We start from the raw sequence: 144179 nt of genomic DNA, 5'->3' as shown, positions 1-144179 counted from the left end.
CCCTGGAATCTAGAGGACCCAGAGGGAGAGGGTGCCTGATTTCAGTCTGTCTGCAGCATTCCGAAAACAAAAGTCTGACCTGAGGCCCCCTTGGGTGTAGGGTGGGAGAACAAAGTGTGAGCAGCCTGCTTTTCCAGAGTTCAGAGGGGTGAATGTGTGCTCCCTATGAACCAGAGCGGTTGCTGCAGAAGGTCATGAAGCTTGAGCTGTCCTGAAAGGGTCTCTCCCAACAGGTCCACCTGCAGCTGGAAGTGACCACAAATGAAGAGTCTGTGAAGGGTGGATCTCCAAAAGTAGAAGCTGGCAGGAACAATCAAAATGGCAGGCCCATGGGGCATCACCTGCATGATTGCACCCATGAACCATGCAGTGGGCATCATCTGCACCTCTGTACCCATGAGCCATGCAGTGGGCGTCACCTGCACCATTGCACCTGTGAGTCATGCAGTGGGCAGGGGACTCCAAGGGGGTTCCCCAGAGGGACATTTTCACAGAACTCACCATAATCAGAGCTAACATTTGGGCCCTTTGCACTTTGTCTCCCTGTTCTTCCTCTAGGTAGAGCAGGTCTCCCCATGGAGACCAAGTCAGCCTGGGGGGTGGGAGATGAGTGTAGGGTGGAAGACAAATCCTGAAGAAGCAGACCACTCTGCTATCTCCTCCAATGAGGGTTTCCAAGACTAATGCAGGTCAACGCTGGACCGAGGGCAAGAAGCTTTAAATGGGAGACCCTAGAGCTTTCATATTAGATTAAAGTAGACTTTTTTTAACCTAAAAAAATGAGACTGCTTATTAGGACCTAAACCTGGTCAGGAAAGCTGTTAATTGGATAGATATATATGTCGGTGAGTTGAGGTAATGATGAGGAGCATCAATTTTTTTTTTTTTTTTTTTTTTTTGCTTACTCTGCACCAAGTCTAGCTCATTTGATGAACCAGTGATGTCAGCTACACTGGGACCACATTCTCCATCACGAAAACCTTGGGCCCACACATGGATAAGGGAGCTTTCAGAAGTCTTGTGGGCTTTGGGTAAACTAAAATTTTGGCTGGCAAACAGACACAAAGCTGCACCTTAAATCCATCTAACCTTTCTTAAAGGTTGGCCATCCTGAGTGAAGGGGACCACTATGGTGTTGACTCTCCTGAAGCCACCAGGGCTGCTTAGGCAGGATTTATGATCCTGCTCAGTGAGTACTCATCTGTTCACGTGGAGCCTGGCATCACCCTGCACTGGTTCCAGGGGCGGGAAGGGAAGCCACAGCCAGGCAGCCCAAGGGCTTCTGCGCTGACATCCTGGGAATTCATTCTGCCTTCCTGGGGAGGGCTGTTAATTCCAGGCACAGACCCAAGAACTGGAAAATGTCAGGCTTTGCTCGGCAAGTCCCTTCTGTGATTGAGAGAAATGGATGAGTTTGAAGGGAATACAAAGGGGGAAGCAAGTAAAACAGCTGAATAAACCTGCCAGCCTTTCTCCAACCTTTTAGAGGGAGCAGAGAAAGAGAGTAGGGAGGGAGAAACTCCTTCCAGGGGTCTCACCCTCGAGTAGGGGAGACGTTACTTTTCTGGCCATATGAATACTTCAATATTTCTCCCCCTTAACGTTGTTTTCATCTTCTTCCTTTTTTTAAAGGTGGAAGTGTGTGTGTGTGTGTTAGAGAGAGAGAGAGGGAAAAGGTATATTAGTTTTCTAGGGCTGCTGTAACAAATTGCTACAAATGATGTGGCTAAAACAACAGAAATTTATTCTTGAAGTTCTAGAAGCTAGAACTCCAAAAATCAAAGTTTCAGCAGAGTCACGTTCTCTCTCCGAAGGTTCTAGGGAAAATTTCATTGTTGCTTGTCTAGTTCTGGTGGCTCCAGGCACCCCTTGGCTTGTGGCAGCCTCACTCCAATCTCTGCCTTCGTCTTCACATGGCCCTCTCCTCTGTGTGCCCCTATCTTCTCTTCTTTTATCTCTTATACCAACACTTGTCATTGGATTTAGGGTCAGCTTGAATAATCCAGGATGATCTCATCTTGAGATTCTTAATTATATCTGAAAAGACTCTTTGTCCAAATAAAATTACAGTCACAGGTTCCTAGCGGATGTGCTTTTTGTTGGGGAGGAGGACACCATTCAACCCACTGCAGAAGACCAAAAGACAGCAATGAAATTATAAACTGTTTAAGGTCCAGGAATAAGGAACTGGGGTTCACGGGAAAGCTCTTCCATTTTAGGGATACGTATCCAGCCCCTCCTTATCTCCACACAGCACATCCCAGGGGGGCCTCCATACCATTGCCTCTCTTGGAATCTCTGGTCTGGGTCAGGTGGGGGCATTGGGATCAAGAGGAGATACCTGTGCTCTCCCCAGGGCTTTGTACCAAGACCATGCCTCTGTTTAGTGGCACACGACGGAAGCATCAGTGTTAGTAAGGAGTAAGAAATGACTTATCTTTCTTGAAATAAAAAAATCAATTGCCTGTAAGGAAGCCAAGGCCTGTTTCTCCAGGACCAGCTCTTTAAATGCATACCACTCTCTTGAGGATAATTAAAAGTCCTTTGTAAATCTTGAAGAGCTATATAAACATAAGACTTCTTCATATCATCATCATCATTATTCCAAGGAAATAAACTCTAATGACAGCAAGTACCTTCTGTATATTGAACACATTCCATATACTGCACGTGGACATGCATCACGCTCCACATTTTACTCCCATAGCCTCAGTTAGTCTCATGTCTCATTTTCTTCTTTTTTTTTTTTTTGACAGGGTCTCACTCTGTCATCTAGGCTGGAGTGCAGTGGTAAAATCATGCCTCACTGCAGCCATGACCTCTCGGGCTCAGGCGATTCTCCCACCTCAGCCTGTAGTTGAGACTACAGGCATGCACCACCACACTCAGCTAATTTTTTGCTTTTTGTTTTTTGTAGAGGTTTTGTCATGTTGCCCAGGCTAGTCTCAAACTCCTGGGCTCAATCGATTCTCCTACCTCTGCCTACCAAAATGCTGGGATTACAGGCATGAGCCACTGTACCCAGCCTCATTTTCCTTATTTTTTAAATGGAAATGAAAACACCTCCTTCTCCAGTTATTCTGAAAATCACATAAGTAAAACAGCTTACCCAAGGTCATACAACCAGAGAATGATACACTGGGGAACCAAATCCAGATTTTTCTGATTCCAAAACTGCTGAGCTGAAATCCAGTGTTTGTTTCCCATTTGTGTGACTTTTTAAAAGGGGTAGTTTCTGCCACAGGGGCCAGGGATGGGGGGCGGGCTTTTTGGCACTCTTGGGAATTATCTTCTCCTTCTTTCACCTGTGCAGACTTGCAAGCGCCTTTTAGAAAAATGAGGGACAGGTGGATCCTCAGGGGGTTAGACTTGGTGTGGAGTGGCCTATTCTGGGCTAAGGAACTGGGCATTTTCTGACTTTCTGATCCCAAGTCTGTAAGCTATGGTTCTGCTGTACCTCAAATAGATCTTGTGGAAAACCGCAGGACTATGGCATGAGGCTGCTCTTCTGCAGGTATTTATGGAAACCCTGGTAGGGGAAGGATGCCTTCATGGAGGTTCAACTTGGCTTGGGGAGAGAGAAATCTGAGCATTATCAGAAGAATGTAAAATTGAGTGTTAGTAGGAGAGCAAACTGTAAGTAACAGGGTGCCAGGGAAGTGGACAATCGGAAGGATGTAAGGATGTGCTTTGTTCAAGTCATAGCTCCAGTCCACCCACCTCCGTGAAACTGACTTCAGGCCTGCGGCTGGCCCCCTTTCTAATGGCAGGAGGCAGGAATGACGTCCTGTCTCCTTTTGCCAAGAATCTGAGCCAGTGACTGTAGGGTGGTACCGTGAGCACACGGAAGCATGAAGAGTGGCTCCATGGATCTGCCTGACACCGAGGTGTCCCAGACTCCTCCACCCTTCAAGGCTCACATGCTCAATAATAGCCTGAAAACAGCGGTCCAAGCCTGGTACTCCTGGGACTCCCCCAGGAATGCTGTCCTCACCGTGAGGGTCACCTCATTAGCCATCTGGCTCTCTGCCCAAGCTTGAACCCTGCACTACTTGTTAGTTCTAATCATAGATTGTAATGATTAAGTTTTGATGACATAAATACGTTTTGATGGGGATAACAGGAGGTTTGGCTACTTTTGGAGCCCAGGGGTCAAGACTTCTTCAAGGTCCCCACTAGACACCATTCTCTGTGGTCACAGTGAAGAGGCCAACTCGGCTCCCAAAGAACCATGTCTCTTCAACTTTGAGTCCAGACAGATATTTTCTGAGACTCCCATAGAAGAAGAAAAAAAGTTGTTTCTAGGACAAAAATCACCTGAGATGTGCAATTCTGCCCTCAATGAAGACATATTAATTTCACAAAATTTGTATATCCTTGTTGTCTTAAACCACTCTATTCCAGAAGATAGTCTGGGGTATACGCGTTTCATAACCCAAAGGTTTATTAAAGTGTTATTCTGCAATTAATGATGCCTGTCCTCTATCTCTAAAGAAACAGAAACATAATAGGCAGGTTTGGAAAGAGTAGTTCCTTCCTATGTTGATATTTTTTTAGGAAAAAAAATTAAAAGAACTAGAGCCATAAGCAAAGAGTAAATAAATGGAAAGAAAGAAGAATGGAGGGAGGGAGAAGGAAATAAGAGGGGGAGGGAGAAAGCCTCATTAGATGCTGGCTTTTCAAACCATTAGCTGTCCCCTCATCTTCTTGGGGACAGATTAGAAAAGCCCCGGTCCCCTCATCTTCTTGGGGACAGATTAGAAAAAAAGAAAAACCTCATCCCTGAGAAGTGCAAATTCTCTATGAGACCTTTGAGGTAGCTGAATAAGGTTAAAAAGAATGTATCTATCTAAAAACTCCTTAATTCCTCCAAGACATGGAGTGTTCGCTACACCAGGTGGCTGGTTGTACCCGATACAGTGGCATAGACCTCACAGTTAACTATTCCTCATCGTGAGTAATTTTTTGTAATTAAGAATTTAAGGCATGCAATGATCCAATTGCGATGACTTTCTCTTAAAGATAATATCCCTTAAAATGGCATTACAAATTAGGAATCTAATTTGTAGCAACATTTTTAAAAATTAAACTTCTACACTCAAAATTAGCATCTTCTTACATTAAACTATCAAATGTGACTCAGCTTAATCTTGGCTCACTGGTTTACATTATTATCCTGAATCTTTAGATCTGTAATTTCTTAGTAGTACCATTTCTTTGAGGCTCCATAGATTTATATGTTTAAGAAAAGAATGAAAGGAAAAGGGAAGTGAAGGAAAGGGAAGCGAAGAGAAGGGAAAGGAAGGGCGAGAGGAGAAAAAAAGAAGAAAAGGAAAATAAATGGAAAGAGAAAAGAAAAAGCAGAAAAGAAAGGAGAAACAAAAAGAAAAGAAAAAAGCCTCTTGATTTAGTAGGGTGCTATGTTACTTCTGCTTCCAAGTCCTACCAATTAGCTCCAGCACATGGTTTTTCTTGGCAGCCTTCTGCTTCCCATCCCAGATGGTATGGAAAAGTCTGGCTGCTGACTTTCTGGCTCTTCTTTCCTACTTCCTCTCCACACTGCTAATTTAAGAAAGTCTACACGATACCAGGACAACTGTCAGCCCTGCCTCATTTCCCCTGCCTCTGCCTTCTTCAGCCACCCACAGCCACAGCCGTGGCTGCCCCCCCTCTAGCACCTAAGCCTGATTTGACGGCAACAGGAAATAAATCAGCATCCTCGGCCACATGGCGTGGAGTTCAGCTGCACCCCCTTCCCCATGAGGATCGAGTGACCCATATATACTTCTGGGCTCCGGCAAGCTCCAGCTGCTCATGGGCATTTTCTCTGCTGCCAACCATATCTGGGTGCTAGTCAACGAGGCAAGACCTACAAGCCTTCATACTGAGCATGCCTCGCCCTTCCAGTGTGGGTCCACTCCATGGACCTAGGCTACTACCTGGGCCTGATTAGCTCCTCCACCACTCTAGGCAGGGCAGTCCTAGTATCTACTGTTCATAGCCATATCCTGGTTCTTCCCACCTCGCCCCATGGGGGGACCACTCATTTCTCAATGCCTACCGAGGATAGGCAGGATTTAACAGGCCACATATGTGGACCCCATTATGATTATAGGCCCTACTGGGGCCAGCATCTCTGCCTGGACATCCTCCTAATCCACAGGCTCACTTTCTGCTCTTGGCTTTCGGAAAGCATGTGGAGGCAATGAGACAGGAACTCCCTACTGATGGCTGATGTGACAGAACCCCACTGCTGCCAGGGAACAGCCAGGCACCCTGCAGTTGCTGGGTACTCAGGAACTCAGCTGTAATTGGGCCAGGAGTAGAACCTGCTCAGGTCAAAGGAGCCTTTGTGAAATTCAGCTCTGACCCATCACTCCCCTGCTCCATGATTTCTGATGCTTTCTTATTGCCTGCAAAATAGCTTGACCCACAAATTCCGTTACAATCTAGGATCACAGGTTTTCCAGCTTCACTTCCCAATGCACCCCTATGCAAGTCCTTCCTCCAACCACCCAGAGACTAGCAACTATTCCTTGCACACACCAGGAACTTCAGTAGCTTTGGGCCCTTGTCCATCTCTGTGTACTCCCAGAATCCTGTTCCTGTGTCTTAGCACATTTCATTGTAATTAGCTGTTTACCTGCCTGGATTTTTGATGTCCTCAAAGACACATTCAGTCTCTTAATCATCTTTCCATTGCCAATCTCTGCAAAGTAGTGGGAACACTGTAAGCCTTCAATGCATATTTGTTTTTAAAAAGTTGGTCCAGAAAGTTGATGACCCACATCAAAGATGAGGGCTTAGGGTGTGAACCATGGACAGGAATGAACAAAGAGACACAAGTTCAGAAAGTCATAATGAAGCTGCAGAAATCACGAAGGGCTTCATCAAGAAAATCACATTTGCATTGTGCCCTGGAGGATGATGAGATTTCAGCAGGTAGAGATGTGGAGGGTATTCCTGTGGTAGAACTCCTTAAGGAAAAGCAGAGAAGTGGGAAGGTGCAGAGAATGTTCAGGAAAGAGTGGATACAGTTTTCATAGAACAGAGACTAAGTGAAGATGGGGTGGAGCAGGTGCTGGGAAGGCAGCAGGGGCCAGATCATTGTAAGTGGCAATGCCAGCCTCAGCGCCATGGGTGTTTTCAGATGCTGTGGTAAGCCATGGGAGGCAGTCTGTGCGAAAGGGTTGGGGAGTGATGTAATGATTGAGGCTGGGCTGTCACTTCTGCCTTTGCCAGGAAAGTTATTAGAGTGAGGTTGCTAATGTGGCAGTTGTGAGGGGTGAGCTCACTGATGCAAGAATGAATTAAACATTCGGGATGGGCCTAGGAAGCCACCTTCACTATCATTCATTGCCAAACCCTAAAGGGGGACACAGATCTGACTGCTTCAGTTTCACTTATTGGTGTCATTTAGATACTGTCTGATAGAAGAAGTAGAGGAAAACATTTCAAAAGCTGAAAGACCAAGACAATGGCTATGCCTTAGTCTCGGCAGCAAATGCAAGCAAACCCAAAGATGGGCAGGATGTCATCAGGTTAGTCCTCAATGTGAGTAGAAAGGCTGTGCTCAGGCTGCTGGGGCTGCAGTGCACACCTTAGCAGGGACCCGAGGGCTGAGCTTTCAAAGGCCCCTCTTCTGGAGGCTGAGGATCAGTCTGTCCTACAGCCCTGCACTTCCAGCCTCTGCATCACTCCTGTCAGTGTCTGCAGAAACCTCAGGGAAAGGAAGAGCCTGGGCTCCTGTAAAAAAAGCACTCACTGAGAGGCAGAGGGCTCGCAAATAGGGCTGCTGCCTACTTTATTCTTCTAACTCCTTCCCTTCCCCACCCTTCACTGTTTTTCTTCCCTTAGTTTAGTCTCAAATATGATTGTGAATGCAGAGCTCCAAACAATGCCCTTTTCAAGTGATTTGCCTCAGCCTGCAGCATCTAGCGAAGAGCAGATCCCCATCCCACCACTCAACAGCTCCCCTACTTTCCCCAAGCCTCACTCACCACAGCTGTTAGCAATGTGGTCGCCATGGCCTCCCGTCTAAGGCCTATACCTCCTCTGCAGATCAGACTCAGAGCTCCTGCAGGCAGGAGCTTGGCAGGCTTGTTTTCTGGGCTCCCCACTCCTGATTAGCATGGCCTTCAGGCACTGGTGGTCTAGTTTTATGGAGCAGGGTGAGATGCAGGCAGAAGTGTGCAGGCATTTGCATAAAGCTCTGCACATAGAACACTCAGCACCGCTGTTTTGGGATCTAGGACAAAGCCTGCCCCACCGTGTACAGCCCCAGGTAGCAAAATGGCAGGGTGGTGCTCCACTCTATCCCGGTTTTATTCCCAGCTGGGTTCTGAAGCCCCGGCTGCAGCCAGTTTGATATGATTGAAGCAGAGCTTCAGGGAGGAGAAAGGAGGCAGAGGACTAAATATCCCATAATATTTCTTCCATTAAAGTCTTTCAATGAGGGAAAAAATCAACAAAATGATTTTTCCATTTTAAAAAAGAAAAAGACAAAGACAAACCCAGCAGGAGATTGAGAAAATGAATGAAAGGCTTATTAAGCAGGGAAGTATTTTGTTTACTTCCTGCAGGCTGCATTCCACAATTACTACCTTTCTTCTATTAACAAAAATCATGGTCAAATGATGGGATAAATTGTCTGCCTGAGCCTCGTAAGGATTTACTGAGGCAAAACCTCAAAAAAAGAGCATGTGGCGGGGTGCTGCTTCTTCCAGCAACACTGTAGGTGGCAGGTAATTCCAAGGGCTATGCTGATCCCACTGCCCAAGATAAAGCATTTGGGACATTACAGCCTCCCTCCATCGAAACAAAAATCATGAAGACTGATGAAAAAACAACAGCAACAACAACACTGTATTTTGACTCTTAAGAGCCAAGGAGGTGCCAGGACGGTGGCTCATGCCTGTAATCCCAGCACTTTGGGAGGCCGAGGTGGGTGGATCACCTGAGGTCAAGAATTGGAGGCCAGCCTGGCCAACATGGTGAAACCCCATCTCTACTAAAACTACAAAAATTAGCTGAGCATGGTAGCAGGTGCCCGCAATCTCAGCTACTCAGGAGGCTGAGGCAGGAGAATTGTTTGAACCTGGGAGGTAGAGGTTGCAGTGAGTCGAGATCATGCCACTGTACTCCAGCCTGGGTGACAGAGCAAGACTCCGTCTTCAAAAAAAAAGAGCCAAAGAGGGATGCCTACCTTGTGAGCAGTAAGGCCACACCGGCTCTGCCATTCTGAAGCCAGGAGCTTCTGGAGCCACACTCTGAGGACGGCCCATCCTGGGTGCTAGAACAAGAGAAGCGGACCCTCCCCAAGGTCTGCCATTCACTGCAATACCCGATTCCATCCTCACTCCAGTTCGTTCTCACACTGCTATACAGATACTACCTGAGACTAGGTGATTTTTAAACAGAAGAGGTTTAATTGACTTACAGTGCCACATGGCTGGTGAGGCCTCAGGAAACTTAAAATCATAGCAGAAGGTGAAGGGGAAGCAAGGCACATCTTACATGGCAGCAGGAGACAGACAGCATAGGGGAAGCTGCCACTTTTAAACCATCAGATCTCGCGAGAATTCCCTCACTATCACAAGAACAGCATGGGGAAACTGCCCCCATGACCCAATCACCTCCCACCACGTCCCTCCCTCCAAACGTGGGGATTCCAATTCGAGATGAGATTTGGGTGGGAACACAGAGTCAAACCATATCAGTCATTATCTCCTTTCTTCAGATAAGAAAACAGAAGTCCAGAGAGGTTAAGTAACCTATCCGAACTCACACAGCTAGTAGAATTTGAAGTCAGGCCTGTCTGAGACCAAGGCTTGAGGCTCTGACCTTTTTCAAGCCCTGCCAGTTGCTCACTTCAGGGTGAGGGACCAAGGGGAGGAATATCAAAAGCTAGAGCCTAAGTATTGGGGGAAAGCATGGACACAAACCATATCCTACCCACCATTCCAGAGATATCCCAACCCAAATCCCACCTCTCCCAGAACTCTCAGGAATGATCCCACATCCTATAGAGCCATCCAGCCATGGATAAGCTTTTGCCCCAATATTCTGGATTATTACAAATATAAAACAGAAACATCAGGCCCCATGAATAGCAGCTAAGACAACCAAATTAATCTTCATGGCCTCTTCCTTTCCCTCCTTTTTGGTCTGTATTGGAACGAGCAGGAGGAAAGGCAAGCATATTTACTAATGATGGTGTGTTTCTTCACCTACTCTATTATTCTGTATTCAGCTACCTGGAAGGTTAAAGGAGTGAGAAATGTCAGGGACAAAGTAAGTATAAGAGGATGGCATTTTCCTCTGCCCGGCCGCCCCGTCTGGGAGGTGAGGAGTGCCTCTGCCCGGCCGTCACCCCGTCTGGGAGGAAGTGAGGAGCACCTCTGCCCGGCTGCCCCGTCTGGGAGATGAGGAGCACCTCTGCCCGGCCGCCCCGTCTGGGAGATGAGGAGCACCTCTGCCCGGCCGCCCCGTCTGGGAGGTGAGGAGTGCCTCTGCCCGGCTGCCACCCCGTCTGGGAGGAAGTGAGGAGCACCTCTGCCCGGCCGCCCCCTCTGGGAAGTGAGGAGCGCCTCTGCCTGGCCGCCACCCCGTCTGGGAGGAAGTGAGGAGCGCCTCTGCCTGGCTGCCCCATCTGGGAAGGGAGGAGCACCTCTGCCCGGCCGCCACACCGTCTGGGAAGTGAGGAGCGCCTCTGCCTGGCTGCCCCATCTGGGAAGGGAGGAGCACCTCTGCCCGGCCGCCACACCGTCTGGGAAGTGAGGAGCGCCTCTGCCTGGCTGCCCCATCTGGGAAGGGAGGAGCACCTCTGCCCAGCCGCCACACCGTCTGGGAAGTGAGGAGCGCCTCTGCCTGGTCGCCCCGTCTAGGAGGTGAGGAGCGCCTCTGCCCGGCCGCCCTGTCTGGAAGGTGAGGAGCGCCTCTGCCTGGCCGCCACCCCATCTGGGAGGAAGTGAGGAGCGTCTCTGCCCGGCCGCCCCGTCTGGGAAGTGAGGAGCGCCTCTGCCCGGCCGCCCCCTCTGGGAAGTGAGGAGCGCCTCTGCTCGGCCGCCCCCTCTGGGAAGTGAGGAGCGCCTCTGCTCGGCCGCCCCGTCGGGGAAGGGAGGAGCGCCTCTGCCCGGCCGCCCCGTCTGGGAGGTGAGGAGCGCCTCTGCCCGGCTGCCACCCAGTCTGGGAGGAACTGAGGAGCGCCTCTGCCCGGGCGGCCCCGTCTGGGAAGCGAGGAGCGCCTCTGCCCGGGCGGCCCCGTCGGGGAAGTGAGGAGCGCCTCTGCCCGGCCGCCCCGTCTGGGAGGAGAGGAGCGCCTCTGCCCGGGCAGCCCCGTCTGGGAAGCGAGGGGCGCCTCTGCCCAGCCGCCCTGTCTGGGAGGTGAGGAGCGCCTCTGCCCGGCTGCCCTGTCTGGGAGGTGTACCCAACAGCTCCGAAGAGACAGCGACCATCGGGAGCCGGCCATGAGGACGATGGCGGTTTTGTTGAAGAGAAGGGGAGGAAGTGTGGGGAAAGGAAGGAGAGATCAGATTGTTGCTGTGTCTGTGTAGAAAGGGGTGGGCATAGGAGACTCCATTTTGTTCTGACTAGGAGAAATTCTTCTGCCTTGGGATGCTGTTGATCTATGGCCTTTCCCCCAGCCCCCTGCTCTCTGAAACATGTGCTGTGTCAACTCAGGGTTAAATGGATTAAGGGTGGTGCAAGATGTGCTTTGTTAAACAGATGCTTGAAGGCAGCATGCTCTTTAAGAGTCATCACCACTCCCTAATCTCAAGTACTCAGGGGCACAAACACTGCAGAAGGCCGCAGGGTCCTCTGCCTAGGAAAACCAGAGACCTTTGTTCATGTGTTTATCTCCTGACCTTCTCTCCACTATTATCCTATGACCCTGCCATATCCCCCTCTCCGAGAAACACCCAAGAATGATCAATAAATACTTCAGAAATTAAAAAAATAAAATAAAATAAAATAAAATAAAATAAAATAAAATAAAATAAAAAAAAGAGGATGGCATTTTCAAATGTCTAATCATTTTTGAAAACCAGTTGCAATGTCCAGTGCATAGACCTACATGCCTTTGCTACACTGCACCACACACTCCATTCCTGGGAACCTCTACCCAGAGACTGGCAAAGCTTGGTCTCAGCTTGGTGACCTACTGGGCTTCCCCAAGAGGGAGAAACACATTCTCCCACATTGCACAAAATACTCACTGTTAATGGGGTGCCCAATTTGACGCAAAGGATTTATGTAAGAAATTAGACTTAATGGCTGGGTACGGTGGCTCATGCCTGTAATCCCAGCAGTTTAGGAGGCCGAGGTGGGCAGATTGCTTGAGCTTAGGAGTTCAAGACCAGTCTGGGCAACATAGCAAAACCCTATCTTTACAAAAAAAAAAAAAAAAAGAATACAAAAGATTAGCTGGGTGTGATGGTGTGTGCCTGTGGTCCCAGCTACTTGGGGGGCTGAGATAGGAGGATCACTGAAGCCCAGGAGGTGGAGGCTGCAGTGAGCTGTGATTGTGCCACTGTACTCCAGCCTGGGTGACAGAGTGGGAAAAGAAGGAAGGAAGGGAGGGAGGGAGAGAGGAGGGGGAGGGGAGGGGAGGGGAGGGGAGGGGAGGAGAGGGGAGGGATGGGGAGGGGAATAATAATTCTCCATGTGGAATAATAATAAAGCCACAGAAGTTCCTATGCCAGGGTTTCCCATTGTGAATGCTAATGACATGTGGAATGGATACTTCTTTGTTATGTGGGGCTGTCCCATACATTGCAGGATATTTAGCATCCCTGGCTAACTAACACAAGGTCTCACACTTAGCATTTTGTTTTCATTGGTTGAAGGAGTAATGAAACATGGTTTCTTCATTTGTGTGATTAAACTCTAGCAAGACTTCCTTATAATCTGTCTCCTGTATGACTTTCCAAAAGCTTTGAGAGAAGGCTCCAATGACGCCAAACCTTTCATCAACTGTCTCGGGCATTGGTTATACAGTGCTTGGCAGGCTTTGTTCAGCAGGGTGGGTGGGAAGACAAACAGTGGCTTCTCCTTCCTGGGGGCAGTGGAGTGTCAGGATGGCTCAGTAGCTGGCTGTACTTCCACCAAAGAAACCAAAGCCACAAAAAGTCACCTTGCCTCCGTATGCCATTCATCCCAAATAAGAAAACACAGACTCTGGGAAAACGAACTACAGAAAAGCTCTCCGAATGCACAGAACCAAGCAACATACCTCCTTCTGAGCAGCCATGTCTTATCTGGTGGTAAGCTCAGCTGCTCCTGCAGTCCTGCACACTGCCTCTGCTTCTTTCCAGTGAAAACATACTAGGACACAGTGATGCTCTCTCCCTGCTACACATTCAAAAAATTAAAAGAGCACCAAAGAAAGGAGAATTTTGGAAAGGAAGTAAGCAGCTGTCAGAATAAATTTATATGAGACAAACACTCAAATATTGATCTACTCCCAAGATTTCCAAAACCTATCTATAAGCCTGCAGTTGAATTGCTTGTGAAAGCTTTTTGCACAAATAAGCGCTGAGTAGGAATGTCAGTTGGCAGTAGAAAAAGATCCTTAAGAGACAAATGATGATCTACAGATGGACAGAAATAATTCACAGCATTATTTTTATTAGAACTTACCCTATGCAGCCCTCCTTGAGTCAGTTGGTGAGGAAGTGGATTGCAGTATTTATTTGTGGCAGACATGCACTTTTGGTTTGCACTGCATGACCTTTTTTTTTTGGGAAATGCCCCTCCCCACCCTCTGTGATTTCCTGGAGCTGTTGTTCCTGGGACTTTACCCTCTATGTCCAGCAGTGAGCACAGACTGCATCCTTGTTGTCTAAGGGAGGCAGCTTCTGAGTGTGCCCCACAGGGGTCCTGCCTCCTCACATTCACACCCTCGTGGAGCCCCTGCCTACAATTGACCACAGCTGCTCTAATGTGACCAATAATGGCAGAAAGGATGGTATGTCATTTTCAAGGTTAGGTTTTACAAGACTGCAGCTTCTACAGTGGGTTCTCCTTGTCTCTTCTTTTCTTTTCTCTTTCTCTCTTGGATATGCCATTCTGGAAAAAGCCAGTTGCCATTTGAAGAGGACACTCAGTCAGCCTGTGAAGAGGCCACATGGCAAGGTGCCCAACAGCCAGTGAGGAACTGAGGCCTGAAAGCAGCCATGTGGGTGAGTGTGGACGAGATCCTCCAGCCCCCATTGAGTCTTGAGAAGAAGCCCTGGCCAACAGCTTGACTGCAGCCTCATGAGAAGCCCTGAGACAGAACCACCCAACCAAGCTGCTCACAGATTCCTGACCAGAGAAATTGGTTTAGGTAATACATATTTTAAGTTGCTAAGTTTTGGAATAATTTGCTCAGCAGCAATAACTATACATTGACCAATCAGACTCTGGCAAAGCCCTTTACACATTAAAGACTGTGATTGGCCCAGGGGTGGAAACATAAGCCCAGCAGAGCTCATCAGAATCCTTTTCAGGAACTGATATAGACACCAGGTGATAGAGAATCAGGCCATCTTCTCTGGGATCACGACCGTAGGTATAAAGTCAGCCTAGAGTTGTGGCTCTCAATTAGAGGCCATACTGCCTCCCTAAGGGGCATTTGGAAATGTGGTGGACGTATTTAGTCACAATGTATGGGGGCAATGCTGGCATTTGATACCTGGAAGCCAGGGATGCTAAATATCCTGCAATGTATGGGACAGCCCCACATAACAAAAGTATCCATTCCACATGTCATTAGCATTCACAATGCTAGGCAGAAGGCATAGGACCTTCTGTGGCTTTATTATTCCACATGGAGAGAGCATTCATGAGAACGACACAAATCTAGGTGACAGAAGAACCAAGACACACTGAAAGATCAAGCCCCCGTGATACAATTTGAATCCCTGCAGTCGTGCCTGAAGCTAGAACTACCCTTAGGATGTCCCAATTTTCACATGAGCCCATATATTTTCTCTTATGCTTAAAACCAGTTAAATTGGAGCAATGGACTGAATGTTTAATCCTCCCCAAATTCATATGTTGAAATCCTAATGCCCACAGTAATGGCATTAGAGCACTAGAAGGCCCCTTTGTGAGGTTATCAGGTCATGACGTTGGAGCCCTCAGGAATGGAATTTATGCCCTTATAAAAGAGGTTCCAGAGAGTTCCTTGCCTCTTCCACCACATAAGGGTATGGTGAAGAAGGTTATCCACGAACCAACGAGGTGGCCTTCCCTAGATGCCAAACCTGCTAGCACTTTGACCTTGGACTCCTAACTCTCCAGAACTGCGAAAAATTTGTTTATGTTCATAAGCCACCCAGTCTGTTATTTTATTATAGCAGCCCCAGACCCATAACTATTTCACCATCCAACTGCGTGCAGAATTGGTGGGTTCTTGATCTCATTGACTTCAAGAATAAAACCAGGGATCCTCACAGTGAGTGTAACAGTTTTTAAAGGCAACATGCTCAGCATTCAGTTCTTTCTAACGTTCGGATGTGTTTAGAGTTTCTTCCTTTTCCGTGTGTTCATGATATTGCTGATGTTAAGAGTGAAGCTGCAAACCTTCCCACTAAGTGTTACGGCTCATAAAAGCAGTATAGACTCTAAGTGTCAGCAGCCGCAGAATTTACTACAGAGTAAAAGAACTAAAGCTTCCATACCGTTGAAGGATACTGCAGCAGATTGCCACTACCAGCGCCGGCAGCCTGCTTTTATTCTCTTATCTGGCCCCACCCACACCCAGCTGATTGGCCCATTTTAAGAGAGCCGATTGGTCTGTTTTACAGAGAGCTGATTGGTCCATTTTGACAGGGTGCTGATTGGTGCATTTACAATCCCTGAGCTAGACACAAAAGTTCTCCACCTGCCCGCTAGATTAGCTAGATAACAGAGTGTCAATTGGTGCATTCACAAACTCTGAGCTAGACACAGAGTGCTGGTTGGTGTGTTTACAAACCTTGAGCTAGATACAGAGTGCCGATTGGTGTATTTACAATCCCTTACCTAGACATAAAGATTCTGCAAGTCCCCACCAGATTCAGGAGCCCAGCTGGCTTCACCCAGTCGATCCCGCACTGGGGCCGCAGGTGGAGCTGCCTGCCAGTCCCGCGCCGTGCGCCCGCACTTCTCAACCCTTGGGCCGTCAATGGGACTGGCTGCTGTGGAGCAGGGGGTGGCGCTCGTCGGGGAGGCTCGGGCCAGGCAGGAGCCCACGGCGGGGGGATGGGGGAAAGCTCAGGCATGGTGGGCTGCAGGTCCCCAGCTCTGCCCCGCGGGGAGGCAGGTAAGGCCCGGCGAGAAATCGAGCACAGTAGCTGCTGGTCCAGGTGCTAAGCTCCTCACTGCCCGGGTCTTGTGGGCCGGCCGGCCACTCCGAGTGCGGGGCCCGCCAAGCCCACCCCCACCCGGAACTCGTGCTGACCTGCAAGCGCCCTGCGCAGCCCCGGTTTCCGCCCGCGCCTCTCCCTCCACACCTCCCTGCAAGCTGAGGGAGCCGGCTCCGGCCTTGGCCAGCCCAGAAAGGGGCTCCCACAGTGCAGCGGTGGGCTGAAGGGCTCCTCAAGCGCCGCCAGAGTGGGCGCCAAGGCCAAGGAGGCACCAAGAGCGAGCGAGGGCTGTGAGGGCTGCCAGCATGCTGTCACCTCTCACAACCATCCATTCATTCAAACAATGTTTATTGAGCCTTGACTATGTGTAAGGCACTGGTTTAAATCCTGAGGACACATAGTTAAAAAAGAACATTCCAGAATGACCCAGTTAACTAGCAATTACAATACAAGATACATACTCTCCCCGCTGCCCTTTAATGCTATGGAAATACAAAAGAGGAACATCAGCTCAGTCTAATGGTAGGAGGTAGTCAGGGAAGATCTAACTCAGATTAAAAAACAAAAAAAGGAAATTGATAACTTATAAAAGATTGTCCAGAAATGCCAGCAAAAAGAGTAGCGGAGCCTTGTTTGATAAACAAGTGACTCGTTGCCCAGGCCAAAGCTTTTAATATATCCTACTTCTGGCTATTGAGACTGAGATCACAGTGATTCAAGAATCACTTACAGGCCATTTGGGAAAACACAGATTAATAAGACAAAGAGGCATTGATCCAATAACCTGTCCCTTATAAAGCACTCGGGTCATTTTCTTTCTCTACTTCCTTATGATCTCTAGTATTTCATCACAAGAAATAAGTCTCTATTATGAAAGGAACTCTGCTTTTTAAAAGTGATGAGGGAGGAAGATATTTTCCCCCTAACTAGACTCAGGTCAGAGAGGTCAAAATCATTTTCTTTTGCTCCTAACATTTTTACATCTCCTTCACCAGTACACAGAGTTACAGGAGGGAACGCCACACTATTAATTAGTGCTGTTGCAATCACACTATTTTATAGCACCAGAAAGGATATAAACAGTCCTCTGTGTCAGGGAGGCTCTCAGTCTCCAGTAAGCACTGGGGTCTAGGGTATATGTGGAGAAAGGAGTAGCCACTGAATTTCTTTCCAGATATCTCTAAATATTCCCCAACTAGCTCCCCTAACCCTGAAATTCACACGCCATCAATCAATCACGCTGTAATATCGACTAAGGCATTATTCCAGGCATATAAGAAAACAGAGGGAAAGAGACACAGTCCCTGTTCTCAAGGAAGCTACAGTCTAATTAAGGAGACACTCAAGAAGTGACAAGAATTCACTGTCACAGAGCTGGCTGAACTGCAACAGAAGACAATAGGAGGCGGTTCACAGATACCTGCCCGGCCCCTGCACTGGGCCTGCAGAATGGGTAGTGTTTGATCAAGAAGACAGCAGGAAGAATGCTTTCCTTAATGGAAGTGAATAGAATTCCTTAATAGAATGAGCAGAGCCTGGAGGGAGCCGGCCGAAGCAGCCAGACTGACAGGCCAGAGGGTGAGTGCTGGAAAACAGAATCCGGGAAGCGGGGTGAGCCGGACTGGGGATGCAGGGAAAGGCCTGTGTCCAGCTAGCAATCCATTGATCCCTTGCCTCTCAGCCCCAAATCCATCATTCTGCACCTACTCTATGACAAGACAGTTTGGGCATTTCTCCTTTGCACCAAACACGATATTCAGCTTTGTCAGTAGCATGCTGTGAGTCTATGCAGGAGGAAGGGGCTTCTCCTCCTGGGTCTGGCTTGCTGCTGTCTTCTCCTGCCTCCAGCTGCATGGCTCTTATCACTGCCCCAGCCGTGTGCCGAGTGTGCAGTCTTCAGGCTCATGGCCCAGCCCCACCTCATGGCCACCTCACCACGATGTTCCTAATGCAGGCCTGGCATGCCCCAGTCTTCATTACCCTGCTGGAGAGCAGGCCCCTGATGCCTGCAGCCCTCCATGCACTCTTGCACCAGCCTTAGCCTCTACCCAAGACTGTTGATTTCTCCTTGCCCGGCAACCATGGGCAACCCAGGGAACCTTTCTGCCACCCAGTGGGCTACAACCACACCTCTGATGCAGTCCGAATCTCAGCCTTGAAGAGGGGTCTTCTTTAAACTTGTCCTTCCCCAGATGCTCTCCATCAGCCTCAGGGTGACCTTCAGAGTTTTCTTTACGTCTTCTTATCACTTCACTGTTACAGTTAAGTAATCTTAATATTAAACATCTCACATTCAAATTACTGTGTGGTTTCTGTTTCCTGATTGGACCCTGAATGATACAGCCAGGTAGAGAAATCCAGATGATGTGGTAAAGGGGCCAGGCAAGTGGAGGTGTGGATGTGTGTGCTAAAGGCTGGAGCGGAGGTGCTGGACTAGGAGAGCAACAGATGCCAGAACTGTTTTGTTCCTGGTCTATCTAATAATCTCAGGAAAATGAAGAAGAGTGGGAGGGATGAGAAAAGGAGAGGAGGAGAGAGAGCAGAGGAGCAGAGGAAGAGCAAGAACCATAGTTGTGGAGATCTCCTCCATCCAGTGTCCCAGCCACCCACCCATCCATCACTGGCTCTTGGTAGATGTTTCTGATCCTGCTGACTCCCAGCCTGAGAGCCAGCACAGTGATGTGTTTGAGAATGATGAGCCTGGGAGGAGCTTGGGGAATGGAATGGAGTGAGTGGCTGACATGGTCTGAATGTGTTCCCCAAAGTTTATGTGTTGGAAACTTAATCCGCAATGCAACAGTGTCAGGAGGTGGGGCCTAATGGAGGTTGTGAGGGCTCCACCCTCATGACTGGATCAATGCGGCTATAAAAAGAGCTTGGAGGAGTGGGCTCACTCTCTCACTCTTCTACCATGTGAGGACACAACATTCGTCCCCTCTTACCCTTCCACCTTCCACTATGTGAGGACACAGCAAAATGGTCCCCACCAGATGTCAACACCTTGATCTTGGATTTATACCATCCTCAAGAACTGTGGGTACATAAATTTCTGTTCTTTATAAATTAGCCAGTCTGTGATGGTTTATTATAGCAGCACAAAATGGACTAAGATAGTGGCAAAGAGGGTGGAGGAAAAAATGCGGAAGTGAGGTTGACTGTCTATGGGACCAGACAGTCCAAAGGAAGAATGGACAGGGATTGGTAACAGGCTAGGTCTAAATAACAAAGGATTCTGGAAACAAACAAGCAAACCAAAGCATAGTTATTTCTTGGAAACCTCCCTTAAGAAAAGAGGAAAGGAGAGGATTGGCCTCTCCCGTGTGTGCACTCCTTGGCGAAGTCACTGGCCTTTCTCATCTCAGTTTCTGTACGTACACAGTAGGGATACTAACACCTGCTGCAAAGGATGGTCTTGGGATTAAATGGAATGCACTTGGTACTACATCTGGAACTTGGAAATTCTCATCGTGTTGGAAAGTGGAGAGCGAAGGCTGGGAGTCCCGGTGGGTGAGCTTAGATCCCGGTGTGGGGCATGTGAGGTTGGGAGGGGCTGCCAACATGAACAGGGCCCCTCACATTCTGGGAAATGAGGAAGCAGCAGGAGAGTGTCTGGCTCCTAACACAGGGCAGGAGAATTCCCTGAGTGAAGAGAAGAATTCAAAAAGAAAGAAGCAGGAAATCACACCTTCTCATAACTTTGCTGGAACTGGGGCTTTCAAATTTTAAACTAATCATTGTGTCACATTTATTGATGTTCCTCACTGGTTTCAGCAGGGCAGGTATGTATTGGGCCATTTAAAGTGTATGAGTAGGCCGGGCATGGTGGCTCATGCCTGTAATCCCAGCACTTTGGGAGGCCAAGGCAAGCGGATCACCTGAGGTCAGGAGTTCAAGACCAGCCTGGCCAACATGGTGAAACCCCATCTCTACTAAAAATACAAAAATTAGCCGGGTATGGTGGTGGCCACCTGTAATCCCAGCTACTTGGGAGGCTGAAGCAGGAGAATCACTTGAACCCGGGAGGCAAATGTTGCAGTGAGCTAAGATGGCGCCACTGTACTCTAGCCTGGGCGACAAGAGCAAGACTCCATTTAATAAATAAATAAAATAAAATGTATGAGTACATTTTTTTCTTGGAACTGACATTCCATGAATACATTTTTAAATGGATAATCTGCCTTATGCAGGTACATCAGGGATCCCCCTTGCTCTGTGGGTACATCGAAAAGTCAGGAGAAAATGCATGTATTACCTTTGTCAGGGACCTTCCCACCTCTAATTTTTTGAAACCTCTGATCTTAGAAAATCCTCTAAAGGTTAATTAAAGCTTTACTTTCTAGCCTCTGGTGTATTGTGCTAAATTTATTTGTTGGTGCGGATGTCAACAGCAACTGATATTTGTGAATAGCTTATGCAATATCAAAGAGTTGAGTAAAAGAAGAGAAAAACCCCTCAAGTACTATATGTCAGGGCTGAATAATTGCCTCACCTTCAATGCTTATTAAAGTAATCTAATTCTACATAAGAAGCACTTTATTAAAAGGCTACAGGTAAATAAATACATTCAAATTATGCAGAATTTCCATTTAAATAAAGCACTCCAGTATTATTCATATTTGTTTATTAGAATGATTGTGAATCAGTTGGGTCAAGAGTAACTGACAAATATAATGTGATAAAAATGGTTTTATCTTAAAAGTCTGATGAAACCTCTCTCACACACAGCTACACACACACACACACAAACACACATACACACACCGTCACCACCACCACCACCACCTGCCTTCTGATGGGAGGCAGAGCAGACCCATTCATCATACTCCATTATATACATTAACAAAAATGGCCAATATATTGGTTAAGAACTTTAATCTCTTGAACCAGAATTCTGACCTTTATTCAGATTCTAGATCCAATGATGAAAATGAGGAAGAGGATGATAACAATAATAATTTTTCAAAGGTTTAAAAGCAAAACCAGAATTTTTGGGAAGATGCACTTTTAGAATGATTTTCGCTTTGAGAGATAGCCCAATTCAGATTTACTCTAAAAAGAACACCTAATTTCCCAGGAAGAGGTTTATGCTAACTACAGCCAACACCTTTAGATTATCAATAATTCGTTACCACTAAAAACAAATTTCATTAAATTCCTTCTCCGTCGTTCTGAACTCTCTGCTTCTATTAATTACTTAACGATTGTGCAGTGTATTAGGGACCCACTTGGAAACAACAGAAGGAATGCAAGAGCCATTTAGCACTTGCTTGCTTGGCTTCTACAGCAGTAAATGAAGTACTTCCCTACAGCAGCGTAGGGAAGTGGAACTCAGCTTAGTGGTGTTGCTGGGAAATCAGGGCTTGGCATCTCTTGTAGGCAACTCTTCCAGCAGGCACCATGATCCAATGATTCCACCATCCCTGCCCAGTCTCCAATTTGGGCCCTGGAGTCTGCTCTGTCAAACTCCATCTGTAATCACCATGTCCTAAGGCTATGTCACCCTTGTTCCCAGGTTGGGATTTGTCCTGTGTACCCAGCCTACCCCCTGGACTCATGCAGCAAACCACAGCAGGCTGAATGCATGCCCGGTAAATAATGCTTGCTTTCAAACTGGTCCAATGGCTAATTTAATGTGTCAACTTGATTGGGCTAAGGGATGCCCAGATAGCTGGTCAAACATTTTTTTCTAGGTATGACTGTGAGGGTTTCCAGCAGAGATTAGCATTTGAATCAGCAGACTGAGTAAAGATGAACACCCTCCTCAATGTGGAAGGGCATTATCCAATCCTTTGAGGGCCTGCATAGAACACAAAGACAGAGGAGAGGCTAACTCACTTTCTCCTTTTGAGCTGGGACATCCATCTTCTCCTGTCCTCCGACACTGGCACTCCTGGTTCTCAGGCCTTCAGAGTCTATCTGAGATTTACACTAGCAGGCTCCCACACCACTCCTGTTTCTCAACTCTTTGGACTTGGACCAGGACTGATATGCTTGGGCTGTGTCCCCACCCAAATCTCATCTTGAATTGTAGCTCCCATAATTGCCACATGTTGTGGGAGGGACCCAGTGGGAGATAATTGAATCATGGGGGGCGGTTTCCCCCATACTGTTCTCATGGTAGTGAATAAATCTCATGAGATCTCGTGGTTTTATAAGAGATTTCTGCTTTCACTTGGCTCTCATTCTCTCTCTTGCCTGCTGCCATGTTAAACACGCCTTTCACCTTCTGCCATGATTGTGAGGTCTCCCCAGCCACGTGGAACTGTGAGTCCATTAAACCTCTTTTTCTTTATAATTTACCCAGTCTCAGGTATGTCTTTATCAGCAGCATGAAAACAGACAAATACAAGGACTTACATCACCAGCTTCCCTGGTTCTCAGACTTAAAGACTGAGACTGAAGTACCCCACTGGCTTTTCTGGTTCTCCAGCTTGCAGATAGCACATCATGGAACTTCTTGACTTCCACGGTCCCATGAGGCAATTCCCATGATAAATCTCCTCTCTCTCTCTCTCTCTCTCTCTCTCTGTGTGTGTGTGTGTGTGTGTGTGTGTCCTATTGGTTCTGTTTCTCTGAAGAACCTTGACTCTCTGACTAATATAGCTGGGTAATTGGATAGGCTAAACCCACCATTAGCCACCTCCCTGTCCATGAGTGAATCTGAGGCCCTATAAAAATGGGTAAATAGATACCCTGTGGAGAGAGGAGAGAATAAAGACATAAAAAGAATCAACTATAAGTGGGGAGAAAGTCAAAAGGAATCATAACTGAGTCTTGTCTGTCAAGATTTATCACCTTAAGGCACAGTGGCTCACACCTATAATTCCCATACTTTAGGAGGCTGAGGAGGGAGGATCACTTGAGCCCAGGAGTTGGAGACCAGCCTGGGCAACATACTGAGACCCTGTCTCTACAAAATATATTTTTTAAAAAGCTGGGTGTGGTGGTGCATGCCTATAGGCCCAGCTACTTCGGAGGCTGAGGTGGGAGGATCACTAGAGCATGGGAGGTCGAGGCTGCAGTGAGCACTGCACCCCAGCCTGGGTAACACAGAAAAACCCCATCTTAAAAAAAGAAAGAAAGAAACAGATTTATGACCCTAGACTCTGATTGGATGGAACACTAAAGGTTACTGTATTAGCTGAGGTAACTGCTAGCTGCTAAAACAAGTAAATACAGAAAGCTCAGTGACTTCACAAAATAAGAATTTAAAACTGCAAGGGAGTTTGGGAAGGGTGATCTAGTTGATGCCCAAGAAGAAGAGAAAACAGCAATGAGCTAAGCTCAACCACAATTTCCTAGTACAACCTTTCACACTTCCCCTTAACATATACACAAGTGTTACATACCTACTCTTGAACACCTCCAGTGATGGGCACCTCATCCCCAGCTGGCAACCATGGAGCATACTCAGGGCCCAAACAAATGAGCAAGTGGAAAATCTGACACTTGGGCAGGTCCTGCCAGGGCCTAAATGGCTCTCCTCATCCTGTATTAGAAGAGACACACCAACTAGGGCTTAATTCTAAACTGATTTCAGTATTATTGGAAATGCAGGCTCTACAATCATAAGACAACTGGAAACTTTGAAAGTCTGCCCAACAAGCTTCTGGAATAGAGCAACAGAGATTCAATAGTGGTAATGACTTAGAACGTTGAGTATCTAAGACTGAGTAAATAGTGGCAGGTCATTGTTAAAAATCATTGCATAATCAGATATTCTCTACTCATTTGGTTGACAGGGGTGTTGGGATGTTTTGTAACCTGTGAAACTCTACATACAGGTAAGAAACTTATTGCTCATTTACACTAACAGGTAAGTATTAATTCAAATATTTTGCACAATAAGTTTTTAGTGTCATCACTATTCCTTGAGAACACTGAAGAAAGAAGTACAACACACACACACCCTGTGTGTCCTATTTATTACTTCAATGGACATGTATTTCTGCCCCTTTAGGTGTTTTGTGTGCTATACATCAGTCTTAAGCACACACACACAAATGGTGATTCCTCATACAGGTCACAATAGTTCAGTGTAATTGTACTGTGATGCCTGGCCCCTTGTTCAGAGCCAGGTTGATCTGTAATAGAAGATGTGGTAATTCCTGATGACATCTGCAGGTTGTCAAACACTAGCAAATAGTAAAACACTGTGAAAGGACATGAGGAGAGATTTTTAACTATTAATAATTGGTTGTGGGTAGCAAGAAATAAAAATGGAATAAAGGGCTTTGGTGTAAAGAGGGCAGAGTGTACTAGCCAGAACCTATTCTCATAAAATGCTTTTTTCTGTCCTAAATTCAGGGTAGTCTCTAAACCTTGCCCTGCAGAGCCCCATTTTCTAGAGGACATTCAAAGATGGTCAATGTTTGTGAGAGGGCAACAGCAAAGCTTGTATTTGAGTGGACTCTCTGTTCCTGAAGTCTCTGCATGTTTCCATTGTGTGCAGGAGCTTAACCCAGAAAGGCCCAGCAGGGGCTTTGGAAATGCAGCTGATGGCATTTGTGGGGTGAAGACAACAAGCTCACACAAGCCCTGAGAGGGGAACAGCAATGGGAGGAGTTAGGATTGGACATATTGCTGGGGGGAAGCTGTGTCTTCCAGAAGCAGCCAGTAGGAATGACGACAGCCCTGCCAGCAGATGCAGGAAAAGAGCTGAGGCCGTCACACTCAAAACTAGCCCATGCTATCTTCTGTAGCACTTAGCAGGTTGTAGAGAGGCAATGGTCCTAAGAGTAATGTCATCATGAACATCTCTCGGTGCTACTGATAGATTTTTCTCTCCTCAAAAAATAGATTCCAGCATTTATTTCTCTAGCTTGCAATGCGGTATATTCCATGAAACCAGAAGTGTCTTTAGCATGCTATTTAGGCTGATGGCTACTTCAAAGATCTTGTTAATGCCAGTGTTGTAAGATTCATATTGAGTGCAGACGCATAAGGGAATGCATTTGTTCTTATCAGACCCACAACAATTTGTAAAATAGGAAAACAGAAAATTTGTTTTCTCTAATGAGCTCAGAGCATTTTAAAGCACTCCCAGGTAGCCTAATAACAGATTCATGAGGCAAGGGAGGTAGAAATTAACATGTGCAATTTATAAACGGTGAAAGGGGCACTCATAAGAGAGTTGTGCAATAACATAAAACGTGCAATTTATAACATGCATATAACATATAACATGTATAATTTATAACATACAACATGTGCAATTTATAACACACATGTGCAATTTATAACATACATGTGTGATTTATAACATACAACGTATGCAATGCATAACATATAACATGCAATTTATAACATATAATGTGCAATTTATAACATACAACACATGCGATTTATAAAACATATGCAATGCATAACATATAACATATAACATGTGCAATTTATAATAACATATAACATGCAATTTATAAATGGTGAAAGAGAAACCCAAAAAAGACTTCCTAAAGCCCTAAGGCATGCTGCACAGAGAAATGGGGACAGTAGCCCAGGGTCCACCACAAATCAGTCCCTAACAAATGTTTTTGAGTGATGATGGAAAATCAGCCCTCTGACACAAGACTGAGACACTTAACACCCCTCATTTTCTTTTCTGACTCCCTAAACTTTATCTGACTTTATCTCAGAGAGATGACTGAAGGAGCTTGCTATTAAGTAAAAAATGGGCATGGAGCAAACATCCAATTAGAAAAGGACCTTTATGATTATTTTACAGGCAGGGAAACTGAGATAGAGAAGGCCAATGGCTTCCTCTGAACACAGAAGTAGTAAGTGACAGAGCCGGATAAGATCTCAGACCTAATTCTTCTGCCATGCTATCCCTCTGTAGAGACTTAAAGCTCAACCCATCCTTTAAGTCCCCCTTCCACAGAAAACAGACAGGCAAGACTAATCGCTATTTTGGTAAAGTCTGTGTAATAACTGATCAAACTCTGCCAGGAGATCATCTTGCTGACATTTTGATTTCTAGAATGTCAAAACATATAAAGGATCATGAAGTTAAAATTAGGTCTCAGGTGGGTTGGAGAAAATTGTCAGGTTTTTTAAAAGAATATAAAAGAAAGAGAGAAAAAAAAAAAACTTCATCTCTCTCCCATAACAGTAGGAATCACAGTCAGCAGTATACTATTTTCAATGAGTAGATCAAGGCAGCCACCCTGAAAAAGCTTCTACTGGCTTTCCAGCCACCAACAAAGCATCAGCGTTCTGTGAAGAAAGTTACCAGCGACAGGCTCTGAAAAATGTCTGCAAAGGATGCAGAGAGAGGGAGAGTCCTCAAAATGGAACTTTTTTTTTTTTTTTTAAGACGAGTCTTACTTTGTTGCCCAGGTTGGAGCGCAGTGACAGGATCTCGGTTTACTGCAACATCCGCCTCCCGGGTTCAAACAATTCTCCTGTCCCAGCCTCCTGAGTAGCTGGAGCTACAGTCACATGCCACCATGCCCAGCTAATTTTTGTATTTTTAGTAGAGACGGGGTTTCACTATATTGGTCAGGCTGGTCTTGAATTCCTGATCTCAGGTGATCTGCCTCAGCCTCCCAAAGTGCTGGGATTATAGGCATAAGCCACCTCGCCCAGGCAAAATGAAACTTTTACATTGGGAAAGTTCAAATGAGAGTGCAGGACAAGATAAGGACAAATCGTCTATAGAAATTCAGGCTGAGTACAGTAGCTCATACCTGTAACCCCAGCACTGTAGGAGGCCGAGGCAGGAGGACCACTTGAGCCCAGGAGTTCAAGAGCAGCCTGGGCAACATAGGGAGACCCCCCATTTCTACAAAAAAATTAAAAATTAGCTGGTTGTGGTGGCACATGCTTGTAGTCCTAGTTACTTGGGAGCCTGAGGTGGGAGGATCACTTGAGCCTGGGAGGCTGAGGGTACAGTGAGCTATGATCACACCACTGCACTCCAGTCTGGGCAACAGAGAAGGACCCTGTCTCGGAAAAAAAAAAGAGAGAGAGAAAAGAAATTAATTCCCTCCATCCTAAGAGAACCATGAATTGATAAGCAGTTATTACTCGGAAGAGAGGAAGAAAGCGAATGAAATGGGGGAGTGGGGAGGAAAGAGAAAGGGGACGGATGCGGAGGGGTGGGATGGCAATTCACTAAATGATAGACTCGATATTTCGCTAGAAGGACCTTCACAAGGTAACTGCCGCACCTGTTCTGACTTTCAAGCATGGCTTAGACACAGAGGAAATGTGGTGTAATAATCCCAAAGAACAAATCAGCAAATCTTTTTGTATTAGAAGAAAAACAGTAGACTAGCAAAACGAATTTTGACAATCTGTTAACAAGGTGTGAGTTCTGAACTCTGTTTCAGTAGGGAGCAAACATCCTCACTGTCAGAAGAGCATATAAGGGATATTTGGGTGTGGAAATGCCGATGTCAAGTTGATAGCAGGACAAATGAAATGGGGTGTGCAAAGGAGGGTATCAAAGTGCAGCAGGTCCAGGAGGCGCCTTTTCCGAAACTACACACAAGGCCAGCGTTGACTTCCACTCTGGTTCTAAATTTTCAGATCAGTTTAAAGATAGAAATGGATATTTTCCTGTGTGAAAAATCAAATGGTATTATTCAATAAAATCTCAACGCTAAGGTGCAAATTACCTCCTCTACTCTAGGCTTTAACTCCATGACTGTGTAGTCAAAGTGGGATACACCCCTCACTTGGGACAAAAAAAGCCAATTCTGTGACATTCTGTGTTCCACAGAAAAGTCCTCATTGGAGTGATTCAAGAAAAGAACCCGGCTGGGCGCGGTGGCTCATGCCTGTAATCCCAGCACTTTGGGAGCCCGAGGTGAGTGGATCACGAGGTCAGGATATCCAGACCATCCTGGCTAACATGGTGAAACCCCGTCTCTACTAAAAATACAAAAATTAGCTGGGTGTTGTGGCGCGTGCCTGTAGTCCCAGCTACTCAGGAGGCTGAGGCAGGAGAATCATTTGAACCCAGGAGGCAGAGGTTGCAGTGAGCCAAGATTGTGCCACTGCGCTCCAGCCTGGGCGACAGAATGAGACTCCGTCTCAAAAAAAAAAAAGAGAAAAACCGAATTTTCTACTGGAAATGCTTTCCTCAAATTTAGGGCAGCAGATGTGTGTGGTCCTTATTTTTATGCTGCGTAAAGGATGCATTCAAGTACAACAAGGAGCATGCCCATGTGCCCATCATCATTAATGGAAACACCTGCGTCTCTCTTAGCACTACTCTGAGAATTCATCACTAGAAAGCTCTTGGCTACCCATCTAGATGCATTCTTGGAAGTAGCCTGGGGTCCTCTGCTTAGGTCATAAAATAAAACTCTTGAGAAGATGAATTTCCATTTTCCTTCTGTTCAGAACAGTTTACTGTGGAGTTCCTCACTGAGGGCAGGAACAGAAGGTTTTTCCGAGAAAAGTCGTGGCAGCTGGGTAGTGTCTTAATGCCCTCAATGGCTCTTTATCATTCATACCTGGGAGGCCCACCTATTTCTGTTGCTATGAAGATTTGCAATGGGTTGAAAGCATGCGCTGACTTTCGTTTTCATGCTGGAATTTGAAATAATAAAATGTATTCCAATCTGGGCCTTAGTTATCACACAGCTCTACATAAATCAAGCAAAAGAGCTGGTCAGGAAACTAGGCTCAGTCCTCGTATCTCCCTCCGCTCATGTTCTCCCAGTTTGTTGGTTTCCAGTACCAAAATTCACAAGTTTCTTTTATTGAGACAATTTAGAAGACTGTAGCCTGTGCAACTGGCTTCCATCACTAGCAGCTTTCTGACCCTCACCTAAACTCCTCTTTTCATCTAACCTTGGGCTCCTGAGCACAACTTCATCATGACCTATAGCATATGACATGCATTGGAAGTGTAAATTGGATGAGAAAATGAGATAAATGGTCATTCTACATTATTTCTTAAATGAAACTCCACAGCTCAAACAAACCATCTTTGTTCTACAGCTGTTCAACCAGTATTGAGGGAACGTTTTCAATTATTGGAGGTCTGAGCCTGATGGGTTACATGACACCTTGGAGGAGCAGGAACTTCTATCCTTGTGCCTTCACCAACAAAAGAAAGAGAAAGGCTAAAAGAAACACAGGCAATTGAAAGACATCTGAAAAATACTGGCAAGTAGAAAAGAAAAAAATTAAAATCACCCGCATTCTATGATCCGCTGATAACCACTGTTCACATGTTCCTTGGAGTCACTACAGCCCCTTTTTCTGTTTTGTCCCCATAGTTGAAATTATACTGGATATATGAATTTTTCTATATTCCTTGTAACATGATAAGAAGAATATTTCCATTATTACCAGAGAAACTCTGTGGACAAGATTTTTTCCTAATTAGCTGTCTTGCCTTTGTTCTCCTGTGATGGAATCATTCATCTCATTTGAAAAGCTTTTGTTTCAGTTTCATTACATTGTGATTAAGGAGGGATAGAAAAGCGATGTTCTGGTGTTGCTGAGGTTTGTGGGGGTTTGTTTTAAATCCTGAGGGATCATTCACACACCCTCACGGTTCAAAGGAAAAAAAGCGAATGTTGACGGGGGAAGCATCTTCCCTTCAGATGGGAAAAAGTCAGCTCTAGACCCAGCTGGCAAATGCAGAGACAGAGAGCAAAGGGATTAGTGGGAAAATCAAGTGAACGGGTGATTTGAAGGCCAGATTATACTTCTATTAAGTGCAATCAAGGCAAAGAATCTCTTGTGGGAGGGAAGCAGAGGCTGCAGGAAGTAAGTCCTCCATGGAGCTAATGGAACATGGACAGTGAAGGGTCTTCTGAAAGGAATTCAGGATAAGAAAAAACACACGTTCTCTTTAAGACCAGACACGTGAATGCCAAGTTTAGAAGTGCAGTAACTGAAAACGGCTACGAATAGTCTAAATGGGTACTTATTTAAGTTATATTTGTATGTCTTTAATCTGGTGAACCAAATTGCCGAGTTGGAAGGTGTTATGGGCTAAATGGTGTCCCCTGAAAATTCATGTTCAAGTCCTAGCCCCTCCTACCTCAGAATGTGGGCTTATTTGAAATTGAATTCGAAAATAGGGTTGTTGGAGATGTAATTAGTCCAAGATGAGGTCATGTCAGAGGAAAACTAACCCGACAGGACTTGTGTCCTTGTAAGGAGAAATTTGGACACAGACATACATACAGGGAGAAGGCCAGGCGAAGGCTGGAGCAACACCGCCACAAGCCACAAACTAGAAGCTGGGAAGAGGCTGGAGCAGAGCCTTCCCTGGGGCCATCAGAGGGAGCTTGTCCCTGCCGAAAGGTTGATTTCAGCCCTCAAAGCTACAGAAGTGAGAGAAAATAAACTTGTTTAAGCCCTGGGTTTCTGTTATGTTACAGCAACTTCAGGAAAATATAGAAGGGGTCCTGGATACTATTTGGTCCAACTTTCTCCATAACATAGATCTCCTTCCCAACGTGGATAGACGCTCTCTTCGTGTCCACAACCGGGTTGTCTCACTGACTTTGAAAATGAAGCCACAGACCCTCACGGTATTACAGTTCTTAAGATATGTCCGGAGTTAGCTCCTTCTGGGGTTCAGATGTATTCGAGGTTTCTTCCCTAATGCGGGGGTTCAATAGTCTCACTAGCTCAGGAGTGAACCTGCAGACCTTCCCCGTGAGAATTACAGCTCTTAAAGCTGCGAGTCTGAAGTTGTTCATTCTTTCCCGGTAGGTTTGTGGTCTACACTGATTTCAGAAGTGAAATGGGAGACTTGTGATAGGTATTGACAGCTCAAAAAGACAATGTGTACACAAACAGTAAGCACCAGCAAGATTACAAAGAACTAAAAAACAAAACTACCACTCTATGGGAAAAAAAAAAAAAACCGAAAGAGTTGCCACTGCGGGCTCGGGCAGCCTACTTTTATTCTCGTATCTGGCCCCACCCACATCCTGCTGATTGGTCCATTTTACAGAGAGCCGATTGGTCTGTTTTACAGAGAGCTGATTGGTCCGTTTTGACAGAGTGCTGATTGGTGCGTTTTCAATCCCTGAGCTAGACACAAAAGTTTTCCACCTCCCCACTAGATTAGCTAGATACAGAGTGTCTATTGGTGCCTTCGCAAACCCTGAGCTAGACACAGAGTGCTGATTGGTGTGTTTACAAACCTTGAGCTAGGGTACAGAGTGCTGATTAGTGTATTTACAATCCCTTAACTAGACATAAAGGTTCTCCAAGTCCCCACCAGATTAACTAGATAGAGTGTCCACTGGTGCATTCACAAACCCTGAGCTAGACACAGGGTGCTGATTGGTGTGTTTACAAACCTTGAGCTAGATACAGAGTGCCAATTGGTGTTATTTACAATCCCTTAGCTAGACATAAAGATTCTCCAAGTTCCCACCAGACTCAGGAGCCCAGCTGTCTTCACCCAGTGGATCCCACACCGGGGCGGCAGGTGGAGCTGCTTACCAGTCCCGCGCCACGCACCCGCACTCCTCAGCCCTTGGGCAGTCGATGGGACTGGGCGCTGTGGAGCAGGGGGTGGCACTCCTCCGGGAGGCTCGCGCCACACAGGAGCCCACGGCCGGCGGCGGGGAGGGAGGCTCAGGCATGGCGGGCTGCAGGTCCCGAACTCTGCCCCGTGGGGAGGCAGCTAAGGCCCAGCGAGAAATCGAGCACAGCAGCTGCTGGCCCAGGTGCTAAGCCCCTCGCTGCCCGGGGCCGGCGGAGCCCACGCCCACGCCCACCCGGAGCTCGTGCTGGCCTGAAAGTGCTGCGGCACAGCCCCAGTTCCCTCCTGCCCCTCTCACTCCACACCTCACCGCAAGCTAAGGGAGCCGGCTCCGGCCTTGGCCAGCCCGGAAAGGGGCTCCCACAGTGCAGCAGCGGGGTGAAGGGCTCCTCAAGCGTGGCCAGAGTGGGCACCAAAGCTGAGGAGGCGCCTAGAGCGAGCGAGGGCTGCCAGCCCGCTGTCACCTCTCACCTTCAGCAGCCTCCGTGGGACACGTCCGGTGATGGGACCTCACTGTTCTTGGGGCAACACCTGTCGTTACTGAATAGCTCCAATTATTACACTGCATGGAGTACCAAGCTTTTGTAATATAATTATTAGTAAAACCGACTAACGTTAAACTTAATCATTTTTATCTTTTTCTTTAAAGCTCTATTTTACATTCAATAAAAGGGTGCTGTGTGGAAAAGCATGCATGCATTTGCCTCTTGGCCCATAATCAAGGCACCATCATTCACCCGGGGCAGCAAAATTATGAGGCACTTGGATGGAAATAAACAGCCTCTGAGTTCTCACCTTGCTGATAGAAAAGTGAGCACACGCTTCACCCTCACTTCTGTGGTTAGCAGGGCCTTCTGCCCAACGGTGTCCACCAGGAACAAATCAATGCTAACAGGCTGGCCGACTGAGTCATAAGAAGCACAATTCATGAGTGAGAAGCACAGCATCTTCCCTTCCTGCCACAAAAGGGCAGGGAAAGAAGTGGAGCCGTGAGTCATACAGCAGCGCTGGTCGTGGGAAGATCCCACCAGAGTTGTCAAGCGGCCGGGAGAGGCATCTCCTTTGATATGTTCCGTTACATTCCTTTTTCTCCAACCAGCCATATTTGAGGAGAGATTGACAGCTAGACTCCTTTCAGTCCAATTCAACAAGGATTTGTTGTGTATACACTGACCATTTTCCCCGAGGGGAATGACTGCAGTGATGAAGCTGATTAATTCTTATGAGCCAGCTGGGAGGAGGTGCTTGGGGGCTAATGACTCATGATCAGAGATCAATGCTTTGGGGAGAGGTGGCAAACAGACCTCATTTCCAGAATGCCTGGCTCCGGATGTGGATGAGAAATTCAGTCTCTGCTCTGTAACGTGGCCTCCTTCCAATATTTAGTGATGAGATCAGGCCACTTCATTGGAGGAAGCAGATTCTGTGTTTCCACCTACGGGGGCTATTAATATTCTGAGACCCTCTCTGCTGGGTGCATCTAGACTTCCTGTCACACACATTCACATTTAGTTAAACGCAATAAATGTTTACCACGTGCTGTTTCCTCTGGGCAGCCCCATGCTAGAAGCTGTAGAAGTTACAAAAGGAAGACCCAATGCACTAAAGGAGCTTGGGGAGAACACAAGACAATTATGCTCTCCTGGCTTGCTGGCAGCAGCTCAGAGGCAATGCTGCTTCTTTTCCCCATGGGAATCAGTATCCTAGGCTCATATCCTGGCACTGGTAAGTGTTTGCTGTGGAGCACTAGACAAACTTCTAAGATGGACTTCATAAAACTTGACAAACTGATTTAGAAATTCATAGCAAAAGCAAAATATTGGGATGAGCAGAGACAAATTTACTCTTTGTAGTTTTGTTTTTTGAGACAGGGTCCTGCGATGTTGCTCAGAACTTCTGGGCTCAAGCGATTTCCCATCTCAGCCTCCTGAATAGCTGGGACTACAGGAGCATGCCACCAAGCCCAGGTAACATCGTTTTAAAGGAGACAGTCAGGTTAGGGGTCTCTTACTGCAAGATATCAGATTAATAGCTGCATGAAGCTCCTGTGATTAAAACTGTGGAGTCATCACAGAACTGAACGAGTAAAACAATGACACAGAAGAGAAAGCCAGAAAAAAACTCACACCAACCTGAAAACTTGGTAAGTGGCAGGTGATGTTACAGACCAAGAAGTACTGGAAATTCCAAAAATAGCTGACACTACTGATTATTTCCATAAAAATTAATTTCTTACTTCAAAGTTATGAGTCATTATTAGGGCTGTTCACCAAATGCACCAACTGTATCTGCCTTCTGGGCCCAGGATGGGGTTGTACCTCTTTGTCCTCTCTGAAGCTAGACCTGGTCCGCGTGACTTGCTTTGGCTGCTGAAACTGATCAGAAGAAATGTGTGTTACCTTCAAGCAGAACCAAAGTGCCATGTATGACTCTCCACACCCCCTCCTTGCTGCAGGCATTTCAGATGCCCCTGTCTAGAAAAGCATCCTTCAACCTGCATCCCTCAGGGACTCTGATGAGCAGAGACCCCTGCAAACCCACAGTGGACATGCAGTTTGTGTAAATGAGACAAAACTTGGGGTTAAACCTCTGCGATTTGAGGTTGTTTCTTTGGTATAACCTAGTCTCTCCTACCTAATACAAAATAAACAACTCCAGGTGATTAAAAACCTGCATATAGAAATGTTTAAAATTTGAGGAAATGATATAGGCAAATTTGATAACCTCAGAGTATAGCAGAATTTCTTTTAAAGTTTTTAAAATTATAAACCATGAAGGAAAAGATGAATGCATTTGACTGCATCAAACTTGAAGTCTTCATTTCACCAATAAACACTACAAATTGAAAAGACAAGCCACAAGCTGGAAATGATATTTGCAGTGTGTCTAACTGACAAAAGATGAGCAAACAGCTCACACAATAATACCCTAAAGACCAATGAGGAAAAGACAAACAAGCTAAAAGAAAAATGAGCAAATTACATGAAAAAACAGGAAACATATGGAAAAACTGCTGAAATCACTTAATAATTGGGGAAATGCAAATTAAAGCAATTTAAACCATTCCACACACACCCATCAGTTTGGTGAAAAATTAAAATTTGATAATACCCAGGATTGTCAAGAACATGAAGAAATAGAAACTGGTTTTGGGTGTTTGTTTGAGACAGGATCTCACTCTGTCACCAAGGCTGATGATCTCGGCTCACTGCAGCCTTAACATCCCAGGCTCAGACCATCCTCATGCCTCAGCCCCCTGAATAGCTGGGACTACAGGTGTGAGCCACCACACCTGGCTAATTTTTGTATTTTTTGTAGAGCCAGGATTTCGGCATATTTCCCAGACTGGTCTCAAACTCCTGGGCTCAAGCAATCCTCCCATCTTGGCCTCTGAAAGTCCTGGGATTACAGGTGTGAGCCACCACGCCTGGCCTGGAAACTGTTTTGATAACATTGGTGGAAGTGAAAGGTTGGAAAAATCACATTTGTGGTATATGCAATGGAATACCACACAGCTACTTGTGTCAACATGGATAAATCTCAAAAACATAACATGAAACAACAACAAAAACAATCATGTTACAGAAAGTTGTGTGGTATATGTACCATTTACACAAAGTTAGAAATCACCTATACTTTAGTAAATACATATGTAGTAAGGCAATGCAGTGCACAGAAGAATGATAAACAACTCTGAAGAGAGAGAATAACAGGGTAAGAAAGGGGTACAAAGTTAATTATTAAGAAAAACAAACTAATATAGCACAACTTTGGACTAAGATTGGATATAGCTGGGAGGTAAGCTCATTATGCTGTTTTCTGTAATTTTCCATTTATATAGTTTTTTTCATTTATAATTTCCCAAGGCCTCTGGTATATTAATAGTTTGGGTATTTGTCCCCTCCAAACCTCATATTGAAATTTGATCCCTGATGTTGCAGGTGGAGCCTGGTAGGGGGTATTTTGGTCATGAGGTGGATCCCTTATAATGGCTTGGTGCCATTCTTGTGGCACTGAGTAAGCTCTCACTCTAGTTCCTGTGAGATCTGGATGTTGGAGAGTCTGGCACCGCCCTCCCCTATCTCTTTTCCTTCCTCTCTTGCCACATGATGCCTGCTCCCTTTCTTCTTTGTCAGAGTGGAAGCTCCCTGAAGCCCTCCCCAGAAGCCAATGCCAGCACCGTCCTTCTTGTACAGTCTGCAGAACTATGAGCCAAATAAACCTCTTTTCTTTGTAGATTAACCAGCCTCAGGTATTTCCTTTATAGCAACAAAAACAAACTAAGCTTCATAATGAGCAAATTGCAAGATGAACCCCAGATATTCTAATTAAATTGGTCTGGTGTGTGGCCTGGGTAGGAACAGTATTTAAAGCTTCCAAGTGATTTTTGTCTGCAGTCAAGGCAAAAAACCACTGCATTAAGAGAAATGCAGGGAAGAACCAAGGTTTCAGAATCTTCCAGCCGTGGGGAAGAATCCCAGGTCTGCCACTGTTTTGTAAGCTTGGCCAACTGCACAATCAATGTTTCCATCAGTACAATGGGGTAAAAATACCTATTTTGTTGGATTGCTAGAAGAATTACAAAATAATGATGTGTATGAATTACCCAGTGTAGTATCTGACTTATCACACTAATAAGTAATTTTCTCCTTGAGGTTGATGTATAAAATTCTGATATATTTTCTTGAAGTAAAACTTCATTACTCTGTGGTATGATCTTATAAGAAATGAACAACAAGCAGATTGCTTAGGTCCTAGGAGTGGGCTGAACATCTCAACACTGTCTCCCACCTGATGTCCCAGTCTCCCTTCTCTCTTCTCCAACCCACTTACTATACTCTAGAACAGCTTATAATCCTGCTGCTTTCTCAGCCCATCTTATTGAAATGTGTGCTTGTTATTTTGAAAGCCATAATTGCATGTTTACACCCAAAACATAGCTCTTCATCCAACGATTTGGTCTGTTGGAGTCTCAATATTTCTTTTTAACTGGTATCATTATCTCAATGTGTCAAATAATACCACTGAAGTGATGAATGGAAAATGCTTTCTTTTTCTTTTTTTAATTCTTTACAATAGAGGGAAAGATGCCATATTACCAAGCCACAGTCTTTTAAACTACTTTGCTCATGAATTAGACTTCTCTTAACCTCAGAAGAACAGGCTCTGTTTTCAAGGTCTACTGATGTTGCATATCATGTATTACAAAAATAATTTTAGGCTGGGAGCGGTGGCTCATGCCTGTAATCCCAGCACTTTGGGAGACCGAGATGGGCAGATCATGAGGTCGGGAGTTTGAGACCAGCCTGGCCAACATAGTGAAACCCCATCTCTACTAAAAATACAAAAAAATTAGCTGGGCACAGTGGTGGGTGCGTGTAATCCCAGCTACTCGGGAGGCTGAGGCAGGAGAATTGCCTGAACCCAGGAGGCAGAGGTTGCAGTGAGCTGAGATGGCACCACTGCACTCCAGCCCAGGTGACAGTGCAAGACTCCATCTCAAAAAAATAATAATAAATAAGTAAATAAAAATAATTTTAAATACTCATTATTTTCAAAACAACCTACTAATTTTTCAAATCTCCCCTTTATGTGTTTGAGAAAAGGGTTGATGAGGAGTTTAGGTATCCGAGAGAGAGAGGACTGTAACCATATAGCCTATCGGGGACTGTGCTGACCAGGTGCCATTCTGTGTCTTAAGTAAACCTTCACTGTGTGTGTCTACCTTATACTAGATGTGAGAGACAAGCAATGCATAAGACAGAGCTTCTACGCACAAGACACTCGCAATAGATTTCTGATGAAAAGATACAGGCTTGAAAACTCATAAGACAGTAAATGATTTAAGGCTAGTAAATCATTTACAATTTACAAATCATTACACAGAGGCAATTCCTGTGGAAATTCTGTGGAAAGAGAGACCACAGCAGTTGGTGTGGTGAGGAGACAGTTGGGGCAGGGGATGGTGCCTGATCTGAGCATCGAAGGATGAATGGTCTGTGCTATGGTTTGAGTGCTTGTCCTCTCTCAAACTGCTGTTGAAACTTAATCCCCAATGTGGCCATACTGAGAGGTGGGACCTTTAAGAGGTAATTGGGTCATGAGGGCTCAGCCCTTATAAATAGATTGATCCATTCATGGACTAATGGGTTAATGAATGAATGGGTTATCACAGGAGTGGGACTGGTGGCTTTAAAGAAGAGGAAGAGAGACCTGAGCCAGCACGCTTAGCCCCCTCACCATGTGATGCTCTGCACCATCTTGGGACTCTGGAGAGAGTGCCCACCAGCAAGAAGGCCCTAGCCAAATAGGGCACCTTGACCTTGGACTTGGCCCTCATAATGTAAGAAATAAATTCCTTTTCTTTACAAATTACCCAGTTCTAACACAGGAACAGGAAACCAAATACTGCACGTCCTCACTCTTAAATGGGAGTTGAACAATGAGAACACATGGACACAGGGAGGGGAACAACACACACTGGGGTCTGTCGGGGGATGGGGAGGGGAGAGAGAGCATCAGGACAAATAGCTAATGCATTCGAGGCTTAAAACCTAGATGATGGGTTGATAGGTGCAGCAAACCACCACGGCACACGTATACCTATGTAACAAACCTGCACATTCTGCGCATGTATCCCGGAACTTAAAGTAAAATAAAAATAAATGTAAAAAACGCAAATGACCCAGTTTTAGGTATTATGTTATAAGCAACAGAAAACAAAGTCTGGCAGACCCTGAAGTTTCCCCCTAAAGTCATTCCCCCATTCCCGATTGCTTTCAGATGCCCAATTTTGTTTAGACATCAATTCCTGTGGAAATTGATCAATTCCTGTGCCCACTTCTGGAAGTAAATCATGTCTATAGCAACCCTGATGCCTGCAATTGATGGACCTGCGGATGGGTTTAAGGTCTACTTCTGCCCACTTGAATTCTGGGAAATATTTTCTTGCCTTTTGCTCCCACTCCCTTTCTTTCTGCCTGGATTCCTGTCCTATGAAGACATAACTTTTTTTTTTGAGACGGAGTCTCACTCTATCACCAGGCTGGAGTGCAGTGGCACCATCTCAATTCACTGTAACATCTGACTCCCTGGTTCAAGCGATTCTCCTGCCTCCATCTCCCGAGTAGCTGTGATTACAGGCACGCGCCACCACACCCAGCTAATTTTTGTATTTTTAGAAGAGACGGGGTTTCATCATGTTGGCCAGGGTGGTCTCAATCTCTTGACCTTCTGATCCACCGGCCTCAGCCTCCTAAAGTGCTGGGGTTACAGGTGTGAGCCACCACGCCTGGCCAAGACATGACTCTTAAAGCTGAATCAGCCGTCTAGTGAACATATGCGAGATACCACCAAAACTATGAAGATGACAGAATACAAAGAGGAATAAGTGTGGGCCATTGGTAACACTGAAGAGCCATTCTGTCCATCCTACGACTGTCCACTACCAAATTTTCTATTATGTGAAATAACTATGTCTTTATTATTTAAGTTGCTCTGGTTGGCTATTTCATTACTAATGCAGGTGAGTCAGGCATTCCAAGGATAACAGCAAAAGCTAATAGCATGTTTGGGGGACAATGAATAGACAAATTTGACTGGACTAGAATACAGGGCTCGATAAAGGGAATATACATTAATCTAAGGAATAAAGCAGTCAACCAGACAGACCTGGGATCCAATACTGGCTTAGTCATTTGTTATCTGTGTGATTGTGGGCAAGTTACTCCAGTTCTCCACATCTAGTATTCACATCTGAAAAAACGGAGACACCTCTACCTTGTAGTGTTATTGTCATACACTTATAAATAGTAGGTGCTCAATAAATGACAGCACTATTATTTGAAGAGAAAGCTGGGAAGTTAGGTTGAAGCCAAAATCTGGAGGCTTTTGGCTACCAGGCTAAAGAGCTCAAACTCAATCTTATTGATAATAGGAAGTCCTTGAAGGTTTGCATTTTGCAGCTTTTAATATTATATATATGTTTATTTTAAAATTATTAATGTTAGCTAGACTAACACAAATCCTCACACTAAAGGCCTATTTACCCTAGTTCTCATCACATAATATAAAATGTCCAGCTTCCAAATGAACTACCAAAATTCACATGAGAAAACCTAGATAACCTGAATAACCCTATATCTACTAAAGAAATTGTATCAATAATGATAGCCTCCCAAAAAAGAAAGCACTAGGTTCAGATGGTTTTCTGGTTAATTCTACAAAACATTTAAAGAAGAAATTATACCAATTATCTACAATCTCTAGCAGAAAACAGAAGCAGAGGGAACACTTCCTAAGTCATTCAGTGAGGTCAGTATTACCCAAATAACAGAACCAGATAAAAATGTTACAAGAAGGAAAAACTACAGACCAATATCTCTCATGAACATAGATGGAAAAACCCTCAACAAAATATTAGCAGATAAAATCCAACAATACATAAAAATTATACACCATAACCAAGTGGGATTTACTCCAGGTATACAAGACTGGTTCAGCATTTGAAAATCAATCAATGTAATCCACTATATCAATAGGCAAAAGAAGGAAAATCATATGATACTATCAATTGAATTGGAAAAAGCATTTGACAAAATCCAACACTTATTTATGATAAAAACTCAGGAAATAAGGAAAAAGGGGAATTACCTGAACTTGATAGCGAGCATCTATAAGGCAAAATTCTATGGAGCATCACACCTGATGCTGAAAGGCCGAATGCTTTCTCCTACAAACGGAGGTACACAAATACAGACAACTGATCTTTCACAAAGGAGCAAAGACTATCCTTTTCTCCTACAAATGGAGGTACACAAATACAGACAACTGATCTTTCACAGAGGAGCAAAGGCAATTCCGTGGAGAAAAGGATCGTCTCCTCCATGATGTTGGAACAACTGGATGTCCATATATCAAAAACTGAACCTATATACAGACCTCAAACTTCTCCCAATAATTAACTTAAAATGGATCATAGACTTAACTGTAAAGAAAGGGAAGAGAACAAAGGAGAAAAGAAAGAAAGAAAAAGAGAGAGAGAAGAAGGAAGAAAGAAAGAAAGAAGGAAGGAAGGAAAGAAAGAAGGGAGAAAGAAAACAAGGGAGAAAACCTAGGCGACCTTAAGTTTGGTAATAAGTGTCAGATACAACACAAAAACCACAATCCACAAAAAAAGTTGATAAATTTGATTTTATTAAAAATTGATAAACTGGACTTTAATATTTTCTTCTCTGAAAAAGACATTGTTAAGTAAATGAAATGATCAGCCATGGTCTAGGAGAAGATATTTGCAAAACATATCTCTGATAAAAGGCTTGCATCTAGAATATACAAAGAACTCTTAAAACTCAATAAAAATCAAACAACCTGATTAACAAATAGGCAAAATATCTGAACAGACACCTCACCAAAGGAGATATATATCTATATCTATCTATCTATCTATCTATCTATCTATAGAACTTCTTGTAGTTCCCAAAGTAAGAAAGTGTTCAAAAAGAAAAACAATATAAAAATCCACCATAATTAGCACGTGTCAAAAGGACATACAAGCCAACTGAAAAACTTAATGGCCAAAGCTGTAAGAATTTCAGCAACAAAATAAATAAAGTAGTACTGGATTATATCCCAAAGTATAAAATGTGTACCCATGAGTCCATGTTGAAATAACTAAAGATTGAAAACATGAATAAATTAAGGAGAAGAGACAAATCTCTCATATGGAAATATTCCAAATAATTGACTAGATGCTCTATGCTCAAGAAAATGGAGCATAACCCACACTCCTTAAGTGCAGGCTGCTCATAGTGACTTCCTTCCAAAGAGTACGGTGCAGAAAGCGGGGAAAAGAGTAGCCTTACAGAGGAGAAACGTGATAAACACTGTGTCAGCCAGATGACCCAGGCCATCAACCATGATGAGTCACGTTGATAGTCTGTATCATGATATGATGCAAGAAAATGGCACTTAATCTCTGTGATCTTGCTCCCCAGAACCCATAGCCCCTGTCTAATGATGAGAAAAACATCAGACAAGTTGAGAGACATTTTGTAAAATACCTGACTAAATCTGCCAAAGTCATCAAAAACAAGAAAAGCTGGCTGGGCACGGTGACTCACACTTGTAATCCCAGCACTTTGGGAGGTCTAGGCGGGTGGATCACTTGAGGCCAGGAGTTTGAGACCAGCCTGGCCAACATAGTGAAATCCCATCTCTACTAAAAATACAAAAACTAGCCAGGTGTGGTGGTACTCGCCTGTAATCCCAGCTACTTGTGAGGCTGAGGCAGGAGAATCGCTTGAACCCAGAAGGCAGAGGTTGCAGTGAGCCGAGATTGCACCATTGCACTCCAGCCTGGGCAACAAGAGTGAAATTCCAACTGAAAAAAAAAAAAAAGTCTAACAAACTGTCACAGCCAACGGGAACCTAAGGAGACAGGACAACTAAATGTAATGTAATTTCCTAGACGGGATCCTGGGACATAAAAAGGACATCAGAACAAAACTAAGGAAATCCAAATAGAGTATGAACTTTACTCAATAATAATTTATTAATACGGGTTCATTAATTGTAACAAGCATACCCTACCAATGTTAGATATTAATAAGAAGAGAAACTGGGTGTAGGGTATATGGGAATTCTCTCTACTGTCTTCTGAATTTTTCTGTAAGTGTAAAGCTTTTTTTAAATAAAAAAGTTTATTTAAAAAATATTTACTTCAGGCTGCTTGCAAGCATAGCATTTGGCCTTTTTCAGAGTTTCCATTCCAAATCAAAAAAAGCTGAGATCTCAGAATCGGAGTTTAGGGAACAAAGAGAGGCATCTAGACATGGAGAAATTAGATTGAAGTTGAAGTATATGACCAGTTTGGTAGAAGAATTACTGATAACATAATCGACACAATTTAAGAGAAGAGAAAGTGGAAAGTAATGTGAGTTAAGTATCTCCACTCTCAAAGACTGGAATCTAGAGGTACTACGTAAAGTAGATACATTTTAATAATAATAATAATAAAACAGCTTAAAGGAAATACCTGTAAGGAATAGAGCTGTGTTTGGGAAAAGACAACTTTTCTTTTTCACCTGGTAGCATCCTGAATTTAGTCTCTAGATGAACACAACAGAGTTGCTATGGTGACTGACTGAAATAATGCATTTTAAGAGAGTTACCCCGGGCCAGGTGCGGTGGTTCACGCCTGTAACCCTAGCACTTTGAGAGGCAGAGGTGGGTGGATCATTTGAGGTCAGGAGTTCGAAACTAGCCTGGCCAACATGGTGAAACCCCATCTCCACTAAACAAAAATTAGCTGGGCATGGTGACAGGCACCTGTAATCCCAGCTACTAGAGGAGGCTGAAGCAGGAGAATCACTTGAACCCGGGAGGCGGAGGTTGCAGTGAGTTGAGATCGCACCACTGCACTCCAGCTTGGGTGATAGAGTGAGACTCCATCTAAAAATAAAAAATAAAAAAAGGCAGTTACCTCAGAACTAAGAAATGTAAGTGCTCAGTAAATCTTTGACAGTGCTATCATTTGCAAGTCTCCCATGCTACTACAGATGCTACAGGAAGAGGGAACAAGGCCTTACATTCCTCAGAGGACTTACAATTCACAACCATCATGTAACTTAAAAAGTTCAGAAAAATACTTTGTTGCTCAACAGAGTACATCACTTCAGGTTTGTTACTCCTTAATATACAGCATGTTATAATTTCACAACCCAAAGTTATGCAGTAGTTGGCTGAGGTACCAATGTCAGATGCTTGTACAGACACAACAGACTCTAGTCCCACATTTACCTGCACAACTGAAAACAAATGATGCCTGACAAATGTTTAATTATTTCTGAATTTTATATTAGAACAATGTCAGCATCTTGCAAAATAGATTTTGATGAATAACTTGGCCACAATAAACCTTTTAAAAGAAAAACACTGGCTTTTATGATCTGAGATTTTCAGATTATGAGATCATTAATCACTCCAAGTGTTATGTCTCATTTCTACCCGAGAGTTATTTTATACCCTTAGGGCCATGACATGTTTATTAGACTTAAGTTAAAACAGAGAATGATTTCTGCTCATGGTTATTCAAATTCTATTAAGAATAACTTCTAAGCCAGTGACCATTTTTCCATGTCTCCATTAAATATAGGAAATGTTAGAGCGAGTTGGAAAACAAATCTACCAGACTCCCCTGCACATTTTTCACACCCTAAGGTAGTGAGATGATATTAACAGCCATTGATAAAGAATCTCTCTCTTTAGTAAGATTGCTACTGAGGATGTGTGTCTCTTTTGCAATTCTGAACTCCAAGTGAACCCATCCATGCTCCAAGTAGAATCGGTACATGGCACTGCATGTGCTTTGGGAACATTTTTAACCCTCACTGCATTGCGTGTATACATTAGAAGAAAAAGTTCTAACATTTCTGGAACCCATGGGAGCTCATTTTGAATCACTACAGCCAATAAATGTAGTAAGCATATATTTTACTGAAAGTTGCCCCCAAGCCTGCAGCAGGAGCAAGTGGAAAGGCAGGGAGGAGAGGAAGGGTACCAGAAAGAGGTAAGCTAATTCTTGCAGAACAACCTTGGAAAAGCTGGAGAATTAAAGACACCAGCTACCTGTGACTCTGGAGAGGACCAGGCCATTGAGAGTTGGCACCCAGAAAATTCCCCTCCCAGATCCCCTTGTCTACTCCTCCATGAAGCCTGGCAACTGCTGCTCCCCTGCCCTGCTGAAGACCAGAGAATGTCTGTCCTCAGAGACACCACACGCACCTGAGGGTGGAATGAGTCCTGCTGAAAACAAAGGTATTCAATGACAGGCTGCATATTGAGAAGGGAGTCTGACACCCTCCTTCCTTCAGCTTCCAAGACAATGGCAGCCAGGATTATCCTCTGTGGTGAGATTCGTCAATATAAAAGAAAGACCTACATGGATTGAGAATTGGGCATCTGCCAATAAAACAGGAGACGCCTCCCCGGGGGCCCATCAGTTGACAAGCCCCGGCCATGCATACACAGCTTCCAACTAGTTTGTTTAGCTCCTCACTAAACTGAAAAGACAGCTAAAGATCAGATACTTGAGGGATCATCTCCATGAAAGGTAGAGACCAAAATAAACAGACAATATGACTCAGAGGAAATAGCGCAGGGAGCAAAAGAACACGTAAAAACTCTAAAATTAATATTCTCACAAAAGAATGAGGGGAAATAAGAAGAGAGTATCATTCAAAAAAAAAACAAAAGAAACATTCAAAGGACAAGAAAGCACGCTAAGAAATTAAAAATGATGGCAAGCATGATAAAGTTAAAGAGAAATGTTGACAGATAAATTTGAGGTAAATTCTCTGAAATCAGATTAAACATGAAAGAGATGAGAAACAGGATAAGAAACTCAGAGGATCAACTCAGAAGGTTCAAAGGCTGACGGGCAGGAGTTCCAGAAACAAGAAGAAAGAAAACATAAAGAAAGCTATTTTGTAAAACAATTAAAACATTTTTTAAAATGCAAGAACATTTCTAGAACTGAGGGACATGAGCTTCCCAATGGAAAGGGCCTATTGAGTCCCTAGTAAAATAAATGGGGGAAAACGGCTGCACACTAATTTTTCTATTGTGACATTGTGGAACACTGTGGATAAAAAGAAGACCCTAATGGTTTTCAAAATGGAAAAATAATGACATACAAAGAATCAGAGATTAGAATGCTCATTGTGAACTTTTAGAACACTGTGGAGAAAAAAGAAGACCCTAATGGTTTTCAAAATGGAAAAAAAAAAAAAAAAAGACATACGAAGAATCAGAGATTAGAATGCTAAATAACTCCTCTGCAGCAAAATGGGGATTGAAAGGCAACAAAGCAATGAGGGAAGATGATTTCTAACCAAATCATCAATCGAGGAAAGACATTTTCAGATGAGATCAGGCACGTTCAGAGTGGTATAGCTGTAGACGGAAAGATATTTTCATACATGCAGGGTCTTAGCGTTTTTACCTCCATGCATCTTTTTCTCCCAGCAAGCTAGTAGAGAATGTGCTTTGTTGTCAAAAAATGAATAAACCTAGCAAAAGACAGCAAGGGACTCAAGAAAAGGGATCAGAGAATTCTCAGGATGCCTGGCTGGCAGCTGTGCAGAAAGTAACTAATCTGGATTAAATCAAGAGAGTGAAGGGCTCCAGGAGGGTTGTCCCCATGAGGGTAAACTGGCACATTATCTATCATGTTTGACAGAAAGGAAAGGTTTTTTCAATAATCATAGACTCTGGGGATGCTTCAGTTATACATACAAAGAAAACTAAGCAAATTCTAAAATGAGGCAATTAATTCCAGCGAAAACAAAAAGTTGTATATGAAAGAAAATGTATTCACAATACACTAGAACCTCAGCTATGAGTGATATTAGATAGTCATAACAATCTAAACACCAAATGTTGATTTTACCAAGAATTGTGATATAATTATATTGGGAACATGTAAGAAGTGAAAGTGTGTGTGTGTGTGTGTGTGTGTGTGTGTGTGTGTGTGTGTGTGTAGGGAAGGTCATAAGAAAATTAAGTCATTTTCCACAATAGAATATCAATAGATAATGGCTAAAATTAAGAAATTATCATATAAGTACAATTTTCAGAAATATGGAAGTAAAGAGAAAGAAATATTTAAGAGTAGAAAGTGGTTGCCCTTAGGAGGACAGGGAAGGATGGTTCAGAGGCACCTGTTTTTCATTAAAAGTGCTTAATACTATGTAACTTTTAATACCACGAAGATGTATAATTTTAATAAAAATAGAAGATACTTTTTTAAAGAGCTATCAGTCCCTCTGAGAAAGTTTCAGTGCAGTTGTAAAAGCCAAGACGCAAGCCACTCGAGAGCATGCATGGGTGATGACAGCAAGTGGGTGAGAGGACGGCGTCGGGACCCATCACCAGAGTGGAGGTCCATGCACTGAGGGAGGAGGGCATGCAAACATCATCTTCCTGGATCTGATCATGATCTCAGGTACCGAGGAGGTCAGAATGGCATAGGGTGCTCTTTACACGATGCAGTAAAATTGCCTCAAAGATGATTGCAACTATCCAGGTAAGGGTCTAGATTAGGGTGCTGCACAGGGTAAGGAAAGATTATGTGAAACCTCCTGATTCTGATCATTTGTCACTCACGTACTGACCTCTCACCTCAACGCTCTTCCTTTCCCTAATGACTACAGCTGTCTGCTTGTATATGATAAAGCTCTGTGTCTGTTTATGAATAAGTTTTCTGTTCTCACATGCTTTGACCTTACTTCTCGAGAACAAAATGGGATGTTGAAGAATGTAGGTGATTATTTCATATCTTCATTACATATTTTTGTAGCTAGACATAGCTTCTAGGCATAAAATAATCTCTGTCCCGCTGCATATTTTGTTGTCCATAATTCAGTAACCCATGTGGGAAAAATAAATTGACGGCTATTGACAAAGAGACAGGGGAGTGTAGGGTAAAAAGCAGACTGGGACTTCAGTGGTCCTTATTAGAACCTATCTTTCGCCTTTGTGAGAGGGATCATTTCTAAGTGTTGGTTTCATCATTTAAAACAAGGCAGCTTATAAGTGTTGGTTTTATCATTTAAAACAAGGCAGTTTCTACGTGTTGGTTTTATAATTTAAAACAAGGCAGTTGGACTCTGATATGTAAAATCTTTCCAGCCCTAACATTCAATGACCAAAACTTTAAAAATCTGGTACATGTTTTCCAACAGTTGGAATATTAGGTCTATTCTGAGAATTAGCTGTGGAAGTTTCATAGGCTCAAAAAATAACTAGCACTTAATTATTCCACTTGAAATCCCCTTCTACATATATTTAGATATTTAGTAGGGGCTAGAGACAAAGCTTGAATATGTCATTCCATGAAAGTCTGACAAGAATTGTTGATTGTAAATTGTTTTATGTTGGGAACAAGTGTAGTGATCAATACTCCTTCACTATCCATGCTCCTGGTGGTCTGTTCCTTTGCCCCTTTGCACTTGGCCACTCTACTGGGATGCACTGCCTAATTGTGACTTTTTGACTGCCTTTTAGATTCATGCACTGGTTTCGTTATTTATGTCTGCAGTCAGATTCTATATTATGACTGTTTTATCAATTCTCTATTGCAGAGTTCACAAAATATGCTCCACAGAATACTAATTCCACAAAATATTAACAGATGTTTTGAGAAAGATTTCCATGGTTACACAGTTTGGGGAAACATTGGATTGGACTGCTAAATAAGTTTCTTTAACCAAATGACTTCTCAGGCCCTTTCCTGTAGCAACACTCATGAGAATCTCTAAAAGAAAGATGCATAGGCACAGCTTCTGAGCAGGCACAGCCAGGAAGCCCTCCCTTCCTGGGCCAGCTACTGAGATATGTTTTATGTCATATATTTTGAAACTACTGCTTTAATGAGATACACCTTGGAAACATTATACTTGTCTTTATATCCTTCCAATGAGTTGTGACATGTATGGATATCTTGTCAAAGAATCAAGAAAAATTTGTACGTTATGCATCATAAGTAGTCAATATTTGAGTTAAAATAATGAATCTTTAGGCTTCGTATCAAAAACTTTGGCAAGGTTCCCATTTGGGATATAAAGCTGTAAGTAGGAAAGAGGGTTGTCTTCATCCATTTTTGCATTACTATAAAGGAATACCCGAGGCTGGGTAATGTATAAGGAAAAGAGATGTGTTTGGCTCACAGTTCTGTAGGCTGTACAAGAAGAATGGCACCAGTGTCTGCTCAGCTTCTGGTGAAGTCCTCAGGCTGCTTCCACTCATGACAGAAGGCAAAGGAGAGCCTGTGTGTGCAGAGATCACATGGCCAGAGAGGAAGCAAGGGAGAAGGGGGAAGTGCCAGGCTCCTTTAACAACCAGCTCTGGGGGAACCTAACAGAGCAAGAACTCACCCTCTAGCAGGAGAAGAACGGCACCAAACCATTCATGAGGGATCCACCCCATGACTCAAACCTTTTGTTAGGCTCCACCTCCAACATTGGGATCAAATTTTAACATGAGATTTCGGGGAACAAGTAAGTATCCAAACTATATCAAAAGTTTGGTAATTAGCAGTGCCACTTTCCTCCCCAGTTTCAAGGACAGAATTTAATATTCATTGGTCTCCCAGTAACCACTTCTCCATTCTCCACTCTAGCAACAGAAAAATCCCACAAAATTAGGGCATATTGTTTACTCCCTCTTAACTGGTGATTAAGAGTTGGTCAAATTATAGGCTAGAAATAATTTCATAATTTTTAAAATTCTAACCAACAATAAAATTTGTAATGACAGTAAATTTAACCATAGAAGTACATAATTCAAACTGGAATCTCTTGGGAAAAAAAAAAAAAAATCACATCAGGCCAGGCGTGGTGGCTCAGGCCTGTAGTCCCAGCACTTTGGGAAGCCAAGGTGGGTGGATCACGAGGTCAGGGGATTGAGATTATCCTGGCCAACATGGTGAAACCCTGTCTCTACTAAAAATACAAAAATTAGCTGGGTGTGGTGGCACATGCCTATAGTCCCAGCTACAAGGGAGGCTGAGGCAAGAGAATCACTTGAACCCAGGAGGCGGAGGTTTCAGTGAGCCTAGATCGCGTCACTGCGCTCCAGCCTGGCGACAGAGCGAGATTCCGTCTAAACAAAAATAAAACAAAACCAAACCAAAAAAAACCCAAAAAACCATCAAATGGAAGCACTGTCAACAACCATTCCACCATTTCGCTAGGAATAATCTCCATTGCTCATCTATGGTGAATATTGCAAAAGAGGGCACAATTACCTCTGAGACAAGCAGCCGAATCCATTGTTCTACAAGAAGTCATAAATGTAGTCGTTAGTCATCACAAAAACATTTTAAAATAATACTTAAATGGATAATCCCCAGCTAGTGGAAGACTAATGTGGTTCTCTTTCACAGAGCTTTGTTTCCTGAAATATAAAGCGTGTGTGTGTACAGGAGGTGTGGAGGAAGGTGGCAGTGACTGAGCTAGGTCACTAATGTCCTAAGTGACATTAAAGAAATCAGGAAATGGGGGAAGAAACAAAGAGCGCAGGAGGTTTTGGCTCAGCACATAGCAAAAACAGATGTTCATTTATTGACTAATGATGTCATGTGGCATTAAAAATAACATTTCATATCTAAAGTGTCACTTTAACTCTTTTGAAATGCTATGTTAAAAGATGAGCTCTCTTATTTGTAGGCATGGAACAATAAAAAGTTTAACTTATTCGGAACTACTGAGAAGGATTTACCATTAAGCCAACTAAGAATTATCTGACTTTAGTCCAGTATACATCTGTTAACCAAGACATAATTCATGATTGGCTCAACCAAACTGGGACTGTATTGGCAAGAATTAGAGGCAAATGTTAAGTTTAGAATTACACAGCATATATGTACTAAAAAATAATGCGTACTAAAAGTTTGAAAATATTATCTAAAGACTACAGAATTTATTGTGTGACTTGATAGACACCCTGCATGCATTCTACTTGCTGCTATGAAGAATGAAAAAGATCTAAAAACAGGGGGTGCATATATAGAAAAGTTCCAGCATAGTATCAAGACTGGGAACACACAGTGAATGCTGTGGAGGAACCCACTGCCTGGCAGGGATTTTAAGAAGAGATGAAATGGTCAGACAATAGGCAAGAGGCTATTCTGGACAAACAGGATCACTCTGAAAAACAGACTAAATTACTAGAATAACAAGGAAAGAGAGCTGTCTAAAGCAAAGAATTTAAGATTTGACAGAGATTGAGAATAAGGAGTACATAGTCTTCAAGGAAGTAATATTCAGCAGATGACCAGAGAGCTGCTTATGAAATGTCAACAAGAGAGTGGTTGAGAGTGGACAGTTCAAGGCTAGAGTCCAGTGAATTATCTAAAGGTTAAAAAAAGTTACTTCACAGATGATTTGGGCTTCTTTCTCCTCTGAGATGACAGAAAGTACATTGGAAGATAAAAGACTGTGATTTTCATTCCAGGTTATGCCTTCAATAATTGGGTAACTATAACGATGCATTCAAACCTTAAGATTTACTGAAGCTTTAGATAGGGGTTGGCTGCTATGGTTCTATGTCCTCCATTACACAGCTGACAGTCGAGGCGGGAGTTAGTTCTTACCAGAATAACACTCCAAATCTTTGGAAAACGAAGCACCTGTAGTTGATTCACGCAAGGATCATTATTGGCTGTTGAAACCATCAGGTGAAAACTGTTAGGGAAGAGAATATTTGCATGGATCCAAAGTGTCACCCCGTGGATTTTTTTACAGTTGCACAGGGGAAGGAGAAAGACCACCTTAACTGAGTGATCAAACTGAGTGTTTTGAACGGGAGGGCAACCTTTCATTTTATGCCTCCAAATGTGATGCGATACAAAGGTGACTAAGACAACTTGTTGCCCAAAATCTGAGTCTAATCAAGCTTCTAGATTTTTGGCTTACAGAAAATACAGGTAACAGAAATTGAACACCACCAAATACAGAATATGGGACATTGTACAAGGTAACTGGCTTGCTTTCTTCAAGAAGTCTAGGTCGTGGGGAAAACAAGGTGGGGTGACTATTCCAGGAGAGAATAAAGATATAAAACAATCAAAGGCACTGTGTGAGACTAGACCAGATCCTGGTATTTTTTTTTTTTTTTTTTTTTGTTGGTTGAGTTTTTTTTAAGTTACAAAACATATTTGAGAATAGAAAAATTTGAGAAAAATGTATATAAAATGATATTAAAAAGGTATTTTTAATTGTCTGAGATAATAATGTTTTAGTCAAATTAGAGGGAAGTTCTTTATTTTTAAGGGTGATAGAAAACAAATATTGCAAAAGGTTAACAATTGACTCTAAAAGTGTACAGGTGATAATTATTCTGTTTTCTCAACTTTTCTGTATCTTTGAAAATCTTCATGAAATAAGCTTGAAGAACTTTTCTTTCTTTCAGCAACCAATCTACTTCTGTTGTGTTCACCCAATCATCCTAACTCCACCCCCATCCTTGCTCCCACGACCACCGCCTCTGGTGTCCATTCTCCCCCTCTGGCTGCACCATGACAGGGGCTGTGCCCGCTGCCCTACTGAGCATTCAGAGTTATAGCCTGGAGAGCTCAGCCTCTCAGTCCTCTCTGGGCCTCAACATTTCTCTACCCCCTCACCTTCAGCTGCTATTGAAATACACTGTTGGTGGAAATATACACTAGTACAGTCACTAGGGAGAATAGTACAGTCGCTACGGAGAATAGCGTCCTCAAAACACTAATAAGACTGTGATCTGGCAATCCAGAGCATTTATCCAAAGGAAAGAAATCAGTGCATGGAAGAGACATCTGCACCCCATGTTTACTGCAGCACTGTTCACAATAGCCAAGATACGGAATCAACCTAAGTATCTAAGAACAGATGAATGGATAAAGAAAATGTGGTATAGTACACAATGGAATACTATTCAGACATAAAACATAATGAAATCCTATCATTTGTGGCAACATGGATGGAACTGGAGGACCTTATGTTAAGTGAAATAAGCCAGGAACAGAAAGTTAAATACTGTGTGTTCTCACTCATATATGGAAGCTAAAAAAAAAAAAGTTGCTCTCATAGAAGTAAAAAGTAGAACAGAATACCAGAGGCTAGGCAGGGTAGAGGGAAGGGAGAGATGGGGAGAAATTTGTTAAAGGATACAGAATTACAGCTCGATGGGAGGAGTAAGTTCCAGTATTCTATAACACTGTAGGATGACCCTAGTTAACAATAGATTATATAGTTTTAAATAGCTAGAAGGAGGATAGTGAATGTTCCCAACAAAAAAAATGAAAAATGTGTGAGATGGCTATGCTAATTAGCCTGATCTGATCAGGATACATTATATGTATCAAAACACCACTATATAACTACATATGTACAATTATATTTCAATTTAAAAAATTTTAAAAATACAGACTATAAAAAAGAATTGCTAAAGACTCCCAAAGCTATGTCTTCAGGCCAGACCTCTTATCTGAGGTAATAAGAATGTAAATGTAATGTGAATGTGAATGTACAAAGAAACTTTCCTTACACTTCATGGGAAAAACAAGATCTACAATCACCTACTGTCAGAGCATATTCTTTTCTCCTGTGAAATTCCAACCCTCTCAATTTAAAGTGTTAATATGTTACAAATCTAATAAACTGTTAATTAAAATGCTTGTGACTTTTCAGTTAATTGATGTTTTAATTAAATCGAGGTTTAACCACTTTTAAAAATACATTAGCACAGATCCCTACTTAGTATACACAGTGTTCAGGATGTAATTTAATTTTTGATTCTTTTATTCATAAGCTTAAAGCACTTTCATGTCAGAACCATAAATGTCTGTACACTGAGTATATGCAGATTTGGAGTATACCATAGCATGAAATGATATCAGGAACTGGGTTGAATCTGTATTACCTCCAGGACTCATTTGGAATTTACTCAAATTTCAACATTTATTCACATTTTTTAAATCTCTTTTACACAAAAGTAAATGTGTAAGGAAAGACCCAATACTAAGCCTATAGTTCCTCACAAAGGAGTAAAAATTCATAAAGGGTATTGAAGTAGAGAGAATACTTCAATAAAAGGGCAAAGATGTAGAAAGCACACAAAACTCTAACTTGGAGAGCAAATGGTTAAACTCTTTCGGGGACCATACCAAGACTCTCACAGGTTTTGAGTAAAGCTCTGGAATAATATGTGGTGTTTCTATGGCATTTCCAAGGAATCAAGGCAAGTGGAGGTATTTTTTACCAAGAAGAGTAGGCAAAAAGAGCAAGTCTCAAAAAATGCAGAAACACATAAAATTGTAGTTTGCTTGCATTATACTCTCTCAAATTAACTCATTTGCATCTCATCTGTATCTCATGAACTATAAATATGAGCTGCTCCAGAGCTCATATTCATAATGGCTATATCAGTTTGCCTATCAATACCAGGATTCATTTAGCTTTGGGACTACCTGGTTGACATACTAAGAAATTTCTTCAAGGTGTCTTCGAAGCCTAGTATCTGTTTACAATCTGGCAAATACACATCACTTTCAGGTCTCTTGGCAGATATGCATGAGTTCACTCTGTAAGTTATGACCAATACAGGTAACTGCTTTCTTTAAGCTGATTCTTTGCTCATTTACATAAACATTTCAGAAGTGAATGAAACCATTATTCTTGCCAATTCACTAATTATCATAAGCACAAAACTGCTGCATATTCCCAAATTATTTCTACTTTGCCTAACAATGGTCATAGTAAGATGCCATGTAATTTTTAAAATTTTCCCAGATCATACAAGGTAAGTGATTTCCCAACTAAATTGGATGCTATTTTGTTGAGTAGTTAGGCAAAAACCTGGAAATGAAATCAAACAAACTAAAACCGAAGAATTTATTTATAAAGACGATATTTTTATTTCATCTCCCCTAATTCTTCTCCCCTGCTTTAAAATAAATACATAAATAAAATAAAATAAAATAAAAAACTATGAAGGCCTTTTAGAAGTGTGATGGGTTAGGTCCCCTTTGTTGGAAAGTTCTGAAGTCTTCACGGGCATGATAAAGGCATTAGCTGAACCAACATTTCTCAACTTTCATTTTTGCTGTTATCTAAAGCTAACAGGTGCAAAGTCATAACTGAATTTTAACCATAAGTCAGAGAAATCAAACTTCTAAATTAGGAAATAATAACAATTTAATAGACAAAACAGAATCACAGTGAATAAAATATTAAAGCATTATCTTTTTTTCATTCAATAGCATGAAGAGTTTTCTGGCGTCATACAAAGATTGCTCTTTAAAGCCAAATTAACTAGAAAAAAGACTGCCACAATACACGGAGACACAAGTTTATCACTGTAGACATTATACAGATAAGCAAAACACATCGTACCCATGTCCAGAGCTTTCTAGAAATCTCATTATATTAAACTCACCAATTTATTCAATGTTACATTTCAAACAAAACGAACATTTTTTAAAAAAAACCTTATAAATATATAAATCCAAACCACAAAACATCTTCTAAACATGGTATTTACTCTAAACACAAATGGATTTCTGGAAATTGCATCACAATGCTATCTAATCTAGATTTTATGAAATCATAAATGTATTTAGCTGTATCTTGGGGCTTAAATTCACTGGACCATATCCCATGTATACTATTCTCATCCTACTTACTTTGGGCATACATATTCCCAAAATTTAGTTTTACAATTAAAATCAAACTGCTAGTCCAGTTGGAATGGGTGCACTGTACCTGCATCACACAACAAAGATTTCATAACAAGTTAAAGTCGTCTTAGTAATGCCCCCTTTCTAAGAGTTACAAATATTTTAATGTTAATCATTAGTAATGGGTTTTAGAGACTAGAATGCTTTTTTAAATTTTTGCCTAGTTTCTGTGAACATTCTATTCTGCCAACTTGTAATCTGCTAAACAAATTCTCCTCAGAAATATATACATTCAACTTTCCCTACATCATGAAAAGAAGTTCATTAACTCAAATCACCTAGGTTATGCTTGTATTCAAAATAAACTGTGTAAGAACTTGAATCCATTCCAAAACCAACTCAAAAACAACAGGGATAGCAACATGTTAAGCTGCACTCTGCCCCTGCCATTTTACTTCCTTGAAGGGTCTTTTGAAGCAGGGCATCAGCTTTGCATGTCTCTTGCCCACCTGTTTGTCTAGACTACAACACAAAGTCTTGCACATAAACCTAAACCATCATATTTTGGTACAGCTCAGTACTGTACAGCAAAATACTTAGGTTCTCAGCACTTCAAACTGTGAGCTGAAGCATCTCATTAACTGTTTCTGGTTTTCATTGCCACAGTTCACCTCGAATTGTTCTAAGATTCAGTTAAGTAAATCCTAATAGAACCAAAAATATAATGGGGAAAAAAGTCTTTATGAATTTATAGCAACTAATTTAAATGGAACCTTTTCGGACAAGGCGTGAGGCTGATTGGGCAATGTGCTTTAAAAAAACCAAAACTAAGATGTTATAAGGAAAGACTCAAATGAAGGTTTTCATGAATAATAACCGCTGTATGAGACGTTCATTCTCCTCCATTCTTCTCAGATAAGACTGAGGAGACAGGAAAATAGACATGGAGGAAAGAGTGTATCTCAAGGACAAATGGCCACATTCTGCCATGAAGTTGACTGTGACGCAAATTCCTCAGTGCTTTTCATTGTCTTTAGTAATGTGGCAAAACAGGTATTCAGTTGAAACTACCCAAGGGAATGGAACCGAGTTTCCTCTTGGCAAGTGAGAATGCGCAGAGGAAACAAGTATCTCAACGGGATCGCTGACCACAGAGAGTGACTTAAGAGAGAAAACACCTGAAGACAATTCCAGGGTGTTCCAATACCAGGGGTATGGGGAGGGAAAGGAGTACACATCTTGTGTCTCAGAGCAACTTTCCTCTTGTGTCCAACTGCCATCATAGAACATCCATGAATACGAAAGGAGGGATCCCTGCTCTCCCTACAGCATAACATGCCGCACCCCTGCCGTCTGTCTGGCAGTGCTGAGAGAAACCCTGCCCTTTCTCTGGGAAGACTCACTGCTGTCAGTGCTCTGTGAAGGGTGAGCTTATACAATTTTGCTAACCCCTAAGTAGAAATGAACATTTTTACTTCCAGCCTACAGGAAAACCAATCAAGTCAACATATGGCCAAGGGCTTTGTTAATGTCATGGACACTAATCATAAAGAACATAAAGGAAAATAAATTATAAATTATCTAACTTCACACTCAAACAGGGCAATGTGTGTCCAATTTCTTATTTTGGATATCAGTTAAGAAGGAGGTGCCATACAGTCTAGAAATTCATGACAAACACACTGGCAAAAACCATACACCATAAGAATAACAAGGCTCGAAGGGACCAGGCTGACAAAGACGACCCCAAGGGTGACTTTCTTAGACACCAGTAAGTAGATTCCTAAGGGCAAGGAGCTGAAGTAGAGCAAACCTAGCAACCACACTAACACCCGGATGGATGTCTGAAACAGCAGGGACGTGCAGTTCCACACAGTCCAGTTGTGTGACACAGTGGTGACAGAGTCGAAACTCGCAGGCCTATAAAATTCTACCACAGGAGTGGAGCTCAGGGATGGGGAGCTCTCTCTTTGCACCTCCATGATGGTTATGACCAGGCAGTTGGAGGACGTGTGAGAAGGACTGACCAGAGAGGCCAGCCTCTTGGGGGTGAGCAGCAGCTCAGTGGGGTTCTCTGGCAGGCACTTCTTCCCTTTGCCTCCACAAGTCAAGTTTACAAGGATGTTGTTGTCATCGGGCAGGCTACTAACTTCATCATCTGGCAGGCACGTCTCAAACCTGCAGAAAGGACAGACAATGACACCTTGTGGGGAGTCCCCAAAGTCTATGATCTTGTAAAGGCATTTGGCACAAACCCTATGACAACACTCCAGCACTTTGGGTTTCCTCTGTTTCAGATTGTATCGATTGTAACAGATTTTGCACTCCAGCTCATCAGAGGCCTGAGACTCCGCAGTGTCTTCGAGAGGTTGACTGGCCATCTTGAATTATGTGTGCAATCTTATGCCAGGTGGGTCTTGTTGAAGAATGGCTTTGATTAAGGTGCCCCTCTGAATATCATATCACCCAAATCTGGCAGCGACGCAAAAAAGCAGGACAAGTAGTGAAAGAAACCAGAAATCTTCCAGGCATTTTCAACTTCTGCATATAACTCTGTCTCAAACGCATATTTATAAAGGCCACATGAAGGGTCTGTAAAGAAGAAAAGAGATTCTAATATAATGAACAGTTCACTGAAACGGTGTTTCTGAAAAGTGCTTTATGGAATTTTCTGAGCTTCAAGGATTAGAAGCAATAAACTTAAAAGGTTAAATCCCCTTCATCTTTTCACACGCTTCTGTCCCTAGAACAGAAAAGTGTTATCTCCATGCTTAGCTGTTTCAGTCAACAAGCATGATAGTGAAGAAAGAGTTAAGGATCCTAATGGGTGTAAAGGACGGTGTAGAGCTAGCTATGTGCTCTAGAACATACTTTAGTCTAGATACAAGAGATTTTCACCCTGAAACTTGTAACAAATTCTGGCCTCTGAAAACAGAATGTGACATGCATCAGAAACACAAAACTAATTCAGAGTATTGTTGGTGTAAATACGAGATGTCAATAGTGCTTAGGAGTACACCAAAGGGAATATTAAGGACAAATGTTAAAAATGTGTTTTCAGAGGCTGCTTTGATAGAGATAAGAGCATATTTAAGTACAGCAGACTGTTCTTACCTTCTCAGTGTAAAGAAATCTGTTATATAAACGCCTTTATTGTTTGACTACTCCATTTCAATTTTTTTGTTTCAATACCAGTCTTGAAAACCACAGCTGTGCATATACATTCACTAAAGGAAGAATGAGACATGTAACACCCGATATAAGCATTATGAACAAGTCAAGTCTAAGTCCCAAGAAAGAGAAGTAAACACAGATAAAACATGCATAGCTATGTCTCTAGACATGAAGAAATCACTTGTGCATGGCTATGAAGAAATACTCAACATTCACTTACTCATCTACTTTATTTCATGCAAACTCTTTCTTTAGTAAAAGGAAAGTGTAATACAATCTACAGTCCTTACTATTACTATTACTATTACTGGTTATTACCAGCTTTGGACAAATGGCTGAAGGTTAATTTCATATGCACAGTCAGTTCTCAATTTTCAGTAGTAATGGAAGGGAGCAGTAATATAGAAAATCTCCAAATTATTTTTAATTAGCTTTAATATATGTAGTATTTTTGGTAGTTGATTCACCTTAAATTATGTTTGGCTTAGAAAAATATCAAAATGTATTTGATTTTCTGAGTACATCTCCAAGCAATAATAACAGAAAGCTGTCATAACAGTTCTGAGGGCAGAGAGTAACTGTGATAGACATTTAAATTTGCTATGGATCATACTGCACTAACAGAGAAAGGCAGTGGGTAGCTGAATCTGGATAACTTTAAAAATCATGAATAGTTGACTTATTAATACATATTATCTTCATTTTAAGACTTTAATTTTTAATTGACTTCCTATTCTACAAGAATGTGTAATGGATAGCAGTGGCAAGAGGTATACTTGGTGGCAAAAAGAAGTCAATCTATAGAATCTCTGGTAGCCAAAAATGTAGGCAGGATTTTTTCAAATACAGTATATTTATGCCTGTATTTCAAAACTGCTACCACGAACCAAGCTCTATGTATCTAGCCTAACACAAAAAAAAGATATACAGACACAAACATCAACTCTTCTCTCTCCTTTCCTTCCTTGTGCCCTAATTTTCCTCATTCCTGATCCCGATCCCATTCAGGATACATATGCCCATGTCACTGCAAAACACGACTATGTCCTGCTCACAGTTCCACAAGGCTGGCGTTTTTTTTTCTTCCTGTGGGATGAACATCTTCAGGATGATGGCCAAAGAACAAGAAGGAGTTCTATCCTGGTCACCACACACAGTCCCAGCTCACTTCATGGGACAGTCCCCAGCCCTGGGCAGTTCACTGGTGATCCGCCACCTGGAAAGCTCCCATTCATTCCCTGCTGAGAACAAGGCTCTTACAACAGTACCCCCGGTAGCCACACACAGACTTCAGCCCACCCAAATGGAACATGTCATTTGTTCTTTGCAGCTACATGCCCACCCAGACGTAATGTTCTCCTGAATCCAGAGGTTAGGAAGCTGATGGTCCTAGTAGGGTTAGCAGCAGTGTCTGTCCCCATTGCCACAGAAAGGACTGAAGTATGTGAAGTCATGTGGAAAAAGGAAAAGAAAGTATGTAAACACATGCATAAAGACATCAGAAAAAAAAGAGTAAAACAGCCAGTGAAGATAACTAGGCAAAATTACATCTAGAAATTTTGCACAGAAAGCTAGAGTAGACACGTAAGTGTTTATGAATACGTGAGAACACATTAGAGCATCAGCATTTGACAGTCAGCAGGTCACATTCCTACTTTCTGCACCAAGCTTCCAACCATTAGAAGAGTAGCAGTAACACTTTATGTTGGGCCAGCCACAATTTCTAGCTGATAATTATGTGAACCTAAATTATTTCCTTGAAAATATTGAGCTATTATTTGAAACAAAGCTTTGTTTTGTCACAGAAATACTCTATCAGATTACTGAGTATGTTAAGATAGTGTTACGTGATTACAATGTTCATATTTATACAAATTTATATAAGGGACTTCTTGGTAACATGCAAAGAAAATACTCAATATTCAAATATCCAATAAAAAATATACCTACTCTAATTCCAAGGCCAGCTCTAGCAAACCTATTCCATCAGCAGGAAAGCCTTCATCAAGTCCTGCCTCTAAGAATGGCTCTTCTGGGCAAGACCAGGTGACAGCCTTGAGCTCTGGTAGCATCCCTGGAAATGCAGCCAACACAAGTATTTCTTCCTGGAATGGCAGAAAACAGCATGGTGATTGTTCCTCTTGAAAAGCCAGGCTACCAACTGCTAGAGTTAAAAAAAAAAAAAAAGTTTCATCTATCTTATTATGATTTTAAGATCCCTCAAAGAACTTGAATAATAACCAAAATTCTAAACCTTTCTAGGGTTATAATTAGTCAGAGTTGTTCTCTGCATCTCTAAAAGATACTCATTCCAGCCCATCTCCAATCTGCCTTCACTTCTGTCAAAAGCTGTGGACAACAACCATGATGCTCAGTGGAAGCCAGATCCAAAAGAGTAATACTGTATGAGTCCATTAATATAAAGTTCACAAACCAGGCAGAACCAAGCTGTAGCATTTAGGGGTGCAAGCTTAGGTGGTAAAGCTATGATGAAAAGTCTGGAGGTGATTAGACTACATGTCAGGTTTATTAGTCCATTCTCATGCTGCTAATAAAGACATACCCAAGACTGAGTAATTTATATAGAAAAAGAGGTTTCACGGACTTATAGTTCCACATGGCTGGGGAGGCCTCACAATCATGGCAGAAGGTGAAGGAGGAGCAAAGGCATGTCTTACATGGCAGCAGGCAAGAGAGAATGAATGCCAAGCAAAATGGGAAACCCCTTATAAAACCATCAGATCTTGTGAGAACTCACTATCATGAGAACAGTATAGGGGAAACTGCCTCCATGATTCAATTATCTCCACCTGGCCCTGCCCTTGACATGTGGGGATTATTACAATTTAAGGTCAAATTTGGGTGGAGATACACAGCCAAACCATATTATTCCACCTCTGGCCCCTCCCAAATCTCATGTCCTCACATTTCAAAACCAATCATGGCTTCCCAACAGTACCCCAATGTCTTAACTCATTTCAGCATTAACTCAAAAGTCCACAGTCCAAAGTCTCATCTGAGACAAGGCAAGTCCCGTCTGCCTGTGAGCCTGTAAAATCAAAAGCAAGTTAGTTACTTCCCAGATATAATGGGGGTACAGGCAATGGATAAATATACCCATTCCAAATGGGAGAAACTGGCCAAAACAAAGGGGCTACAGGCCCCATGCAGTCCAAAATCCAGCAGGGCAGCCAAATCTTTGACTCCATGTCTCACATCCAGGTCATGCTGATGCAACAGGTGGGTTCCCATGGTCTTCGACAGCTCTGCCCCTGTGGCTCTGTAGGGTACAGCCTCCCTCCTGGCTGCTTTCACAGGCTGGCATTGAATGTCTGCAGCTTTTCCAAATGCATGGTGCAAGCTGTCTGTGGATCTATCACTCTGGAGTCTGGAGGATGGTGGCCCTCTTCTCACAGCTCCACTAGGCAGTGCCCCAGTGGGGACTCGGTGTGGGGGCTCCAAGCCCACATTTCCCTTCCACACTGCCCTAGCAGAAGTTCTCCATGAGGGCCCCAACCCTGCAGCAAACCTCTGCCTGGATGTCCAGGCATTTCCATACATCCTCTGAAATCTAGGTGGAGATTCCCAAACCTCAATTCTTGACTTCTGTGTACCCACAGGCTCAACGCCACATGGAAGCTGCCAAGGTTTGGGGCTTGCACCCTCTGAAGTCATGGGCTGAGTTGTACACTGACCCCTTTCAGCCATGGCTAGGATGTAGGGCACCAAGTCCTGAGACTGCACAAAGCAGCAAGGCCCTAGGTCCGGCCCACAAAACCATTTTTTCTCTTAGCCCTCTGGGTCTGTGAATGGGAGGTGCTGCCATGAAGACTTCTGACATACAGAGACATTTTCCCCATTGTCTTGGCAATTAACATTTGGCTCCTCATTACTTATGCAAATTTCTGCAGCCAGCTTAAATTTCTCCTCAGGAAACAGGTTTTTCTTTTCTATTGCATCGTCAGGCTGCAAATTTTCTCAACTTTTATGCTCTGCTTTTTTTTCTTTTTTTCTTTTTTTTTTTTTGAGACGGAGTCTTGCTCTGTCGCCCAGGCTGGAGTGCAGTGGCACAATCTCGGCTCACTGCAAACTCCACCTCCTGGGTTCACACCATTCTCCTGCCTCAGCCTCCTGAGTAGCTGAGACTACAGGTGCATTCCACCATGCCCCGCTAATTTTTTTGTGTGTTTTTAGTAGAGATGGGGTTTCACCATGTTAGCCAGGATGGTCTCAATCTCCTGATCTTGTAATCCGCCCGCCTTGGCCTCCCAAAGTGCTGGGATTACAGGCATGAGCCACTGCGCCCGGCCGCTCTGCTTCCCTTTTAAACACAAATTCCAATTCCAAACCATATCTTTGTGAATACATAAAACTGAATGCTTTTAACAGCACCCAAATCACCTCTTGAATGCTTTGCTGCTTAGAAATTTCTTCCACCAGATACCCTAAATCATCTCTCTCAAGTTCAAAGTTCCACAGATCTCTAGGGCAGGGGCAAAATGCCGTCAGTCTCTTTGCTAAAACATAGCAAGAGCTACCTTTATTCCAGTTCTCAACAAGTTCCTCATCTCCATCTGAGACAACCTCAGCCTGGACCTTATTGTCCATATCATTTTGGTCAAAGGCATTCAAAGTCTCTAGGAAGTTCCATACTTCCCCACATCTTCCTGTCTTCTGAGCCCTCCAAGACTCTAGGAAGTTCCAAACTTGCCCACATTTTCCTGTCTTCTTCTGAGCCTTCCAAACTGTTCCAACCTCTGTCTGTTACCCAGTTCCAAAGTCACTTTCACGTTTTCAGGTATCCTTATAGCAGTACCCCACTCCCGGTATTAATTTACTGTGTTAGTTCATTCTTATGCTAATAAAGATATACCCAAGACTGAGTCATTTATAAAGAAAAAGAGGGTTAATGGACTCACAGTTTCACATGGCTGGGGAGGCCTCACAATCATGACAAAAGGCAAAAAAGGAGCAAAGGCACATCTTACATGGTGACAGGCAAGAGAGAATGAACGCCAAGTAAAATGGGAAACCCTTTATAAAACCATCAGATCTCATGAGAACTTACTATCATGAGAACAGTATGGGGGAAACTGCCCCCCATAATTCAATTATCTCCACCTGGCTCCACCCTTGATGTGGGAATTATTACAGTTCAAGGTGAGATTTGGGTGGGGACACAGAGCCAAATCATATTATCAGGACAGCTGATGCCTTGAAGGGAAGAAAGCACAGTGTCCAAGCAGATTTAGTGCAGGCTACAGAGTGGCTGACAATGCTCTCTTCTTGACCGGGGTGGTACTTACAAGTGTTCATTTTGTGCTACTCCATCACACAGTACCATTTTCTGTACTAGTGTTATCTTTCACAGTAAAAAAAGAAAGGAAAGGAAATAGAAAAGGAAAAAGGAAAGAAAGGGAATCTATGACTGTTTTGGCTATTTTTATAGATACAGATTTTTCTACATTCAAAATGTATATTTTTCTGCCAATGCATATTTTGGATCAACTTACTTTTTTCATATGATCTGTACGTAAGTCCATTAATTTTTTTCACAAAATTGAAATGTCACGTATCTATCACCTTAATATTCACGCATTACTATAAATCAATACTGCTGGTAAGAATATAAATTAGTACAACCACTATGGAAAACAGTATGAACATTTCTCAAAAAACTAAAAATAGAAATACCTTACAACCCAGCAATTCCTCTACTGGGTATCTATCCAAAGGAAAAGAAATCAATATATCAAAGGGATACATGCACCCCCATTTTTATTGCAGACTATCCACAATAGCAAAGATATGGAATCAAGCTATGTGCCCATCAACAGAGGAATGGATAAAAAAAAGTAAACTACTATTTGGCAATAAAAAAGAATGAAATCCTGTCATTTGTAGCAACATGAATGGAACCAGAAGTGATTATGTTAAGTGCAATAAGCCAGGCACAGAAAGACAAATACCTCATGTTCTCACTCATATGTGAGCTAAAAAACTTTATCTCAGGATGAGGTGGGAGAGGGAGAAAGAAGAGAGGTTGGTTAATGGGTACAAACATACAATTAGATAGAAGAAATAAGTTCTAATATTTGATAGCATACTAGGGTGACTATACTTAGCAACAATAATGTGTATATTTCAAAGTAACCAGAAGGCTTGAAATACCAACATATAAAAATAATAAACAGTTAAGGTGATGAATACCCCAATTACCCTGACTTGACCATTATACATTCTTTGTATGTTACACTCACATGTACCCCATAAATTATTATATATTAACAGAAGAGGGAAAATGGACGAATCTCAAGGATGGACATATCTGTAGCATGCCTTGATGAGAACAAGGGCTAAAGTATGTCTCACCAGACACTGAGGAAAGAATCTGGTATGCTAAAATTGCCTTAAAAATAAATACAAAGTTTTCTTTTCCTAGAAAAATACATACATTTTCAAATATATGAACCTGGTATTCCTAACTAACCAATTAACTGTCTTTCATCCTTTTATAAGTCATCTGGGGATAAGACTATACAAATAAATAATTACCTACTATTATTCTCATAAATTAGCTTGAGCTCCTGGACTATTGGGCAAATGATTGTTTTCACAGCCCTAAATAATAAACCACTTATTATTAGACTCAAATCCATCTTACTCTGCTACTTAATTCCCTTGATGGTGAAGATGCAAACTTGGCTTATATTTTAAAGCAAAGTCCCTCCAGTGGACACCTGTTGTTTTTGTCTACCTAGGATCTTTTTTTCTCCTTTAGATCACATTGCTCCCTTCCCAACTGCCCCCACTTCTTTGGGGTAGTGTTTCCTACTCACTAAAATTACAAAATGGTGGGTGGGCTGTGCTAATCACAGTACCTCCCTTCTCTCCAAAGGTGTGGACTTGGGACCAGGCCTGGCTGATCACATACTCCACTACTCCCCTACTCACAAGGATTAGTGTAATGGGCATGTGACCCAAACTGGACTTCTCAAAGCTCCTGACTGCAACTCTTTTTATTTGAAGCTAGGGACAAGACAGGACAGGACAGGGACCAAGGGAAGGGACACAGAACCAGAAAAAGATGTATCAAAGAACTGCCATGGCAGCAAGAGGGAGAATAAGAAGAATAAAGCCAAAAATATTAAGACAGTAAAGGAAAACAAGAGGCAGAGGTGAAAAAAAAAAAAAACAGAGACAAGCCTGATGAGACCTGAACTGAGTTTCTGAAGTCAATAATGTATGAAGGTTTCTGTGAGCCAATAAATTCCTTTTTTTGCTTATGCTAGTTTTCTGAATGGATTTATGTTACTTACAACCCAAAGTGCCCTAATACAGTTACCATGCTGTACTTGACGTTGAGAATTTATTGTGTTTTTAGATCTAGGTTCCTACTTAGTATTACAGAAATTTATATAAATAAATAATTCAACAAAACTCAGAGGCAATAGGCATTCTCTAAGATTTCATTTGCACACGTGTGCACACATGCATGCACATGTACACATAAACACACATTTACATATATAAATACACAAAGGTCATCAGACATATTGTTGCTTATTTATTAGTGGCCTTTGTGTGTCTGCATTCTTTTTTATTTGGTTCTTTTCTCCCCCACCAGTATCAGCCTGAATACCACCCCAAATAAAATCTTAGAGAAACTTTGCATCTGTACTTAAAATTAAATTGGTCTCTAGACTTTTTTGTGCTGTTAGGTTTTGGTATTAAAGGTATGCTTATTTTATAAGTGAAACAGGAGCTATTCATCTTCTGGAACAGTTTAAATACTGATAAAATTATGTGTTCTTTAAAAGTTACATAAAACTCAGCTGTAATTTCATATGATTCCATTGTCATTTGCAATAGTAGATCTTTAATCATTTTTCCATCTCTTTTAGGGTTACTGTCCTATTCAAATGTTCCATTTCTTCCTAAGTTAAATTTAGACATTTATATTTGACAAATAAAAAAATCCATTTCTTCTGGTTTTTCAAATTAATTGCCGTAGAGTTCTGCAAATTCTGTTATCGTCTTCGCATCACCTCTGCCCGATTGTTTCTTTTCTCACTTACAGTCTTCTAAATTGTTTTACTCCTTATTAATTACCTAATCAAACTATTTTACTGTGCTTTTCAAAGACCAGCTAATATATGTATTTATCCTTTCTGTTACTTTTAATTTCATTAATTTCAGCTTTTATCTTTATTATTCCCTCTTTCTAATTTATTTTTGTTATGATTTGTTTTTTCCCAATTCATACTAAGAGTACACTTTGTCTTTATGCTTAAATACTGAAAATAGCTAAAGACTATAGTATTTCCACTGGCTACAGCTTTCACTCTATCCCACAGCTTGTGGAATAGATTGTGTACCTTTTATTGATTTCTAGATGGCTTGTGATTTGACCTTTGATTTCTCCTTTGATATAAAGGTAATATAGGGCCAGGCACGGTGGCTCACACCTGTAATTCCAACACTTCAGGAGGCTGAGGGTAGAGAATCACTTGAGCCTTAGGAGTTTGAGACTAGCTAGGGCAATATTAGACTCCATCTCTATTTAAAAAAAAAATTAATAAATTTTAAAAAGGTTATATGGAGTTTTCTTATAGATGGGAATTGAACAATGAGAACACATGGACACAGGAAGGGGAACATCACACTCTGGGGACTGTTGTGGGGTGGGGGAAGAGGTGAGGGATAGCATTAGGAGATATACCTAATGCTAAACGACGAGTTAATGGGTGCAGCACACCAGCATGGCGCATGTATACATATGTAACTAACCTGCACACTGTGCACATGTACCCTAAAACTTAGAGTATAATAATAATAAAAAAAAATTTCTAAATAAAATTTATTTTTTATTGCCTTATGTGATTTCTAATAGTAAGGGATTATGATCAGAGAACAAAATCTATAAAAAAATCTTTTCCTTTTAATTTATTATGGTGCTCTTTGTGGTCAAGTATATTTTTCTAAGTAGTCTAGAAAGAAATATTCTGTATGATTCTAGAATATCTATTAAACCTAACTTTTTAATGTATTCAATTTCTGAATCATCAAGGTATGTGCAAGGTTATCACAGGTCAAAACAAGTGAGAGAGGTTTATTTAAGTGTCTCACTACAACTATATTTGCATTTCTAACGGTTATGTTTTACAGAGTTAGTGGCTATGTTAGCTTACATATACAGCTTTATTTTCTTCATAAACTCTGCCCCTTTTTGTCATTATATAATGTCTTTCCTTATCCTATTTATGCCTTTAACTTAAATATCAACCTTTATACCTTATCTAAAGCTTATATTGCTTGTTCTATTGACTCTGCATTTGCCTGGGATGTATGTGCATCCTTTCAATTCCATCTTCAATTACTTTATCTCGAATGTTTCTTATAAGTAGCTGCCAGAGACATGGTACACAGCCTGTAATCCCAGCACCGTGGGAGGTGAAGATAGGTGGATCACTTGAGCCCAAGAGTTGGAGACCAGCATAGGAAACAAAGCAAAGCTCTGTCTCTACAAAAACATACAAAAATTAGCCAGGCGTGGTGGTGCACGCCTGTGGTCCCAGCTACTCAGAAGGCTGAGATGGGAGGCTCACTTGAGCCCAGGAGGTCGAGGCTGCAGTAAGCTATGATTGCACCACTGCACTCCAGCCTGGGCGAGAGAGACCATGTTTGAAAACACACACACACACACACAAAACAGCATACTACTGGGTTTTACTTTTTTTTGGTGGGGGGGTGGGTGAGTGGGGACAGGTTCCTGATCTGTCACCCAGGCTGGAGTGCAGTGGCACGATCTCAGCTCACTGCAACCTCCACCCGCCAGGGTCAAGCAATCTTCCCGCCTCAGCCTCCCAAGTAGCTGAGTTTACAGGTGTGCACCAGTACATTTAGCTAATTTTTGTATTTTTAGTAAACATGGCGTTTTGCCATGTTGCCTAGGCTGGTCTCAAACTCCTGTACTCAAGTGATCCACCTACCTTGGCCTCCCAAAGTGCTGGGATTACAGGTGTGAGCCACCATGCCTGACCTGGATTTTGGTTTTTAACTCAGTCTGACAATTTTCCCATTAAAACATTTAATGAATTCTAAAAATTTGTGAATTTTCCAAGTTCATTCACATTTAATGTAAAGGCTGTTATATATTAACTCATTCTTTCCTTCTCACTTGATTTATTTGATTCAATTCCAAATATTTCCCTCCTGTCATCTTCCTTTATCTCAAGGTCTGTGTTTCTGGTTAACTTTTTGTTCAGTTACTTTTTGTTTTGTATTATTGAGTATTTTTGTCAGAAAATGCATTCTGAATTCTTACATAGTAATAAATTTCCTCCTGACAGGGAAATGTATGGGATTTTCCGGCTGCTGTCTTTTTTCTCTCTGAAACCAACCCAATAGTCCTATAGACTATTCTTTTGTATAAACATAGATTGCCCTTTCTTGTCTTAAAGCTTAAAACTTATATTTGTTTTATCTGAGCTCCGTCCTCAGGAGAGGACTTTGAGGCCTCTCAAAAAAAAAGTATCAAAGAACTGAAACTCACCAGTCACCACACCAGATGAGGGGCCCCTCATTGATCATGATTGCTTCCTTGCCCCTCTCTAGTTCCTGTTTTCTTACACATTGTTACATTTCTTCCCTGCTATATAAGCCCCTGGTTTTAGTCTGTCAGAGAGATGGATTTGAGAAGGATCTCCCATCTCCTCAGCCGCAGCACCCAATTAAAGCCTTCTTCCTTGGCAATACTCATCGTCTCGTGATTGGCTTTCTGTGCGGTGAGCAAGTAGGGGCCTAGACCAAACCATTAGTATTTTGGTAACATCTCCATGGCCTGCAGAAATTACTATTTCTAGTTTTCTGTGTCACAGATGAGAAATCTGCTGCTGGTCTGATACTTCTTCATGGTAAGTAATTTGCTCTGTCTAGAAGCTTCTAAGATTTTGCCTCTTATTCTTAATATATAGTTCAAGAACTTTTCCAATAAATCCAGAGTGTCTTTTTTCATAAATTTTGCCTGGAACTTAAAAGCCATTTGAATTTACAGACTCAAGTCCTGATTTTTAAGCTCAAAAAATTTGTTTCTTATATTTACTTAATTATTGCCTTTCCTCCATCTGTTCCTTTTTCTCTTTCTGGCTTTCCTGTTACTCACATGTTATATTTCTTGGATCTATTTTCTTTTGTGGTTTCCATTCCTTTATATTTTTGTTCTGTACTTTCAGATTCTTCTAGGCTACCAATTCAAGCCCCAAGAATGATCATTATCACCTTCAGTTCATTTACTAAAATGTTTGATGGGGAAATCATGCATTTCATCTCTAGAAAGTCTTCTTGTGCTGCATCTGCATCTCCTTATGTGCTCTTTCTATTTTTTGTCAGGTTGTCATCTGTCTCTGGCTGCCGCTCCATCACACTCAGTGTGAGTTCTGTCTGTTCTCATAGACTGCCTTCCCTTTGGCTGCAGTGCCAATATTTTTCTTTGTTATATCACTGGGGTTCAGGTCTGATTGTTGAAGGACCCATGGAACTGAAGTTCTATGAGCAGGGGGAAACACAATGGTCTCTTCTCCTGTGATCTAGCAGTGTGACAGCAGGTGGGCTGCCAGGACACTTCCAAGGCCTGCTGCTCCAAAGGATGCCCCCAACTACTGATTTTTCTCCTTGGTCTCTTGTGGAACACACACACTATGGGGTGAGGGTGAGTTTCAGTTTTCCTCCCAGGAGTCCCCATCCTCTGTAGGTCAAGCTCATCACAGTATCCAGTGCATCCTGATCTTCTGGTGGGACTCATCCAATGGATGCCAGCCCTCAGTACCAGCCAAGCCTAGGAAGGAATCCTCCATCTGCTCCCCACTCCCCACCCTCAGCTCTCACAAAGCTTGGGGTTTCACTTGCACTCAGGGGTCTGCTGGCTCCAGGAGTAGTTGGGATCAGGAAAGACGGATAGAGAAGAATTGAGAGAGCAAGATAGCAAGCCACTTTAGCTTGCTATCTTTCAAGAATCCTTGCCAACTATAATTCCTGGAGTTTTCCCCAAATATTTATCTAGATGGAAAAATGGAAATTTGTGATAAAAGTTTAATTTGGGGAGAACACTGGCAACACTAATCATGTTCAGTGACTATTACATAAAGATATGTACCAAACTGATACTCATCCCTAAGTTAACTGTTTTTGAAATTCACTTTTTAGAATACTCCTTTTTGCATATTATTTTGCTTTACTTCCTCTATAGCAAACTGTCTCATTCTAGGAATCCATAAACTGGACACTCAAGAGTATGAGAATCATTTTCCTTTGCCTTTGGCTATGTTTCCTAAGTAATGCCTTTCAAGTTCTACCTTTTAATTCAAAGAGCTATATACTAGTTAGATAATAATTCTTTTTTTTTTTTTACATTTTAAAAACATCCGTGTTTTTTTTAACTGAGATTGTCTTGAGTCTTTGCTGTTTGGATCTTGAACTGTTTTCAGGTCTTCCCCATTTTTTCATGATATTACCCTTCAATTTCAAATTTTTAAATTTATTAGTAGACCATCTCCCCTAAATACTCTGCCCTAGCCCCTATCATGTGTGGCAACTTGTTTGCAAATATGGCTGCAATAATTCTCCACAGACCTGAACAAACACTTTCTACAATGTGACCTTCTTTTCATCTGATCAACAAGTAGAGGAATCTGTTTTTCCCCACCCCTTAAATCTTGGCCTTGTGACTTGCTTTGACCGACATTAAGAGTGTGAAGCAAATTTGTGACCTCAGGGTGTCTTGAAGCTTCTGCTCTTGCTCTCTTGGAATTCTGAGACCACCATCAAAGAAGCCCAGGCTAGCCTCTCTGAAGATGAGAAACCACAGAGAGAAAGACAAAAGCCAGCACCAACTCTAGTCATGTGAGACCATTAGAGACCAACCAGCCTCAACTAACCACAAGGGACAACACCCGTTTGAATGAGTGGCACCATGAAAGAATAGTTGAAGAATGTGCCCCACTGAGCCCAGTAGAAAATGCTGAGCCACAGACTCATGAACCAATAAAATGGCTGTTGTTTCCAGCCACTAGTTTTAAGGTGCTTTTGTAACAATAGATAAGCAAAATAGCATGCTATTTCTTTCCAAATTAATCCAAAGCCAATCTCTGCCCAAAGAAATTATTTCCCTCATTTATCAATGAGTATCATGCCTACCTAGAAGATTCTTTTATGAAATTTGAAGCTGTCCAATCCATACATCTTGCAAGTTTTGTCAGTCAAAATACAGTTTCTATGTATTCTTCCATGCATAAACTTTAATAATTTGTATCATGATAACTTCTATTAATTCAAGTCTTTCTAAAAAGCTCAAAAATTTTAGAAACACTGCATAAGCTCTACTACAGTAAGGGGAAATTGTAATTCCCACTTAATAGGTATATGAACATCCATTGAAGTATCTTTCCGAAGATTACATAAGAAGTCAGGACAAAAAAAGTCAAAATAAGTAGAGCTCAAAAAAACAAAACAAAAAACAGAGCTGTCACTGTGATCCTATTATCTGTCTATCCAGGGCTCTATACTCTGTATTACTCCACTGTCCATATGAATTAATTGTATAGGTCTTAGGGTAAGTTGAGTTTCTTCAAAATATTTCATATACAGTTTCATGTAGCCTGAATCATTCTTATGGAATCCATCAACCATTTTAATGTGGCATCAACAGGAGAGATTATATTTTTCCCCTTATGAAAAGACAACTGTCAAATTTCAACTCTCATTTCCAAAATACTCCTCCCATCCTGGAAAATAAATGTTGTAAACACTGCTCTCTAGATGATGAGACAATATATTTTAAATGGCTCTGTAACAAGAAAACTAATACAAGTTAAGGTATTGTCATTTTCATTAACTATGGTTTCTGTTTTTAGAAATGGTGCTAAATACCTGCTTCTATGTTCAATTTATTTTTGTGCAAAATGGAGAATCACTCTTCAAACACTTTCACTTCTTGATCATCAGTTTTTTGATGTTTTAAATTCTTTGACTAATAACTCTATCTTCAGAAACATATGAGAGATTCTGGCACTTGTAGCATCATTTTTCTTTGTGACTATCAAGGCAGAACATTGGTTTTTACGCTCAGCTATTGATAAAGTACACATGCTTGCCATCTCTCTGACACCCAATTTCTCATTCACAAAACCCGATGTTCCTAACCTCATTATTTATGGAGCTTCAGTCTCAAATTGAGCTTAAACCACACATGTGGCATCTACCTCCAAGAAAGTCCAGTTTTTCCACCCAGAGATTCAGAAGCTGGATTCTAGTTAGAGCTTAAAAGACTCTCATTACTGTTAATAATTACTAACAATAATATGTTGGTCTCAGTCCCAATTATCAGTTATCCTTAGTGAGCATTAATGATAGTTGAACTTTGTAGAGATGATGGTCTCAGAATTAAGGGTTTTACTATGCCTTTCATTAAAAACAATCCTTCTCACTATAATAAAAGGCTCTAACTCAAAAATCCTAAAAAGAATAGGCTCAACAAATGCCAAGCACTCATTCTTGAAGGACCATCAGCTGACTCTAGAAGAATTTAACCCACAATACCCATAACCCCTAATGGTTGTTTGGCAGCATAAGGAGTAATTCCAGAAAGCTTCCCTCAACAATTAAAACTCTTACCTCCCCCCTCCTCCAAGAACAAGCAATTTAATTTGATGGAGAGTCATAATCTATTTATTAGGATACAGCCAAGTTAATAACCTAGCAATCTAAGTTATTAATTTTGGAAGAGAGGCCACTATTTTTATATACAGAGTTGTGATTTATGCTGTGCTGCTTGCCAGCAGTTTTAAACCAATAAATGTTCAGGAATAAGACAGAAAAAAAAACAGGTACTCCACACCCTATATTTAGGTATCCACATTTGCCTTCTTCAAGACTCTGGAAGTGCAGCCAGGAGTATGACCATCCCTTGCAGGCAGTCTACAATGGAAGCACATAGCATCTGGAGTCAGGAGACCGAGCTTTGGGACCTGGCTCTGACACTGTGATCTTGGACTAAAAGATAACACCTGCCTCACAAAGTGGTTGTGAGGATTCAATGAAATCATTTAGGTGTAAATACTTTACATACATAAGCACTATATGGATGCGACTAGAAATTTAGAAATAATGGATCCATTGACATGGTACTTCAGCATTCTAAATTGGTAGTAGACAGAATATGCATTGAACACAGTATCAGAAGGTATACAGGTTTTCTGTCTATAGATAGAGCAGATAGTAAGTACAGCAAGTAAAGCACAATTTACCAATGTTGTAATAACTTCCGCTACCTGATGAGCTGAAAGGAAAATGTCATTATTTCTCTTTTGTTTATATTATCTATATGGAACACCAACAAATAATATATAAAGCTCATAAGTTTAGATTTTTGCTTAGTACCTTACTCTTTATTTGGAAGACGCAAAGAAAGATATAATTTAAGATCATGATTAATAAGAATATGGCCTGAAAATTACATTATTAAGAATGACTGAATCTTCTTCCATTAGACTAATTTCTTTCCTATTAATTTCTTCCTTCATAATTTCCCTTGGCCAGAGTTTAATAAAACTCTCTAACCTTATCGAGAAAAACTAAAATGTCTAAAGAAATTAGCATAGGTTATATGTACCATTTCTACAATTTCAAACTTAAGTAGATTATTTTGATGCCTATTTCACTAAATGTAACTAATACTGTACATCACATGCATGTGCATGCACACACACACACACACTCTTTCTCTCTCTCTCTCCATCAAAAAAGTACATAATACTCCCAAAGCCATGGCTGAAAATCACCAACTGTCCTTCATCAATAAATTTGTGATTGACAGAAAAGTCATCTTCAACAGCTATAGAATTCACTTAAAAGAGTAACAGTTGGGTTTGGTTTTTTGTTTGTTTGTTTGTTTTTTGTAAAGACGGGGTCTTGGTATATTGCCCAGACTGGTCGCAAATTCCTGGCCTCAAGTGATCCTCCTGCCTTGGCCTCCCAGCGTGCTGGGATTACAGGCATGAGCCACTGCACCTCGCCAAGTTAGGTTTTAATTCTTGATGGACTCATGATGTAACCCTCTTTTGATATATTATCACTTTCATTTAATAATTCAGCAAGTATTTACTTAGTATCTATTAAGTGTCATACCATGTGCAAGATGCTGGGGATGCAAAGACAATCAAGACAAGGTTCCTGAAAGCAGAGGCTGATTGTAAAGGCAAATGGATCCTTTTCTGTCTTCACCTTGTCTCACCTGTCCTTCACCTTCTTCCCAGTGACTATACCCTTACTCTTGAAACTATCTATTCTCACAGGTTCCATGACATCACAGTCTTCCAGTGTTCCTCCTAGTTCACTGATCACTGATCACCATTCTCAATCTTTTCTGCCAGCTCCTCTTCTATCAAATCTCTGGATGTTACAACTCCCTAGCCCTTGCTTGCACTCTTTCCCTTGGATTGTTCCATCTCCTCCAGTAGCTTTGAATACCATGACATGATGACTGCCCCCCAGTTTGTGTCTGCAGCCTATCCCTTCCCTCTGAGTTCCAGAGGGCTCACAGTACCTCCACTTGTATTAACACAAACATTTCAAATTTAACAGGTCTGAGACAAATTTCAACCCTCACCTCTCACTACTACCAACTTGTTTCCTGCAGTTTTCCCCATTTTAATAAATGGCACCACCATTCTCTCAGTTTTTCAAAAACTAGGAGTCACCTTTGATTCTACATTATACCTCACTCCTCATGTCCAATCCATTGGCAAGTCAGTCAATTCAACCAAAGTATGTTTCCAATCTTCCAATTTCATTCCATCTTCATCATCAACATCCTAATCCAGGCTTTGACCTTGTGCATTGCAGAACCTTCTAATTTATCTTCATGCTTCTAATCTTGCCCCACTATAAATTATTTTCATTGCAATAACCAAAGTAAGCTTCTAAAAATGTAAATGGGATTATATCTACCATCTGTTTATTACACTTAAATCATTTTTCATTACATAGAGATTAAAATCCAAACTCTACACAGCAAGGTACTGTATGATCTGGCCTCTGCCTTCCCTCCAACCCTGTCTTGAACATATTGTTTTCCTGCCGCCCTGGCCTTTGTTAAGTTCCATGAACAGTCCAAAGTCTTTCATGTTTTAGGCTGTTTGCTCAATGTGAAATGTCATACTAATCTCATTCCTTCTTAGAGATCTTGCCTTAGTCTGTTTTGTGTTGCTATAAAGGAATACCTTGACACTGGGTAAATTATAAAGAAAAGGGGTTTATTTGATTCAGAATTCTGGCTGGCTGGCAAGTTCAGGACTGGACATCTGCATCTGATGAGGATCTCAGGCTGCTTCTATCCACGGGAAGAAATGAAAGGGAGCCAATATCTGCAGAGATCACACGGCAAGATAGGAAGCAAGAGACAGGGGAGGTGCCAGGCTCTTTTTAACAATGAGCTCTCAAGGGAACTAACAGAGTAAGAATTCATTCACCCCTAAAAAAGAGCATTAATCTATTCATGAGAGATCTGGTCAAATTTCAACATGAGGTCTAGAAGTAACAAATATCCAAAACCAAAGCAGATCTCAATATAAAGTCCTCAAGGAGGTCCTCCCCAATTACTCGTTTTCAAATCCCTTACCCCTTATTTTCTATTATGGCACTCTGTTTACTTCCTTCAACGAACTTCAAGAAACCCAATTTAACTAATTTGTTTGTTCTAAATTTCTACTACTAAAATGTAAATTATAAGAATATAAGAACCACTAATATGTTGCTTACATTCTAGCACAAGCACCTATCATAAGCTAGCACAGAGTAGATACTCAATAAATACCTGCCATATAAATATATTGAAATGTCTCCAAGACTCCTCCCACCTCTTCCTATCCATGAATGGTATACCACACCCTTCTGAGTGTGGTGAAGTCAGCACTTTGTCTTAATAAATATTCTTGAATGCTACACATTTTATAATGTAGATTTTCAGATTATAGATTTTATTATTGTTGTTGTTGTTGTTATTATTATTTTGAGATGGAGTCTTGCTCTGTTGCCAGGCTGGAGTGCAGTGGTGCAATCTCGGCTCACTGCAACCTCCGTCTTCCAGGTTCAGGCAATTCTCCTGCCTCAGCCTCCCGAGTAGCTAGGACTACAGGCGCACACCACCACGCCTGGCTAACTTTTGTATTTTTAATAGAGACAGGGTTTCACCATGTTGGCCAGGATGGTCTCTATCTCTTGACCTCGTGATCCGCCTGCCTCGGCCTCCCAACAGATTATAAATTTAACACTCTAAAATGTCCATAAAAATATCAAATCAGGTGAACTTCCCAAGAAATCTATAAACATTAAAAAATACATAAAAGACTTATAGCATCTAGGAAGCTCTCAATACGTGTTGAAAAAATAAAAGAATTCCATTCTTTGTCTTCATCATTTAAAATCTCCAATTGATAAATATTTGTCCACAATCAGCTTCGGGTTTAGGCTCACCAAAAGTATCTATTAATACAATTCAGAGAATAAAATTCTCATAGGATTGTTTCTCTGTAAATGTCCACATATCAACCTGAAGAAGTATACTTTGTCCTTAAGGCTTTTAAATTTTCCACAAATGTTTCTTTACATACTAAGCAAAATAGTTGTCACTACAATATTTCAGTATTCACAATGTTCTAAAAATGATAAATACAGTTAAAGCTACAAAGGTATTATTTTTATAAAAGGTGGGTAGATCTCCTGAATTTAGGAGTTTGAAATCAGCCTAACCAACGTGGTAAAACCCCATCTCTACCAAAAATACAAAAAATTACCTGGGTGTGGTGGCACACACCTGTGGTCCCAGCTACTCAGGAGACTGGGGTGGGAGGACTGCTTGAGCTTGGAAGGCAGAGGTTGCAGTGAGCTCAGATTGCGCCACTGCACTCCAACCTGGGTGACAGAGTGAAACCCCATCTCAAAAAAAAAAATAAAATAAAATAAAATTGCCTGGGCACAGTGGCTCATACCTGTAATCCCAGCACTTTGGGAGGCCAAGGCAGGATCACTTGAAGTCAGGAGTTCAAGACCAACCTGGCCAACATGGCAAAACCCTGTATCTACTAAAAATACAAAAATTAGCTGGGCGTGTTGGCACATGCCCGTAATTCCAGCTACTCGGGAGGCTGAGGCAGGAGAATCGCTTCAACCTGGGAGGTGGAGGTTGCAGTGAGCCAAGATCGCGCCACTGTACTCCAGCCTGGGTGACAGAGTGAGACTCTGTCTTAAAAAGAGTAAAATAAATAAAATTCATTTTTCCAGTAATGAGAGCCTTTGCAAAATAAAGCCTTTTTTTTTAAAAAAAAAATATTATCCTAAAATAAAAACAAAGTCACAAACTGAAACGTTTTGCTCACTTTCCATAATTCTAAAGAATACACCATCTCTTCTCCAGCATTAATAAAAATGGCTACAACATCTCATGAGATGAATCAGATTTCTGTTCACCAAGGTCCAACCGTACTTGGACTCAGCAAAAATGTCACCAATCCAATTAATGAAATGCCTCAATTAATAATGGGCAAAAAGGTTTTAAAAGGAAATAAAAAAACTTTCTATATTCTACCACATTTAATATTTGCCTTAATCCAAGCTTGACAAGAAGAAAAAGAACTATAGATTAAATTTTATTGAATTTATTTGCCCTCAGTGGCTTTTCTCAATAGGCCTTTTAGAATCAATCTTAATGAATGTGTCACTTTGCAACACAGCTACATAATGTGGCATTATTGATTGACATATATTCAACTGTGAAGATTAGGATAAAGTAAAAGCCTGCAGTGTTTTTTAAATGAGACAAAATGATACTTACATAAAAAGAAGATTGCTAGGAAAGATAGTTTTATACTTACTGTATATTAAGTAATTTTGTCGTGTGACAGACATTCTAAATACTCTATCCCAAAAGGCACCTATGCAAGATGGAGTCACTCTAGTTTGAACACCTCTGACAGATTCCTTGGTGTGGAAACTGTGTGGCATTTCGTTCCATTCAGTCACACAGTGGACAGATGAGTTACTAGTGAAGATGTAGAACAAAGGGATTAGTACTGCCGTGGGTGTGTGTGTATGGTGGGGGGCGGGGGGTGGTGCTTGTTACTGACTATAGAGCAGGAAGAAAGTAGAGCATGGCTTCCTTTCATATCAGCCCGGGAAATGATGAATTTGGGGAAGCTTTTAAATTATAAATAAAGTCTTCCTATATTTGTGGTTGAGAGAAAAAGAGCTCAGCCGTTGGTATCCTTGAAGACGGTCATAATTAGTCTGGAAAACCTCCACGGAAAGAAGTGAAACTTAGGACACTTTCGTAGTGAGCCAAGATACATTAAGCAGAGAAAGAACATTATAGAGTAGTCTAACGCAAAGGACAGGCCGGGAGCATTGGCTCACGCAGGTAATCCCAGCACTCTGGGAGGCCAAGACGGGTGGATCACCTGAGGTCAGGAGTTTGAGACCAACCTGGCCAACACGATGAAACCCCATCTCTGCTGAAAATACAAAAATTAGCTGGGCGTGGTGGCATGCATCTGTAATCCCAGCTACTAGGGAGGCTGAGGCAGGAGAATCAATTGAACCTGGGAGGTGGAGGTTGCAGTGAGCGTAGATCACACCATTGCACTCCAGCGTGGATGATGGGAGCAAGACTCCATCTCAAAAAAACAAAAAAGGAAAAAAAAAAAAAGAAAAGCAAAGAACAGTCAGTCAGGATATATCAGGCCAAAGCAGAGAGAGCATGCAGCAGAAGCTAAAAACAGACAGCTGCTCACTATTATAATAGCCAATAGCCAAGATTTGGAATCAAGTGGCCATCAACAGATGAATGGATTTAAAAATGTGGTAGGTATAGACAATGAAATACTATTCAGCCCTAAGCAAGAATGAAATCTTGTCATCTGCAGCAATACGAATAAGTCTGAAGGACATTATGTGAAGTGAAATAAGCCAGGCACAGAAAGAGAAGTACTGCACGTTCTCACTCATACGTGGGAGCTAATAAAAAGTTTCAGTCCATGGAAATTTTAAATATTATGTAAAACTGTTGGAAAGAATCAAATTTCTGAATTTGAAAACCATATATTTTCATACCTAATAAAGGTATGAAAATGGGGAGGGCATAGAGATACGGTCTTGTTATGTTGCCCAGGCTGGTCTTGAACTCCTGGCCTCAAGAAATCCTCCCACCTCAATCTCCCAAAGTGCTGCAATTACAGGTGTGAGCCACACTGTACCTGGCCTAATAAAACTTTTAAAAAATGGTACCATGGTGGATCATAAAGCTGCAGACAGAGATCACTCATACAATTTACAATAACAGTACAACTGAGACATGGAAGCATTCTGCCATGGAGCACACAATGCATCAAGGGCCCCGTGGTTGCAGTGCAACTGTTAACCAACACCAGCCATGGGGCTCCTCCTGTGTACCCACAGGGCCTAAGTCCAGAAAGACTGAAACACCAAGTATGTTAAAAAGCCATTATTTCATGGTGATACTTAAAACACAAAATGAACTCCTTTGGAAGATGTGAGGAAAATAACCCACTCTGAAACCAAATAACCAAGGGAAAGACACAAGAATTTATTCTGCCTTTTCTTTATATGCAGCTTCCTTTCTGTTATGCCTTTAAAGTAACCAAATAATTGATGAGGTAAAATTCTTCTTTACAGAAGCATTTCAACCAATAATGATGGAATTGTATTATTGTGTAATCCTTAGTACAATAATCAATCTAGATCAACAGTTGGCAGATAACTCCCAGTAGGTGCAAATCTAATCTGGTAAATGAAGTTTTATGGGCACGTAGTTGTACCCATGCATGCACGTCCTGTCCAACGCTGCATTCCTACTACAATGACAGAGACCATATTGGCCCTCAAAGCCAAAACTATTTACTATCCGGCTCTTTACATAAAAAGTTTACTGACCCCTAACCTACACAATAATTACCAACGGCTGCCAAAATCACAAAGCAAAAAACAGATAAGGAGGCGGATGACACACGGGTCAGGCTTACAACACCTGTGCTCACTGATGGGCCTTCACACAACAAAGGGAGGGACAAGGCAGCAGTTGCCTCCTGATGCCATGCAGCAGGAAGCATAGAGCCCCTCCACCTTCACAGGCCTTCTTGCCAAAAATCTGAAAATATGATCAAACCTCAGGTTCTCATTACCTGTTCACAGGAAATACAGGGGACAGAAAAATGAATTAAAGTACATGGGGATGTAGTTAGTTAAAATTCTGACTGTGGGAAATTCTACAGGACAAAGGATCCAGTTTCTCCAATCAGCAAATTGCAAGGAAAAAAAGAAGGGTGAACCCACAGACCAAGGATGCCCAATCTTTCAGTTTCCTGTGCCACACTGTAAGGGAGAATTGCCTTGAGCAACACATAAAATACACTAACACTAATGATACCCAAAGAGCTAAAAAAAATTCTAATTTAACTTAAATTTAAATTTAAATTTAAAAATCTCATAATGTTTTCAGAAAGCTTATGAATTTTTGCTGAACCACATTCAAAGCTGTCCTGGCAGCACGTGGCCTGCAGGCCACAGGTTAGACAAGCTTGCTATAGACTAAAAGAAGCCTAAGAGATTTATTAGCTAAATACATGAGTAGTCCTTGTTTGGATTCTAATTCTAACCAACCAATGGAGAAGGGGAGAATTTACAAGAAAATAAAGGAAATTTGAATACCAATATTTCATGACAGTAAGGAATTACTCTGCAATTGTTTTCTGGTGTGATAATGACATTGTGGTTATATTATTTAAAGGCAAGTCTCTTCAATGTTTCGAAGATACATACTGAGGTTTCACAGATGAAATAATATGACATCTGGGCTTTGTTTCAAAATAATCCAATGGGGAGGGGGGCAGATAAATGAAGCAAGATTGGCCATATGTTGATCACTGTTGAGGCTGAGTGATAAGTAAAAAGGGATTCATTATACCATTTTCTCTACTTTTGAATATGTTTAAACTTTTTCCATAATAAAAAGATAAAAATAAAATCATTAGCAAAGCTTTCTCTACTTTCCAACATCTGTGCTCATGGATGCTTTGTTTCTCCACCTGCCCATCCACCACGTATATTCATTCATTAACCAAATACCTACTGAATGTTTAGTACAGCATAAGCCCTGGGCCAGGTGCTGGCGACGGCCTCACCTTCAAGAAATATACAGTCTAGAGGGGGAGCCCATAAGGAACTCAGCCATTACCACACTTGATAGTCAACGTCGCATGAGCAGGACCCACAGAGTGCTAAGGAATGCAGAGAAGGGGCATCTATGCCTTCCCATGTTCCTCATTCCCACTCCTTAATATTCTTTAACAGTATGGCTAATCTCTCCTGATTGTCTACTTTGCTCTTCTAAGGAGAAATTTCCTTTCTCTAAGTGGCCCTGACTTATGCCACCTTATAAGCCAGAGGCCTCACACTGCCTATTCCATGATTCGTGAATATAAAACACTGGACTCTTCCTCCACTCGGTTCCCTGCATGCCTTTGACTTCTGTGATAACTACCCTGACAGCCCCAAAATCCCATCCTCACCCAGTGCTCTCCTACTTACCTCCTGCTCTATAGCCAGTAACAAGTGCCACCACCCCTCTGCCCCCCGCCATACACACACACCCAGGGCAGTACCAATCCCTTTGTTCTACATCTTCACTAGTAACTCACCTGTCCACTGTGTCACTGGATGGAATGAAATGCCACACAGTTTCCACACCAAGGAATCTGTCAGAGGTGTTCAAACTAGAGTGACTCCATCTTGCCTAGGGGCTGGGTAAAATGAGGCTGAGACCTACCGGCTGCATTCCTAGGAGGCTAGGCATTCTTAGTCACAGGATATTAACAGTTAAGGGAAGAAGTTAATAATGTTTATTGAACAGACCCAGCACTTAACAAACCCAGGAAATAACAGACCCAGGAAACGTCCTGATGTCCTGTCTTATGAACAAAAGCATTCTTAGTTTAAGTTTTGCAGTGAGACTCCGTCTCAAAAGGAAAAAAGAGTAAGTTTTGCTTTAAAAATAATATTCTTATGAAAGTAGTTACACAAAGATTAACAATCCTTTGTCACAAGCCGTTGTAGTAGAGCACATCTCCCCATGACTTTTTGCTTTGTTATCTTATATATAAACAAGCACTGTACCTAACTAAGACAGATGTGTTCCTCCTCTCGCTTTTGGGAATGCCCTGGTCTCTCTGTGGAGTAGTCACCTTTTTATTCCCTTACTTTCTTAATGAACTTGCTTTCACTTTATTCTGTGGACTTGCCTCAAATTGTTTCCTGTGCAAGACCTGAGAACTCTCTTTTGGGGTCTGGACTGGGACCCCTTTCCAGTAACATATTCTGTGATGAGCCGTGAAGGGATGATACTGGAGAGACCCCCACTTAACCAAAGGAAAATCGTCTGCACAGCACCAACTGGCCGACTTTGGATAAATGGTAGGATACATTTCATCCCAGGTAAAGGACAAAGTTGGGTTAAAGGCCCAACTCAGAAGGGTTAGCGTCCCTCCTGAGACGTAAGGGGTTAGAGGGTCCTCTCAGTAAGGCTTCTTTTGGTCAAAAATGGATTTGACACTATGGGATGTTGACCGCTTTTCTCTTTGGATTAATCTGCCTTGAACTCTTTGCTGACAGCTGTGGGTGACAGGATTAGGCACATATAGGATCGTGGCACAATGGGGAGCTTTCTCTCCTGCAAAGGGGGAAATGTGAGAGCTGATGGCCTGCTGGAGAAGATCTCTTCACAACTGACAAGCAGCTGCCTAGACTTTTGATTCAGTGTTGCTGCACAGGGTGGGTCTTTCCCTGGCCTCCCTGAGCTCCTCGCCTCCCAGCCCCACCACAGACAATGCTTTTCGCCCTTCCCTTTCCTCTCTCTCTCTCCTTTCTCTTTACTATCTTTTCTGTCTTGCAGGGCAACTGTCTGCTTTTCCATCTTGCCCAGAGACCACATGTTGAAACTCCTGGTTAGAGGTTATCCCACCCCACTTTAAGTGGATCAAAGATGACAGGCAGGGGCCAAAAGGGGCAAGTTTGAGCCTTGCCAAGTTGATGCTGGGTGATGAGTGGGGTGACTAGTATCTATGTTTGTCATGTGTATTTTGCTCTGGACAAAATGGAAAATGTTCATTTGTTTCCCCCACATAGCCTGTTGAGTGGCATCTTGCGAAACTGAGAGGCTTTGCCTATCGTTCCATGAGATGGAAAAAAATGATTTTCTTTTGTAATGTGGCTTGGACCCCACAGCTATGGGGCAACAAGCAAGACTATCAAAGCCACTCAGAGAAAGGTAACCCAGAAACCTGGCATGCTGGCAAAAAGGTAAGAATTTCCTACCAGTCAGGCTTCTGGCCTGTCTGTGAAAACTGGTTAAATGAATGGTCAAAATCACTTGCATTATGAGAGCTTTTAGCCTTGGTGTGTAATAACTAGGTAGGACACATACTTTTAGGGATAGCTAATGGCAGCTATGAGGGAGGAATACTCTGCTCTTGGCACACTGGGATCAGAGAAGCATGTTCTTGACCACCTGGAAGGCATGGAAATGTCCCCACCCCAACTGAGAGATAAGACTCCCATAGGGGATGGGCTAATTCTCTCTTTTTGGGGATCAAGGGTCCAGTATAAAAATGGGACTCTTAATTTTGGAGGATCTGTTTTGCCTTCCAACCATGCCTGCTTATTAGGCCCTAGAAACTGCATGCTTTCCTGACCCTGTTCCTTGAAGGGCTTCTGCCTGAAGCCAGTAATCCAATTAAGAAACTTAAAACTGGCAAATAAAAAATATTATAACTATTAGATCTTCTTCCATCTGTGTATTTATATGTGTTGTGTGTGTGATGTTTACATATGAAAGAGCTCTGGTTAACTGACTTAAAGAAAAATAAGTGGCTGGGTACAATGGCTCACACCTGTAATCTCAGCACTTTGGAAGGCTGAGGTGGGCAGATCACCCGAGGCCAGGTGTTCAAGACCAGCCTGGCCAACATGGCAACACCTCGTCTCTACTAAATATACAAAAGTTAGCCAGGTGTGGTGGCACACGCCTGTAGTTCCAGCTACTCAGGAGGCTGAGGCAGGAGAATCACTTGAACCCAAGAACCAGAGACTGCAGTGAGCTGAGATTGCACCACTGCACTCCAGCCTGGGTGACAGAACAAGACTCTATCTCAAAAAAAATAAAGGGGGGCTGCAGGTGTGGTGGCTCATGCCTGTAATCTCAGCACTTCGGGAAGCCAAGGCAGGCAGATCACCTGAGGTCAGGAGTTCAAGACCAGCCTGGCCAACATGATAAAACCCCATCTCTACTAAAAATACAAAAATTAGCCATGTGTGGTGTGTGCCTGTAATCCCAGGTACTCAGGAGGTTGAGGCACGAGAATTGTTGAACCCAGGAGGTGGAGGTTGCAGTGAGCCAAGATTGTGTCATCACACTCCAACCTGGGAGACAGAGCGGGACTCTGTCAAAAAAAAAAAAAGAAGTACCTATTTTGTCAGAAAAATAAAAACTTTAATGTCACTTAGTTCACATGACTTTTAGACAAATTAGTCTAAATTAGGCAAGCTGAATACTGTCCTTGGTAAATGTGTTAAGGTATTAAACTGCTTCTATGACATTTTTAATAATTATTTGACTTGTCTGCTTTACAGCGAATTCCAGGTAAGGCCTTGAGACGTATGGAATTAGCCTGGTCCCCTGACTAGGCTGGGAAGAGTCAGACTTTACAGCTCTGTCCTTGTCTTGGGCTCTACAATCTGATACAAGGTTAAAATTGCTCACTCACCAGGTTTTTCACCAAAAATAAAAGTTGCTACGAGTTAACATTGTAACATATGTAATTGAGACTATTGGAGCAAGGTATGTAAGAAAAGTAGAATGTATTTTTTGTAAAAGCTTATAAAAAGACATGGGAATGTGAGGAGTTTCTTGCCTAGTTCAGAGGGCTGAATAATTATTTTAAGTTAGATAGAATAAAGCTAAAAATTTGAGCAAATGGTGGAAAGTTTGTGAAACATTAATCTTGTAAAAGAAATTCTATGTGTGAACAAACTGACTAAAATTAAAAGGGTATCGTTTAGTTTTTCCATAAACTGAATATTGGAAAAACGCACAACAGGGTTTTCTTAGAGCACTGATCTACTCTTTAGCAAAATTTTTTTTAAGTTTTAAAACTTCTATAAATTTAATGTTGGCACTGTATGTTTACCTATTCGTTGGTACAATTTACATCAAGTTTTATACTTACCCTTTTTGCAAAGATACCATGTACACAAAGATACATATTCAATAACTGAGAAACAAGTGAAACTTCTGATCTATACTTTCAGGTTTGTTCGATCATGATACTTCTGATATGGATCATCGTCATACCAGTTTTTCGCCTCTTCCAGAAGGACATCATCATTTTATCTAAGAGTATACTCTGGGGTTTACTGCAGAGCACAGATTCCCTCAATCGCTTTTTTCTTGCAAGTGTCCTTTTTCCGTAATTTTTTCTTATAACCAGACTTTCTCTTCAACCAAAGGCCAGAATGAAGTCAAAGAAACCTATAGATGACAGCTTTCACAGTCCTTCTCTTGCCTTTTTGTGTACAAATGAATGTTAGAGATCTGACTGGCAGCTTCAGGACACTTGGAAGCAAGGGGGCCACTCTATTAAAGATTACTGCAGGATGCCACATGTCAGGTTTCTGACAGATGTGGTAAGTCTGGGAGCAGAGGAAACAACTGGTGTCTGAATATGACTAAAACGTCCAGTGGACAATGCAGAAATAAGAGAGGCATTCTTGACACAGTTTTGGTAGGCTGAAGATGCCAAAATATTCAGGGGCTATAAGATTCCTGAAGCTGCTCTCACTGCACTGGCAAAGGCAGAGGCAGCCATCTTGCCACCAACAAAAAATTTAAAGGGTTATAAAAGATTTATGAGAATCTTACTTTACCGTCAAACTGATTAGGAGTGAGTAGGTTTTGTCCATATGATTTTATTAAAAATTGGATTTGACATTAATAGTACATTAATGCAAAAGTGAAATTTGGCTGTTTTGAACAAGATTTTCATGTAATATTAAAAGATAAAAGATTTTTGTTTGCCTTTTGAATAAACTGAAGAAAAAAAAAGAAAGGAGAGAAAAGAGACATTATTTGGAAAGCTAACTCTTCCCTCTATCAATGGGTAAAGGTTTTTGCCTTTTTTAAATCTTTCAGTTATCATTTTGGCTAAATAAATGACTTACGGTGACCTGAGATTCTATTTTATAACATAAAGCGTTTTACACCTTTGCTATTTAACAAACTTTCCCAAATCAAACTAGGACTTAATTAGGACCTAAAGACTTAGTAAGTCTTTCCTGACTTGATAATCCTTTTAGATATTAGGTCCCCTGAAGTCCAATAATGGCATATTTGACTTATTTGACATACTAAAATCATATAGGAAGTACTGTCAAATACAAAATGGCATCTGACATTTTTTGGGTTATTTATATGTGTTATTGGTATGTGTTCCCAAATTATGCAAAACTACTATAATTCTGGTATAACTTAGTATATGTTATCATTAATAGTTATAATTGTTATCTTAAATTATTGTGTGCCACAAGGGGCCAAATTTCCTTATCAATTGTGTCTCTGACTATAGCTGCCCTAAGACTTTTTGTCATCCACAAGCAATTGTCTTGTTTTGATTCTCTTCAAAAGGCAGTTTATAATCAGCTATAGGACTCTGACAAGTACTCTTATAAAGCAGGACTTTCACAGCTTTGAAATGTATTCATTCCATTAAAAGAAGAAAAACTTCCAAGACTCTTGGAAAACTAATGTATTCATAAATATTGAGAAAAACAGGAATTGCATAGATAACTAATAAAAGACCAAAATAATCTATTCATGACTTTTTGCCTTTGTTTTGTTTTTCAGAGTCAAGAAAACTTTTATTTTGAGCTATTTGCAGCTTTCAACAATTGAGTATAATATACTACTGTAAACAAAATTTAGAGCACATTTCTTTCTCTCTACCTGATTTCTCCCAAATTTGGAAACTATTTATGAGTATTTTTAACTTATGGTGATATAGCTATTTACACAAGTCCAGTAAGAATTTTTCCTTTGCGACAAGACACAATTGGAGACACTGGTTATTTTACCAAGGTTTTGAATGGAATGACTGACATGCTTTCAAATGTAAACAGACTGCTTTAAGGAATCAAAATTCATTTATAGAGCCAATTAAAGCCCCTAAGAAAACTGACCTCATATCTTGAGCCTTGTACAGAGCTTCTGACCTGTGGTAAGTAAAGAATGTCACTTTCTGACAGGCCCAGGAGCCCCAAATATCTTGGGATATCCAGAGGAGAGAAACTTATCCAACTCATATTGGTAGACACACATAAATCCATGACTGGTCTCGAGGCTTTAAAAAGTCTAATCTAAGATTAGATTATAGAACACAGTTCCATCAAAGCCAAAAGAGACTATATGGCAAATAATTATTCTTGCTTCACTTTATACAAATAACCAGGCCACATACAATAAGACTAAAATTTATTTTGCCAACAAATCAGTCCACATACAATAAGACTAAAATTTATTTTGCCAACAAATCAGTCCTACCATGGTTTGTTTTAATAAAAATAGGGACTGGAGAGAGAAAAATTATGTTTCACAAACTATGGTATACCTGTTACTAGACTCTAGTCTCATCCATTGTTTTTGAGTTTTTTCTGCAATTTAGACTGACCCTGCTTATTCCTGTGAACCAACCAGTGATCTCTGGCTGCTGCTCAAAAGAAACAAGAGGCATGATTAATATAAAAATCTGAATCGCTATTCTAATTCTGGACACATAATGAAATCAGCTAGCAACCCCATATCAGCTTGGTTCCCACAATTGCCCAGTTCATAGAAAGCTGTCTTATTTAGTTTATTTGAGACAATTTTACTGATTTCGCTTTACAGTTGTAGAATATATTGCTGTTGTACTCTGTATATAATTCAGGATAAGCTTACTCAATGTTTTCTTAACTACTTACTAATCTTCCAGGTATCATCTTTCATCAGGACTCAGAGTTTTGAATGACCTTCACCATACTAACACTTTATGACTAAACTCCTCCCAACTCTAAATACAAGAGACCCTAAATATTGTTAGGCAGGAATATCATTGCCCCTGTTCAGCCTGAAAAAGCTACAGAAGACAAATTTCTATCCCTCTGCAACCTTCAGGATTAAGGGTCCCCTTATAAATGGGAGGGGGGAAATGTGTCAGAGGCATTCAAACCAGAGTGACTCCATCTTGAATTAGGGCTGGGTAAAATGAGGCTGAGACCTACTGTGCTGCATTCCCAGGAGGCTAGACATTTTTAGTCATAGGATATTTACAGTTAAGGGAAGAAGTTAATAATGTTTACTGAACAGACCCAGGACTTAACAAACCCAGGAAATAACAGACCCAGGAAATGTCCTGATGTCCTGATATCTTATGAACAAAAGCATTCTTAGTTTAAGAATAAGTTTTGCAGTCAGGTACGGTGGCTCATGCCTGTAATCCCAACACTTTGGGAGGCCAAGGTGGGTGGATCAGCTGAGGTCAGGAGTTTGAGACCAGCCTGGCCAACATGGTAAAACCCCGTTTCTACTAAAAATACAAAAATTACCCAGGCATAATGCACATGCCTGTAATTCCAGCTGCTCAGGAGGCTGAGGCAGGAGAATTGCTTCAACCCAGGAGGCAGAGGTTGCAGTGAGCTGAGATCGTGCCACTGTACTCTAGCCTGGGCAACAGAGCAGGACTCTATCTCAAAATAATAATAATGATAATAATAATAATAATAATAATGTTTTGCTTTAAAGATAATACAGATTCTTTCCAAAGTAGTTACACAAAGATTAACAATCCTTTGTCACAAACCCTTATAGTAAAGCACATCTCCCCATGACTTTTTCCTTTGTTATATATAAATAAAGCATTGTACCTAAGGCAGACGTGTTTCTCCTCTTGTTTTTGGGAATGCCCGTCTCTCTATGGAATAGCCACCCTTTTATACCCTTACGTCCTTAATGTACTTGTTTTCACTTTACTCTGTGGACTCACCTCGAATTCTTTATTGCACAAGATCCAAGAATCCTCTCTTGAGGTCTGGTTTGGGACCCCTTTCTGGTAACAGATCCACTGGTATAATCACAATGAATGGGATGCCAAAAAGGCAGAGGAAAACTGTCAAAATGAAATTAAGGCACAGCAGTAATGGAATATAACAAGAGAATAAACATTTTACTGTTTAACACTAAAAACAGCATAAACTAATACGTCTTAACATAAGTAAGAGAAAAGGTCTATGTCAATCTTTGAAATTGTTAAAACATTGTAGTGACAAAAATTTTTTTAAGGTTCATTTGTTTATCCATGTTGGTTGTTTTGTTGTTGTTGTCATGTTGCTGTTACTATATTTTTGCCTAACCTATAGCATCACACTAAAAACTTCAGACAGAAGTGTTTAAAACAGAAAGCTCTGCAAAATCATCTAAATGGGCTCTGAGGGGCATTGCTGAAGTACCATCATCTCCTCATAAGGGCAATGCCAACGTTTAAGGTTATTTGCTAAAAGAATGCCCTGGCAACGAAGTGGCAGTTTCACATTTGATACATACATTTTGTGATGACAACATCTGAGGGTAAATCCCCAAAGTGGGCTACAATAATTTTTGGCTAAATCAAGCCCAGCTCTCTCTAATGCACAGACTCTGAGATCTTGAGTAAATCACTCAAACTTTCTGGGTCATGGCTTTTTCATCTGAGAAATTAAGATTCTCGGCTTGATGGCTGAAGACCTTCCAGCTCCAACATAACAGCTCTGTAATTAAGAGCAACCTTTCCACATGTATTGGGGTGTTAGCAGGAATTCAAGTGACAACTGAGGGCATTTCCACCCTAAGAAAGCAAATCTCTAGTAACACTCTTATGTTCTCACTCCTCAATGTTTATTAAGCCCTGCTAAATGTTCTTCTTAGGATCAGGCACTTAGTAAGCAGCTTAGCAATCTTAACTGTTATTAATGTAAATCACTTCTGAGGAAAGCAAATTGCTATATAACAATGTTAAAATACATACTGATGATCAGAGTCATTTGAAATCAAAAAAATCTGGGTTGGAAACCCAACTCCACTGATCACTAACTATATGACCCTGAACATGTTATTTAAAATATCTGTGCTTCTGTCTCTTGATTGTAACATAGACACAGTACTGACCTCACAGCTGTATTGAAAGGATTAAGTAAGAATAACAGACATAGCACACCTGGTTAACTAAACATTAGTTTTTTCTCAGCCAGTGCTGGACATTAAATTCTGATAGGTATGCCTGATTTCCACCCCACTTCTGGTTTCATCCTGAATTTCCATGCATAAATTACCTTTCCTTGCCCTGCATTATTGACAAAGACCCTCTCCTTGACCGAACTCTAGTCAGGCTCCTCTGAGTCCTCTTTTCAACTAGGCCTCCACTTTGACCTATACAAACTGCAACTTTCAGCACAACCCATTTCATCAACCCTCCACACTAAGACATTTGAACAAACACTAGCTCAGGTTCTATCAGCTCAAGGCCATGTCCCTAGGATGACAACACCACCTCCTTAACATGCCTACCTGAGAAAGCTCACAGCTTTCTCAAATTATTTCTTAAGCCAAAATAACTTACTGTTCTTTCTAGCCAACACCTGATAATAGGTCCGTGACCTTCCTTTTCTAGAGCGTTTACTCCTGAAAGCTTGCAACTGTAAATCTTTTCCTTGTACCTTTGAGATGTAAATCTTCTACCACCCAGAAACAGCTCCTCAAGGAACTGGGAGCCACCTCTTTGAAACGTAAACATCCAGAGAGATACCTCTCCTGTTGCCCAGTTCTTCTTGTAGGAGGGTAAGAGCCTAACTGGTGGGCATCTTGTCCCAAATTGCAAAGCTATATTTCCTGTCCTAAAGACACAAGAACCAATTTGCACAACTATATTTCCTGTCCTAAAGATACAAGAAGTTTGTTTCTCCTCCAGATAAACACCAATTAACAAACCCACACTGCCTAACTACACATACAAATCACCCTTAATGTCTTTTAGTACCTTTTGTTTAGTACATCCCAGCATTTAAAAGGGCTCCTGTCTTTTGTTCAGTTCAGTTAAGCTCTGGTAACACTCAGGTCTCTCCCCTACTGAAGTAGTACTGAATAAAATATGTCTTATCATTTTTAAAAGTGTCGGCTGCAAAACTTTAACATTATTCACTTAGCAAACATTTGTTGAATACTTCCCATGTTCTAGGTGCCATACAATGATACTAACAATGAGCAAGACATTGTCACCTTCCTCAAAAAATTTGTAATTCACAGAGGGGGACAGGCATGTATGCAAAATATAGCAGTTCCAAGGCAGTAAGATAAGTACCAATGGTACAAAGTTGTAACCAGCATTTCAAAATTCACTTACCCAGTAGCATACGTGATTTACTGTTAAAAAAAAAAAGTCCATTTTTACATCTCCATCAAAAAACCATGGACTTCAGCCAGGCACAGTGGCTCACGCCTCTAATCCTATCACTTTGGAAGGCTGAGGCAGGAGGATCACTTGAGCCCAGCAGTTCAAGAACAACTTGGACAACATGGTGAGACCCTATTTCTACAAAAAGAAAAAAAAAAAACAAGCAGGAACCACCTCTATGCACATGGTAATAACACCTTACATTGTATAGCATTTTATTTTTACCAAGGGTTTTGATATATATGTTATTAAATATTTTTTATTTGGATGAGTAAAAGTATATATTAATAGTACTTTATAATTTAGAAACTACTTTCACCATTTAGATAAGGTAGCCATTAGTATTCCCTGAATGTTATTAAATAACTATAGCTCTATCAGGGCTGTTTCTATCTACTAATCTACCAAATAAGAATTTCAGAAAAGACAAAGAATAAGGTAAGATTTTCCTTCTCTGGTTACAGAACTCTGTGAATTTAACTAACATCATTGAATGCTACACCTACAATGGGTGAATTTTATGGCATATAAGTTATACTTCCATAAAGCCCTAACAAAATAAAATAAAAATAAGAACTGAACAGAAGATGAGAACATTAGTGAATTGAAACATAGGTCATTAGAAAATTTCCAAACTAAAGAGGAAAAAATACAATGGAAAATAGGAAAAAGAGTTTAGGAGTCAAATAGAACAGGGTGAAAGAGTCTAAAGGATATAAAATTGTACTTCTAGGAGGGGAGGAAAGTGATCAGACCAGAAGAAATACTATTTGATGAGACAGCTGCTGAGAATATTCTAAAACTGGCCAGGGGTGGTGGCTCACACCTGTAATCCCAGCACTCTGGCAGGCTGAGGCAAGTAGATCAGTCGACAACAGGAGTTTGAGATCAGCCTGGCCAAAACGGTAAAACCTTATCTCTACTGAAAACACAAAAATTAGCCAGGTGTGGTGGCACACGTAGTCAGTCCCAGCTACTCAGAAGGCTGAGGCAGGAGGATCACCTAAGCCCAGGAGGCAGAGGTTGCAGTGAGCTGAGATCACACCACTTCACTCCAGCCTGGGCCACAGAGCAAGATTTTGTCTCAAAAAAAATTTTTTTTAATTAAAGAATATTCTAAAACTGATTCAAGAACCTCTGTGATCCCCAAGCAAGACAGACAGTAAAGAAAAAGTGTCTCAACATATCATAATAGAACGCTTCAATACCAAAGACAAAGAAAAATGTTTAACACACAGAGGAAAAAGGCACATCACCTCTAAAGGACCAAAGTGAGACTGACAGCCGATTTCTCAACAAAAACAATGGAAAACAGAGGACAGTGAAATTACATCTTTAAAGTACTGAAAGAAACTGACAACCTAGAATTCTACATGCAGCAAAAATATGCTTCAAAAATTAAGACAAAATAGCTTCAAACAAGTAAAAACAGAAAGAAATACTAAAGGGAGTTCTTCCAGCAGAAAGAAAATAATCCCTAAGGGAAACACAGACTCACATGAAGGAATGAAAATAAATGATAAATATAGATAAATACTAACTGTATAAAACAGCAATAATAATGTATCATTTTATTTATGTGTGGAATTAAAATGATACAACCATTCCAAAAAGAGCAAGGGGTTTATAGAGTCAAAGTATCCTAATAACACTACATCATCACAGAAGGATTAAAATACTAATTTAAAGTATATTCATAAGTGAAAAATAGATGCTATAATCTCTAGGATAACAGCCGAAAGAGAAAAACACAATGTATAACAAGAAAAGAGAGAAGAAAACTGAATTAAAATTGCTTTATTAATTTTTTTAAAGGCAAGAAAGAAGAAGAACAAAGAACAGATACAACAGTTAGAAAACAAATAGTACAATGGGAAGTTTAAACCCAATTATATTATCAAGAACTTTACATGTAAATGAACTATTAGCTGCTCCAAAGACTGTCAGGTGAGATAAGTAAACAAAAGCCAGCTATATGCGGCTTATAAAAGAAACAACTAAAAATAGAGTCAGGAAATTTAAAGTATATAAGAAGATATACTATGCAAACACTAACCAACTAACAAAGGAGAGTTGGTATATACTACTATAAGACCTGTAGACAGTAAGTCAAGAACCATTATGAGAGCTACAGAGAGGAAAGGGGTCCAATACACCAAGGAATTATAACAATTATAAGTTTGTATATACCCAATAACATATCCTCAAAATATATATTTAAAAACTGACAGAATGAAAAGTAGAAAAATTCATCATCTCAGTGAGAGATTTTGCTTATCCTTCCCAATGACTGACAGAATAAGCAGACTGAAAAATTGTACATAGAAACTTTGATTAATACAATTAATGGATTTGACCCAATCTATGTGCACCAAATTCTGCAATTACAACTACAGATTATATTGTATAGTCTATTCAAGTGCATGTCTATCACTCAGCAAAAATGATCACATCCAGGCCATAAGAATAGTCTCAAAAATATCAAAAGACTAAAATGTTAATAGCATGTTCTTTGACAATAGCTGGATTAAGCTAGAAATCAACAGAAAGATTTTTAGAATATCCTAAACCATTGGAAATTAAGCAATAAATGTCTAATAACTTATGGTCAAAGAAAAAACACACGAATATTTTTAAATATTTTGAGCAGAAAAAATGTGACAGAATTTAAGAGGATACTATTAAAGCCATGCTTAAGGAAAATGCAGAGCTTTGAATGCATATGTTAGAAAAGTTGAAAATCAATAATCTAAGTATCATTTTCACAAAGTTAGAAAAAACAGAAAACCTAAAGCCAAAAATATTAGGAAAGAACAAACTATGAACAGAAATTAATAAATTAGAAAATAAGCATACAATAGCAAAAAAAAGTCAAAATAAGTTCACTGATAAAATAATAAATTTGATAAACTCCAGGCAAGACTGATCAAGGGGGGAAAAAAGGCACAGATTGTAAATATCAAGAATGAAAACGGAGGCACTATTCAGTTACTTACACCAATCTCTCTCCTAAACACAGACAAATTCTCAAACAAAATATCACCAAATTGAGTCTAACAAAACACTAAAATAATAGCACATCAGTTGGATTTATGATAGAAACGCAAAACTGTTCTAATATTTTTTTTAAATGTGATTACCATATTGACAAAATAAAAGAGAAACAAATCATATGATCATCTCGATAAATGCGGAAAATCATTTGCTAAAACTCAACACATGTTCATGATTAGAATATCCATTAATTAGAAATAAGAGATCTTCTTAATTGATAAAAAGGTTTCAACAACACTTGTAAGCAAGAGCCATATTTTAAATATTGCATGCTTTCCCCCTGAAATTGGGAATAAGACAAAGTACATGCTATCACCATTTCTATTCAAAATTATAATTGAGGTCCTAGATAGAGCAATGAGGCAATAAAAAAAGTGTAAGATACAAGAATCAGGCAAGAAAGAAAAAAGCTCTTTATCCATCACATACAGTGATGTACACAGAAAATCCAAATCATTCTACAAATAAGTTATTAAGATTAAGAAGTGAATGCAGCAAAATCCCTAGAATCAAGGTCAAGATACAAAAATGTATTTATGCCCGGGCACAGTGGCTCACGCCTGTAATCCCAGCACTTTGGGAGGCCGAGGCGGGTGCATCAGGAGGTCAGGAGATCAAGATCATCCTGGCTAACAAGGTGAAACTCCATCTCTACTAAAAATACAAAAAATTAGCCAGGCATGGTGGCAGGCGCCTGTAGTCCCAGCTACTCAGGAGGCTGAGGCAGGAGAATGGCATGAACCCGAGAGGCAGAGCTTGTAGTGAGCCCAGATCGCGCCACTGCACTCCAGCCTGGGCAACAGAGTGAGACTCTGTCTCAAAAAATAAAAATAAAAAAATAAAAAAAAATACAAAATAAAAAAAAAAAAAATGTATTTATATACACAAGAAACAAAAAATTACAAGGTGAAAAGATGGCATTTGCAATAACAACAAAAAGAACAAATCTAATGAAAGAAGCACAAGAATACTACAGAGAGAACTTCAAAACATTACTTAGAGAAATTAAAGACAACATAATTAAATGGAGAGCGATATTGTGTTCATTGATTAGAAGACTCAATATTATAAAAATGTCAACTCTCCCAAATTGATCTACACAGTCAATGCAATTCCAATCAAAATCTATCAGGTTGTTTGTGGAAACTGACAGGATGATCCTAAAATTTGTATGTAAATGCCAAACACTAAAAATGGGCTAAAAGAAAATCAAGACAAAAAACAAAACTGAAGAACTTATACTACCTGATATCAAGATTACATCAATGTAAAACACTTTTTGTTTTTGTTTTTTTGAGACAGAGTCTTGCTCTTGTTGCCTAGGCTGGAGTGCAGTGGTGCAATCTTGGCTCGCTACAACCTCTGCCTCCTGGGTTCAAGCAATTCACATGCCTCAGCCACCCAAGCGGCTGGGATTACAGGCGTGAACCATCACATCTGGCTAATTTTTGTATTTTTAGTAGAGACGGGGTTTCACCATGTTGGCCAGGCTGGTCTCAAACTCCTGACCTCAGGTGATCCACCCACCTCGGCCTCCCAAAGTGCTGGGATTACGTAAGACACTTTATTAGACAAATACATCATAAGGACAAAATACAGAATCCAGACAGAGATTCACAAGCATATGATTACTTATTTTTATGAAAAGAATGCCACTGCAATTTAATGGAGAAGAGATAATCTTTTCAATAAATAATGCTGGGTCAACAGGATATTTACATAGACAAAAATCATTTTGACCCTTACCTCACACCCTACACAAAAATCAATTCAAAGGGGTTATAGATCTAAATGTGAAAAGTAAAACAATAAAACTTCTTGGTAGCATAGGAGAATATCTTCATGATATTGGAGCAGGCAAAAAATTCTTAAAGAAGACACAAAAAGCACTAACATTAAAAGAAGATGTATAAATGAGTTCATTAAAATTAAACACTTTTCATTGAAAAATTATAAGAGTTAAAAGCAAGCTATAGTGTGGAAGAATTCTGTAACACATACATCGCACAAAGGACTTCTATCTAGAAAATATAAAGAACTCCACAAAAATCAATAAGAAAAAGGCCGGGTGCGGTGGCTCACACCTGTAATCCCAGCACTTTGGGAGGCTGAGGTGGGCAGATTACGAGGTCAGGAGATCAATACCATCCTGGCTATCATGGTGAAACCCCGCCTCTACTAAAAAAAAAAAAAAAAAATACAAAAAATTAGCTGGGCGTGGTGGCGGGTGCCTGTAGTCCCAGTTACGTGGGAGGTTGAGGCAGGAGAATGGCGTGAACCCGGTAGGTGGAGCTTGCAGTGAGTGGCGACTGCACTCCAGCCTGGGCGACAGAGAGAAACTCTGTCTCCAAAAAAAAAAAAAAAAAAAAAAAAATCAGTAAGAAAAAGATAATCTTGGGGGGAGAGATAGCATTGGGAAATATACCTAATGCTAGATGACGAGTTAGTGGGTGCAGCGCACCAGCATGGCATATGTATACATATGTAACTAACCTACACATTGCGCACATGTACCCTAAAACCTAAAGTATAATAATAATAAAGAAAGAAAGAAAGAAAGAAAAAGATCATCTTTTTTAATGGACAAAAATATTTGAACTGGCATTTCATGGAAGAGGCTATCCAAATGGCTAAGAAAACATGAAAAAATGCTCAATATCACTTATTAGGAAAGTACAAATAAAAACTACAAGGAGATATCATTTTTCATCTGCCACTATGACTGGCAATACCAACTATGAGCAAGAATGAGAAACAACTAGAACTTTCATACACTGATGTTGAGAATGTCACCGATATAACCACCTGGACAACTGCTTGGCAAATGTTTGATAGCAGTATCACAGCTAAATCATACATATAACCCATGACCTTTCTACTTCTACACAGATGCACAACAGAATGCTCACATACACATGTATAAGAATGTTTATAGCAGCACTATTTGTAATAGGTGAAAACGGGAACAACCCAAATGTCTATGAACAGTAAATGATTTTAAAAATTGTGCTATAGGCAACAATGAAATACTACACCAAAATGAGAGAGACAAAAAATAAACTATTACTACATCCAGCAGCAAGGATGAATATCCCAAACAAATAGTGGGTGAAAGCTATCATATACACACACATAAAGTACACACTGCCTGATTCCATTTGTATAAAGATCTAACATGGGCAAAACTAATGAACAGTGTTAGAATTCAGACTATGGGTCACCTTTGGGGGCAGGTAATAACTGAAAAAGGCAAAGGAAGGATTTGGGGGTAATAGTAATCTATTTTTTGATGTGAGTAGTAGTTAACCAGGGGACTCACTTTAAAATGCATAAAAGCTATATATCCTTATGATTCTTGCACTTTTCTATATGTATGTTAACCTTCAATAACAAGTGTATTTAAAAATAAAAGTAATGCTTCCTACGTCTATACAAGATACATACAACACAGAACAGGTAATGTTGTGATTGTGAAAAGTCTACATGCAACACCATGAGAGACTTTCTAAAACTCAAATCTGATCATTTACTCTCCTGCTTAAAATAGTTTAATGTCTTCCTAATCTGGCCTCTGTCTACCTCACCAGCCACATCTCTTACTCCTTTCTCTTCCTCGACCTCACTCAACCCCCTCCCCAATTCTTTTTACTCTCCAAAAGAAGCCACATTATTTCAAATAGATTCTAAGCTTTTATGATGCCCAGTTCCCTCTTTATAGCTCTTTTACCCACTCTTACCACCCCAAACTGTCCCATATTTGCCTACTTTCCTGGGACATCCTTCATCCAGTATAGACATCAATTATTCCCAAATCCCAAATCTTGCTTGGATGCCTCTCCTACAGACTCCACAGGCATCATACATATGCGCCATCGTGGCACACACTCGTGTAATGACCAGACACTTATCTGTAATTTCTTCTGTTAGCCTCAGAAGGGTAGGGCTATACCTGATTTGTTCATCTTTGAGTCATCAGTGCCTAGCACAGTGTTACTTAAGAAATTTCCCACTCTACAATGTGAGATTTTTACAAGAGCTGTCTAAATGTTCCCTTTTTAAACTGTCTGTGAAAGAAAAATTTATATTTATAGACCAATCAACCACGACCATGTAAATTTACTGCAGACCAAAGAATAACTGAATCTCAATAGAGATATCATCCTGAGTTCTAAAATGCTTTAAGCTTCTCCTAATTATGTGTTCAATTGTTGACATAAAGCTCTTTAAGGATTTCTAACTCTTCCGTCATTGTCTATAAAGATAGGGAAAGGGAAAACATTAAATTTTTTGTGATGCTAGTTCCTTACTGATATGTTTGGCTCTGTGTCCCCACCCAAATCTCATGTTGAATTGTAATTCCCAATGTTGGAGGCGGGGCCTGGTGGTAGATGATTAGATCAAGGGGCGGTTTCTAATGGTTTAGCACAATCCCCATAGTGCTGTCTCGTGACAGAATTCTCAGGAGATCTGGTTCTTTGAAAGTGTGTGGCACCTCTCCCATCTCTCTTCCTCCTTCTTGCTCTGGCCATGTAAGATGTGCCTCCTTTCCCTTGGCCTTGTGCCATGACTGTTAAGTTTCCTGAGGCCTCCCCAACCATGCTTCCTGTACAGCCTGCAGAACTGTGAGTCAATTAAATCTCTTTCCTTCATAAATTACCCACTCTCAAGTAGTTCCTTATAGCAATGTGAGAATGGACTAATACACTCACCAAAACTGTATCAATAGCATAGCCCATTTCTAATGCCCCATTATAATAAGTGATGTCTATCTCAAATGAATCATAGTAAGATGTCTTATTTTTAAACATCTTTTGTATGTATTCGATGTAAGATACATTGCTGAGTAACTTTTCTATCCATACATTATCATGATTAAGAGATCATAACAATTTCAACAGTTTCAGTGACATATGGTTATAACTAATGTGCTATCTTTTTGGATCATCAAATGTTCTGATTTCCTGTGAAAATATCTTCTACTTATTAATACGTGGCTTGTAAGTCATTCCACTGTCAGAATCAGAGTGAAGGACTTCCAACTCTAATCTGCATATATGAATAAAGGCCTTGATATTCTGCTTTAGGAATACTTTCCTGCTAGCTACAATAATTTATTTGGTCATGATACACACACATACCTTCTGTGTGTGAAATATGGAAAATGCTGAATTGACAGTTAAGACAACATACGGGGACTACATCTGGGAATACAACACAGGGATTACAACTTTAGGCAAAAAAAAAAAAAAAAAAAAAAAGACATTGTTTCTGCCCTGTTGGAGCTTACAGTCTAGTGAGGATGGTATCAATCTATCACATAAATAAGTGTAAAATTAAAATTGTGGTAAATACACCATCTCTCACCTGGACTATTGAAATTGGCTCCTGACAAGTCTCCCTGGTACCGATTTTGTCCCCTTGCATCTTCCACATAGATCCATTCTCTACATGGAAGAATATTTCTAGAATTTTAACCAAATTATTCCCATCTTTCCCAGACCATCTCTACAAAAACTCCTAGAATGGCTTCCTATTCCACATAGAATAAAACCCAAGTCCTTGCCCTGAATAACAAAGTCTGGAGCAATCTGGCCACCCCTTTTCTTTCTAACCTCATTTCATATGACTCTCCTGCCTTCTCTCTCTGCCTCAGGGCCTTTGCACTGATTCCGTCTGAAACGCTCTGCTCTTGATCAAATCTTCTCTTGTCACTCAAATCCCTATTTAAATGTTACCTTACCCTTTAATCTAAGGTACTCATCCACTCATTTGCATTATTTTAATTGTCTCAATTTTATTTATCTCTGCTAATATTCTTGTTGATTTATTTGGATGTTTGTCCAGGACAGAATAATGAACGGACTAGAAAAAAGGACTGGGGTTGCCAGCCAGCATTAAGAGCTCATGCGTAGATCACAGTTCAGTCTTCATAATCCTATCTAAATGGCAAACTACCTATGACGAAACAGAGATGGCATAAGCTTACCCCACTGCACCACCTTTGGAACTACTACAACTGTTGTAAACAAATCAAAAAAAATTGTTGGAGAAGTCACTCAGAAAAACAGGCGAAAGTATAGAATATTTGGATCTAATGAAATTACATTAAAATGCCTTTCAAACCAAGCAGATGTCATTAAAACGACTAACATAACTGTGAGGGACGGAAATGAAGAATCCAACAGAATGAAAGAAGATATCTCAAACACTGGTGGGCACGGCCTAAAGCTGACATAGACGGACAGGCTTGGCCCTCCTGTATAGTCATCATAACAACAGGAGACTCCATAACAATAAGAGACAGGGTGAGGAGTGACTCTGAATCAAGTCTAGGACTACACTATTCAACATGGCAGCCACTAGTCATATTTGGCTATTGAGCACTTGAAATGTGGCTGGTGCAACTAACAAGCTGAAATCTACATCGTATTTAATTTCAATTAATTTAAATTTAGAAACTGAAACAATGAAAAATATTTTTCCTGCAAATACAACATTACTTTTTTGGTAAGACCACATTTCCTTTTTTTTTTTTTTTTTTCCTGTTTTTGAGACAGAGTCTCCCCCTGTTGCCCAGGCTGGAGTGCAATGGTGCAATCTTGGCTCACTGCAACCTCTGCCTCCCAGGTTCAAGCGATTCTCCTGCCTCAGCTTCCCGAGTAGCTGGGACTACAGGCGTGTGCCACCAGGCCTAGCTAATTTTTGTATTTTTAGTGGAGACCAGGTTTCACCACGTTGACCAGGTTGGTCTCGAACTCCCGACCTCAGGTGATCTGTCCACCTCAGCCTTCCAAAGCGCTGGGATTACAGGCATAAGCCACCATGCACGGCCTCACTTTAACTGCTGAAAATTTATCCTCCAAATTGAGATGTTCTCTAAGTGTAAAATGCATACCAGATTCGAAATAGTTTGTGCAAAATGAAAATGTTTAATATCTCATTAATAATTTTTATATTGATTACATGTTGAAATTATGGTAATTTTGATATATTAGGTTAAATAAAATCTACTACTAAAAATAATTACTTTTTACTTTTTCTTTTTTTTTAAGGGGCACAGTCTCACTCCATACTGGAATGCAGTGGAATAATCGTGGCTCATGGAAACCTGAACTTCTGAGCTCAAGCAATCCTCCTGCTTCATCCTACCTCAGCCTTTGGAGCAGCTGGGACTACACATACACACCACCGTGCCCAGCTAATTTTTGCATTTTTTGTAGAGGTGGGATCTCACTATGTTGCCCAAGCTGGTCTTGAACTCCTGGCCTCAAGTGATCTTCCTGCTTTGGCCTCCAGGTGTGAGCCACGCACCTGGTCAATTCTTACTTTTTAATATAACCCGTAACTGAAAAGTACATATTGGACAGCACTGGTCTAAGGATTAAAAAACCAATACTATCTGAAAAGAAGGGTTTGGAGTCTCCTATTGTTATGATGACTACACAGGAGGGCCAAGCCTGTCCAGCTATGTCATAGGAAGAATTCTCCAGAATGTGTGCTGTCCAGAGGCAGCATTCAAGCCTTAAATCTGTGATCAATAAGCAACCATATTTTAATTTAAAAATGCTCAGATAGCAATTTCAAATCAATATGGGATGGTAAGATAACTAAAGTTCACCTACAATGGCATCTTCAGTTTATCTGAGATTATAAACTTCCTTCTAGTGGGTAACTCACTCCAATCTAGAGAAAGTTTAGAATTAAATATAGAGATGAGGAAAATCAGACTTGTATTATTACTTCTTAGAAAAGTTTAGAAATGTGTCTTATATTGGAACAGCCTGTGCACAATTGTCATGTTTTTAATGTTTAAAAGAATTTGACATCAAACTGACAGATGAGCCTTGTGATTCTAGTTCAAAATGTGTAATAGATTTTAGATATGATTTATTTTGATCAAAATGTTTAGGAGTATTTGACTATGTCTATACAATATTAATTTGTAAGTGACAAAATAGTCAAAGGAACTTAACCCAAGTATTTGGTAAGGTTTTACTTACTTGAGTCATAAATTTGCCCAATAAGCATATGGTTTATCTAAATAGAAAAATAAATACATTAAAGTAACATGCAATTTAAAATATTTAAGGTTTGAAATTTAACTAAGTTCATAAACGAGACTGACAATTTAAGAAATCAAATCTGTTCAATCTGAATTAAAGTTTAGTCAAAGAAAAAGTGAAGATGATTGCTCATGTTTACCAGATATATAAACAGAGTATTAACATATGCAAGTTGAACTTAAAGGCCTAAAGAAAATTAGATTTTTGTTTCTACCTGAAATAAATTAAATATTAATTTCTCTTTCTCCACACAAAACTTACCCTTAATAACTAATAATTAAGTACATTAGAAATGTTAATTCATTTAATCCTCACAATCACCAAGTGAAGTAATATTATTGTCTCCACTTTACAGGTAATTGTCTTAGTCTGTTCGGATTGGTATAACAAAATACCATATGCTGAATGGCTTATAAACAACAGAAATTTCTTCATCACTGTTCTGGGAACTGGGAAGTCCAAGATTAAGGTGCTGGCAGATTAGGTATCTGGTCAAAGACCACTTATTGGTTCACAGATGGTGCCTTCTCACTGTGTTCTCACATGGCAGAAGGGGCCAATGACCTCTCTGGGTCTCTTTTATAAGGCACTAATACTATTTATGAGGGCTGCACCCTCATGGCCTAATCACCTCCCAAAGGCCCTACCTCCTAATACCATCACCTTGGGAGTTAGAATTTCAACATATGAATTTGGAGGGGACATAAGCATGCTGTCCATTGCAGTAATGAAATGAAGGCACAGAGAGATTAAGCAGCTACCTCAAGGGCGTATCACTAAAAGGTGGCAGAGGCAGTATTCAAATCCAGGCTGTCTGGCTTCTCATATTGGCCTTGAACATTAAAAAAAAAAAGAGAGAAAAAAAGGTCACAGTGATCTATATAATTAGAAGATCATAAAAGCGGGTTGATTCCATACTCTTCAGATGCTGAGTCTCTTATTCCTTTTTTCCCCCCAGGAGTTATCAAGAAAAGTACGCACCAGGAATTCCAGGAAAACCCCATGTCATGCAGGGGAATGACCCAAATGAAAACATCTCTCCAAATTTCTAACTTCATCCCTGATACCACACTCCAGACCTTCAGCATCCTAAAACAAGGAAATCTCCCACTGTAGCAAAAAGCATGTTGCTCTGACCCTGAGGGAATTTAGCCTGGGGGATATGACATTTATTGAGTTACTTTTCATTTCATTTCTTCCTATATCACTCACGTGGCCCTTGTCCTTGTTCATTTCCAATCCAGAACACAGTATAAAACAAAACACAAATTCAGGAGACAGAAAATAACTCCATTTAATTTTGGTTTTTGTTCCAAAAATAGACTTGAGGATAGGGGTTCTCTGTCTCTTTCTACTCCAAAAGCCCATCTGAGGTCTGCAGCAATAATCGTAAACAACGATATCTTTTTCTTGGCTACCTCCTGAGAACTACATCCTCTTTCTCAGCCAGCCATACCTGCCACTCTGAATTTGCTCCACCAGGCAGTCCTCAACTGCCACTCTTTCCAAAGTAACATAATCCCAAAAGCATCTTCACTGCAGCAGGAAGGCATTCTTTGTCTGCTGGTAATTAACAAAGCAATCACAGTCAAATTCAGATTGTGGTTTATCCACAGAAATCATGTTTTTAAATCTACCAACTCTGTACAATCTTGGATAAGCTACTTATTAGCCTTTTATAGCTGAGGAAACAAGAATTATGGTGACAATCAAAAGAGACAGCTTGTGTGGAATACTTAATAGCGTACCTGGCACCAAGTAAATGCTTAATAAATGGTAGTTATTACAATATTTACGATTAAAAGAACCTACAGAACTATGTTTACTCACTTGCTTTTATGAACACCTGTCTCTTATTTAGTCCTACTTTTCACATAGCTTAAATAAGCTCCTGAAATTAAAATGCTTAATCATTCTTCTATGGAGACAGTAAGAACATGTGTTATTTCAGAGGAGGGACATGCACAGAGTTCTACTGGGAGGGAGTGAGAAGGGAGTATCACTTAGTCCTTAGCACATGTAAGAGGTAGCCTAGGAAAGAGCAGGTGAGCCCAGATTGAGGATAACCCCGTGAGGCAATGCAAATGGATCAACATTTCCAAGATAGATTTACATGTATATAGCAAGGCCAATACCACAGAAAATATGTAGTCACCCCTCAATATCTGCAGGGGGGCTGGCTCCAGGACCCCCAAGGATACCAAAATCTGAGGATGCTCAAGTCCCTGGTATAACATGGTATAGTATTTGCATATAACCTATGTACATCCTGCCATGTACTTTAAATCATCTGTAGATTGCTTATAATACCTAATACAATGTAAATACCATGTAAATAGTTCTTAGACTGGGTTTATTTGAACTATTTTTTATCGTCGTATTGTTATTTTTTTCCAAATATTTCCAATCCCTAATTGATAGAATCTGCAGATGTGGAACCTGCAGATATGGAAGGCTGACTATATTCTTTTAATATGTGAATACAAATAATAAATGAAAGAACAACTACCTTTGGAAAATATCTTTTTCATAAATTATCCTAGTTTCTATGTACAGAAAAGAATACTGGTACATGTCACAATATGCTATGAAGAAATGCTTCTTGTTTTATGACTTTAAGTTTTGTCTCTTTTTAGCAAAAAAGAAAAAATAAGATGGGGGAGGAAAGCCCAAGCATGATAATTAGTGTCATTATTTCTACACTTAGTAGATATCAGTAAATAGAAAATAAAGCTTGCTGCATTCCTTGACATAAAGCCAGGATTCTGATATATTTTGTGTACCTTTGGGTTAACCTAACAGAGAGTGATCATATCAGTTTCCGCACTCATAATAAAGGGATAATAGTACCTACTTCAAAGGGTTGCTGTGAGGATTAAATGAGTTGATATTTCTGAAGTGCTTGGAAAAGTGTCTGGCCCATAGGGAAGAATTCATAAAGGTTTGATTGACAGAGAAGAGCTGGAAGTCAAAATTAACTGCAATCAGACTAAACAAGCTCTCAGTAAACCAATATACAGGAAGAAAAAAGGCCAGAGAAGACCACACAAAAACCTTTTATTGTATATTTAAAATTCAAGAGTTTGAATAAACAACAATTCTTTAGTATAACTATGCCCGACACATCACATGGTGATCAAATTATGTAAAACACCATGTCTGCCTTGAATGACTATAGCTATAGAAGAGGGAAGATGATTCACAATAGACTGATCAGAAACACAACTTCTCACTCAAATACATCAAGTATGTTAGCCAAACACACAGTTTTATTTTATAGTTCCATTGCCATCTTGATTATCTAAATCATGTACCTGACCAATTAGATAACATTTCTCATGTGGAAAAATTTTATTATTGGGCCTTAATTTGTGGTTTACAATGTTTAAAGTGCTCTTAAACCACAATTCAAGAGAGTCACGTTTTAGTTAATTGGGAGGAAAAATGGAGGCAAGTGACCAGGACCAAGCACCAGCATCTCTTATGTAGGACTGGCCAGCCTCTGGAAATAGTCACTAGGTAAAGACCTCAGGTAATTTGCTTTCGAGTCTGGACCATAAAGTGTTAAAGAGATTATTAGAGCCATCACTGTCTCCCAGCTTCCTGCCCCAGACTCCCTGACCCTGCCCTCCCAACCATCACCACTGCAGCCCCACCCCTGCACCACCTTTGGCCACTACACCAGCAGACTCTCAGTATGTATTGATCTCTTTAACACCTTTTAACTCACTGCTGCCTCTGCCTCCTAGTTCTTTGGTTTTCACTTCAACCGATTATAAGACAAAGAAGGAAGGATCAAGTTCAAAACATGTATGGAAATAAGCAATCACCTAACAGGATCCCAGATTCTACTATCCAACATACCATGTCTATAAATACTCAAAATGCGAAATATAAAGATTATAATGTGTTTTTATGCACACTGTTTTCTGATCAAATTACAAATTAACCAAATCATTTTTAAAATAAGCTCTGGAAATATAAAACTTTTTAAAAAAAATTACAAAATTAACTGGTAACTTTTGAAAAAAGGAAGGCTGAAAACAAAGGAGAATATTTGGGTATCATACATTAAGAATTACATATAAAATAAATAACCCTAATAGTTGAAAAACAAGTAAGTCCCCAACTATAAGAGGTTGGTTGACTTTCATCAAGCAACATAGAATATATAGAAGGAAGCATTTGATAAACATTTGATGACTGACGTCCAAAACCATACTATATAACTGCTACAAACAACTGGCACATCAGGAAAACAATCGTTTATCTTGAACTATGTTTATATCACTTAAATTATGTACAATACTGTATAAAAGTATACATTTTCCCCAAGCACCTGTGGCTTACCAAACAGCTTAAGACATCTTATCTCCATTTTAATTGAAAACATGAAAAATGAAACACACGTCCACAAAAGTTTTTCAGCTTCTATCAATCACTATTAATAATCCATGTCACTAAACACCACATCCTGTCACCATGACCATGTGTCTCCTGTGCCTTTTCTCAGCACAGTAGTTCTGATCAATACCCACTGTGCACAGCAGGTCAGTTAACAATACCTTATATTTACAGCATTTTGTCTTGAGGTCTCAGGGCCACATTATTCTCCCCAGCCACAAATCTAAACCTAAGTGTTTTGGTAATGAAGAAATCATTTAAAAACTACCATCCTTCACAAATGTGCTTTTATAAATGCTACAACACATTGCACTAGATGCTGAATTACCAACCAGTAATCATGTTATCACAGTGCAACTAGAAATTGCAAGGGAATGTTGACCCAGAAACAGCCAATAAAGGCTTCAGTGGCTTTAGGCTGCCCATGCAGGCTTATATGGTTACAAACAACTGACTTTCAATGGCACAAACATAATGTTAATCCTAACTTAAACAGGAACATTTGTGGCTTTTTTTTTTTTTGTCTTTGGATATGCTTCATAAACTGAATTACAGAATTCTTTCAGGTAGAATACATCTATGGTGACAATTATCAGGCCATATTTTACAGCTTATACCAAAAATTAGGGCCAATTTTATGTCATAAAATTAAAACCCGTAAGCTAGAAATGCAGGAAAAGACTCCTACTCCTGTGAATCAGCAAGAGTGATGACTAGTATTTTACACCTGGGGATATGCAGCGCTGTTGCCTGCTTCCACCAGGTGGCTAAACCATGGACAGAAAACACAGTTTCTGTTTGCATTTTCTAAGGACATATTGCAGATATCATAGTATTTTTTCTTTCATTATCTGGTTATGCACATACCTCAGAACACTAGTAACACATATAAACATGCCAGATTATTGTTTTCCACTGCACTGACACAAGCTTCATTTCATGCTTCAGAGCTCTTATAAATAAGCCACTACAACCAAGCAGTGCATGCAATACATGATTGTTGATTTCTGTATACCGACTTTATTTTTTGGCAGAAAATGATGCAGCTTTGAAGAAGCCAAACCATATTGAATGTTGTGCCTGTGTGAGCTAGCAGCAAAGGCAAAGCACCAGTCCTTACTGTGTTAAATTCACCATGGATATCTCCGTTCTTCAGCACTCAGATTAAGGGCCACAACATAAATGTTTAGGCTAGAACTCACAGTGTGGGTTTCATCTGGCTGAAAGCATGGACCAAGTCCTTAACTTGAATACTGGTTTTGCTAACAAATATCTGAATAAAGCTGTTCTCTTGGTCCCTTAGGAAAAAAAAAACACAAAAAAAATAATTTATTTTTAGTACAAAACATAAAACTACATTCTCTGTCTATATAATGTGCCTAGGTTTCAATATCCTATTTGCTGTTCATGCTTAAGTGAGAAAATACTTATTTTTCTCTCCCGTTTATCTTCTCAAAACAGATCTACTTTGTTTTAATCAATGTACCATTTCATTACCGTCATGAAAGAGTATTTAGCAGAGCATCTGTGAATCTTCCACAGGTAAAATTCAGTTTAAAAACAAGCCCAATTGTGAAATAACCTGCAAACTGTTCATTGCAACTTCAATCCTTTAGTTTCCAATACAATCTTCTAATGAAGTGGCATTACTTGAAGTTGCTGGCAAATATGAACAGACTGAGAAACCTAGTAATCAGCAGGCTAACAGGTGTTGAAATCCCAAAAGAGGGAAGAGGAATATTAAATAATCACTCTTTGCCTGACACCTCAAGTAGCTGTAATATCCAGAATTCCAATCAACTTAACTGCAATTCAAAATGATCAGTGGTACTGTTTGTTTTCATTAATTACTCTCTAGCAAAAATATAATTTCTTGCATTCCATACAGTTCTTTAACTGACCTATTCCAACTTATACATTATTTTACTAAGTTGGATATACAATTTTATATGTTAGATTATTTTCCAGTTATCAATATGACATCTCATATTGTTTAAATATGATTTAAAACAAATCTTATTAACATATATACAATTTCCTTCTGATCAACTGTATTTCTGAAAATGTATCTGTTTTCTTTCATATTGCTACATGTAAGATGATGTCTAAGTACCAAAAAAATAAGTCTTCACAGTCACAATTTAAATCTGTGCTTCGCGTCTGCAATAAACTATCACGAAATGATTGCAAGGCTTGGGGCCACTGAGAAAGGTACCTATAACCTATCCAGTGCCCCAATGGAAACTGCATCGTGCTCCTCATCATCACACTCATAAACACCGATGCAAACACCGCCCAGCTACCTGCCTCCAGAGGTGCTTTGGATTGCCTCCCTACACATAAAAACACAAGGCACTTTCCAGTTCCTTACAGCATGAACACAATACCTTCTAGAAACAAAAGCAATGACCTCGGTGCCAAGAATCTCCTCGACAAAGTATCGGTACTGCTCTACACTGTGGTCTTGCTAGTCGGGGAAAGCCAGGCTACCCTTACCATCCAGTTATAGGTGCAACTGCACCTTCCAAAGAAAAAGGTCTTTCGATTCAGTATCCAAACGAACTTCAGAAGCCTCCTCAAAATGCTTCAGCCACAGGCATAAAAATGGGCTCACTTTTCAGAGATTTGTAAAAATCTTTCGCTTGTCCCTCTTGATACCCTCCCATGCCCTCCTCAGAGAGAATGCCATGAAACATGAAAGTCCAAACGTAAATATTTTCATACCTTTTTTCCCCCCAAAAGCCTCGATGGCACGCCAAGAAGGAAAATAACAACAACAACAGAGGGGCAGCTCCCTGGGCAGGTGCAGCCCGCGCGGGCGCTCCGGAGCCGCCCTCCGCCGCACAGCCCCTCAAGTTGGTGCCAGGACGGCGGCCCCCGTGGTGCCCGGAGGGAGACTCCGCGCGCGGGCCCCGGCGCCGCTCGGCCCGAAGTTTGCCGCCCCCTCTTCTCGGCGCGCTCGGGCGGCCCGGCGCCGTCCAGGACTGCGGGGCTGGCTGCTGCCCCGGCGCTGGGGAGGCCGCGGGGGCGCCGGCGGCTGCAGCGGCGTCGGGGGCGGCCGCCGGCCGTTTCCTCGGTGGGGACGCGCCCCCGGGGACTCGGGCGCAGCCGGGTGCGGGCACCCCTCCCTCCGCGCGCCGGGCGGGCCCCACCCCACCCGGCGTCCCGCCGACCCCTCCCCGGCCGCGGGCGCGCTCGCCTTACCTGGCCAGCGGCGGCTCAGGGCCCGGGAGCCGCTCCGGCTGCGGCGGCGCCTGGGAGGGGAGGGAGGTTCCCGTGGAGGAGGAGCTCGCGCAAGGAGCTAGCGGGCTGGCGGGCGGGCGGCTTTGTCTCTACGGCGCGGAGCCGCCGACCCTGCGTCACCATGGCAACCGCCGGGGCCCCCCCGGCCCTTCCCCTCAGTAGTCCGGGTATTCGGAGGGGACAAGGACCCCCGATGGGCCGCCACCACCACAAACACGCCCCTCTCTCAGTCTCCCTCACAAACCGCCTGTTTCTCCCCAGCGAGAGGGGAAGGCTAAAGCGGAGCGAGCCCAGGGCCAAGTGGTATTCGCATCCTAGTAGTCACTCCTTTGCTTCCCCACACTGGACATTCCAACTCCCGTCGCATCACCCATCCCCCCGAGACACCCTCCACCACCACCACCACACCTTTCTTCTGTGGAGCTGTACCCTGAAAATGGAAATTCATTTAAGGGAGGAGAAAGAGCAATGCAAAGTGATAAAGTGTTGAGCAACTGGTACTCGGTTCTCCTGTTGCAACTGCCGCAGCATGCACGGAGCTGCCAAGGGACGCCTTGCCGCCTCCTCCGTCTCCCCCTCCTCCTCCTCTCTCTTTTAGCAAGCTTTGCCTCTGCTGGATCTGGTCCCACTCCGTGCAACCCGTGTATCTGTCTTGTTGAGGGCTCCCGTAGGAGAGAGGGGAAAGGGGCCTTTATCTATGATGTAAACACTGTATACACTTGTAACCTCATAAGCTGAAACACAACTTTCAGGCTGCAGTATGGATCTCAGCTGCTGCCACACTGCGCAGCTACTGGCTGTGACTGCTAAGAATCTACCATGAGCCCTGAGTGACTCTGTGCCAAGGACTGGTCACGTACTGCAGGCCATGGCACTCAAGAGCAGAGAAAAGAAAGCTAACTTTTTCCTCTCCTGAGGAAATTCTTAGAGAGGGAGAGAAAAGTACTAGCAGACCCTTGGTCATGTTTCCTCTAAAGGACGAACTAGAGGGCAGCCTCCATGGGGAGAGTGAGTCATCCCTCCATACTGTTTTCTTGAAAGATCCGTTGCTGAATCCAAAAGCTACAGTGTCTTTCTTCAAACCCTGGGGAACATGACATTTATTTTTTGGCATTTGTGAATCACCAAAGGAATGTCAATGATTTATAATAAAATCCACGGTAGCTGATGTTTTCTGGGTTTACTACTTGAGAAGTCACAAAGCAGAACAATGTTATTGCCATTTGAAGGTACATATATATTAACTAATGAAAAGATAAGATCTATTTCATGGTGGAAAAAGAAAACAGTTTGTTCCTCGGAGAGACTGGCCACTTTCTTGTAATGGGAATATTCTGAATGAAGTCAATAATATTCCAGATGAAGTCAAAAGACAAGGTCTTTTTGGCAGGCCATTAAGCATTTGGCAATACCTGCCAAAATTCAAAATGCACATACATTTCTCCCAGCTATCTCAATTCTAGAGATCTGTCATACAGAAACACACAAATGTGTAATCATAGATATAAAAGGATATGCATTGCAGAAGTTTTGTAATAGTAAATGTTTGAAACAACTTATATGCCCATCAATAGTGATATGGTTAAATAATGTGGCACATTCATACCATGTAATACTATGCATCGATTAATAAGAATAAAATATATAAAATTCATAGATATTGATTTCTTGTTAAATGGAAAAGGGGGGCTCAGAACCGTATGAGTGGATGATCCCATTCTGTCCAAAGAAAACTAGATATATAGAAACAGAACAAAAACATAAAGGTCTATAAGAATGCCTACCTAATTGCTACCAGTGGTAACCTGTTAACTACAAAAAAAATTGAAGGGACAGTTACTTGTTACAATGTACAATTTAGTACACATATTTGGTTTGTTTGGCTTTTTTAAATGAGCATTTATTAGTAATTTATCAATGAAGAATCAAAAACAAAAAGGTTTAATAAATGATTGTTGACCTACATGCACATTACTGCCTGATCAAAAACTGAATACGGAACAGGGAGGGATCATTGACTTGGCCATCCCTGCCCTCAGCTGAAGGCTTGGAAAAGTCCACGTTGTGTCCCCACTTAGAGAATTGCTTAGTGATCTGGTCTTGCCTTATTCTGTGAGACATTCTTCCAGACATTCATTTTTCCAAAAGAGGTTTAGCTTTATCTTAAGGTCTGCTTCCATTCTGCCTCTTGGAGAAAATTAAAAGACTTGTCAGGAAACTATCTTAAAATGTGCCACCTTACTTACCAGGGGATATCATTTGAATAGGTTAAGTGGCAGCTTTTAGTCTGTTTAGCTAAACTGAAAATGAAGGTACGAAAGCTTAAAAATTAATGTGTGGATACATGACTAGTCTTTCTTGTTCTCACCATTTTTGAAATGAGGTTAAAATAATGAATTTGCTTTCCTAGAAAGATCTAGAGCTGTACAGTCTAATTCAGTAACCGCTAGCCACGTATGAATTAGCTACTGAATTGAAATGTTCAGTAAGTGCAAAATACACACCAGATTTCAAAGACTTGGAACAATAACTTTTAAAAAATAATATCTTATTAATAATGTTTATTTTGGTTACATGTTAAAATATATTTTGAATTTATTGAGTTAAATAAAATATGTTATTAAAATCATTAACATGTGTTCCTTTTCACTTTTTTAACATGATTATTAGAAAATTTTAAATTATATATGTGACATTTTGAACAGCTCTGTTTTAGAATTAGTGTTTATAGCAAAATATCATTAAGAAATCTAAAGTTAGCTATTTTTCTTAACCTTTAGTTAAAATGTAATTACCTCATTAATGCTCCCCAACTCATAAAGATGCCACAGTATGGCAATTTCTGTTAAATAATTTCAACTTATTAGAATACTATTATATGCAAGCATTAGCTTATGCTTTTATATTTTAGAAAGATTTTAGCACAGACACTAAAGTCAGATTACCTGGACCTGAATCCCAACTCTGTTTATCAACTACACGACCTTAGCAAGCAATTTAATACATCTGTTCTTCAGTTTCCTTACCTATAAAATAGGGATTATAATAATACTTACCTCCTTGAGTTGTAAAAGTTAGATGCCTGATTGTCTACATTGCTGAATAAATGTTAACTATTATTACTTTTATTATTATACTTTGTTGGTTCTTTCACTTTTTTTTTTTTTTTTTTTTTTTTGAGACGGAGTCTCACTCTGTTGCCCAGGCTGGAGTGCAGTGGCACAATCTCCACTCACTGCAAGCTCCTCCTCCCAAGTTCACGCCATTCTCCTGCCTCAGCCTCCCGAGTAGCTGGGACTACAGGCACCCACCACCATGCCCAGCTAATTTTTTGTATTTTTAGTAGAAATGGGATTTCACCATGTTAGCCAGGATGGTCTCAATCTCCTGACATCATGATCCGCCCACCTCAGCCTCCCAAAGTGCTGGGATTACAGGCGTGAGCCACCATGCCTGGCCAGCTCTCTCACTTACTCTACTAACCTTCAATTCAAGTTAGACTATATATGTATATATAAATCTTTCATCTATATATAGAGATAAATCTCTCATTTTCCTTTAAATGGTCTGATTGGAACTGTAACTGAGACATCAAAAGTTCATTCTCTTTACCTTTGAACTGACTATAAAGTTATCAAAATTAAAGAGATATTTCGATTTAAGTTAGTAAAATAAACCAGGAATTTCAATAACCAGATCAGCACCTATAATAATTTCATTTTGATAAATATTAAATTTTTTAGGTTTAACAAAATGCAGCAAATGTTATCAAGTGGTTTAAAGTCAGTTTATTGTAGTCAAATTTCTAATATTTAAAGTAAATAATACATCCCTACTAAAGCATCTGTATAAAAATTTTCCTACTCCCTAACTTGAAATTTGTCTATCCAAATCCTTATTTTTTCCTCAATTATACATCATAATCATAACTGGCATTTATTGCACACTGTGTCCAAGGTCACACAGTTATTTAGTAGCAGAATTACTAGTCTACTAACCACTACACCCTACAGCTTCAATAAAGGGGAAAATAACATTTCTTAACCTTTACTTCTTGACACAATCAAACACTAAAAGGAAAAGCAACTATCTTAAGAAATATCTCAAAATTATTTAAAAGCTGGAGCTCAAATATCTTATCCCACTAAGTCATGCATTTTGGAACAAGCAGAAGGAAAATGCAAGCTTCAATGTTTGCTCATTACTATCTCATTAAGCAACAGCTCCTTCAACCCCTGCCTTCCGGCCATGTTCTGACATTGTTTAATGAGGTGATACCAATACATTCAAAACACATTTAAAAATACTTGTTTATGTCTTAGATTTTATGTTAAAATACTTGTTTATGTCTTAAAATTAGTTTTCTTCATGGCTAGCTTTTGAATTTGACTGGAAAAACCCAGCCCCAGCCATGCAGAAGGGTTGAAAAAGAAAAACACATCTCAGCTGAGTCTATAGAAGCCAGAAACCCAGAACTCACAATTTCCTGTCTTCTCAATAGCCCCCCTTAGGGCACTGGACAAATCTGCTCTAAAAGGCAAATATTGACTAAGATATGCCTGTAAGTAGAGAAAATGTACTTTTTTATACACTGCTCCTAAGTGGTTTGAACATCCTTGTTCCAAGGAGTTATGCTGATCCCTTGAATTCAACAACCTGTGTCCATAGTGGGGAGTTTAAGTCAAATTTCTTTCAAAGGCTCCAAGGGGTGCCCAATTAACCTTCTCAATTCCTTAATCATAGTGAGTCTCTTCGAGAAATTAAAGATTCAGCCAAATGACAAGAATTCTACCCAACTTGAAATTAGTTCTGTGTATGATGCCTTGGTTTACAAAGTCTGTGGTCTACCCTACTGGCTTTAGCAATAAAGAAATTAAAGGACACCCAGCTTTCTTATCAATGCCAAACAGTCCCATAATTGCTTATAGAAGTGAAGGAGACTATCTTCTCTCTTCAACCTATTCCACAAAGATAAGATAAATTTTGAAATATCCTTGCTACTAAACCAAGTATTGTGAAAAACTTTGTCAATAATTGATAGTGGTGATACATTTAACCACCAAGCTATCTGGCACACCAGTAGTTGCCACTGATTAAAGAAGTGTATCCTCTGAGAATCTTGGAAAATATAGCCAAAAGTAAATGGGATTGAGAAGCACTGTCTCATTCATCATTTCTTATGCCTTTGTGTTTATTGTATAGGTCATTTAAAAATATATATGTGTTATTAACAATGGGGAAAACGGCATGGAAACACAGAGTTAAGAAACTGCAGGTCATCGAATTTTAGCAAAAGAAAAGAAAGCAACTAATACATTGCAGTTCTCTGCCAAGAGCTCTCTACAGAGAGATCCAACATAATATCTCAACTGAAAGTATAATTTGATATTGATAAGATCAGATGAAAGTAAACTTTTTATGTACTTTAATCTGATTTTAAGTAAATTTTGTTTTAAATAAATTAACTTTTGGCTATCTTGAAAAATGTTGTATTCAGAGAGTTAGTGTAAAGATATCATTTCCTTTTCTTGGATCATTAAGTAGAGACATCTCTTTTCACGGCCCCTCCACATCCCACCTTGCCCACACTCACAGCTTATCTCATCTCAGTGGCAAAAATGTGTCAGAATGTGAACTAGTTCCAATAGTATCTGTTTTAAATTTCATTATCTGTTTACTCACTTATTGATCTCTGACACAGCTGCAAATTAGCTCTTAGCAGAATGGAAATTATTTGTTTCTAGTTTCCTCATCTATAAAATGAAGGTGGTGAGGTCTGTTCTTCTCTCCAGGAAAGAATTAGATCGTTCAGTAAAGCTCATTGATCAAAGGCTCTTTGAGACTAATGTTGCAATACTATTGGAGTGAGACTAGAAGGGTTATCAAAGGAAACTTGTATATGATACACATCATTATAACAGTACAACTATTTTAAAGGCCCTCTTTGTGACTAGATCTTTTGAACATTATAAATGAAGAAGTCTACACCATCAAAGGCAAGCCAAGGGCGTTGTGACCAGACAGGCTCTTCATGGATGAGGTACTCAATGTGTCAAGGGAAAGATACAACAGCATTTTCCACTGACACCTGGCCACCCAGCTGAGAGTGTACCTTGCTTTGCTGGATAGGTACAGATCACAGGAAATACCCAGACACAGGCTTGTTAACTGCAGCCAGATGTGGCAGATTAGGCCAGAGTGAAAATCTGGAACAAGCTCTGCTCACTGGGGTGGGGTGGATCTAGAAAGGGAGAGAGTAGAGTTGCCAGATGAAAGAAAATTCATGCAATATTTGGAACATAAGGACACTAAACCATCTATTCTTTGTGTTTATCTGAAATTCAAATCTAACTGGGCATCCTGTATTATTATTTGCTAAATCAAGTAACCCTTGACAGGGAGCTCAGGGAAGATTTTAACATTTGTAGATGTGGCTCCTAGGAAGAACCTATTCTAGTGAGCAGAACCAGATCAACACAATATTAGTCAAGATAAGCAGTGAGCAAAGGAAGTAGGGAGGCTGAGGGAGAGGAAAAGCAAGTTACTAGAAATGGCACAAGATTAAGGCCACATTAACCAAAGCAAACTGACAGTGAGGCCCAAAACAATAGGCTCAAGGGGTGGCCTCTGCCTCCGTACCATTCACAAAACCAAACCCTCCCATCAGAGACACCTCATTTCTATTTCCCTGGAGATGTATCAGACGTCCCAACAAGGAGGTAGAGTCTAAGAAATCCGCCCCAAATATGCACCACCACCATGAATGCGACCTTCCCCCTGATTAATGGCTTAAAGCCCACTCTATTTTATGGAGAGTGGATTTGTGGGGAGCAAGATGAAGACAAGGAGACCCATGAGCAGAATAGTTCAGGAGGTTAGGTAAGAGACAATAGTGGATGGGACAGGGGCCAAGGTGGGTAGCGGTGGAGATAGAGAGAGGTAAAACACTAAAGAAGCATTTTGGAGGAAGAACAGAGAGGACTTGGTAAGGGGCTTCCTCCAGGACATAAGGGAGAGGAAAGTGCCAAGAATCCTTTGCAGGTTTCTGGACTTCCATGAAGGATTCTTTGTTATGGAAGAAAGGCTGAGCCAATTTGATGATCATTCCTGAAAGAAGAGACTGGGATCAGTTGGTAGAAGTGGATATAGCTGAGATGTCATGATGCACGAGTAAGACTAACTGCCGTACTGATCCCTGGGTAGGGGGAGGATAAGCAACTGCAAAGAGAGAAACAGAGAGGCCGAGGTGGGTGGATCACCTGAGGTCAGGAGTTCGAGACCAGCCTGACCAACATGGTGAAACCCCATCTCTACTAAAAACACAAAAATTAGCTGAGCGTGGTGGCACATGCCTGTAATCCCAGCTACTCGGGAGGCGGAGGCTGAGGCAGGAGAATCGCTTGAACCTGGGAGGCGGAGGTTGCAGTGTACCGAGATCATGCCAGCTTGGGCAACAAGAGTGAAACTCTGTCTCAAAAAAAAAAAAAAAAGAGAGAGAGAGAAACAGAGACAAGAGCTTTGTGGCTCCTATGAGTCCCAAAGGGTAGCCTTTCTTTCTTTCTGGTCTTGGAACTCATCAAATGCATTCCTTTCTGGGCCTTCTGCCCTTCTGTTCCTTCCCTAGCCTAGAATGCTTTTCCTCTCAGCTTCTCACAAGACTGTCCCCCTTGTGCCTCTCAGCTCTCAGCTTTCCACTCAAATGTCTCCTACTCAAAGAGAACCTTCCTGACAACCCAACCTGAAATAGCGCTTAGTTTCTCATTATCACATTGCCCTCTTTTATTGTTTTCAAAATATTTACCATCTTCTGACATTGTCATGATGCTCACACGTGCATTGCCCTTGTCTGCCACCACATCCGCTAGAATGTGAGTCCTAGAGGACTTGCCTGTTTTTTTTCACGCTGACAACTCAGCTTTCAGAACAGCACCAGGTACAATGATCACTCAGTAAACACCTGATGAAGGGCAAACAGACAGCTTCCCAGTGCCTGGTGTTAGTTCACAGGGAGCCAGCTTTCATTTGTTTCCTGCCCTTGGATGCTGTAAAATAGCCATGTCCTTAAAATAACTTTTTTAAAAAATCTCCTTTGAGTGGCTTCTTTTTCCTACCAACAAAAGGGCTGAACCAGAACCCACATAGGAATCTAAGTGAGCAGAAGGGCTGGATGAAGGCCAGAGAATGTGTCAACTAGGTCAGCCTCTAATAAGAAGAGCCATGGGTTTGTAAATGTTAGAACAGGTATGTCAAGAGAAGGAAAATCCATCATGTGAAATGCTAGTTTACTACCTGTTGATGAACATTAGCCAATTCAAAGATTTTATTTCTTCATGCAATATTATGCGCTGCCTTCCTTCCTTCTCTGTACAATCTCTGGGCTGGCCCAGAGATCCAGAGATGAATAATGGGTGGCCCCAGCCCTGAGGAAAGGCTGTCTGCAGATAAGGAAATGGTGACAGTTAGTAACAGCCTAGGTGGTATGTGCTACATAACCGTTGAAGATCATGCTTGGGGCCCTGCAGGGTATTAAGAAGGTAATGTTGGCACTGGCCTCTGAGGCAACAGAGGAAGGGAGGTCATTCCAGGTAGAGGAAGCAACAGATGCAAGGCGTGGAGACGCTGAGCCAGCATATCAAGTTCTGAGGCTCAATTCCCCAGGGACAGAATTTAGAGTGTTCATGGGCTGATGGCAGGAAATGACACCAGGCCAGTAGCAAGGCCCCAGATTGTATGGACCTGTGTGCAGAAAAGTCATTTTCTTTAGTAAGATTAAAACCCAGGATAGTAAAATCTAGCCCTGGAAAAATGCTTTCTTGGTGACCAAGACCTCACTGGTGACCAGAATATGGCACCACTTCCCTCCCCTTGGAACTCTCAGTGCTTACGCTGTCATTCTTTTGCTGACCTGAGGGGTCCCTCGTCCTCTGCACTGAGGAGCTGGGACTTTATCCCCTAGTGACCACACATATGCACGCACCCTTTCTTGCAGGCTCTTTGGCATTATTTATGAAACTGCATTCAAATGAGTTTAGCAAATATTAAAGCCCAATGTGATTAATAATGAAGTATATTGGAAGTTAACGGGCCTGTTGGTTTCAGTCCTGGTTTCCATGGACAGATATCCAGTGTCGCCAAGACCAGCACCATTGTTAGCCTCATCAATGACAGCTTGCTAGAGACAGCAGGGGGCCAGGAATCCCCCAAAGCTGCCTGTTGATTTGGCTGATGGAGATCTTAGACTCACAAGGGGCTTCAGTTAACTTATTTAACAGAAAAGACATTCACTAGAACCATTTGATTTTAAGGAAAACACATCTTTAGTCTGGAAGTGTACCCTGTTCTTTCAGAAACTCACACTACAGATGCAAGCCAGGGTGAAACTTCTTTCCTGGCTCTAGCCATTTGCTGCATTCTATCAACTCCATATTCAGGTTTCAGATTGACCTTCCTACTCCCTTTCATTTCCACTATCCTAGTAAGGACTTTCTGTATTTTATCTGAAATATCATAATAGCTTCTCACCTGGCCATGCGGTCTTCCATCTCTCCCATCTTTGGTCAACCCACTCTTTGCTGCTGGCTTAACCTTCACATAGCTTTGAACATGTCATGCCCTGCCCCTAAATACTCCATGACTCCCCATTGCCTATAGAATGACAATCTTACCCAACTCTTTTGCTCTCTCTGTTTTTCCCATTGTAACACCCATTACATTGTCTTCATACCCTGCCTAAACTAAGATACAGTATTCTTCTATAACAACGTGTTCATTCAGCTTTGGAGTGTCCTTTTTCTCCCACTCTCCCAGGTTCAAATACTACCCACCCATCAATGCTCACTTCAAATGCCCACACTGCCAGGAAACAATCTCTCATTCTTTGAGTGGGATGGAGTCTCTCTCATCTATCATCTTCTATAGCATATAACCTTGTATCTTTCTTGCAGAGCTTACAACCTTACATTTTGTGCTCGAGTGGCATTTGCATATGTCAAAAACAAAAGTTTGGTGCCTTATCTTTGAATCCAATGTAGCCCCTAGCGTGGTGTCTTGCCCTCTCTTGGCAGTTAGTTTGTTGAATTAATGAGTTAAGTATTTTGTTTGACATAGAATTCCCACCCCAGGTGTAACTTCCATCAGGGTCACTGATGTGGCATTATGTTTAGCTGACAAGTGAAAGTGCACATCAAAGCTTTGTTTTGTCTTTCTATTTTGTGTGGGAAGTGGTAGTTGGTTGTTCGGGGTTTTGTTTGTTTTGGGGTTACGGCAAACTGAAGAGGTGCCAGTTTGTAAAATGTGGCCTGGAAATTAACTTGCCTCATTGCTCCGAAAGCACTCTTATTGGCACAAAAGCACAGCTTTGGAATTGCAGTCTGAGCTTCCTTTCCCCAGTCCCTAATTACTCATGTGTGCTTCTTTTGTGGGAAGGTCTTTTTCCTTTCTTGGACTTTTGCCCTGTTTAACAGCCCTGAACACCCTAGTACTGGAGACACATTCGTTTCATCAGCTTTTACTCCAAAAGGATTTTACAGGATCAATTTGCTTAAGCAAACTTTTAATTTGGTTTTGTTTTTCTCTTCAGGGACTTTATTTGTAAAACTGTAACGCATGTGCACAAAATCAGTTGACTAAGATGATTGAAGTCCTGGGGAGCAGAAAGTCAGCTCACCTCAGGGGACATGGGGACAAACTCACTGCATACACCTCAAATGGATGCACTGGTTGTTTTCACGCTTGTGGCAGCAAATGTTAAATTATTAAATTTCTCCTGTCAGGTAGGATGCTTTTAACTATGAGGAGGGAAATCACTGAATAAAAGTAGTCCAAATGACAGGTGTTTATTTCACAAAACAAGACATCCAGAGGTAGGCGATTCCAGCAGCTCATGGTGTCAGCAAAGGCTGGGCTCTTGTGATCTGTGCTCTGTGTTCCCCGTTGGTTGGCAGGAGCTTCCCTTACAAGCACAAAATGGCTGGCATAGCTGCGAACTTCATGTCTTCACACAAATACATCCAAACAGGAGGAAATGGAAGGTGACAAAATGCATTTCTCATCATCCTTCTCCCTTTAATCAGGGAGCAACATTTTTCCCAGAAACCCTCAGTGGCTGAAGTCTCAATAGATTGAACGGGGTCACATGCTCATCCCTGAGCCAATCATAGTCAAAGGGAATTTCCGAAACTATGATTGGCATGGGCCAATCACATCATTCCCTGGGGCTGGACACACTGGCAAGTTAAAAAAAAAAAAAAAAAAGGACTTCTAAGTGTATGAAAAAGGAAATGGTTGTTGAGCAGACACCTGCCAAATGCTTCCTACTGCTCTCCATCTAGTTCAATGCTGAGAAGGTTCTTATAAACAGTAAATCAGCACTGTTAGGAGCGAATGAAGAACTTCCTATATAAATGAATCCAAACCCAGTCATATAACAATCATAACCTACTATTGGTATCATCATCATCATCATCATCGACAGGGATCATGATGAAAGGCTGAATCTAAAAAACCAGGATTGTCCACTCGATGTAACCTGTAGCTTGTTTTATTGTCCTGGATACTTTTATACACAGTTACCGAAAACACTTATCTTATATTCACCTAAATTAAGCTGAAAGGCTATCACTATTCATTGTTTTCATGTTGATTGCTAAATTAAATAGGGGCTTATGTATAATTATTTGACATGGAGGCTTGTCCTGACTTGTGGGAAAATTCCTCTCAACCTGTCCATCACCATCAGCTTTCATTCATTCAAATTGAGTCACCCAACCTTTATCACTTCCTGCTAGCCTGACTACAGCTGTCATCTCTTATCACTGCTTCACAGTATGCCTCCTTGTGTCCTTTGTTTTTGTTGTTGTTCTTTCTCACCTCAAATTTATTTTATTTACTTTTGCATGGATTTACTCATCCCCCATGTCTTGGCGTTCACACGTTTACTGCAATGTTCTTTTTGAACATGTTGTAATCTAACATTGTCCACAGATATATAAATTCCTCCATGGGAAACCTTCAAGGTTACAAATCTCATGTAAGACTACAAATATCAGAGTGCTCTTTGAAGCTGTGCTCCATTTTAAGCCATTTAAGAGACTGCAGTGGGAATGAACAGCGCAACTGAGCAATACAAGAAGGATGACTGAAATGCCAGGGAACAGAAAGATAGCTCAGCCTCAAAGAAAACTCAGAGGACCCTGGGGCAAACTAACTGCCAATACTGTAAAGAGACAGGAGGAGCACAAAAGCTAGCGGAGGACTGTTGTGGAAAGCTGATTTAGGGAAGATAACGATGCAAGAAGGATAACTACTGGCCAGGCGCGGTGGCTCACGCCTGTAATCCCAGCACTTTGGGAGGCCGAGGTGGGCAGATCACCTGAGGTCAGGAGTTCAAAACCAGCCTCGCCAACATGGAAAAACCCCATCTCTACTAAAAATACACAATTAGCCAGGCATGGTGGCAGGTGCCTGTAATCCCAGCTACTCAGGGGGCTGAGGCAGGAGAATTGCTTGAACCCTGGAGATGGAAGTTGCAGTGAGCTGAGGTCATGCCACTGCACTCCAGCCTGGGTGACAGAGCAAGACTCTGTCTCACAAAAAGAAAAAAAAAAGATAACTATGAGGAGAAACAATGGTGACTTGTGCTAATTCAGGCTTTCTTTGATACTCTGTAACTGTAAGTCACTTAATAGAATGCCAAGGCTTGTTTCTGCTTCCCCATCTGTCTCCATAGCCTGGGATCCACTCCCTTCCTCCTTAGACACAACGGTGACACAGAAGAGGAATGTGGAACACCTAATAGTTTCTCACAGAAAAAGAACCATTCTGACTTCAAGCAAGATCTTTCTACAAATCTAGTTCCCTTGAAATCTTCTGATAATACATAATGAAAAATGAAACAGGCAATATTTCATGGACATGCTTGCATATTATTTCACTTTACTTCTATAAACCCCCAAATCTCCAACCAATTTTATTCCCTGCATCCTCATTTTCTTCTTTTTAACAGCTCCCCCCCTCCACCATCTATGCATTTTGACCTGACTCATCTCCCAGGTTCAAAAATAATAATAATAAATTCTAAGAAAAAATGGTCCCCTGTATAAGTGGATGACTCTGAGTTTGTCCTGGCTAACCCTTTAGTGCCTAGCTAACATGATACCACCGTGTCTCAAACCAGGAGCAGTAGCCTTGGCTCTATGGCAGCTCCACCCTAAGCATGCCTTGTTTTTCATATATAAAATGAAGGGGGTTTAACTAGGTGATCACACACACAGATCTCTTCTCTCACAAGCAGTATGGCCTGTGATTAAGAGCAGAATTTCTGAAGCCCTTCCAGTTTTACACAAGAGATTCTAATGCGGCCTTTCTTGTAAACTAAGTCACCTTGGGCAAGACACTTCATACCCCTGTGTCTTGGTTTTTCCATCTGTAAAATGGGCAAGATTAAATTACCTACCTGGTGAGACTGTGCTGAGGATTTAAAGAGTTAACATATGCAAAGTGCTTAGAATACTACCTGGCAAATAAGTTCTACATAAGTAGCTGTAGCTGATTATGGATGCTTTTTTTAAAAACAGCTTTCTTGAGATATAATTCACATGCCATACAATTCACCCACTTTAAGTGTATAACTCAATGGTTTTCAGTATATTTACAGAGTTGGAAAACCATCAGCATAATCAATTTCAGAACGTTTTTTATCACCTCAAAAAAATACCCTATACCCTTTAGCTATCACCTTCTGATCCTCCTACATTTTGCCCCAGCCCTAGGCAACCACTAATCTACTTTCCGTGTCTACAGATTTGCCTACTCTGGAGATTTCATATAAATGGAATGATACAATATGTGGTCTCTTGTGGCTGGCTGCTTTCACTCAGCATCATGTTTTCAAGGTTCATAAATGCTGTAGTGTGAATCAGTATTTCATTCATTACATTGTATGAACATACCCATTCAGCAGTTGATGGACATTTGGGTTGTTCCCACATTTTAGCTATTATGAGTAATCCTGCTGTGAATAGTCATGTACAAGTTTTTGTGTGGACATGCTTTTTCATTTTCTTTGGGTATAAAACTAGAAGTAGAATTTCATAGGTAATTCTACGTTAAATCATTTGAGGAACCACTAAACTGTTTTCCAAATTGGCTGCATTGTTTTTCATTCTCACCAGCAGTGTACGAGGGTTCCAATTTTCTACATCTTTACCAACATTTGTTTTCTGACTTTTTGATTCTAGCCATCTTAGTTGGTGTGAAGTAGTATCTCATTTTGGTTTTGATTCGCATTTCCCCAGTGACTAATGATGTTGAGCATTTTTGCATGTGCTTATTGGCCATTTGTAAGCTTTGGATTCTTATAAACTATCTATTGCTGATGCTTCAGGAGACCTTATACAGTCAGAGACACCCAGAGTAGATCCAGATCCTAGATTTCTATGAGAGTTTGAGGATCCAGTTCACTATATCTTGGCCCTTACAATGTGAAGCTATTAGCCAACTTCTTTTTTATTTTATTTTAAGTTCCGGGGTACATGTGCAGGATGTGCAGGTTTGCTACATAGGTAAATGTGTGCCATGGTAGTTTGCTGCACCTATCAACCCGTCACCTAAGTGTTAAGCCCAGCATGTATCAGCTCTTTTTTCTGATGCTCTCCCTCTCCCCACCCCCTACCACACAGGCCCCAGTGTGTGTTGTTCCCCTGCCTATGTCCGTGTGTTCTCATTGTTCAGCTCCCACTTATGAGTAAGAACATGCGTTGTTTGGTTTTCCGTTCCTGCGTTAGTTTGTTGAGGATAATGATTAGCCAAGTTCTTGAAGTTACACCACTCAAGGGAAAGTGGAAGAGTAGGATATTCCATCTTGAATTTGATCAGGCCCCTGTTTAGCTTCCATTTCTACTCTGGCTTCTTTCATTTCTATGAAAACCTGAAAACCCTAAGACATCCCTTTTATTCCAGTGTCTTCCAGAAGTTCCAATTATCATAATTTGGATTTTCTTAAATTTTTCTGCGGTTTTCTATCTTTTCCCTATGTGTAGAACCTCTCACTGTAAAGTCTTCAAGGTTATGGAACATGTGTATCACTCCTCACGCACATGGTAGTAATCTGTACCTACTGGCTGAGAATGTCATCCAAGTCTTACCACATTCTAAGAAGCAGCCTCCTTAAAGTAGCTAAAGCCATTTACACTGGGTTTGTGACTTTGAACAAATTAATTTACTTTTATATCCTCATTGGCCAAACGAGATTCATAATAACTAGTTTGTAGAGCTCTTGTGAGGTTCAAATAGGATGATGTATATAAAGTATTTGGCATGGTGCTAAAGAAATAATAAGCACAAAATAAATGTATGTATACCTATCAACCAGTTTATGCCTACCTTAGGTTATCCTGTTAAAAGTCACCTGCAGGTTGACCCTTCAACCCCGTGGGGCCAATGGTGCACAGCAGGACTCAAGATATGAGCTGCCCAAGAATACAATTTGCTGAGAGGTTGAAAAATAGGAGTGAGGAAGTCCAGACTCCTAGGGACCATGTAGGCAAGGCTGAATTTTCAGGGGAATTTCCACTCCATCGTGCTCATACATAAAGGAGCCAAGGCAGAAGGCACGGAGCAGTCCAGGGAAGCCCTCAGCCTCATGCCCTTTCTGATGGGCCTTAGCCATTCCTTCAGTGCTACAAGGACACTTCTCCTAAGCCTCAGAAGAAGAATCCAAACACAACAAAGTTCTCCACATCTGAAGAGAAGAGCCATCTGAGACGACTGAATGAAACAATCTCCAGAGATAGGATCTGTTCTCAGCCATGGCTTTCCCTTTCTTGTCGCTTTACAACAGATCCACCTGGTAAAGACTGGCTAGAAGGCCTGGGGGTTTAGCTGCCTGGTCACTTGCTGCCATCTATGGGTAGGATATTAAAAGTGACCTAAGGGGAAATTAAAATTTCACACATCCATTCCTGCATTACGTTTAAATGTCGCTCTACAGAAAGTAGCTTGTTGTTTATTCACACTGTTTTTCCTAATTTGCAGAAATATCAGAAGGAAGCTTTAGGGTATCTAGAAACCCTACTATAAATATCAAATCTGAGTGAGAACTGTGATTCAGATTGTGCTACTCGTTTGAAAAATAAATGGATTCTTAGTTCAAGCTCAGTATAGACTTTAACTGGGAGCAAATTTTGAAAATAGAGATCAAATTAAGAGGTTTTTAGTAACAAAAGTAACTGTTTTAACTAAAAATAAGCTCATCAAAACCTAATAGAGCAGAAAAGGTCCATTTGTCCCAGCTGCCATAGAATTAGGATCTTCACAATTATTTTAAATGGTACTTTCTCTCCACAGCTAGAAATTTCTGCATACAGAGACAGAAAAATGGGCTTTAATGAGAAAAGCTCAATTGTGTCCTGAAATATTTATACCGGCTTTGCCAACAAGTATAAAACATTTACCAATGCTGCCTACAAACACTGTCTTGAAAAGGATACAAAATGTAACCTCTGATTCACCAACACACACACACACACACACACACACACACACAAAGTTGTTTGATTTATCTGGTCTGCCAATTTTAGATGAATTAGATAACCTAATTTATCTGGTGTGCCAATTTTAGATAAATGTAGATAAAAGTCTAGGGTAGGCTGACTAGAACAATGAAAAGAGAAAATGGCAACTTAACTTGGAGATATGGAGGTAGATGGCCTATGCACATAATTCTTAAAGCATTCAGCATACTTCTGGTTGATATAACTGTCTCTTAACTAGGTATGAGATCTTAGAAAGTAGAAATTATATTTTGTTTATCTTTGTATACCCCACAGCCATTCTATTGCATGAAATTTAGACAATAAATATTTGTAGAAATCTAGTCGATCAAATTTATTTTGTACCTACTATATGCCAGTTGCTACTCTTGATGCTTGTTCTGGGCATTGTTGCAGGAGGAAGGAAGGAAGGGAGGGAGGAAGGGAAGGAGGAAGGGAGGGAGGAAGGGAAGGAGGAAGGGAGGGAGGAAGGGAAAGAGGAAGGGAGGGAGGAAGGGAAGGAGGAAGGGAGGGGGGAAGGGAAGGAGGGAGGGAGGGAGGAAGGGAGGGAGGGAGGAAGGAAGGAGGGAGGGAGGGAAGGAGGGAAGGAAGGAAGGAAGGAAAGAAGGAAGGTTGGTTTGTTTCAGTGTGTGTTGAAATGATGAGTTCTAAATTTAGCCATAATATAAGGCAGGAGAAATAGTACTTTGTTGAATAGATAAGCTCAAACAGGGTCTTTTGATTTGGCTAATAGTCTGCCTTGGTGCAAGCCTGCATTACCAAGAAAATGCAATGCATAAAGGCTAAACTTAGTTGGCTAAATCCAAGCAGATCAGTTGATTACTTTCAGTTAAGGCAGGTAACAATGTCATCTTTGAGAAAAATAAAAATAGATTCTCATCTATGTTACTGACAGTTGTATTTCTAGAACTCAGAAAAGTTCTTGCCACATAATCCTCAACTAATATCTATTGAATGAATATTAATATCATACCCCTCCTACTAGAGGCATTGTCTAGCATACTTATAAAAATGAGGCTTTCATAGAGATGGAACGACCCTCTCAAGGTTGTTTAACTAGAAACTAGTTGAATTCCAACTGGCATCCCAATGTTTGATTTCTGAGATTCCAAAGTTGGTCATTAGACCAGATCATGTTATACTGCTCAGATCTTGATTCTGGTCTTATTAATGCAAATAAATGCAGAGAAACAAGTATAGTGAATCTATAGCCATGGCACCTGCCTTTGCCGCAGAGCCTCACTCTGTCCACCTTCTGTCTGATGGTATCTGAAGGGTTCCATGATAATCACTGAATTACATAACCACCCAAATGAGATTGTTCTTCCATCTGTTAAGGGCCATCAGAGCCCCCGTGCAATGAATTTCAATTTAAGGAGCTTTATGTTCCATCTGGAGCAAGAGGATTCATTCCTATATAAGAGGAAAAGATCATTGAGATTTTAACCTGGTTTTAATGACAATGACTCAATTCAAATTTAAAATTTTAAATGATGTTTCAATATTGTATGTTTCAGCACACTGAGAGAGAATCATCTTGCCAACAATTATTTCCAAAGTCACATTTTCACAGCAGTAAATCCTCATTAAACCATATATACATGAACTCTCATTGCAGTATTGTCTGTAACAGGAAAAAACTTGGAACAAGCCCAAGTGTCCATCAAAGAAGATGGGATAAAAAAAATTGTGTTATGTTCATACCATACAGCTATTAAAAAGAATGAGGTAAATCTACATATGCCAGTGTGACAAGATGTCAAAGATATCACAATAAATGGAAAAAAAAACAAGATGCAAAATGCCATGCGTGTTTTTAATACAGAGAATGACTGCAATAAATGTCAGTATATGCATATCAAAAATTCTGGAAGGATATACAATAAACTATAAACAGTAATTACATTGGGAAATAACATTATGGGACAATTTCACTTTATTTTTTATTTTTTGAGACAGAGTCTTACTCTGTCACCCAGGCTGGAGTGCAGTGGAGCGTTCTCGGCTCACTGCCACCTCCGCCTCCCGGGTTTAAGCGATTCTCCTGCCTCAGCCTCCTGAGTAGCTGAGATTACAGGCGCCCATCACCACACCCAGCTAATTTTTGTATTTTTAGTAGAGACGGGGTTTCACCATGTGGTCAGGCTGGTCTCGAACTCCTCATCTCAAATGATCTGGCTGCCTCAGCCTCCCAAAGTGCTGGGATTACAGGCATGAGCCACCGTGCCCAGCCTCACTTTAAACTTTATACATCTCTGCACCATGTAAAATGTTGACAATGATCTGTAATTTAAGAAATGCTTGTTTTATTTTGTTTTAAATATAAATAACTACAACAAATAAATTTAAAATTAGAATTAATAATTAAACTGAAAGTTTAAAATGACACTTTATATGTAAACTGAATACGATCCTTTTGGAGAAGTACTGTGTGTCACAAGCATTACAAATGTTTATATTCTTTAGCCGAGTAAACTCTAATACAAAAAAACTTTATTTATAAAGATATTTGTTCCATTACTGATATAATGCAAAAAGTTGGAAGCAAACCAAATTATTAATAGAAGAGTTAAACTGCCATTCTCAATAAAATATTATACAGCCATTTAACATTGTGTTAATATTGTGACTATGAAATAACATGAAATGCTTATAATGTCAAGGATAAATTGAAATATATAAAATTAAATATTTAAATATGCTTGGTAAATATCTCAATGGTAAAGAAGACTATGAAATAACATTGTGTTAATAAAAAAAATTGTGTTACGTTCATACCATACAGCTATTAAAAAGAATGAGGTAAATCTACATATGCCAATGTGACAAGATGTCAAAGATATCACAATAGACGGAAAAAAAAAAAACAAGATGCAAAACGCCATGCGTGCCTCTGTTATAATGTTAAGGATAAATGGCAAAATATAAAATTATACATTCAAATATGCTTGGTAAATATCTTAATGGAAAAGAAAATAGAAAGAAATTTACCAGTGCTGAGTAATATTGTTTAAATGATATCACTCTTGGTTATTTTTCTTCCTTACACATTTTTACACTTTCAAATAAACCACTTACTACATTTGCAACAGAAAAGAATGTAATCATTGATGTTGATGAGATATTAAAAAGAGTAACTTTTTTTTATCACTGGCCAGACATATAAATGTATTCACATTTTTTCTTTCTCTTGACCCTCGGCTTCGTGTTGAGGAAAAGTGTGTTCTAACCCACTGCCACTAGCTTTTCTGCTGCTCTGGAGCAACCACTCACCTCTCACTCGATTTCTGTGAAATTCAACTACTTCATTAGGCTGAATGAGAGCCTGAATAATTTATAAAAAATAAGATTTCCACAAAAGAAGATAGCTTATTCTTATGACTAAGCTTTAGCTTCACAAGAGAGCAAGAAGTGATTGTTGGGGGGATCAACAATTTCCACATCAAGAGAATTGAATACCAGTCACGAGGCAGACATCTCCTTGGTGAATATTCTTTGTGCCAGTTTTTTAACTTCTCTATTTTTTCAGTGTCTTCACCTGTGAGAGTACTGTGTTGAACAAGAATCTTAATTTTAGTCTTAGAATTTTCCTAAAATGAAGGAAATGGGAAGTATAGTGAGGTATCTGCTGTGTGCCAGGAACATACTAGATAGGTATATTACCTTTAGTTGACATAAAAGAAATTAATATTCTGAGAGACTCAGAAGTAGACCAAGGTAGTGACAAAGTTAAGATTTATTCCCAGGGCCAGGAGAGGTGGCTCATGCCTGTGATCACTTTGGGAGGCTGAGGTGGGTGGATTTCTTAAGCCCAGGAGTTCAAGACTTCATCTCTACAAAAAAAAAAAAAAAAAAATTAGCTGAGCAAGGTGGCACACACCTGTAGTCCCAGCTACCCAGGAGACTGATCACCTGAGCCTGAGGAGATTGAGACTGGTGAGCCACAAGCCATGATCACGCCACCGCACTCCAGCCTGGGCAACAGTGAGACCCTGCCTCAAAAAAAAAAAAAAAAAAAAAAAAAAAAAAAAAAAATTCAGTCCCAGGCTATCTAACTCTTTCTACCAAACCACTCTTACTCTTTAAGAGTTTGTAGGTTAAGGACATGAAGCTTCAGAGGGCTGAATGATTTGCCCAAGATATACAGCAAGTTAGCATCAGAGTCAGGGCCAGAACACAGATCTCATGAGGCCAGTTCTCTGTTTACTTTCTCTTTTTTCCATTTTTTGTAAAGTTCCTTGTAGTCAATTCATAGTTCATGATCATAAATCACCTGTATTGCCCCTCTTCTGTTCTGTTTTGTTTTAACTTTTCCCCCTCATTTTCTATCCACACTGTGTTGCCTTCCGGGGGTGTTTCTTGATCTGATATTGCAGCTCATTAATCAATTCTTCAACTACTGTATACACCTTCCACTATGTATCTCATCTCTCAGGTCGATTTTAACCATCATTTTCAATATAATCAGTATCTCCAGCATGTGGTCCTTTATAACTTCTTATCTCTGCATCATCACAAATATCCACTCACTTCTTTGAAGTTCTTTTTGTGCTTATTTTAAATTCTTGGTCTATGTGATTATTTCTGGTTCCTACAGTAATACAACAGGACAGGGGAAGATATGCTGCAGTAACAAGCAATCCTGGAAATTTCAGTGGCTCACACAACAAATTTTTATTTCTCACTCACAGTCGCATGGCTTTCCTTGCTCTCTAGCAACTGTGACCCAGACTACTTCACATTACAAGTGCACTGTCTTAAAGTTCTTCACTGCAAGTCACAAAAATCATAGCGAAAACAAAAATAAAACACAGAGAACTCACTTCTACACACATCCCATTAGCTAGAACTAGCCAAGTGGCCCCAACCCAACTGCAAGGGAGGCTGGAACATGGCAGATGATCACAAAAGCATTTGGTGAGCACTCATTCTCTGCTTGCTTCGCATGTTGTTTCTCACTGTGCCATGCTCCCCAGATGTCCCTCAGCTCATTTTCCTCACACCCTCATGTTGCCCAGAAATGTGGATCTTGTGGCAGGCCCTAGCATATGGCACTCTTGTTAGATTTAAGGAGGGCAAGGACATGGCCCAGGACAAGGTAGAAAGAGCCCTGAATCATAATCTGAGTTTGTTTCATCACTGTCTCCTACACACACATACACACACACACACACACACACACACACACACATCCCTTGTTAACTGCCTCCTCTTCAGCACAATCTTGACCTTCAGACAAGCTTTTTGTTCTCCAACCCAGGCATTGCTCTTCAAGATAAATTTCCTCCTGATTGTAATCATCTACTGCTCAGGGTGTGGAGGGGGAACAAGAGAGGAAGGAATGCTCACTAGTGGACCCATCAGCTAGCTCCACTGTCTCCCTGATGTTATCTCTACCCCATGTCCACAGCACGGAACGGACACTGCTGTTCGTCCCACAGGTGGCAAGCTGTGAGTTTCCCAAGGCAATAGAGCAGGGGGAAAAAGAGATTGTGATCAACTTCCCCCAAACTGATGAGCACAAATGTCCTCTGCCTCTCTCTCGTTTCTTCCCCCACCAGGTCCCAACCTCACTTTCCCTAGGGATGTCTCTGCTGTCTACTTTCTCAGACTCGCACACTTCTTTAACATCTCTGCCACCTACAGGGTTAGGCTGGGGCTGGAGGAGGAAACCGGACACTGTCTGAGGTCCCAATTTGTCAGGCACCACAGTCCAGAGCATTTCTGCAGCAGATTTTCCTTTTTTATTTTTATTTTATTTTATTTTATTGAGACAAGGTCTCTCTGTCGTCCAGGCTGCAGTGCAGTGGCATGATCTTCGTTCACTGCAGCCTCAACCTCCTGAGCTCAATCAATCCTTCCACCTCAGCCTCCCATGTAGCTGGGGCTACTGGCATACACCACCACGCCTGGCTAACTTTTTCTATTTTTTGTAGAGATGGTGTTTTGCCATGTTGCCCAGGCTGGTCTTGAACTCCTGAGCGCAAGTGATCCTCCCACCTCAGCCTCCCAAAGTGCTGGGATTACAGACATGAGCCACTGCACCCACCCTCTACTACAGATTTTTTTTTTTTTTTTTTGAGACTGACTTTTGCTCTGTCGCCCAGGCTGGAGTGCAGTGGCGCAATCTTGGCTCACTGCAAGCTCCACCTCTCGGGTTCACGCCATTCTCCTGCCTCAGCCTCCTGAGTAGCTGGGACTATAGGTGCCCGCCACCACGCCCGGCTAATTTTTTTGTATTTTTAGTAGAGACGGGGTTTCACCGTGTTAGCCAGGATGGTCTCGATCTCCTGACTTCGTGATCCACCCGCCTCAGCCTCCCAAAGTGCTGGGATTACAGGCATAAGCCACCGCGCCCGGCTTCTACTACAGATTTCTAATGTCTCTTGGGAAATAGATACGATCCCAAGATAGTGAGTTTTTACTAAGGAATAACAGACCTCTTTATTTCTTCTTCTTCTTTTTTTTTTTTTTTTTCCCTATCTTGGAATAAGGGTCCACGGGACTGGCACTCAAAATATGTTAGTTGACTGTCTTATCCCCGTTCATGCAATGAGGAAAACACTTCTCTCACAATATGCAGCCCTCATGAGTATGGCCACCTCCAAGTGTATTCGATTATTCCTGGAAGAAGCCTGAACTCAGCATTCCCTCTTCTCTCTAGGAGTTGTTCAGATCTGGACAGAGCTTAAGAGAAGGGGAAAGGAAGTCAGGCCTGAAGCTCACGGGCTGGCTAGATTTTCTGATTTGCACCCTGCCTCCCGGGTTCACGCCATTCTCCTGCCTCAGCCTCCCGAGTAGCTGGGACTACAGGCGCCCACCACCATGCCCGGCTAATTTTTTTGTGTTTTTAGTAGAGATGGGGTTTCACCGTGTTAGCCAGGAGTCAACCCGGGAAGTTGACTTTTATGTGTATAATTAAACACCAGGAAGCAAACAAATGAGACATTGTTGTCAGTGTTTTTTATATTAAGGGAAAAGTGTATATGATTTGCTTATGCTATATGCTGAAAATATAAAAATAAATATTTCAGCTCTAAATTTATAAGCCTAAATCACAGTTTAAAAGAAACTGTTGCTTCTCCAACCACTTAATTGTATCAAAACATATCACCAGAAAAGTGGAAAGGTAAAATTACTTTTTTCCCCTCCATCCAACATCCCCACTGTAACAGACGCTGTTGGCTTCCTAGTTCAAAACCATTCTCTTCCCGTTTGTTTCTTACCTGCCTCAAATTATAAAGGATAAAAACCTCAGAAACTTGCCTTGCCAACCTACTTTTCAGCCAGAGTAGCAGCTATATAACCCGGTTCTGGCTAAAGGTTTGCTCGTTGGGGGAACAGGGATTATAGGAAACACATTTTCTCTCCCTTAAAAAGGACCTCTAATAAGAAGAAAGGACTTTGCGAGCCGGGCGAGGTGGCTCACGCCTATAATCCCAGCACTTTGGGAGGCCGAGGCGGGCGGATCACGAGGTCAGCAGATCGAGACCATCCTGGCTAACACGGTGAAACCCCGTCTCTACTAAAAACACAAAAAAATTAGCCGGGTGAGGTGGCGGGCACCTGTAGTCCCAGCTACTCGGGAGGCTGAGGCAGGAGAATGGCGTGAACCCGGGAGGCGGAGCTTGCAGTGAGCCAAGATTGCGCCACTGCACTCCAGCCTGGGCGACAGAGCGAGACTCCGTCTCAAAAAAAAAAAAAGGACTTTGCCACCCCTTCCACTTGTTTGCTACCTTCAATGTAGCCACAATGTCCGGAGCTGTTGTATTATCTGGCAACCATGAAGCAGCAAAGTTTAGCATGAAAAAGCAGCATGCTTGGAACAGCAGAGCAGAACAATAGTAGGAAGTGTCCTTGAAGTGTCCTTGAAGACACTTTTGAGTTGCTGCACCAAATTTGGAAATGCCCACCCCGAAACTTCTTGTTAAGGGAGATAATTCAATACTTCGTAGCATGAGCTACTACTTATTGATATTACGTTACTTACAGCCAAAAGTATTCCTAACAATATGTGCCCTAAAGTGAGCTGTCATTATCAAAAGGAGCAATACTGAACCTCTGTAAATTGATTTTAAAAAGGTCAACAGTCAGGAAAGGTACTTGAATCCTTTTGACTTGAAAATATAGAGGCCAGGCACGGTGGCTCACACCTATAATCCCAGCACTTTGGGAGGCTGAGGTGGGCGGATCACCTTAAGTCAGGAGACCAACCTGGCCAACATGGCAAAACCCCGTCTCTACTAAAAATACAAAAATTATCCGGGCATGGTGGTGTGCACCTGTAGTCCCAGCTACTGAGGAGGCTGAGGCACAAGAATTGCTTGAACCTGGGAGGTGGAGGTTGCAGTGAGCAGAGATCACGTCATTGCGCCATTGCACTCCAGCCTGGGTGACAGAGTGAGACTCTGTTTCAAAAAGAAAAAAAAAAGAAAAAGAAAACATAAAGGAATAATTACCATTTTTACCTTGCCAACTATAAGCTAGGCATTGTGTTAGCCACTTCATAGTATCCAGCCTACAATTTTCTCTTTTTCTAATTTTTATTTTTTAATTTTTTGCTTGTAGAGACAAGATCTCACTATGTTTCCAGTCTGGTCTCAAATTCCTGGGCTCAAGCAATCCTCCCACCTCGGCCTCCCAAAGTGCTGGGATCACAGGTGTGAGCCACCACACCCAGCCTAGTCTACAATTTTCTTTGGTTGCTCCTACAGCTCCGCTAAGAAACCTCTGATTCAGAGAGCTATAAAAGTTCAGTAAGGGGAAAATTTGCTCTGGGAAGCAATATATTTTAATAGTGTCTCTAGTAAAATATGTGAGGTGAGGAGAATAACCAAGACTCTATATCATATAGTGATTAAGAGTGTAACAGGATATTTAGGCCTTTTCCTGTAGACCCTGAATTGACAGTTAAAACCCAAAGATGGTATAAAGAGGTGCTAAGACCTCCAGTTCCTAAAGAGAGCTGCCAAACAACTGAGATACCTCTTTGACCTATTAAGAAATAAAGGGCTGGGCACAGTGGCTCATGCCTATAATCGCAGCATTTTGGGAGGCTGAGGAGGCTGAGGTTAGGAGTTTGAGACCAGCCTGGCCAACATGGTGAAACCCCGTCTTTACTAAAAATACAAAAATTAGCTGGGTGTGGTGGCGGGCGCCTGCAGACCCAGCTAGTCAGGAGGCTGAGGCAGAAGAATCGCTTGAACCTGAGAGGCAGAGGTTGCAGTGAGCGGAGATCCGGCCACTGCACTCCAGCCTGGGCAACAGAGTGCGACTCCATTTCAAAAAAAAAGAAAGAAATAAAGAATTGCCCCTGCTACCACCCAGCCTCCCTCTGAAGAAAACAGGGAGAAACAATCTTTGGATTAGTAGAGAGTGCAGTTTCATGGGAAGGAAGTTTTCTCTCCACTCTCAAGCAAACTGAGAGGCTCTTCAAGAGAATTAGTCACTGAGATTGTGGGTATCTGCAAGAAAGGGCTTTGTAGCGTCTCATTCTTGGATCCAACATCTGCTTAGGGTGTGAACTTGTTAATTAAAAAATAATTGGAATCTATAGTGACAGCAGAAAGGATTTTTAATCTCAAACCTTTTAAGACAGCAAGAAGATTTACCAAGAATAACTGGAGCCACACTATGGAATGAGAAGTATACTCAATTCACTGTGTAGTTGATTGAATTATTATTACATACCACAGTTATAAATAACATAGAGCAGTATCTGACCTTAACTACAGATCCTTTTAGCAACTGGTGAAATGCTTAGACAGGCATTTCTTTCTCATCCTAATCATTTTTCATTCTCACAATGGTTTCCACACTATTTCTAATGGAGAAGTCCTAGATCATGGCCTTTATTACAAGTGGCAAAAAATTATGACTCATGGTAATATCGCTTAAAATTCAGATAGAATTAAAATCTTTTCCCCTTGCTTAAAAATGCAATATATATTGGTTGCAGAAAATGGGAGAAGGAAAACAAAAATAAAAACCCCACTATAACAAAGAAAATTAAAGTAACCTATAATCCTGCTGTCCAGACAAGACCTCTATTAACATTGTGTTGTATTTCTTCTAAGATGAACTAGTGTTATGTGTGTGTGTGCGTGTGTTCATGTGTATTATGTAAAATTGGGATTATACTGTAAATCACTAGCAATTTTTCCTATTATATTGTGAACATAGTCCCATGAAATTAACTATTCCTTAAAAACATGATTTTTAGTGACCCCAAAGTATTTTATTGTAAAATTGAATTACATTTTATTAAACCATTTCCCTATCATTGAGATTTGATCCATTTGGAATTCTTAGGCATTCTAAATAAAACTCCAATTGAATGTCCTTAAATTAAAAGAATTACAATAATGACTAGAGTGAGATGGTAAAGTGGAGCAAGAAACCACAGCAGATCAGCCTGCCTTTCATCATATGGTGCAGCAGGAGTGCAGGAGTGCCCCATCGGCCAACAGATTCGCTGGAAGAAAGTCAACCTTGAGCCATTTTCTTACTGCAATCCACCAGGCAAAAGAACCCAAGCAGCAGAAAGCCTGGTTGTAGAGGTGATGGCAGGCACTAAGGAAGAGTGCAAATGGGCAAGCTGATCCCACTCTCCAGTATCAGAGAATTGCTCCCTGGAGAGGCATTCCTGGCTCTAAAAAACAAAACAAAACAAAAAACATGCACGTAGCTCAAGAGAGCTAGTATTCAGATCCTGCCACCCACCTGACCTCAAGGCCAGTCCATGGAAGCAAGAAAAGCAGAGACAAACAACAAAAAGGGGACTGCACCCATAGGTCATTGAGTAAGAGATGTTTATCCTTTCCAATCCTTCACTGCAAAGGAGCTGAGCCCGAAGTGGGAGAGAGAGAAGGTGTTCCAAAGGAAGGCCATGCGTTTGGACTCCAAGGTGAGAGAGTCCGGAAGAGTTGTAGAGTAGACCAGGGCCCTTCCCTACCCAGGTCACCTGTGAGATCATTAAGTTCTTCGGTGCTTAAGCCACTCTTAGTAGTTTGTTAGTTGCAGCCAAGAACAACCCTAACTGATTCCTACTCCAAGATGTGGAACATGCCTAGAAATTATGAGATCTGCTCATGAGTCCTGTAGGGAATCCATCTGCCAAAAAGAAAGGGAGGGTCAACATAGTACAGTCTGGGTACAAGGACTCGGAGAAAGATAAGACTATTTCATGTTCACACTCCAGCACATTTGGACAGTTCAATGAACACATGTACAATCACATGTTGAAATCCTACTTCTGCTATTTGCCAGCAGTGTGTCTTTGGGCAGGTTCCTTAATTCTCTGGACCTCAGTTTCCTCATCACTAAAATGGAGGTAACAATATTTATTTCACAGCATTGTTCTGAAGATTAAACAGGATGATGTTTGCCCAGTGCTTAATATGTTGGCTAGCATACAGTAAGTACTCGGTAAATGGTAGGTAATAGCACTGGCAAGTAGTGAAGGAGCCTGGGAACATGTCATGTGAAGAGATGTTAAGAATCCACATGATTGATGTCTTCAAATGTTGGAAAATTTCTCCTATGAAAGAGACTGTAGACAATCTGGTATTGCTACAGAGGGAAAAATGGGCAAAGAGGGAGGAAAATTCAGGAAAAAAAAGTTTAGCTCAGTAAAAATAAAAAATAAAAAAATTGAAAAGGAAGAAGTTCTAGTGTTCTATACAACCTGATATCATTTGGCTGTGTCCCCATCCAAATCTCATCTTGAATTATAATTCCCACAATCCCCATGTGTCATGGGAGGGACCAGGTGGAGATAATTGAATCATGGGGGTGGTTTCCCCCATCCTGTTCTCATGACAGGGAGTTAGTTCTCACAATCTGATGATTTTATAAGGGGCTTTCCACCTTTTGCTCAGCACTTCTTCTTGCTGCTGCCATGTGAAGAAGGACATGTTTGCTTGTAAGTTTCCTGAAGCCTCCCCAGCCATGCTGAACTGTGAGTCAATTAAACCTCTTTCCTTTATAAATTACCCAGTCTTGGGTATGTTCCCATTAGCAGCATGAGAACAGACTAATACAACCATAGGGTGACTATAGTTAATAATAATATATTATATAGTTTCAAATAGCTGGAAGGATATTGAATGTTCCCATCACAAAGAAATAATAAATGTGTGAGAAGATGGATATGCTAATTACCCTGATCTGATCACTATATATTATATGTATCACAGCATCATTATGTGCCCCAAGAATATGTATGATTATTATGTGTCAATTGTAAATTTAAAAATTAATTTTTTAAAAATCCAAAAAATAAAAATCCTAGTGCTTTGTTTTGGTTTTCTCCCTTTGGTGACAGCAAGAAGCTTAATAACCTGAGGCAAACACATCCAAGGAGTAGAATCATCCAAGTTTGTAGGTATCTTTACCCCTGGAGTCTCCCAAGGCATCTACAGGCTTGGGTTCCCATATTTCTGAGGACAACAGGCTGCTTTTCTGGTGAGTGCAATGGCCTGGGGTCCGAGCAGAGGCACATAAAGCCCCACGAAGCCCACTTACTTTGCTCACTTGCCATGTTTTGACCCTCTCTTCCCTGCTCCCCCTTTCTCAGTCCTATCAGCCAGGAACTATAAGTCAGTCTGAAAGTGGGGGGCAGCCACTGCACAGGGGGGGAGGTCACTGTGGAAGTGGAAGGACAATCCACCTTTAGCTGCTGGCCTCTCACTCCAGAGACCACGTGAATGCTGCTGAGCCACATCCCCTACCTGGGTCCACTTTCCACAGAAAACTTCAGAAATGCCATTGGAGCCTAATGATGGAGGAACTTTACCCCACCACGTACATCCAGAGATGTGTGGGGAGGGTGCTGAGGGCTACGTGAGTCAATATAGTAGCCTTTTATTATAAGAAATTTTAAATTTTTCCTTCCCTCATTAACACCCACTAATTGCTACAACACAACCCCTGCTGTGATTTAGTGAGTTAAATAAAGTGAGCACTCAAAGATATTTGAAGTATTTTCCAGAGCTTATAATGGTAAAAAAGAGTCCTCCTTATCTAGACTTCCATCAATGAATTATGATGAATCTTCAACATAAAAGTCACCAGTTTTCATGGGAAGAATCGTTTTCCCCAAAGAAACATTGACTATAAATATGATAATCTTCAAATGTATGGCCATATCATATGCACCAAAAAGCAGAAATTTTGCTATATTCTCATACCTCTCATCTGTCTAAATAGGCAACTGTATGACTAATTGATTTAATATCTGTTTCTGAAAGGTAGATAATTGTTCTTTGTTATGCATTAAATTGTGTTCTCTAAAACTTATGTTGAAGTCCTAACCCCCAGTACCTCAGAATGTGATCTGATTTGGAAATAGGGTCATTATAGATATAAGCAGCTAAGTTAAGATGAAGTTATACTGCAATGGAATGAGCCTTTAATCCAATATGACTAGTATCCTTAGAAGAGGTGAAAGAGACACAGAGAGGAGAATGTCATGTGAAAATGCAGACACACAGGGAGAAGAGGGCTACATAAAGATGAAGGCAAAGATTGGATTTATGCTGCCACAATTAAATGACCACCTGAGGCTACCAGAAGCTGGAAAGGGTAAAGAAGGATCCTCCCCAAGAGCAGGTCCAGGAACACAGTCCTGCTGACACCTTGATGTTGGACTTCTGGCCTCCAGAATTATGAGAGAATAAATTTCTGTTATTTATTGATTGATTGATTTTGAGAGGGAGTCTCACTCTGTTGTCCAGGCTAGAATAAAGTGGCACGATCTTGGCTCACTGCAACCTCTACCTCCTGGGTTCAAGCCATTCTCCTGCCTCAGCCTCCTTAGTAGCTGAGATTACAGGCACCCACCACCAAGCCTGGCTAATTTTTGTATTTTAGTAGAGACAGGGTTTCACCATGTTGGTCAGACGGGTCTCAAACTCCTGACCTCAGGTGATCCACCCACCTCGGTCTCCCAAAGTGCTGGGACTACAGGTGTGAGACCCTGCTCCCAGCCAAATTTCTGTTATTTAAACCACTCAGTCTATGGTACGTTGTTATGTCAGGAAACAAATACACTTTTCCCGGGCATAATATACCTTTTTTTTGAAACAGGGTCTCATTCTGTCACCCAGGCTGGAGTGCAGTGGTGCAATCATGGCTCAATGCAGCCTTTTTTTCCTGAGGTGATCCTCCCGAGTAGCTGAAACCACAGACATGTGCTACCATGCCCAGCTAATTTTTTTCAAAGTTTTTATAGAGACAAAGTTTCACCATGTTGCCCAGGCTGGTCCTGAATTCCTGGGCTCAAGTGACCCTCCCATCTCAGCCTCCCCAAATGCTGGGATTACAGGTATGAGCCACCACGCCTGGCCCCTCACATAATATACTGGAGCTATACTTTATCATAGCAGAACCATACTGTTGGGGTCTATAAGGTTATCCAATAATGAGCATCCCAGTTCCCCACTTAAGTTTTAATACAAATTAAAAATAAATCAAAAGAATATGCTAATGACTCCCAAACACACATCTCCAACCAGATCATTTATCTTAACTCCATATCAAAAATATTCTCAATTTCCTATTGGACAACTCCATCTCTCATACACACTCAATATTAAACCTATATTACAGCAATCACTCCAGGAAGACTCCTTTCTTCTAAACTTACTACCACTGTCTTAGTTCAAATTCTTACGGTTTCATTTAACTTAATTAAACTGAAATTACCGTCTGACTACTCTGCTTCCAAGTCTCTTCCCATCCTTTATTTCACCCAATTTATCTTCTTAAAAATTAAATCTGACAAAAAGGCATAAAGTAACAAGAAATATATCTAACAAAATGTGTATGAGATCTTTAAGTAAACAACAATACACCTTTATTAAACCACTTACAGAAAACCTGAAGAAATGAAGAGATGTACCAAGTTCATGGATGGATTAATATAGTATTCTGCAGATAAGTTTCTAAATACATACCATTTCAATAAAAACTGTATGACATTTTTGGTGAGACCTGAAAACCTGATTTCCAAATACACGAGGAAGACAAAAGGGACAAAAATAGCCAAGATAATTGCGAAGAAAAACAAAGTTGGAAGATTAGCCATACCAAGCATGAAGACTAGTTATATATCTTTGGTACTCATGCAGAGATAGCCAAAAATGAAACATGATAAAAACAGCCCCATGCTTATGTGGACACTCAATATATGTCAGAGATGTCATGGCAAATTGTCTGTGTTTGGGGACATGGAGAGGATGTATTAGATTCTTTGGGCTACTAAAACAAAATGCCACAGACTGTATAGATTAAACAACAGAAATTTATATCTCACAGTTTCAGAAGCCAGAAGTCCTAAATCGATGTGTCAGTAGGTTTGGTTTCTCCTAAGGCCTCTCTCTTTGGCTTGCACACGGCCCCCCTCACTGTGTTCTCACATGGCCTTTTCTCTGTGTGCACACATCTGCATCCTCATCTCCTTTCCTTATAAAAACACCAGTTCTATTGGATTAGGGCCACATCCACATGACCTCATTTAATTACCTCCTTAAAGGCCCTATCTGCAAACACGGCCCCATTCTAAAGTACTGGGGATTAGGGTCACAGCCTATGAATTTTAAAAGGACATAATTCTGCCCATAACATGGGGAAACATGGACTATTTATTACATGGTTCTAGAATAATTGTCTATCCACACAAGGGAAAAAACATATAATCAGATTCCTACCTCATAATAGCAAGAATGAAGCAAATTTTTAAACTTTTAGAAGATAGTAGAAAATCTTTATGACCTCTGGACCAAAAAGATTTCTTTAAAAAGATCACATTAAAAGTAAAATTTATGTGCATCAAAAGACCCTAGAACATAGTGAAAAGTGAACAACTCAAAAGGACTAAATGTCTAGCTACAGAAATAAATAAATTATGGTTTGTTTACAAAATAAAATCTTATACAGCAATGAAATGAATAAACTAGTATTACATGTATCAACATAGATCAATCTCAAAAATATAATATTGAAAGAAAAAAGCAAGTTGCAGAGCATAAAAAATATGATATATATGTGTACGCACATATATTTTATATACATTACAAATGCTGTATCCAGGCCAGGTGTGGTGGTTCACGCTGGAAATCCCAGCACTTTGGGAGGCCAAGGCAGGTGGACCAACTGAGGTCATGAGTTCAAGACCAGCCAGGCCAACATAGTGAAACCCCATCTCTACTAAAAACACAAAAAATTATCCAGGCATGGTGGCACACACCAGTAATCCCAGCTACTCGGGAGGCTGAGGCAGGAGAATTACTTGAACCCAGGAGGCAGAGGTTGCAGTGAGCCGAGATCGCACCATTGCACTCCAGCCTGGGCGACAGAGCCAGACTCCATCTCAAAACAAACAAAAATAAATAAATACCGTATCCATAGTCATATATATGTGTACACACATATATTTTATAAAATTATATTTTATAAATTACAAATTTTATATAAATTATAAATTTTACAAATTATAAAATATAATTATATAATTATAAATTTAATCATAAATAGAATTACAAATTTTATATAAATTATACATTTTATAAATTATAAAATATAACTTATAAAATATAATTTTATAAAATATATGTGTGTACACATATATATGGCCATGGATACATAGCCATATATATATGTATTAAAAGCAAAAACAAAAATAGAATAAGAATGATAAATTCCAAATTCAGGATAGCAGCTACCTTTAGAAAAGGGGATTAGTAAACATGATCAGAGAGAGGTAACAGTGGCCTTCAGCAGTATTAGTAATGTTATTTCTGAAACTGCTTGATAGGTATATTATATAATTCTTTAACCTTTTTCTGTCTAAAAATTTTATTATTTCTGAAGCTGCTTGATAAGTATATAATTCGTTAACCTTTCTAAGCCTAAAACTTTTATTATAAAAATTTTATTATTAAAAAAATACCCTACTTTCCCTGCTTAAATTTCTGTTGGTTCACATTGCATATAAAGTCAGCCTTAATGACTTGACACAACAGCTGATTCATTTTTTTAG

General features: G+C 40.9%; 1 protein-coding gene and 1 pseudogene across 9 annotated transcripts; both read right to left on the bottom strand.

The window, feature by feature from the left end:
• Window positions 1-54235: 54235 nt before the first annotated feature.
• On the bottom strand, window positions 54236-110772 carry RNF182 (ring finger protein 182). Of its 9 annotated transcripts, none has more exons than XM_063665828.1 (5): window positions 110550-110772; window positions 89386-89508; window positions 60146-60300; window positions 58136-58248; window positions 54236-57613 (listed from the first exon to the last, which is right to left on the bottom strand). In XM_063665828.1, the coding sequence occupies exon 5, from the start codon at window positions 57400-57402 to the stop codon at window positions 56659-56661; it is 744 nt and encodes a 247-aa protein (XP_063521898.1). In that variant the 5' UTR covers window positions 57403-57613; window positions 58136-58248; window positions 60146-60300; window positions 89386-89508; window positions 110550-110772; the 3' UTR covers window positions 54236-56658. The 9 variants fall into 9 exon arrangements, with proteins under 9 accessions (XP_063521898.1, XP_063521899.1, XP_063521901.1 ...); XM_063665829.1 differs by lacking the exon at window positions 110550-110772 and adding an exon at window positions 110070-110420; XM_063665831.1 differs by lacking the exon at window positions 58136-58248.
• LOC129039296 (large ribosomal subunit protein bL35m-like) lies at window positions 85548-86178 on the bottom strand (annotated as a pseudogene).
• Window positions 110773-144179: the final 33407 nt, after the last annotated feature.

Source organism: Pongo pygmaeus, chromosome 5 (assembly GCF_028885625.2).
Source record: "Pongo pygmaeus isolate AG05252 chromosome 5, NHGRI_mPonPyg2-v2.0_pri, whole genome shotgun sequence".
In the NCBI taxonomy this organism is placed as follows: Eukaryota; Metazoa; Chordata; class Mammalia; order Primates; family Hominidae; genus Pongo; species Pongo pygmaeus.
Note: the sequence above shows the minus strand (reverse complement) of the source record. Positions and strands in the feature narration are given on the sequence as shown.

What these genes read in the sequence shown, in the direction of transcription:
- RNF182 (XM_063665828.1), bottom strand. Translation starts at nt 57,402, where the DNA reads ATGGCCAGTCAACCTCTCGAAGACACTGCGGAGTCTCAGGCCTCTGAT.